This window comes from Hemicordylus capensis, chromosome 1 (genome assembly GCF_027244095.1).
Source record: "Hemicordylus capensis ecotype Gifberg chromosome 1, rHemCap1.1.pri, whole genome shotgun sequence".
In the NCBI taxonomy this organism is placed as follows: domain Eukaryota; kingdom Metazoa; phylum Chordata; class Lepidosauria; order Squamata; family Cordylidae; genus Hemicordylus; species Hemicordylus capensis.
In genome coordinates this window covers 110,845,900-110,990,078 of record NC_069657.1, presented here as the reverse complement: position 1 = coordinate 110,990,078, position 144,179 = coordinate 110,845,900, and the positions used below count along the sequence as shown (strand labels likewise).

Genomic DNA, 144,179 nt, shown 5'->3' with positions numbered 1-144,179 from the left:
CATCCAGAGGCTCTGGGCAGTGTACAACTAGTTCATACCCTGGTGGAGAACTGGAACAGCAAACTCACTAGGGCAATAGACTTGATTGCTCCTAAGCTTTCTCTCCGACCTGCTTCAAAATTGGCCCCTTGGTATACAGAAGAACTACAGGGGCTGAAGCAGAGAGGAAGACAACTGGAGCACAAGTGGAGAAAGACTCAACTCAAATCCTACAGATTACAACATAGAACACATTTAAAGATCTATGCTCTGGCAATATGGACAACAAAGAAGAGATTCTTTTCAGTCCGTATTGTGTCCAAGTTCACAACCAGGGAGTTGTTCAGAGTTGTGAGAGCACTAGTAAGTGCCCCTTCTCCCTTGAATCAGAACTTGGAACCATCTATGACCTGCTGTGATGTGTTTAATGAGTTTTTTTGTGGATAAAATCTTTTGTATTCGGGCTGACTTGGATCAAGACCCCACAATTACTGCAGCATCTGAATCAGAGGTGTCCAGCAACTCCCCTTATGTGGTCAGGCTGGATCAGTTCCAGTTTGTGACTTGTGAGGATGTGAACAAGCTGCTTGGAATGGTGCAGCCTACCACCTGTTCTCTTGACTCTTGCACGACATGGCTTATACTATCTGGCAGGGAAGTTGTTGTAGAAGGCCTAGTAGAGATCATGAATGCTTCTCTGAGGGAGGGCAGGATGTCTCCTTGTCTTAAGGAGGCAATTATTAGACCTCTTTTGAAGAAGCCTGCATTGGATCCCTCAGAGTTAAGCAACTATAGGCCTGTCTCCAACCTTCCATGGTTGGGTAAGGTAACTGAGAGGGTGGTGGCCTCCCAACTCCAAGCAATTGAATGAAATGGATTATCAAGACCTGTTTCAGATTGGTTTTCAGGTGGCTATGGGCTGGAGACTACCTTGGTCGGCCTGATAAATTATCTCCAATTGGGAATTGACGGAGGACGTGTGACTCTGTTGGTCCTTTTGGACCTCTCGGCAATTTTCAGTACTATCAAACATAGTATTCTTCTGGCACGTCTGAGGGGATTGGGGGTGTGTGGCACTGCTTTTCAGTGGTTTCACTCCTACTTCATGGGCAGATTCCAGATGATGTCCCTTGGGGACCATTGTTCTTCAAAATCTGAACTTCGGTATGGTGTCCCTCAGGGATCCATAGTGTCTCCAATGTTGTTTAACATCTGCATGAAACCACTGGGAGAAATTGTCAGGAGATTTGGTGCAGGGTGCTATCAATATGCTGATGACACCCAAATCTTTTTCTCTATGTCATCAGGAGAAGGCATTACGTCCCTAAATGACTGTCTAGAGGCAGTGATGGGCTGGATAAAAAACTGAGACTGAATCAAGACAAGATGGAGGTACTTATTGTGTGGGGTCAGAACTCAAGAGATGCTTTTGATCTGCCTGTTCTGGATGGGGTCGCGCTTTCCCAGAAGGAACAGGTATGCAGTATGGGAGTGCTTCTGGACACAAAACTCTCCCTGGTGTCCCAGGTTGAGGCAGTGGCCAGAGATGTGTTTTATCAGCTTCGGCTGATACGCCAGCTGCATCCATTTTGTGAGATAAATGACCTCATAACAGTAGTACATCTGCTGATCACCTCCAGACTTGACTACTGCAGTGCACTCTATGTGGGGCTGCCTTTGCATGTAGTCTGGAAACTGCAGTTGGTCCAGAATGTGTCAGCCAGGTTGGACTCTGGTCATCTTGGAGAGACCATATCACACCTATGTTAAAAGATCTACACTGGCTGCCAATCAATTTCCGGGCAAAATACAAGGTCTTGGTTATAGCCGATAAAGCTCTGAACATCTTAGGCCATGGGTATTTAAGAGAACATCTTCTTCGCTATGAGCCCCAACATCCATTGAGACCATCAGGGAAGGTTCATCTGCAGTTGCCACCCAGCTCGACTGGTGGCTAGTTGGGGATGGGCCTTCTCCATTGCTTCCCTGTGGCATTGGAACACACTTCCTGCTGAAATAAGAGCCTCCCCATCTCTTACAACTTTTTAAAAAGGCAATCAAGACATAAGGGTGGTATAGAAATCAAATTAATAACAACAACAACAACAACAACAAACCAGTCAATAACACCTGTCTGACTGTGTAAAATAATAATAATAATATAATCCCAGTGGTAATTGGCGCCCTGGGTGCAGTTCCAAAAGGCATTGAAGAGCACCTCAACACCATAGGAGCCACAGAAATCACCATCAGCCAATTACAAAAAGCAGCTTTACTGGGAACAGCCTATATTCTGCGACAATATCTATAACAACAGCAACAACACTGACCATTAAATTCAGCCATCCCAGGTCCTTGGGAAGGACTCGATGTCTGGATAAAACAAACCAGTCAATAACACCTGTCTGACTGTGTAAACAAGAGAGATAATGATAATAATAACACCATAGGGGCAACAGAAATCACCATCAGCCAGTTACAAAAAGCAGCTTTACTGGGAACAGCCTATATTTTGCGACGATATCTATAACAACAGCAACAACATTGATAATAAAATTCAGCCATCCCAGGTCCTTGGCAAGGACTCGATGTCTGGATAAAACAAACCAGTCAATAACACCTGTCTGACTGTGTAAATAAATAATAATAATTTGTACAGCCAGGCTTTTGATTAGATAGTGTTTTAATAGTTTGATGCTTTTTAATAGTTTTAACGTCGTTTTAAATCTTAAATTGTTGTAAAGTTCTAACCTTTTAACTTGTTTATATTGTATTGTTGTAAACTGCCCAGAGACTTTTCTTTTGGGCAGTATACAAATATGTTAAATGAATAATAAATTAATAACGGGGTTGTTTCTATAAGGATTCAGCTTTGGGATTTTCCTGTGGCATTTCCAGAAACTATTAAGAAAGAAGCCATCCTTATCAGTTAAGAAGAGTGAGGATTTCTTATGAAAGCACATGTAGTTGGAATGAATGAATGCTGATTTTGATTTGCTTTTGGTTCCTCAACAGGAGCTATGTTATATTTAAATCGAATGAATGAATGAATGAATGAATATTTCTGTTATAATATAAGCATGGTTATGCATTATACCTGCTGAAAAATGTTGAATATTTGTATTGGTAATAGGATTTCATGGATAATTATCTTTGCATGGGGCACAAACATGGTTTGGGTTGTATCAGAAAAACTAGGACTTGAGAACTTCTGAGAAGTCAGAAGTTCAGCGTACTTTGAAAACATTGTAATTATTTTAGCACTGTTTGGGATTTTTGGTTATTAGTGGACCAGTCCATACAAGCATGTTTGCCATGACTGCCCATGCAATCCTGTGCAAGTTTTTCAGAAGTAAGTCTCAATGTGTGTATGGAATTGCAGCCTGTAGCAACAAGAGATGACTTGTGAATGAGCCATATGGACTTTTCATACAATCTAAAAAAGTCTCAGACACCTCTTTCCAAGACAGCTATAAGTCATCAAGTATTTAGTAATCAAGAAATGAATAATTAAGTGACCCATGTGCAAACTGGACTGCTGTTATAAGCTATTATGATACAAAAAGATGGCGTAAAAATGTGATGTGCACGGCCAATGTGGTATCATCAAGCAAAGGACTACTATACAAATTGCTGTACTGATTTGATTTGATTTGATTTGATTTGATTCTTCTGTGGAGAATCTCAGAGTTGAGACATCACTTTTAATACTAATCCATAGAAGACCTAAATGTGTTTGAAGTACCTTTAGCCATGCAGGCATCAAATGAACCTTCACCTTCAGTGTCTAATTGTAGTGGGTTAACTTGGTTTCATGCCTCTGCTGCCAATCTGTGCCACCATTGCCTTTGCCTGTTTGCCCATTTGCATGGAAGTCAGGGAGCTATATAGGAGCAATGGAATTTCTTTGCTCTGTTGCCCAAGTCCTTGTGCTTTCTCTTTAAGGATTAGGCAGCCTGCAGCATGAAAAATGTGTAGAATACATTGCTCACCCATATAGAATAATAAGTATGTTTACAAACTGGTAATCAAACAACAAAGACAACTCCTGTTGCCATTTGAAGCTTCTTTATACAGAGTTAGAAGACCAGCTGTCCATCTAGGTTAAGATTGTCTCAGAACTGAGAGGCAACAGCTTTCCAGCCTTCTAGACAGGGAACTCCCCTAGCTGGAGATGTCAGGGATTGAACCTGAGATATTCTACATACAAAGCACTAAAACTCACACCCTCTAACTTCTATCATTCATTAAAATGTGTGAAGACTCTTCTCCTCTTTGTTCCAGGACTTGAGGAACTAGACTTCTCTGAGCCTGTCTTGTATGCAACAGATCTGCACTCAGATATACCGAGTGCCTTTCCTTCACTAATGCACATCCAGAATCAGCCTTTCTCTACATCAGGAGTGTAGCTATAATTGAGCAGATGGGTTCAAAGAACCCCACCCCACAAGCTCCTGAGTGGGGGTTGAGCTCCACCCCTCCCTATTTTCTTCATTATCTCTTTCACTCCGAGAGGCCACCAGGAAGAGGGTCAAACACTGGCCACCTCCCTCCTGGCTACACGGCAGAGGATACTGAGCATTTACCTGTTCCTGAACCAGGCTTTTTAGGGATGGAGGCTAGAGAGTTGAGTCTGATAGAAGTGACAAGGGATGATGTTCTAAACTGTCTGGAAAAACTGAAAGCTAACAAATCACCGGGGCCGGATGGAATCCATCCAAGAGTCCTCAAAGAACTCAAATGTGAAATTGCCGACCTCCTTGCTAAAATAATTAACTTATCCCTGAAATCGGGCTCTGTACCAGAGGACTGGAGAGTAGCAAATGTAACACCAATTTTCAAAAAGGGATCCAGGGGCGATCCGGGAAATTACAGGCCGGTTAGCATAACGTCCGTTCCAGGCAAATTGATGGAAAGCGTCCTCAAGGATAAAATTATAAAGCACCTAGAAGAACAGGCCCTGCTGGGAGTGAGCCAGCATGGCTTCCGCAAAGGTAAATCTTGCCTCACCAACCTTTTGGACTTCTTTGAGAGTGTCAACAAGTATGTGGATAAAGGTGATCCAGTTGACATAGTCTACCTGGACTTCCAAAAAGCTTTTGACAAAGTTCCTCATCAAAGACTCCTGAGGAAACTTAGCTGTCATGGGATAAAGGGACAAGTACATGTGTGGATTGCTAACAGGAAACAGAGGGTAGGTATAAATGGAGAGTTTTCACAATGGAGGGAAGTAAGAAGTGGGGTCCCCCAGGGATCTGTACTGGGACCGGTGCTTTTTAATTTATTCATGAATGATCTAGAAGCAGGGGTAAGCAGCGATGTGGCCAAATTTGCAGATGATACCAAACTCTTCCGGGTAGTGAATTCCAAAATGGATTGTGAGCAGCTCCAAAAGGATCTCTCCAAACTGGGGGAGTGGGCGACAAAATGGCAAATGCGGTTCAATGTTAGCAAGTGTAAAGTGATGCACATTGGGATGAAAAACCCCAACTTCAAGTATATGCTGATGGGATCCGAGCTGTTGGTGACGGACCAGGAGAGGGACCTTGGGGTTGTGGTGGACAGCTCGTTGAAAGTGTCGACTCAATGTGCGGCAGCTGTGAAAAAGGCAAATTCCATGCTAGGGATCATTAGAAAGGGGATTGAAAATAAAACGGCTAACATTATAATGCCCTTATACAAAACTATGGTGAGACCACACTTGGAGTACTGCGTACAATTCTGGTCACCACATCTTAAAAAGGACATTGTTGAACTGGAGAAGGTACAGAAGAGGGCAACCAAGATGATCAGGGGCGTAGAGCACCTTTCTTATGAGGCAAGACTACAACACCTGGGGCTTTTTAGTTTAGAAAAAAGACGACTGCGGGGAGACATGATAGAGGTCTATAAAATCATGCATGGTGTGGAGAAAGTGGAGAGAGAGAGATTCTTTTCCCTCTCACAGAACACTAGAACCAGGGGTCACTCCATGAAATTGATTGCCAGGAGGTCTAGGACCAACGAACGGAAGTACTTTTTCACACAATGTGTGATCCACTTGTGGAACTCTCTGCCACAGGATGTGGTGACAGCCAACAACCTGGATGGCTTTAAGAGGGGTTTGGATGACTTCATGGAGGAGAGGTCTATCAATGGCTACTAGTCAGAGGGCTGTGGGCCACCTCCAGCCTCAAGGGCAGGGTGCCTCTGAGTACCAGTTGCAGGGGAGTAATGGCAGGTGAGAGGGCATGCCCTCAGCTCCTGACTGTGGCTTCCAGCAGCATCTGGTGGGCCACTGTGTGAAACAGGATGCTGGACTAGATGGGCCTTGGGCCTGATCCAGCAGGGCTGTTATTATGTTATTATGTTCTTATGTACACCCCTGCTCTGCACACTGAATGCGCTTTGGTGAGGGAAAGATATCCTGCATATGTTCAAAAGCATTTCCAGTTGCATCACATTCTCAAGTGCAGAGCTGGGGCACAGAAGACAGATTCTGAAGCCAAGTTCCTATGAACTCTGGAACAGAGTGTCCAAAGAAGCACTCTAGAAGAAAGCAGAGGGGCATAGTTCTAAAGGGGGAAGCAGAGGGGCATAGTGCAAATAGTCTAAAACCACAGATATTAACATCTGCTGTACTTCCAAGAGTCAAATGCACTGGCAATGTGGACCCCAAAGCTCTGGAAACAAATTAAACAGAAATACAAATGACTTCACATGAGCTAAGTCATTAATAAATCAAAATGTCCACATTATGGAGATGCTCAGTCATTCAATTATCTTCTTATTGGAATTTAATTTTATTGAATCTCTTGGGGATGTGACTAACCTGACATTAGTATACACAGACTTTCTAAAAGGCATCTACATTTTTGTATAGGAAAAAGGGGGAGGGAAAATATTTTGTTCTGAAAGCGTGATCACAATGAGTGGTTCATTCTGAAGTATGTATGGAAACTCAAGGCTGACAATGCACATTAAATAAATGTGCCTTTGATTCACATTTCTGTTTACTTTAACTAGCATTTCTCCTCTAAATGATGTTTCAGGAACCTTATTACAGTGATCAGCTAATCTATAATCAGGAGCGGAGCAGAGCAAGGCTGGCGGCGGCCCGTGTGCCGGCAGGGTGCCGGTGAGGCTGGTGGCACCCCCTGGTCTCGCCCCCCCCCACGTCTGATGTCAGATGCAGGAGCCCAGCTAGCCATGCCCCCATGTCTGACGTCTGACGTGGGGTGTGTGGTCTCTCTTCCAAGCGGGGCCACGGGGCCACGGGGCCGTATTTAGAAAGGAGATCGGCCCATGCTGTGTTGGGCAGCGTGGGCCGGAGCGACTCTCCCTGCCTTAAGGCAAGAAGAGTCGCTCTGCAAGCTGCCCAACACAGCCTTAAAGGCAGGGAGAGCTATTCTGGCCACGCTGCCAATGCAGCATGGGCTGCTCTCTCTCCTAAATGGGGCTGCACGGCCTCTTTTGGGAGGGAGATCAATCGGCCCCGTTGCATTGGCAGCGAGACCAGGCGTGGCTCTCCCTGCCTTCAAGGCAGGGAGAGTCGCTCTGGCTGTGCTGCCAATGCAGCGTGGGCCAATTTCAGCTCCAAACGGGGCCACGCGGCCCTGTTTGGGACCAAAATAATGCCCCCACATCTGACGTCAGATACGGGGTGCATGATTGTTGGCAGCCTGGGTTCTTTGAACCCGTTCACCCAATAGTGGCTCCACCCCTGTTTATAGTGTCATTTACAAATGTGTTTATAGAACTATTAATACATTTTGTTGCAATGGATGGTAAGGAGTTTAGGAGAATAAGAAATCATGTCAGTAGTTCAATTCACTGGTTATTTATTTATTTATTTATTTATTTATTCAATTTCTATACCACCCATCCAAAAATGGTTCAGGGCAGTTTACACAGAGAAATAATAAATAAGTAAGATGGCTTCCTGTTCCTAAAGGGCTCGCAATCTAAAAAGAAACATAAGTTAGACACCAGCAACGGTCACTGGAGGTACTGTGCTGGGGGTGGATAGGGCCAGTTACTCTCCCCCTGCTACATAAAAGAGAATCACCACATTAAAAGGTGCCTCTTTGCCAAGTTAGCCGGGGCAAAGCTAATGGCAGCCTTCTTATCTTGTTTCATTTGTATGTCCTTCTCACAAAGCATTAGGATTGAGAAATTTGTTTGAGAACAATCAAGGAAATCTTCCTGGTGTGAAAAAAATCCCACATTTTTGTTGTCAAAAAGAGTTGTCTTCTCAGCTTGTTTGTAAATCATTTTTACAAAAATTTACAAACATTGTAAATCATTTTACAAACAAGCTGAGAAGCAGAAACAAGTTTTTAAAATGTGTGTGTTTGTGTGTGTGTTTGTTTGTTTGTTTATTAAAACTTTTATACCGCCCTTCCAAAAGGCTCAGGGTGGTTTACATTAAAACACCATTAAAATCAGTTAATCAGTTAAACAAAAATTATAAAGCATAAAACAATAATTAACAATTAAAAACATCATAAAACAACAATTAAATAATCAAAACAATTTAAAAACAAGTTTTAAAAAGCTGAGAAAGCCTGGTTGAAGAGATGTGTTTTCAGGTGTTTTCTGAAAATTGCCAGAGATGGGGAGGATCGTACCTTGGGGCAGCAGCCGAGAAGGCCCGTCTCTGTGTAGCCACCAAACGAGTTGGTGGCAACTGGAGACGGACCTCCTCAAGTGACCTCAACGGCTGGTGGGGCTCATAACGAAGAAGACGCTCTCTTAAATACCCAGGGCCTAAGCCGTTTAGGGCTTTATAAGTTATAACTAGCACTTCGTATTTTGCCCGGAAACCTATTGGGAGCCAGTGTAACTCCATCAACAAAGGAGTAATGTGGTCTCTCCAAGATGACCCAGAGACCAACCTGGCTGCCGCATTCTGAACCAACTGAAGTTTCCGGACTATGTACAAAGGCAGCCCCACATAGAGTGCATTACAGAAGTCCAGTCTGGAGGTTACCAACAAATGTACCACTGTTTTGAGGTCATTGATCTCGAGAAACGGGCGTAGCTGGCGTATCAGCCAGAGCTGATAGAAAGCACCCCTGGCCACCGCCTCAACCAGAGAAACCAAGGAGAGACGTTGATCCAGAAGTACTCCCAGACTGCGAACCTGTTCCTTTTGGGGAAGTGTGACCCCATCTAGAACAGGCAGATCAAAATTGTCTCTAGAGTTCCGACCCCGCACAATAAGTACCTCCGTCTTATCTGGATTCAGCTTCAGTTTATTCTCCCTCATCCAGCCCATTACTGCTTCCAGGCAGGCATTTAGGGAGGATATGCCAACTCCTGAAGAAGTTGACATGGAGAAGTACATCTGGGTGTCATCAGCATACTGGTAACACCCAACTCCGAATCCCCTGATGATCTCTCCCATGTTATGAAAGTAAAGTTCTCCAGCCTCCCTCCTGGCTGCTTATTGGTTGCTCTACTCTTTCTAATTGTTCTAACATCAAGCACCAGGGCCAACTCAAAGGGTGAGTGAAAGTCATGCGGTGGGTCCCAACTTTTGGCCTTAATAAAGAAGAGCAATGCCAGGGGTGCAGCCTCTGGTGCAGCCACTGGCATGTCTTGCTGGTGCAGCCTACAAGCAGCTGCTGAAGCCGGCCTCCAAAAGGGGCCGGCCTTTGGTGGAGGCCTTTGGTGGTGGGACTAAGGACTGGGGGCAGGGCAGGATCTCCTGATAGTGGTGTATTGTTACCTTATGATTGGTTGTGTCTGGTACAGGTATGTGTCCTGGGTTGTCCAGAGATGGGGGAATGGGGGGTGTCTCTGTGGTCATTCCAGTGGTGGTGAGGAATCAACAAAGACGATGGTAGGTCAGCAGGCTGTTACAAGGGAAGGGAAATCAGAAACTTATTTCCCCTTCCAGCAGGTCTATCAGCTCTTTGCCTTTGGGGAACAGTACCAATCTCCCACAGAGCCTCACCTTGCTACTTTGTAATGCCAGGTTGGTCCAAAACAAATAGGAGATCATCCATGATTTGATTTTGGATGAAGGAGCTTACCTCGTATGTATTATGGAGACCTGGCCGGAAACGGCTAGTGGTCCAGTGCTCCTAGCTTCTCCCAGTAGGATACTCTGTGGTGGAGCAGGTGAGAGGATGTGGGCAAAGAGGTGGTGGTGCTGTGGTCTACAAGAACACAATTTCCCTTACCAGGATCCCTGTCAGGGAATTGGCCCATATCAAGTGGCTGTACCTAAGCCTATGGGCCAAGGGTAGATTGGAACTCCTGTTGGTGTACAGATCACCCTGTTGTTCAATGGAATCCCTCACAGAGCTGATTGCAGGGTTGACATTGGAGTTGCCCAGACTGTTGGTGGTGGGGGACTTCAATAGTGATAATACCCTGCACCAAACCACCTGATGATATCTCCCAGTGGTTTCCTGTAGATCTTAAAGAGCATATGAGACAGTATGGAACCTTGTGGAACTCCATACTTTAGTTCTTGCTTTGCAGAGCAGCAATCTCCATCTGGAATCTACTAGAGAGGTAGGAACGGAACCACTGTAAAACAGTGCCACCCAATCCCACCTTCCTCAGGGGACCCAGAAGGATACCATGGTCAATGATATCAAAAGCCACCAAGAGATTCAAAAGGATCAGCAGAATCACACTCCCTCTGTCAGCCAATTAGATATCATCCATCAGGCTGACTAAGGAAATCTCAGCCCTATTTGAACCCACTTGAAAGCTGGTTTGAAATGATAGATAATCTATAGCATTCAAAATTGCCTGGAGCTGAAAGGCCACAACCCGCTCAACAGGGAAGATCCTTGCCCAACAGGGAAGATTGGAAACAGGTCTTTAATTAGCTAATTCTGAGGTATCCAATGCAGGTTTCTTCAAACAACAACAACAACAAATATTTATATACCACTTTTCAACAAAAGTGTTCAAAGCATTTTACATAGAGAATAACTAAATAAGGACTAATAAAAGCCTCCTTAAGTCAAGGAGGCATCTTGCCCTCCCTCAGAGAAGCATTTATAATATTTACCAGACCCTCTCTGATAATACAATGAAATAAGCCAAGTTGGGCAAGGGTCAAGAGAACAAGTTGAAGGATGTAGGTATTTTCTGCAGTTCTGCATTCACAAACATCAAAAAGTTTAGCAGGTCTAACATGTCTAACATGGGTGAAATCAAAAGAAATCAAAGCACAATGTGGTATGCTGCCTCCTCAGTTTCTAGATAATCTAAAATCTTCTCCCAAATATATATTCATTGAAGCTCTTCCTCTGTGATAATTTTTTTTTTAAAAATGCTTGTTGAAGACCAATAATGTGGAATGGATTTGGAATTTCCTCCATTGCTACATGAGGATAAACTATAAATATTATTCCCTGATTTTTACTTTTTTTTTAATTAAAAAGTATTGACATTTTATATATTGTCATTTGGTCACATGTAGAAATGAGAGCAGCATCTTGTTTGTTGGCAGAAGGGAAGGAAGAAGGTCTGTCAGTATGGGCAGGAAAATGTTTTCCCTGGCAGAAGGCAGCATAGGTGGCTAAAAGTTTGATGAGTGGGCAGATAGATGAGATATTGTGTGAGTAAAAGGAAGATTACTTTTACAATTTGGTGGGGGAAACCCTAAAAGTACTTTTGCATACATAAAAATTCAGTACAAACTGCCAAATAAGGTATGCTATGTCTTGGCTGTTATCCAAGATCTGCTTTTTCTTAATACCATAGAAGAGCTATAGTCACAGGAATTAAGTTGTAAAATATTAGAAGTGTAAAATTGTCTCCCTATAATAGTCCAGGAAACAAAGAACTTCACTGTTTTCCAGACAGTTGGATACATTAGGACTGGTCTTTAATCTGGTACTTCACTTGTAGCTTAATGAAAGGACTTTTCCTGTCATAAGATTGTGGAGGAGTGGGGTGCGGCATCAAGAACAGGCATACATGATTTGGGATGTCTTGTGCTAGAGTGCCAAGATATATTCCTTTTGGTAAGGAATTTGTTTCTGGATAGCTCTGCATCAACCTCTAGGATCCTTCCCAATAGTGATGTCTCTGAAAATGTTGTGTTTCCTGGCTTGAAAGTAGGAAATCCAGACTCTTGCAATGCATGCCTCAAATGCAGAGTGAGCATAACATTCCTAAACATTCTTCTGCTTGAATTAATGCCCAAGGTTTAGAAGCACAAAATCCTCTCTCCTTTTGGATGTGTATAATCATGCTTTGGCAATGATTGAAGGGCCACTTTTGACAACATGTAATTCTGACATTTGAAATATTCCCCTTAACACAAAAATTAGTTTTGGAACAAATGGATACAAACAGAGACCCAATTATAGACCTACTGAAGGAAATGTAGTTGTATATCATCACCTCATGCTTCGGTTCACAACGTAGCTGAATATACTGATAATCAAGAACTTCAATACATTTCTATAACAAATGTTTGTTCAAGGGAAATTAAAAGCGTAGAGACATGAGCCCCTGGATAAACAGGCACTGTTAAACACATTGACACGTAATCTTTTTGGGGGAAAGTATAGAACATTTCATCCTTTTGAAATGTCTGCACTGTATTTTTTGCTACAGTTAATGAGGCCTTGAGTTGTCTTCTATCTCAGAGTCCGCTACAAATTGCTTACATTGACTCATCACAGTTCTCTCTCCCGGTCTTCCAAGTTGCTTACATTTACTCATCAAAAATGTCCTGAATACTGTCAACCATGTTTCTTAGTTAATTGGAGCAGTATGCCTTCCCTATAAGAGGAAACGTTTCCATTGCTTTTGAGGCTTTAAGATACTTTTTTTGAGCATACAGGCAAGAATCCAGGTGAAACAATATCTTTAATATGAGATAAATGATGTCTTGCTGTTTTCCCCCCAGAATTGTTTGAACCAGCTTGTATGTGGCTTTCTTCCAAGCTATGAATCAAATTTATTTCTTCCTCAAAATGTTGCAAAATGTTAGGATATCTTTCTAAATTATTGTTTGCATGTTGAAAGCAAACTGAACAACCAATTAATCTCGACACATTGGGCTTAATCCAGCAAATGTGAATTAGACCCTAAGATTGCAATCCTTCCTATTACAAACAATTTGCGAATAAGCCTCGTTGAATACAGTGAGGCTTACTTCCAGCCAAGTAAAGCTGTATGGCTCCATCTCATTGAAAGCAATGGAATGGAACTCAGCCATGGCCTAGTCCAATAGGAAGAGCTGCCCCCAAAATGAAAGAATGTGTCAACAGCCATTGAGAGTTCATCAGCCACTCATGGCACAGCACATCTGGTCATCCTTAAGATGCCAAGGATTCTTAGCTGATTTTCATAGCTACTAGCTAGCTATTGTTGGACTTAGAAGCAAAGCCACTTGATTTCTATGGAATACACCTCCAGGGAAGGATGCCACCAAGCGAGCAAGGCCATTTTAAGTAAGGTTGCAATGTTTAATCAATTTAGATTGCTCATTTAAAAAAAAAAAACAAGACTAAAATGGTGTCCTGACTAATTGGGCAGGAGCTTTTAAAAAAATTAAATATGCATTGTTTTTAATACTTCTAACTGGCTGCAGAGGGCAAATACCATGTTCAAAGAGGCATTCCTGTTCTCCCTCAAACAGGAGAAAAGGATGAATTGGCAAAGGTTTCTTTCATAGGAACATAGGAAGCTGCCATCTACTGAATCGGACCATAGGTCCATCTAGATCAGTATTGCCTACACAGATTGGCAGCTTCTCTAAGGTTTCAGGTAGGAATCTCTCTCAGCCCTACCTTGGAGATGTCAGCCATCCTGTGACAGCTCACATTTTTAATCCAATGGGCTTTGTAGTCCAGTAAGGGTGCTTCCTAGGACAACAGCCCTCATTTGTTGGCACTTAGGGTCCTTCCTACTTGGAGGAAATCAACAGGATTGTCTGCAAATAATACATGCAGGGTAGAAAAGTCATCCGATACAAAATGAAGAGCCTCCTGAGGGCTTTCTGCCCTTCGCTGCTAATTTATAAACGGTGAGTGCAAATGTTGAAATGAAACTGGGAGGCTTTAGAGCAACTTTTATTTTCCTTGTACATTTGAGAAGTCCTAACCACTAATACACTTTCTGAGCAGTCCCGGCTAATCTCTGCCTAGATCCTCTTGTGTGCCTGAGACTTTTAAAACGTCACACAGATCTGAAAGATGTTACCGATACCTACTGGTATATGAACTCTTATTCACCAGAATCTTGGCTGGGACTAGCTGTGGAATGATATTTTATGGCCTTATGCAGCCGGGTGATTTACGTTCCGTTTTGCCCTAGCAATATGCTAATAAATTTAACAAGACCCCTGTAGTACCCTCGTAGTTCATTTAAAATGAAGCCCGGTGCAAGGTGAGACGTCGTCGCTCGCTGGGCGGGGGTGGGGGGACGGGCCGGCCGAGGGACGGAAAGAGGGACTAGTGGCCCCAGAGAAGGGAATGATGTAGCGCGATCCGCAAACACCATGAGCCGTGGGAATCGAGGATATGAGGGATCAGCAGGGTTATCAGTTTGGGTCTAGTTATTTGAATCGAACCTTTATCCAAGACACAAGCGCAAGCCGATCCTATGTTACTCGAAGCTAAAATCCCTGGGATTCATTTTCTAGTCAGTGGATGACAATCAGATTAATTACTCCTGAGAAGTCTTATTAAACTTAAATGGTCCTTTAGAGGAACCCTCGAGTAGCGCTACTGGGTCAATTCCTCTGGTTGCTGGCCAGCGTGCATAGGATGGCGGGGTACTCCAAGCAAGGGTTTGATTCCAAGCACACTTTGGTGTGGCTGTTACGTCCAAGCAAAGGCGTGAGGTCAGCACCAGTTCAAATCAAAATACAGGCTTAACCGGTTTGTGGATCACGACAATAGACGCCGTGGGGGGCTCTTAAACTACTGGCTTAAGTAGTGTGTGGATCGCAGGTGCCTAATGAACACTAGCACCATTCAGTACAGGCGCTCATCTACTCCTCCTCTGTACATGTCCCAGAGCAGAAGCAGATGGGAAACTGCTCGGGTCCTAATCTGGAACGCCCTGAGCCCGCTCTCTTGACTTCAGTTCTAGGGACCCGCTTAAGAGCTGCAGCCAGAATTATTTCTGTCTGTCTTATAAGAAAACGGGAGAGGAGGAGGAGGAGGAGTATCAATCCACCCTGCCCGGGAGACAAGTGCTTGTAGGATCATTTTGAAAACTGCGAAGAGGAATCATGTCCTAGGAAAAGAGAGATTAGAGCATTGCATTTCCTACAGGTGCAGAAAAAAGCAACTCCCCCCTCCCCTTTATCTCTCTTGAGATCCCCCCCCTTTCCTCTCCCCCCTCCTCCCCTCCTCCCCTTGTTCTTCCCCAAAGTTGAATCTGGGGTCAGAAATTCTAATTGTAACCTCAGACTGGAATTCCAGATGGTGTGTTCGGGACTCGAGCAAAGTCTCAGCTCATCAATTTCATGTGCTCCGGTGTCTGCTCTGGCTGTGGCCCCGACTCCATTCCCAACGTGGCATTAATGCAGAACAAATTGAGACATATCCTCTCGATAATTAGTTCCAGGATTGCCAAGATTTACGGTAAAATAATAGAGCAAACTCCACAAAGCTGTTTTATTTTGCCTTCTCCTAAGGCCGGGTGGCAGGCTGGAAAACAGGCCGCATCGTTGACACTGGAGCAAGCAAAGAGAGGCGCGAGGGGAAAGAAAGGAGAGCCGGCGCGGCGGGGCTCCTCGGGGTCAGGCCCCCTGTGTCCAAAGGGATCACAGTCTTAAAAGAAACACAAGGTAGGCACCAGCAACGGCCACTGGAGGGTTGCTGGGCTGGGGCTGGATAGGGCCGGTTGCTCTCCCTCTGCTAAATATAAGAGAATCGCCACTTTGAAAGGTGCCTCTTTGCCCTGTTAGCTGGGGTAATATATCTGTTGATTTATAATCATAAAGAAAGGCACTCCATGTTTTAAAAAAATATCCTTCCATTTGCCGCAGAGGACCAGGAATGAGCTGAGGTACTTGTCAGGGTTGAGCTACTTGCGCATGCTCCCCCACTCCCTAAGCCATAGAAAAGCACATAACGTTTGCAGACAAAACTTGGAAGTGGGGAGATTTGATTTGGGATTATTTATAAGAATTCTTCCATGTGCGTCTGTTGTATCCCAAAGATGTATGTGTTTTTAAGAAAAGAAGGCTGAAATCCTGTGCATACTTACCTGCGAGTAAGCCCCATTGAACTCAGTCGGATTTACACACTAGTAAATGGGCATAGGCTTGGACAATATAGGCTTTGTAGGGTCAGTCCAAAGAGTCTTCTAGTCCCGTTCTTTGTCTCCAACAGTGGACAGCCACAAGCTGAGCAACATGGAGACAGCCAACTCCGAGTTCCTTCGTGCTATACCATATCTGCCACTGCTATACCACATCTGTACAAGGAGGCTCATGTTTACCTATCATGGCCATATGCCCTCCATAAACGTGCCTCGATCCTTTTTTTAAAGCCATCCACCTAGCCGGGTGGCCATGAGGGACTCCATTCATTGATGATTATGTGCTGTATTACTTGGAGAGCGATGCTGTCATTGTAGAGGCCTCTTGTCTTTTCGCCCCTCCTATGCTGGAGTTTCCCACGAGAGAATTTCTTTAAGGCCGCTGTCCCTTCCTAAACGCCTCCACTGAAAGCAATGGGACTGGCTTCTGTGATCCAGTGGCGGCACCAGAAAAAAATGAGCGGGGCACAGCAGGGGCAAAGTACATTTATGGGTGGGTGTCCCACAAGTTAGAGTCCTGAAACAGACACGGAGGGGCGGATGGGAGGGGGGCAAGCCACTTGTCAGGGAGGGGGCGCTTGCCCACCCATGACCACGGACTTGCCCATTGTGACGAGACGAACCATCGCCTCATTATTCTTTTGGGGGGCAAACCACTTTGAGAATTTTTTGTTTAAAAGTAGTTTATAAATAGTCGTAGAAAAAGTAGTAGTAATAGCAGCAGCAGCAATCTGTACTGAGAGCAGTTCCCCATAGGCTCAGTTCCGTTTATCTTTAGAATGGAAGCATTCATGTAAAACATATCTTTCAGAAATCTAACTTGGGTTTCAGAGGTTATACTCCTGGAAATGCACTTTGCCCCTTCTCTGTCAACCCCTCCCCGCCCAAGTATGTTTTATTTCTGGTGGCACCACTGCTCTTTATGCTGGAGCGGGAGAGAAGATCCGGTAGATCTGATTACTGGCTTTCCTCCTGCGATCCTAGTTCACCATTACATTATTTTGTTTAAATGCACAGCTTTGAATAGCATGTTTACTAGACATGTTTACTCGAGAGTAAGTCCCACCGCACTCAATGGGACTTCTTTCCCTGGTATTCATAGGTTTGTACCTGTTCCAGAACTGAACTGGAACGGAAGAAACATGCATTGCGTCCATTGGCCAGTGAGTGGCTTTAGGATCGGAGTGCAAAGGGCGGTTCTCTTGATCTCTCGGTCTGGCAGTAGTTGAATGTGCTAATTGTGACTCCGCTGAATGAAAAGTCTGGAGGAGACGTAAGAGAAAGTTCTGCCTGTACTGATTTTGTGAGAACGGACTCAGACTTGTTCTAGTTATCGGATGCACTTGTCCTGATGTGCATACATGAGTGAACACTCCTTTCGTTCTCTGAAATCAACCAGAGTTCTTTTCAAGCGTTCAAGTGCCTTATTGTTAATATTCAGGTCGAAGGAAACGCTATAGTGCTACTGGGCACTGGGATTAAAGAGCGCCCCTCACAATTATTATTGGCTTTGAGCAATCACCTTAAGCTGTCACCTAAAGAACACCCAAAAACCAACGCAGGGTAATGCCTTCATTAAGACCAACGGAAACCATCAAAAAGTGGTGAGCAAACTCTTGGGAGTTCTCCAGAACTCTGGCTGGATGTTAGGCAACCTCCCCGCCCCCTTCTGGTGCTTAAGATCTAGCCTGAATAAGACTTCTGGCGAAGTCAAAAGCATGCCAGGTGCTTATGGTGTTTTAGCTGGTCCCAAGAAAGTATTACCCTCTTTTGGTTTGAGGTTCTATTAACATCAATAGGACTCCTTCCCTTCAAAATAAATATAATGGATTTGCAGGAAAACATTGCTGGAGATGAATTGCATCCGTGGCTGCTACAACCACCCCCAGGCCTTTCAGAAGGACTGCTCAGAATTAAAATGCACATTTTATGTAAGTGCTGGTTTTCATCTCAGTCATGAGATTTTAATTTCATTCGCTCCTGATCCACAACGTGGTTACATAGAAACCCGGAGATGTAAAGCCCTTTATCCCCATTTGTCTCAGGGACCGGCCTTCCCTGAAACATTTACTTGGAATTAAGTGTCATTATTTCAATTATTTCTTTCAAGGAAGTGTCCATCGTTGCATTTCCTCTGAAAAAAGAGATTGAGCGGAACAACCATCTCAATGGAGTCTTAAAAGTCTGAATTCTTTCTTTGAATAATTAGCATTCCGAATGAAGCCTATATTTGCCGAGTCAGCCCCGCTTATTTCAATGGGACTTGCTTCCAAGGGCGCTGTGTGCTGCTGAGGCTGCTGAGTTCTCTTAGGGCCCCTGCTTTTCACATTGCCTTTCTGTGGATGCAAATCTGCCCTCTCCCCCTCCTCCCCCTGCCCCCCGCCCCGCCGCCGTCCCTGAACTCCTGGAGCAAGGCGTGTATTAATTAAGCTCTCTCGGCTCCCTTTCATTTTTCATTGGCCAACGTCTGGGGATTGCCAAGGCGCTGCAGCCCAATTGCATTCCTGCCCTGGGATCTCATAATGCATACTTCGGCACTGGCTGGGGCCAACAGGAGGTCACCGGCACTATTTATTACTTGGTTAAGTTCCTTCACGAAGAAGGAGTCCGTGAATCTTGACAGATAGCTCGTCTCTTGTCTGTTTTTACAGTTGTACATTGCTGGTGAGGTTACAGAGGAAGCCTCAAAGTGCTTCGAATTCCCTGGCGAGGGTGAGCTCACTGAGCCCGGCTCGGTTTTCACCTTAGATGTGGATGACAACATGCCAAACTTGAAAGAAGGAGTTTGGGGGCAGACAGGGAATCCCTCTCCCTTCCCGCGCGGCCCGTTTGATCTCCCAATAACAGATACATATCAGCTCCAGCGGCGATTCGGGTTTATCAGACATTCCTTGACGCAGGAGTTTCCTGCCCTCCCGAATTCGCTTCTTGCGCTGAAGCTGAACAGCCACAGAGACCTTTCCTCTCAGTAGGATCTGCTGCGTCTAACATAGGGGGCCAAACCGCACTATACGGAGACATTTCATGAGTGAGTGTAGCTCCATTTTTCTGAGTCGTTTAAACACACGCACGCACGCATATACACACGATCGTGTGGGAAGGGGCATCTCTGCAGCAGAACCACAGCTCGAGAAGAGGGGATTCCCTTTGCCCCCTCGCTACGGAGATGCGGGGGGGGGCCGGCGGAGTGGGAGAGGCGGCTTCTTTCTTTCTTTCTTTCTTTCTTTCTTTCTTTCTTTCTTTCTTTCTTTCTTTCTTTCCCCGCTGTCTTTGCTACACAGGTACAATGGGAGACACGAACTTCCCATCAAATGTGGCGGAGGGCGGGGGCATCCCAGGAACAGGAGAACCTACACACGCAGACCTAAGGTTGACTTGCAAGCCGATCCTATATCGATCCTAACTTTAATGTGGAGTGTAATGATTTGAGTTTTGGGGGTGCCGTTTCTGCCCGCGTTCATATCAATGGGAGTTTGAGAATGGTTAAGGAGAAGGCGCTTGTTCCTTCCCGTGTGATGCGTCACAAGCGAGCACTTGGGAGAGTGCGGATGGCTTACTGTGGAAGAGTTCTATGCGCATGTTAACAATCTCCACTCCTTTTCAGCCAACAGAAGCTTGCTGCCCTGTTGGTAGTTCTGATTTATCCCAAACTGGTCGGTTCTTTCTCTCTTTAATCGCACGACTGTGTTCTTCTGGTAAAGAAATAAACAAGCTTTGGATCTGTGGAGAGCGACTGATATTTGCAACCAGCCAGTGCTCTTCTCACGTCGATGATAATCGGCTCCCTGCCCGTTCGGCCTGTGCCCGACGAAGAATGCTGTGTAACTGGAAAGCTTGCACACTTATTTTAACAAGGAAAGATGGTCCAGTAGAAGATCCCAGGCTGCCCATTTTGTTGCTCTGGTTTGGGGATGAAAAGAGCCATTCTTTTCTCTGTCTGACCGGAGGAATAGCCGCAGTCTTGGACCATCTGAGCTCCGGAAAGTAGAGCGGCAAAGTTTTTGCGAACCCGAATGCAAAGTTGCTGGGAGTCCCTTCCCCTAGACGTGCTCAGACTTGCTTGAAGCTCCTCTCCCAGAAGCCTCTGCTTGCTCCCCGCCCACCACACCTTGCTCGCTCCTGACTGAGCACCTTGCACAGAAAGAAACCCACGTGTAATCGCGGCGCGCTGCCTAGGCTGCCGGCCCGGGACGCTTTTCAAGCCAAAGTTCCAGCAGCAGCCGGGCGAGCTGGGTGACAGTTCGCGCCTGGGAATGGGGCGGGGCGGTGGGGGGCGAGAAGTGCTGGCGGCCAGTGATTGATTCTCTGTCTCTTTGCAGCACTCTCTGCTCCCTGCGTCCGCCGGGGCTCCTGCCTGGAGATGGTTCACAGCTTTGTTTCTCCCCGTGTTGGCACTTTAAATAATCAAAACCTGATGTGAGTGAAAGGAGACAGATCCCCCCCGTTTGTTTGCACAGGGAGAGTCTCGAGGAACAAGGACTAGGATGAGCAGAGAATGAATCTCCCTCCTCCCTCCCTAAGCACCCTTACTTGGAAGTAAAGCCCATTGAAATGGGTCCTGCAACTCGCTTACCTTTGAGTCATGCCGGCTCGGATTAGGTTAAAAGTCATCCCTTTCCTCCCATCCTAAACTGGGGTCAGCGGCTTAGCTAGGGGAGAGCGGGGCACTTGGAGTAAAGGAGATAATAAGAAAACAAGAAGGGGTGGAGCGGACCCTCAGAACCTGGGGGGGCTGGAACCCATCCGCTCAATTATAGCTACTGCGGGAGGCACACACAAGAAACATCACCAAACGTGCAGAAAGCGCAAGGGGCCTGTTTTAGTTTTCACGTTCATTGATGCAATGATGTACAGCGGAGTGCCTAAGCCATATTGAAGACAAATGTCTCAAGATCTGGAAATAGTAGATATTTTGGAGGAATAGACTCAGTTCTTAGGTTTTCGCTCACAACACACTTATTTGTTCATTTAATGGCGGAAGCTACTGGTTTCCTTGAAAGTTGGGCATGGGGGTGAGAGGTGTATTCATTGATCACTCGCATTGGAGCATGCTTGTTTTTCAGTCTTCCCCTAAAAGTGGTCCTGGATTTCTCTTTGCTTCCAGAAGAAGGGAACTAAGAAAGCCTGCGCATCCCTTTACTGACTTATCTGACATTCTCTTGACCTTGAAGTTGAACTGAAAAGACAAAAACAACCCCATGCATCTGTTCTGGGAATTTTTTTTTTTTTACTCTCGCTGATGCTGGGAATGAGAACCTGAAAGCAAAATATGAGGATGACCACCACTGCCTGGCTGGCATTCCCCGCTTCCTTCCTTTCTCCTTCCAGGAAGGGCTTACAGACCAGCAAAACAGGAGTTCCCCCAACCCTCTTATATTCCATTAATTTCAAAGTGATGTTAAAGATATGGGCATTTACCTGATCCACTCTGAATTAAAGCCAAAATACACAAATCAAATTTAATTTCATTCAGTTGAACGAATTCAACAGGATGAAATCAGTTTATGCGAGTAGGCCAGTACACTTTCAGTTGTTGCATATATCTCATTCTTTCCTAGAGTCTGAGAGCGAGTTATTTGCAAAGCAAATCTTAAAAACAACCCTACCCTAAAACAGTAACCAGTGATGCAAAGTGCGTTGGAAACAGTCGACTTACCTTCGATTATATGATTATTTTGGTCTTGGTTACCTATGCTGAGTTTTGCCGGTTACTACAGTGAAGCTCAAAGAAGGATGCAAGTTATTCTGCACTTGTGTAATTGTTTGTGAGTGGGGGAGGGGGATGAAAAGAGTTACAACTTTAAAGGGAGACTCATCAGAGCAAGTCAACAGTACTACTCCCCCAGGCAGTACCACAAATTTCAGTGGTTCGAATTGCCATTTTGATTGTGCCCACGAAGAAAACAGACTTGGTTCTTTCATTCAGTGCTGTGAACAGTGCTGTCTGTTGAGAGAATGTCTCTGAGACCGAGCAATTAGATAACAAATATTAGGAAATGTATAAAAAAAGGGATAGGAACTTTACATTTGACCTAATACAACAGATTCTTTTTTACAAAAATAAACTTTTAACGTGCACATCTACACATAAATAGAACAGATTTTGTATTTTCTTGTATTGCAGATCTAAAGGATGAAGTGGAACCGTCTGCTAAAAGCTAAATATGCACCTACTGTTGTCTCAGAAACATGTTTTGAGTGGGAACAAAAGGAGACTTGTTTTGCCCCACAAGATTTACCACATACCCTGGGGAATTGATTTATTATCTCGTCATCGATTTCATCTGGGTGGAAATCGGACCCCACCTTGGAGTCTACGACTGACACAGAAATGTATACATCTACCAATATAATGCAAAGTTCAGTTTATACTATTTTGGAATAGCATGTTATTTATATTTTATATAAATGAGTAAATAAATAAATGAATAAAGTGCAAAATAAAGGGCTACTAAAACATATTTCCAATCGAAACAGTGAAATGAATAATCCGCAGACGAAACCATTTTGCTAAATTTCACGGTTTTGATTAGCCAGCTCCTTTTAAGTGAGAAATATAAATATGAATTTTTTAAATCAAAATATTTGAGAATACTTTCAGGAGATTATGTAGTTCATTATTGAAAATCTGAATGCATAACCTAACAAACGAATCAACTTGGGTTGAAATAACTGTAGTAATTTCACTTTTAAAAAGGAACTCCAGTAACTCCAGGAGCTCTGGGTATTGAAACAAGCTTTCTACAGGGTTTCGGGAAAGGGCATACAGTGCTGTACAGATTTTTAATGTTCTTAAAGTGATAGGCTAAGGCTGAAATGGTAGATGTTGCCCTTTTCATGTACCAAGTAACCCGGTCCCCTGGAGAGTCTTTTGTTAACTAGATTCTTTAATACCTGCTGAAAAATTGCAAGTGACAGCAGAAGAGTGATTTGCAACGTTTTGTTTCCTCTCCTGTAACATACACCGGCAAGTTTATTGCATTAAATGTCATCTGTTAGGAGCTGTCATCAGAGCCAGATGTCAAAAACAGCTCAGGCTGCCATCCTAAGACTGCAACACGATGGACTTGGGTGAGTCACGCGGAGTTCACTGGAACCTCTGGATGTTTACTCGGAAGTAAGTCTCACTGAGCTCAAGGGAACGTGCTCCCGAGTGAGCGCGCATGGGATAAATCTACCCCTAGGTTTACTCGGAACTTGGAGTGGTCTACCACAGTCTAAAGGGCGACTACTTTTTAAAAGGGGGACAGCTTCGGTGTTTGAACAGATAGATCGGTTTCTTCTTGTCGAGAAACACACGAGCTTAGAACGCAAAACAAAAACCACACACCTCAATAAAACACTAAAGTGAGATGAGAAAATGAGTTTATCGTATTTCATGGAACTTCTTTTTTTGCAGTCCCAATCCAGTCTTTTTTAGGTGCTAGTGTTGATCTGTGCCTCTTTGAAGAAATGAAATACATGTCTCAGACAACTACAATCTTTTTAACGCCTCTTCCTGTGTTATTGATCATTATATTTCTATCCTGCCCTGGCCTTCCTTCAAAGAATTTGAAGTAGTAATTTAGTCTCACAATAACTCTATGAAGTACCTGGTGCTGAGAGACCGCGACTGGTCCAAGATCACCGCCCCCCCCCCCGTCCCCCGCACACCTAAGCCCAACTCTTCAGCATCGACTCCACAGCTCTCCCCGCCTCCAGTTTCTCTTCAGAGGATCCCTTTAAGAGTCTCTTTGAATCAGGCCCTTAAAGAGGAGTGAGGTCCCAGCGTCTGAACCATAGGGTCCAGACTGTATAGTCAAGGGGCAGGTGAATTCAAGTCAAGGAGGCTCGCTTTAATCGGAAGACGTCAATGGTTGGAGGACACTTATCTGTTGAAGGAGTTGGACGTGAGACCTAAGAAACAAATGTTCAGATCTTCTCAGAATTCCCTGGTCGCCTCGGGAAAGTCACTGTTTCTCAGCTTAATCCTCCACAGGATTTCTGTGTAGGTAAAATTAGATCGTGTCTTTTTATTTGGTTATATAAGCCGCCTTGTGGGAGTTTGGCGACTTGAATTAAACATTCAAAACATAATGAATAAAAATATAGTGAATACTTTATATGCTGAAAAGCGTCAGAGAAACAATAATAATGTGTCAATATTAGCCACAAAGCCAATAGAATTCGATCAGGCGAATTAAGTCTTCTTTTAAGATTGTGTGACCTTTGTGACAGAGACATGGCTTTTCATGCCATAGTCCTGTGCACAGGTACAGTTATTCACACGTTTTGTTGAACGCAGCTACAGAGGTACGCTTTCTATACGTATCATGCATTTCAGGGGGCCTGTACCCAGGTTCACCTTTAAAATGAACGCAGCTAAAGTCATTCACATAAAAACATGTAAGAGGGAGTGTACAGACATCTGAAGGCAGACACAACACAATGTCTGAATAGGGCTTATGTAAAGCGCCACTCTGCCCTTTGGTTTCAAATGAAGAGCTCCACCAGAAAACTCACTTCACCAAGTGGCCAGTTATCACGATCTGCCTGTTAAACTGGCCCTCTCGTCTGTATTGTCTTGTCAAGTAGTGAAGATAATCTTATTGAAGTTCTGACGGTATCTGAAAATCCAGGGAAGCAGGAGTCTGGTAAGATCCTCCGCAGTCTGCCTTCTGAGTCCTCACTACTTGGCAGAGGAATACAGACAACCAAGTGGTGATGGTGGGCAAATCAGGGGAACATATTTGGTAAAAGGTGGTCTCTTTCAGCTCTGTTTCAGCCTAACCTATCTCACAGAGTGGTTGTGAAGAAATAGCGAAAAGCGGAGCGGGGGGTGGGGAGTGCCTTTTAAAGTGGCGACCCTCTTAGATTTAGCAGGGCAAGAACAGTTGTTCCTATCCAAACCCAGAACAGTGCGGTGTGTTTGTGTTTTCCCCTTCCATTGGCTTGTGCTGGTGTTTCTCTTGTATTTCTTTCCAGATTGTGAGTCCTTTTGGAGCAGGGAACAATTTTGTTTATTTTTCTATGTAAACTGCTTTCTGGACTTCTTTTGTTGAAAAACTTTATATAAATATTGAGGGCGGAGGTGTTTACCTGAGCTCCATGGAGAAACGGGGGAGACAAATAAGCAAGCAAGCATTTTCACCAAATGGTGGGCAGGTACCTAGTTTAGTAGGTAGTCCACATTGTCTTCTAAGGCTCCTGGTTGTTGTGCTGAAGAAAGCTGAGTTTTTAAAGGCTTCTGCTTTGGTACAAGGGATTAAAAACTCACAGTTCACCATGTTTACTAAAAAAACAAAACAAAACCAAAAACACCTTCCCTGAGTTAAACGGGACTCCCTTCCAGGTAGTTGTCCCTGGGAATGAAGCTCCGCATCCTTTTTCTAACCTTACAAGGTGCACCAGGAGTCCAAATGGCGGGAAGAGTTTCCTATGCAGGGCAAGGAGGACGCGTGTGTCTGACTTGCCAGGCTTTCCATTTTACTTGTTCAAGGCAGTTGGGACGGTGTAGCTACCCCTTGAGGGGGCAGGGAAGAATAACTAAGTGTTAGAGCATGGGCTCTGCATGCAGAAGGTCCCAGGTTCAAGCCTGGCATCTCCAGGTAGGGCTGGGAAATATTTCAGAGTCTGGAACTCTGTAGCTCACAGTAGTGAGCTCTGTACACAGTAGTGACTCAGATGGACCAATGGTGTAAGGCAGCGTCCTCTCACTGACTGAGGCCATCTCCTTAGCATCACACACGCGTCCTAGCTCTGTAAAGTTAGAATGCATCAAGTGCCGCTTGATGCTGCAATCCTCCGGTTGCCTATTGTAATAGGCGAGCAGTATTCGCCTCATATGCGGGGGCGGGGCGTGGGGGGGGGGGGAGAGGCTTGCCTAAAAGGCCACGTGCCGAATTCATGCCTGAGGCGAGACTGGGACCCGGCAAGTCCTCTTTGCGCAGCACAGGGCCTCCGCAGCCCCCATGCTACGCTTCATGGCAGACCCCCCCTGAACAATACTGGCTTCAGTGAAACATGAAGCGCAGCCAGAAGTGGGATTTTACCCCGAAGTAGCATAATAAAACTGTAGAGGCATCCTTGAATTGCAGGTGGCTGTCTTAAGGAAACCGAGGGGAATGGGAAGAGGAATGAGTCTTTTTGTACATCTCACAAGTACACCGCAAGTGACACTGGCTACAGGAGGTGACTAAAGGCTGGAGCCCTTACTTTTAAAAACCACACACAGCCCCAGCGTTATTAAGAAGACCAGAGAAGAGTTTCTCAGAGACCACCCCGGCCGCAGTACTAGTTGCTTCCTAGAAAGCGCCTTCTGTCAAGAGAATTCCGCGCGCGCCCCTGCCCAGCCGCTGTTTGCCTTCACCTCGCCTGCACACAAACAAGTGGACTCAATTCCCGAACCCCGGAAGTCCACCAGCCTGCTAATAATCTGCCTCAGGCGCCTCGATCCCCTAAAGAAGTTTGGAAAAGAACCTTGTTCAGGTTTGGTGGGCTGTGTGCGAGAGAGAGGGGTGTGTGTGTCAGTTTTCCCGCCCCCTCACGCTCCACCTCTGGCCTTGGTTGCGGGGGCGGGGGAGAGGGTCCCCCAACACCACCAGTCCAGTCCACACTGCCTTCTGTGCGCGCGAGAAAGCTCTGTGTGTGTGACTGAGCGAAGTGTGAATGGGGCTCCCGCGCCCGACTGGCTCCTCCTCCTCCTCCTCCGTCTCGCGCGGATAGCCTCGCTCAATTAGCTGGGCTTTGGGGACTTGAGGGCAAAGCCGCAGCTGAGGTAAGAAGTTCAAGGCGGGCCCTTCCTTCAGTAAGTCCATCGCTCCCTTCCTCCTCCTCCTCCTCCTCCCTCGCAGCAGCCAGCTCAGCAGGCCGACGTCTTCCTCGAGTTTCTTCCCGCCTGGCCCTCTCCCCGCGTTGACTCTCCCTCTTTCCGCGCGCTGCTGTCAGTCGGACCAAAGGGCGACCCTGGAGACCAACCTCGCGCTCTCGCTCTTGCCCGCTCCCGCAGGGCTGGAGACGGGGACTTGCCTGCCCAATCCGGACCGAGCGTCCCCTAAAGGGCTCGGCTCGGCAGCCTGGTGCCTTCAGTCAGAGCCGGGCAGGGGCCAAAGCGCTTGGAACAAGTGCGCTGGCGCCGGGCTCAGCGTCGGCGGCACCGGCGGAGGCGCGGAGTGGTTTCCTGCCCCCAGGCGAAAAGTTTGTAGCGAGCAAATGGGCTCCGACGTGCGCGACCTCAACGCGCTTCTGCCGCCCTCGGTGCAGTCCCTGCCGGGCAACGGCAACTGCCCCATGCCGGTGAGCAGCGCCGCGCAGTGGGCTCCAGTGCTGGACTTCCCGCCGGGCGCCTCCTACGGCTCACTAGCCCCGCATTCGGCGTTCATCAAGCAGGAGCCCAGCTGGAGCGCCTCGGAGCCGCTGGAGGAGCAGTGCCTGAGCGCCTTCACCGTCCATTTCTCCGGTCAGTTCACCGGCACCGCAGGAGCCTGCCGCTATGGCCCCTTCCCGCCGCCCCCGCCGCCCAGCCAGGCGCCCTCCAGCCAGGCTCGGATGTTCCCCAACAGCCCCTACCTGTCCAACTGCCTGGAGAGCCAACAAGCCATCCGCAATCAAGGTAAGGTCGTTTCCATTGGCCAGCAAGCGGGGAGGGGTGCCTCCATGGGGCTCGTTGTGCACCGTTTGTCTTAATGGTATCGGCCCGGCTCTGCCTTGCGTGGATCCCCCTCTCTTCCGCTGACACCGCCAAAGTAGTCTCTCCCCATTGACAGCAATGATTGGGAAGGTGGCTCCGTTTGACAGTGCTTTCCGTGGACCAAAACGTCCAGTGCCCAAAAGCTTAGTGGCACACATGCGGAACCGCACAAACCCAAATCAAAGCAAACCCTGCAGCGTGATCCTAACCATCAATCACCATATTTATGGCTGCTTTAAGCCATAGATCATTGCAACTCAACTGATCTACAAACAATTGGCGCACATACTGGCCCAACCTAGCCATGTTTACATGGAAAGCAAGAACTGCTAATTTCAATGGGATACACTTCCAGATGGCAAGTATGCTTTGAACTGAAGCCAAGAGCAATCCTACATACGTACACGTGCCGTGTAAGCCTATGCATGTTTACTCAGAGTAGTAAGTTCTACTAACTTAGATGAGTAAGCGTAAGTAGGATTGCAACCTTAGGACCAAGTTACGTGTTCGTAGGATTGCAGTCATACCTGACTGTGAGTATGTCTGCAGTTCTAAAGGCAAGTAAATTAACGGGATCTACTTCTAAATGAACATACGTAGTGTGTAAATTCACCACCGAAGTGTAAATTCAGAATGTCAAAATTCTTGCACAGTCCTATGTACTCCCCCCGCCCCCAGAAGGAAGTCCTACTGGTGCAGAGGATTTCAGACTTAAAGAATCTTAGCACTGTAAGGATATTATATATTATATGAACAAGATCGGGCTATTCCGGATTAAGTGTGTTGTGAAGTGAGACTAGTCCGGATTAAACGTGTTATGAAGTTTATGTTATGTCTAACGTTCAGAGAAAATTCGATGGATGAAATGGGTTGTGGGATTGTATCTTAGTTTAATCAGTTGTGGTTCCAAAGGAGTAGTCCCATGGGGAGCCCAGCTGAGACTACTCTGGAGTAGGCACTGTGGCCCTTCTTCGGGTGCAATCCAGATTCATTGCAATCACTAAAATATATATTATCGATTTCAAAGAGCGGTGGATGACAATGAGTGCTTTACAAAAAAACTCCAATTTTGCTATTGTGTTTTCTGGCTTTTCAAATCGTTGGGGAAAGTATTGTACCAACCAGCTTTGTCTTTATGTGATTAAAAGTTCTCTTGTCTGTAATATGCGGTGATGTCATGTTTTAGAGCGAGAGAGAAATGCAGTGACATTTCAAGAAAAGAGAAAGTTTCTCAGCAGAGCGATTTTAATTCTGAACTTAACAGGATGCAGTGCATATTCTGGAGCGCATATTTTCTCAAAATTAAGACTTTATTTTGACTTACTCTCTGGTGATAACTGTTTAGGATTGCAGCCTTAATGCTGAAATAACGTTTTCAGTGGTCTTTCGGGTATCAGTCCTCGTGCCAGTTTGTGTTTGTTTACTTATCTATAATCCTGTGGAGCCTGTTGACGCGCAAAGATTTGGAATCCGTGACCTGATCTGATCACGTGCTCACTGCTTTCCCTTTCCCTTTTTAGCGGACAGGTTGTATTAGTGGTACCACTTTTTGAAGACAACCTGGCACATACATACTTGTGCTTTTGACCATCATGTAGAAATGTTTAGTTGATGTTGTAGAAACGAAACTGCGGGAATAACATTTGTCATCATATCCGCGGAGGAGTATACGCCTGATTTCCAAGGACCCAAATTCCAGAAACTGCTATGTACAGCTGGCATATAATAAATTGCTGGAATTTATTATATTCCAGAAGGCTAGAAGTAGAAGCTTTCCTTGCCAATTTATCGACATCGGAAAAAATGTCATTATAACCGAATGGGTTTCCCTCCACTTTCATCTTGAGAAAGCTTACCTACACGGAGAAGGAGTGGTGGTGTACTATACAATTTACCTGCTGAAACTAACGATTTGTGATTTTTATTCGGCTAGCGGTTGGTTGAACAGATGTGCCCACTGTGTACCACCGAATCGCTCCAGAGGTATATCAAAGGTGTGGTTTTAAAAATGCAGTTCTTTGGGGAACAAAGTACTAACTGATGCCACCACCCACACTGGACAGATGATGGAGTGACAGCATCCTGAGCCTATGCATTTTACCCAGATGTAAATCTCACTCAGTTGCAATGGAATTTTACTCCCAAATACATAGCATTGCATTATTAGTCCTTCTGAAAAGAACACACACACACACACACACACCATTTAGAACTGGTGGTTCCTTCTACAGTAATGAGATTTTTAAATCCAGTTAAACTCAAATGCTTGAGTCTGGCGCTTGGAAGGAACTTCTCTTTAGGGAATTTACTTAGAACTGTAAAGTCTGTTGATTTTGGTGGAAATCACAAGCAAAGTGGTATGCTTAAGATTCCCGAGTACTTCGGCTTTACTATGTTAGTGGAGGAAATGATAACTGATGAGTTATTTTTCTAGTCCGCATTAGAAAGAGAGATGGTGACAAACGCCAATCAACCTGAAACAAGTTCCGGATTAAAATTCTAACCATCCCTCGTTATCATCTCGATTTTTTTGTCTATGGGGAAGTAATATCCTCTAGGCATGGGGAATCAGTAGACACAATTCAGCAGTTCCCAGACATTTGATTTGGCTTGTACAGGACAAAGTTCAAGCAGATTGTGCCCTAATCGTTTATTGTGGCATTAATTTTCCTAGGCAATAGCCTCCTTCACTACATACATGAAGTGGAAGCGTAATGGAACTCCTCAAAACAAACCAATTGTGAATTCCATCATTAATTGTTTTTCCTTTAGTAAATGCACATTGATATAAATAATGCTTGGATGGGTGGTGGGAATGGAGCTATATTTGTAACATATTGAGTTGAGACAGTAAAGAAAGCCCTTGGGTTCATTTGGATCAGTTTCTTGGAAATGTGTCCTTGACCTGTGACACATAGCAGCAGTGATTTTAATTAATTTCTAATCAAAATTCATTTAACTGATTCTTCAACAACCAATTCGTGGGGTGGGGGTGGGTGGGAGGTTAAAGGCTTTTTTAACCAAATGCGTGATAGAACGCTTCTACAGATAACAGAGGAAGGAGAAAACCTTGTAAAAAAGTATTTAAAAACTTATACTTTCCAAGATTGCAGGTTATGTGCGTAGGCGATGCCTTATATTATTTGGAGAAACCATTCACTTTTCTATATAGTTGTTTCCCCACCTCTAGTGATCTCTTCCACCTGGCTTGATAGGATTTTGGGGGGAACACTACCTACTGGAATTCTGATATTTGTCTACTGAATGGGACATTTTCTATACAGCTTAAGCCTATGCACGTTAACTCTGAAGTAAGTCCCACTTAGTTCAATGAACCTACTCTCAGGATAGTATAGGACTGCAAACCTAGAATATTCCACATCACTAATTAAAAATAAACCTGTAATATTTCTATGTAATGTGGGAGGGAGTAGCTAAGTCTGAAATCGGAACCAGAGGCCAATTTCAGTTCTTTTGATGTCAATAGTCAAATCCCAGTTTTAATATACTGTATCCGGATATCATTTCACTACTATGTGTGCAAATCTCTCTCTCTCTCTCCATATGTGCCCGTGTACAGTTTCACGCGTGTTTCTAGATCAACAAATGGGATGAAATATACGGAAAGGAAGCCGTAGTCCTAGTGACAGAATGATAAATTTAAAAGTTAATATGAAAAGAATGCCGGAAAAATGAATGCAATCTGTGCTAAATCGAAGTTTTCCCTAGAGAAGCATTAATCAACGCGAACATTTTTTTTTCTAAACAATAACAACAAAACCACCAAAAGTAAATCAGATTAGTACGGGTTAAAAGCACTAAGTAAATATTCTACTTTCACAAAAAGACGACTCACCATTTCATTGATTCTCCCGTGGCTATTTATGGATGAGAAATAACTATTGGGGGCATGCATTTAAGCACCGAAAGAAAGATTGGAGGAAAAATCCGAGACACAGGCAACAATCCTGTCGAAGCCTAGAGATCGCATCCTTATTTATCACAATAATCCAGAATGTTTGAATAATGTCCTTAGTACTTCAAGGACAAGGATACTTGTAACTCGAGAATTTGGGTCCATCTGATTTTTTATTTAAATGCTCATTTGTTTCCTGCACTTATTTTGTAAGGAAAGTAAGAGCCCATACACTTGATTTTAGAAAAAGGATGAAATGAGGAATTTGGACTGCATGGCGTTATGAGCCATTCCCAATAGCTTTCTAATTTTCTTAGGTGACAGGTCCATCCGAATACTAACCCTCCTTAGACTCAGACTTTCCAATCTTCATATACTGGGGAGAAAGAAGAATAGGTTTGTTCATTTTCATTACTACATCAGAAGCGTAGTGGCGAGGGAAAAGTAATGTGTTTTTTGTTTTTTTAAAAAAACACCTCTCTGTAGATGAAAGCTTTAACAAAAACAACCCAACAGCTTCTTTTTAGCTGAGAGGAGTGAGAGAGCAAGGGGCTGGGGGCGGGTAAAAGACAGCTAATGCATGACACCAAAGTGTTTTTGGTGGCTGGGAAAAATTTGGGAAAGCTGGCAAATAATGTTTGGGGGATGAATATAACGTTCTTGCTTTGAATCAGTCAAGGTTGAACTTAAGGTTTTAGACGGGTTTTCCCACCGTGGGAAAGACGTTACCTTGGCGTTTTGTCCAAGGCTTTGGCGGAGGAAAAAACAAAACAAAAAACTTCATGCTTTGCATCCTCTGCCTATTCGAGTCTCCCCCCTCCCGTCACCTCGATTCTTTCACCCAGCTGGGTTCCTCCTACAATTGGACCCCTTTAGAAGATTTTCCTTCTTCACCAGATGTCCAAATTTCAATTATTTTCAGCACGTTTTAATCAGCCCAGCCTCCGATAAAGTCCTAATTAAAGAGACCTCGCTATCAGGAAGCTGGTTCAGAACTCAGCCCCCTTATCGCATTCCTGAAGCTTTGGGTCAGGCAACACCGGAAAATGTGGCCAAAACATCATTCCGCTCAGAGGAGAATTTTGAAGGTCACCAAATAGCTGCCTTTGGGCCAAGAGTAACGACAGATTTGAAGTGTCAGTGTTTCGAGACAAGTTGAAAAGGAAAGAGGAGGACTAAAGGGAGGAGGGAAGCCTTTGCTTTGTGGGTTATGGGTTGCGATAAGGGAGCCCGGAACAGCTGCAGCGTGGAAGTGCGAGGGGTTGGGCAGCGGCCTGTCATCGCCGCTAGTGGGACGAGGAGGAGAGGAGCGACTCTACTGCGCCCAGAACGCGCCAGGCGCACGTTGCAGGCTTGGCGAGGCGCTCCCAGTTCCCTGTGCTGCCGCGGGCCAACTTGGCCGTGGGCAAGGGAAAGAGGAGAAGAAGAACAATACTGAGTACCTTCCTCCCCTTTCGATCAAGGGCGGGGGACTCTGCGTGGCTTTCAGCTACAGTCTTTGTTTTCTGCGTCTAGGGAGGGGCAGGAAAGATTTCCAAAGCGGTTTAGGAAACCAAGTCCTGTTTTCCAAAGACGCAAACTCCTGGATTAGGAAACTGGATTAGGAATCATACCTCTCTAAACTGGCAGTGTTGTGTTGTGCAGCGGGATCCTGTCCATGTGTACTTAGTACTAAGTCTCACAGTGTGTGGGACTTACTCCCTAGACTTCAGCCTTAAACTCCGTTACATCCAGATGCCGAACTGTCACACTAAAGCTACAGTTCTATGCACACTGAGCACCGCGGGTCATACTGTCGAGTAAACTTGCAAAGGATTGGCCTTCACTGGCAGGGGGTGACGGATGGATCGGACTTTAGGAGTGGGAACCGCGACGGCATCCTAAATTGAGTGCATACACCTAACCCAGAGTATTTGGAGATCGCAAAGCAGGGCTGCACCATTTCGGCCCTCCAGCTGTTTTTTTGCACTACCGCTCCCATGATCTCCAGCCACAGTGGTCAATGGTCAGGTATGATGGGAGATGTCTTCCAACCACAGCTGGAGGGCCGAAGCCCTGCCCTAAAGCCAATTAAATTGCAGTTCGCAGACCACTTTATTCTGGAGTATCGCAGTTAGTGTGAATATGGCCCTTCAGAGTAAGCTAAGTTAGGGCTTCGGAGACCAACTAAGCTGCCTTTCCCAAACTAGCTTACCTGGTTACACCAAAACCAGCGAGACTTACTTCCAAGTAACAAACGGGGTGTTAGTTTCACTGCAGCCAAAGCGCCTGACACCCCAGTCCCCCGAATTCTTGGATTCAGACATGCCAATATCAATTTTAGTTGTATTTATTTCGAAGTGATTTGCTCAGAATAAGGGTGTAAAACTTTTAATATGCAAAATGAACTTAGTTCGCAGCCTAAGGCTGTATCTACGGTATGGAATAGCCCCTCTAATTATTTTGAAACGACTGGCATTGGTGCCTGAAGCATGTGAATGGTTCTTTGGTGGCCATTCACTTCCAAGTCAATGTGGATAAAAGGTAAAGCGTGCTGTCCAGTGGATTTCGACCCCTAGCGCATTTCTTCCTATATCGCTGCCTGATATAGTACCAGCGGGATTCGAACCGGCAGCCTTCTCCTTCTCCTTGTTAGTCAAGTATTTCGCCCACTGCGCCACTTAAGGTGGCTAGATTTAAATTCGCATTTGGAATTTATTCCCACAGGACTCCGATCCTAAACATCAACCATTTTATTTGACAATGTCCAGTTGTCGCAGTGGGTTTTACTTTCAGGTAGGCTGCAGTCCTAAATACATTTACGAGGGAGTAGATATATTGAAAACAATGGTATTTCTGATTAAACATGCTGAGGTTGCTTACTCCTAAACACTGTTACTGTGTTCATCTGAAGGAGTGTTAATCTCCTTCAGTCATCGGATTCTTCTGTTTCAAGTGGTGTTTCAAGTGGCTTGTGAATTGGGTTGCAGGTCGATTGCCCTTGAGTACTGTGGAAATCTTTCCCTCCCTCTCAAGTATTAATTTTATCTTTATCAATAATTTTATGATGATTATCATCGCCGATCTATTTACTGTTCATTGAACAAACAGCCCTTTGAACAGTTCACTTCACGGAATGAGTCTGATGAAGTAGGTTATTGCCTAGGAAAGTTCAGGTCACAACAGAAAAGGGTGCAAACACCACCCCGCTCCCCCCCCCCTTGCCAGAAGGTGGCATAAAATTTCGTGTCCCTGTGTTGCCAGCTTGGTGCTGGAAACAAGTGAACTTGTTCTCTAAAAAACTGACTTCAGCGGGGAAAAGGTTAAGAAGAAACTAACTTTTGAGTATAACAGAGATGGAAGAACAAAGCAGAAATAATAACAATCAGCATCTTGTCTGTGTTTATGAAAGCAAGGGCAGATCTTACAAGGGCTACACCAAACATTCTTTGCTCTTGGGGTAAATGCTGATGAGCCGAGAAGCCTCAAAGATAATATTACTTTGTAATTACTTTTTAGCTGAAGTTGTTTAACTGGCTCCAAGTAATTAATGAAAGTTGGTGTCTAAACGCCTGATTTACGATTCGGTGTCACCCTGGGGTCACCAGAGGCGATCCTTTTCCATCTGAATTCGCTCCGTTTTTTTCTTTAAATAGGCTGTTTATTATTATTTGAGCGAACAATTTTCGCTTAAAGTAGGAGGTTATTTTTCATTTAACGGCTTGCCATTTTTATTGCAGACTCTTCAGAAAGTTAATCTTATAAAACGTGAGAAGCTAGAAAGAAGGAGATTAAAGTGTAACTTTTACATGTGAAACGACAGACGAGTTGGCTCAAGAGATGGAGACTTTCCCCTTAAATATGAGGAACGGTTAATGAAAGCATCCCTCTTAGAGCGGGAGGCGACCGGCCAGCGCTTTTCAGGCGCTGCCAAAACTCCTGATTCCCAGTTTCCCAATCTCAGGGTTGACAACCTGGGGGCCTCGGCATCCCAACAGCCCGACTAGGACCTCGATTCTAAACACACGTCACGGGTTTACTTCCAAGTAATTCTACTCTTGATCAGGTTGTTACTTGGCAGTAAATGATACTGAAATCAACTGAACTCCTCCCGTGTGAACTATGTTTAGGATCGCAATCTTATGCAGTTTCCTCACTTCCCCCAATTTGCAGTGCCTTCAGTGCGCTGTCCCACATTTGGCTTCTTACACCCAGAGAGAAAGAGAGAAGCAGTGTTACAAAAGAGAAACTGAGGCACAGCATGGAGGATTCAGTGATGTGACCTGCACCAAGTAAATCTCCATAGTTCTGGTTCTTTTGATGGACAAGTACGTGGGGGCGCCTTTAGGAGTATCTTTCCCTAGAGCAGGCCTGCATGTTTTTGCTGGGCCACAGGTAGCCAGCAACAGCAGGAGCCACAAAGAACCTGGCATTTTGTGGGGCTGACACAGTCAGGTGCCCCCCTGACTGAGCAGGGACAGGGCTTATGTTCTGAGTCACTGGCGTAGTGGGGAAATGCTTGACTAACAAGCAGGAGGTTGCCGGTTCGAATCCCCGCTAGTATGTTTCCCAGACTATGACTATGGGAAACATCTATATCGGGCAGTAGCAATATAGGAAGATGCTGGAAGGCATCATCTAGTACTGTGCGGGAGGAGGCAACGGTAAAACCCTCCTGTATTCTACCAAATGAAAACCACAAGGCTCTGTGGTCGCCAGGAGTCGAAATCGACTGAGGGCAGGCTTTATCTTTATCTTTATCTTTACTCCACATTGACTTTGAAGTGAATGTCCACCAAAGAACCATTCACATGCTTAAGGCACACTTTGCCTTTATCCTTGGTTAAAATTGTGTTTCCTTGGGGGAAGGGAAAGACTCACAAGTAACTAGTAATGGCTTTAATCAATATCTTTAGAATTAATTTTACTGCAATAATAAATGCACCGAAAATTGACCTCAGCCCCCCTCCCCCAGTCATGGTTGTTTCTGGCCCGCTGTGGCATTTGAGTTGTGCACCCCTGCCCTAGAGCGTTTTCGGATGTTATATATAGAAGGCAATGGAGGAGAGGGTGGCGCAAGCAGCCCCCAGGTCGGGGCCAGGCGGAAAATGGACTAAAGGAGTCACTTCCATAAATAGCGAGCGAGCTGTTTTGGTCTCTATCTGGGTTCCTTGCGATGGCTATCTCTTCTTGAAGAAAGGAGCCACCGCCCGCTTGCAAGAGCGTAGGCTGCCTTCAGGCTTTTGACGCCTGCTTGCCTGCCTGGGGGGACATTTCTGGAGGAAGTCACTCCTTGGGAAAGTTCAAGGCCAGGCAATTCAACTCCCTGTTCCTGACAATGTTGTTCTCTTGGCAGGTTACGGCACAGTGGCGTTTGATGGAACTCCAAGTTACGGACACACGCCCTCTCACCACGCAGCGCAGTTTGCAAACCATGCCTTCAAACACGAGGACCCCATCGGACAGCAGACGTCTCTAGGTAACTGCAACAGAAACCTAATGTGCCAATGGTCTGGGGGAGCGAAATTACCCGCCCGCCCCCCACACGAATAAAGAGGTAGTGATACCACAAAAAGTCCCCAAGAAGAATGAGAGCCAGTTGAGCCAGTTATGATCACAGCAGTGGCAAAGAGCTGCCAGAGAATTCTGAGATCTAAACAAGAAGCAAACCCTGTTAGAGGTACTGAAAATCACAACCAGGTTGACAATGCTTGGCGCTGTACAGTAACAACACTGTCCATGAAAACATCTGCATCAATTATAACTAAGCTAAGCACTAAATTCCGTCTCCTGAATATGGCATTCATAGTTTAGTTAAAGCGGAGTATTTGAAGTCGAGAACCTTTAAGTATTAAGTTCCAGAGGTGTGTTATCGGCTAAATACTAAGGGCACAAACCAGTCCAAATAAAGCAATTTTAAATGCCCCCCTCTTCACCAGTGGGAGAGATTTAAGCACATGCTTTCCACTGAAACCAACGAGTCTGAAGGCTTTGGTTGGATTGTGCTCATAGCATCTATAAAGCTCATTTCAAGTATTCAAAGCCGTCTGAACATTGCTTCAGTCTACCACACCTTTTGCAAGGTTGACCGGTGCATTGCTATTTTCATTTTGCCAATGAGAAGCTGAAAAACAAGAGCTGAAGAGAGATCTGAGCCAAGGATTTCCGGGTTGAAGGGCACAGTGCATAGTCATCATTACTTGCCATCGGATTTACTTAGATTTTGGTCAGACCATGTAACAGTTTTAAAGTAATCTAGTTCTCCCCTCCCCACTGATGAGAAAGAGGATCGCTCTCTAAAGGACTCAGCCCCCTTCACCCCCAGTGCCCCTTCTGATGGCACTTCAAGTGTAGTTCCATCCCACCCCCCACCCCCCGCCCTTCCCTGTGTGACTCGGATCTCTCTTTGGAAAAGGAGAGCAGCAGACTCCTGCGGGGAGGTAGTGAAATCTCTCTGGTTTGTCTGCAGGTGACCAGCAATACTCGGTGCCTCCCCCAGTCTACGGTTGCCACACTCCCACGGACAGTTGCACGGGCAGCCAGGCTCTGCTCCTGAGGACCCCTTACAACAGGTGCGAAGCCTTTACTCTGGTCTCCTCCTCCCCGCCCCGTGATTGTGTATATTCCCCCTCCTCCCAGATATTTGGCAAAACAGTTTTTATTGTTAGTACCAACTACTCTGACGCTGCATTGCTGCCCTCCTCCTCTGCTCCTTCCCTCTCGACCCCCTCCCCCACTTTATTTATACAAAAATCGCATAGCCCGCTTCCAAGAATGGAAGAGGATATCTCTTAACTTCGTCACGTCTCCCCTTTCTCGTTCGGGGAATTAATTATAACGAGCGATAGCAGCAAATGCTAAAAAAAAACAAGGTCAGAAAATCGAGCTCCCATCCTCTGCCTTCCTTCGGGCAATGAAAACACGATGTCCTTTATTTCATCCATTGCGAAGGTATTGCCAGCATTATCACACCCAGGCTCGCTCCTCTAAAGGGCAGGAGTCTTATTCCAAAGTGTGTATACTGCACCCCGGCCTTTCGCAGCAATTCAAAGTTGGGGGTGGCGCTGGGGTCTCCTCTCCTCCCCCCTGTGTATTGGGGGCCGCTCTCTGCTAACAAGAACGATCGTGTCACAACCAGGCATCTTCGGAATAAAGATTTGTCTCTGACAAGATGGGCCTGGGGGCATATGGGACACTCCGTTTCCAGGAAGAGCGTTGGGTCCTTGCTACTTATTGTTATCCGGCAATCATTTGGATTTACCTTACTTTACCGAATGGGAGTTTTTGGTGAAGACTCCGATCTTGTCCTCTGGGAAAATGGTGTGAAGAGAGCTCGGTTCTTCTCCTCGAGGCCTCTTAGAATTAATTACATTACCTTCGGCCCTACCCATTACCTCAGCACCTTCTTGGTCTTATGTGTTTGGTTTCACCCCTCCACCGGGGTGGGGGAGGCGATCCAAAGGAGGACCAGGAAGGGAAAGAGGGGATTGGATTGTGCTTTGGGACTGGTCTGTCGGTGAGACGGAAAATCAAGATCCTAATTCCTTTTTCAATTAGTAAAGTAAGATACCAGGGAATGAAATATTTCCCTAATTTGGATATATAGTGGCAGTGGCAAAAGTCCATCCCACTGACAGAGGGAGTGACCGGGTGTGCTCCTTTCCACGAACCCAGAAGGACAGGACAAAAGAGGGGTACTTGAAAACGTCAGGGCGTCTCTGGGATAGACAACATCCCGGAATTCTGGGCTTTTGAAATGAATCAGTGTAAATGGTCTCTTACTGGAGATTAATACCAACTGTGAGAAACTGGCAAGTGCCAAGAAAGGCGAAACGACTGTATTTTTGTGAGCGGTATCATTGTGAGCGGAAGGATTCTTTCTTCTGTTCGCTTAGAATATGTGAGGCGCTTTTAAAATCTTACGTACAGTAAACCCCCAGTCAAAATCAATAGGCATCTTTGTTTATTGCAGTAGGATGGGGAACGCATCCCCTTAAACTACACTCATTATACCCCCGAGATGTGGATCACTTTCACAGCAGTATGGCTGCCTTTAAAAACAAGCCTTCTCTTTGAGGCCGGTAGCTGTTGCTGTTTACCGGGGGGTGCGGGGCGCCGGGGAGGGGCACCCTTTACTGTATGTGAATTTGCTTAGGAGCCAGAACAGAATCCTCCTCCTCCCCTCTCCCCCACCTATGCTTCAACTTTTGGTGAACTTGGAACCAATCCCACGTCTCGGGAGCTGCTAAGAAACGTGTGCACACAAAAACAATGTACCTCTGCAAAGGGGAACTGTACAGGCTTGGTTATATCACTGCTGATTAATCAGCGTTGGGCAGCAAAAATATTGTGTCACTCAGTTCCAGAAGCCCTTTTACTTGCAAACCGAAATTGACGTCAAGGGAAGGAGGCGATGCGGTAATAAACGAAGGAAAGAAAAAGCTCATCCAGGCTGAGATTAGTTTACACAGTATTAATAATCGTGGCGGAGAATTTCTTTTTTCTAGGTCTAAAAACAGGATTTTGACAGCGCGATGCTCTGCACGATCATTCGGAGTCGAAAATAAATTTACCTAAGTTCAGTGGAGTTACTCCCAAGGTAGCGCGCACAGAACTGCCACCTGAATCAGGCATTAAAGTCCGGGTTGAGTGGAGAGCTCCTGATTAGCTCATTTCAGATTAGCGAGACTTGCACCTCAACATAGATAGTTAACCGACAAGGTAAATCCTGCAACGGCTATAGAATGTAGGCAAAGCAAGGGAGAGGCCAAAGACCTGAGGACAAAGAGTTCTCCTCTGCTGGAGTTCGCGTTGCATATCAAAGTGCTGGACTTGCTTCATTAAGCATAATTAGCGCGAGTCAAAATGTGGGGTGTCAGCCGTGGAACCGAAAAGTATCCTTTAGGTTCCGCTTGTTGCTTACACAACTCGGTGCCAAAAGCAGTTGCAGCAAACGGAGCTTAAAGAGACGTTTTGTAACCTCGGCTCTGGGGTGTAACCAATTCCGCAGTCTATTCATTTATGGCCCCCTCTCCTCCCTGAACGGAATCCCACAGCAATGCGCTTCGTTCGCTTCGCAGATTGCGCGCTTTTTAATACTTTGTCTACCTCAGGTTGATCTGGCGGGTCCTGTTGAATGAACTTCAGTGATGATTTGTTCATTCCAAATGCAGCAAGAGATGTACCTTCCTATAAACTACTTTTCTTCGTAATTTGCTTTTGAATGAGTTCCTTTGCCTCTCACATCTCGATCTTCTGAGAGGGGAAGTTTCAACCGATTAGCTCAATAAGATTTTTCCAGTTCATGTGTTTATGATCGGAGGTGCGTGACATTGCCTCCCTACTAGTTGGTTAAGGCATAAGTGAATTTGATTAGATCTTACAAAGGCATGCACAGGGATAAAGTTGAGTTTCTTTCTAAACACGGTTGGATAGAATAAAATCAATGAGGAAAATATTTTGATGTTTTCATTAACAAAACATAGGTGTGCTGGCTTTGTATACTGTGAGAGACAAATAGTTTCCCTCATGACATGTATGCCAAAACTGAGTCATTCAGTGGAGTCTGAGCCTTTTCTCATAGCTAAGAGCTTTGCATTTGCTGAATCAATATTTCAGATATAAATCCTGCTTTAGTAGTTAGCTGGGCCTTATGCATTTCTTGCTTCAGTCCGATATATAATGGAACTAACTGTAAAGTCTCCATCTGGTCATTGTAAGTTTTAATGGAAATCTATGAGTAGTCATCTGCTACATTTTCACAATAGCCTTCATATGCCTCTCCATTTTTAGTTTCTCATCCAATGTTAATTGTTTATGAATTCATAATCTATTGATTGATTAATGCAGCTGGGAGATACTTCTGGGAGAGCCACTGCCAGTCAGTGTAGACAATACTGAGCTACATGGACCAGCGTTCTGACTCAGTGGCAGCTTCCTATGTTCCCATGTAACTCGTCAGAACTTACTTTCTAGTAAATGTGAATAGGGCTGGGCTTCAGGTCTTTCTCTTATCCTGATAAATTTGCATGCCAACCCAAGAACCTTGCATGTGAAAGGAGGGAAGGGATTTAAGGCTAGCTCACATCCTACAAGTTGGATTTGTAGCACTTGGCCCTGACACAAGAAACTGGACTGAATAAATTTACAAAGGTGGAGGTGACCAAGGGTCAAAAGGAATCAGGTAGGCAAATCTAGAGGAAGGATTATGAATATCAGAGCTGAAAGCAAGGGTAAAGGAGGACTTCTAGTTCCTCATGTTGGATAACAGGTGTCCAGTGAATGTTTTGTCTTGAAAGATGCAGGTTGGCTTTGTCAGCTCAGAAATGTCAGCTTAGGAACAGATTTGGACCCAAAGTTCATATGCTATGATTCCAAGCATAGAAACCCAATATATGATAAAAGATTAAAATTATGTGGAATGCATATGGTATATATGTATGCATATATGTATATGTTGAAAAATGCAATCCCCCTGCTCCTTTATTATCAATTAGGAAGTGATCCAAGGGGGGCTGAAGGAGCAGGGGACTTGCAAAGAAGTACACAAAGCTTTATTTCACCTATCAAGTTAAGATGCCACATTTGCTCAAACTGTTTAAGAAGGTGTACTTCTCCTTATTAGGGAGTGTGATGTCACTTGCTAATTAATATTAGCAAGGTTCTTTCCAAATATTTGCTAATATTTCCAATATTAGCAAGTCATCAAAGGGGGGAGTGAAGGAGTAGGGGGGCTTGCATTTTTCAACACCTTCATAATAGTCAATTTCCTTTCACATAAAACTAATAAACTCGTCTAAATAATAATATTGCCCACTTTAAGATAATAGACTTTAAAATGTTAGCTTTAGAAATTGGAGCAGGAAACCGGTTGCCATACTGACACACACACACACACACACACACACACACACACACACACACACACACACACCTTTTAAGCCAATACTCCCTGTAGGGAACTACTTCCTGTGGCAGAAAACCTGAGAAACGGGAATAAATATGTTCATGTTAGCTCCTCATCTTTGGAAGAATAGTTAATAATCTGTAATGACTGACAGTTCAGGCACTGAGCATAACTCCTCTCAATAACTGCAAAGACTGCAATAATGTTTTTCTTAAAATCTGAATAATAGCCAGAACTTGAATTGATAGTAAGATGATGTGAAGGAATCTTGTGCATTATGGGAGTTAGCCTCCATTATCCTAAAAGCGAGAGCACCACATTTACAGCATCCACCAGACCTGCCCTTAACCAGTTCCCTAATCTAGCACAGGAGAAATGAACATGTTGCACGCCAACTCCAGCTCCAACTGTGGAGATGGTAACTGGAAAACTCTTTGAACTATGGACAGGTGTCAGTCTCAAAGTCGCCTCTGCCCACCAGGGCCTCTCATTCTCTCATTGGCTGAGTAGCTGTCACCCTGATCCCTCATAGCCTACCTCTGATTGGTGGACAGTGTGCAGTGCCTTTCCAGGTGTTTGCCTAAGAAACTTTTTAAAAGTTGCGTGTTGCTTGTGTAAAGTTGTCAGCTACTTTCTATTCGCTGGGCCACCCATCACCAAGACATGTAAGTGCTTTGTTTAGACTGTAGGATGTGTTAGGAGTTAGAAAAGACGTTTGTTTTATTTTACTACTACCTACGTACTCCTACCCACCTTGGTTCCTGTAGTTTAATATTTTAGAGAGAACAATCTCTCCTCTTGTGTGTGTGTGTGCTCAGAGACTCTAGAGTTGCTGCTCCCCACAAGCTGACCGCTTGGTTGAGCTACTTAAAAGGTAAACCTACTTGAAAGGGGGGAATCAAGCCTGGCTCCTGCTCTGTGAGTATGGAGGGGACCCGCCAAAGGTTGATTCAGCCCAGACTTGAATTCTCTCTGGAAGCAGAGAGTGGTGGCAGTGACTACCAGACCCATACTGGAGCAGGGGTGATTGAGTGAAACTACCTAAACTCCAGTGGGGTCCCTTTACTAGATGGTTTTTGTAGGGTTGGAAACAACAACAACAACAATAATGCTATAATATTATAATATAATATAATACTAATACTACTACTAATAACAGCAACAACATTGCTAATAAAATCAGCCATCCCATGTCCTTGGGAAGGACTCGATGTCTGGATAAAACAAACCAGTCAATAACACCTGTCTGACTGTGTAAACAAGAAATAATAATACTATTAATACTATTAATTATAATATTAATTAATTATATTATATTAAGACATTATTTCTTCAGCACCTAAAAACACTGCACTATACAAATATATGTGTGTGCGTGGCAGGGGTGGAACCACCACTATGCAGGCGGGTCCAAAAAACCCAGCCGCCGCAACTCCCTGTGGAACCGCCCCATCCAGCCTAGCCAAGCCCCCTGCATCTGACATCCGACGCAGGGAGCATGGCCATATGTGGAAATTGGGCCCTGCAGCCCTGCTTGCAAGGTGCTTCGGCCAGCTCTGGGTTGGATGGAAGCTCAGCCAGACTGGATGGGAGAGCCTTTCCCTGCCTCAATAGGCAGAGAGACGTGTTTCCAGCCAGGCTGGGATCACAGCGCTATATGAATCACCTTGGGAACAGGGCCCCGTGGCCCAGTTTTCTCATATGGCCTTTAATGTCAGATGCAGGGGGCATGGCTAGGATGCCTAGGGACCATCAGCGGTGTGTGGGACCCACGCTTTGACAGTTTCAAAGATTTTGTACCCTGCATAGCTTCCTACTCACCTGGTCTGTGGGAAGTCCCAGGGTAGACGACAAGGAGCTGTGCAGGAGTGCAGGGTACAAAATCTTTGAAAGCAGTCAAATTGATGGCCCATGTTTTATTATACTAAACTTTTAAATAGAGATTCTCATATTTCCCTTATAGTTCCCTTATCAAGAAATCCCCCTGGCTATTCAGATGGGTTTTATGTTTGTTTTCTTCTCTCTGACCAGGATTCTGATATTTCATATCAGGTGGTCAAATTTTTTGTGGTTTAAATCTTTGCCAAGTTACCCCTGCTAACTTGGCAAAGAGGCACCTTTTAACGTGGTGATTCTCTTTATTTAGCAGGGGGAGAGTAATTGGCCCTATCCACCCCCAGCACAGTACTTCCAGTGACTGTTGCTGGTGTCTATCGTATGTTTCTTTTTAGATTGTGAGCCCTTTGGGGACAGGGATCCATCTTATTTATTTATTATTACTCTGTGTAAACCGCCCTGAGCCATTTTTGGAAGGGTTGTATAGAAATCGAATTAATAATTAATAAATAATTAATAAAAATAATAAATAAATAAAATTTCAACATTAAATTCAATGTTTAATTCAAATGGTACAGTATAAAATGGATTGCTAATGTCTTTATCTTTTGCTTATTGGTCAATTTTCGTTTTGCTGGTAAGAGACCAAAAAAGTTTGATTTGATTTGATCTGATCTGATATTTGAAGCATCATTTATACCATTCATATTTCCAAGGTTTAAAATGAAACTCCCAATGAATTTTCATGACTTCCTTTGCAGTTGTGGATGAAGCTTTTTTTTTTACACTGATGTTATAATTCTGACAAAGCTGCCAGATTATATACTAAGCAGATATATTTTGAAGTTTATAGTATAACTGGAGCTATCCAAATATCTATCTCTCAATGTTCCTCCATTTTAATGACTTGATTCCTCCATGACCAAAGGAATATTGAGGTCCCATCATGCAGGATCCTGGGCTCCTGCATATATTAAAAATCTGTTCTGTCAAAGTACATAAAGGTGAGTGATGGACACTAGTGATTTATGCATATACGCACACACACATACCCCTTCGATGGTGTACGTTTCAATAACTGTTGTAAATTCACAGTCTCTGCTGACTTGAAGTTACTTCAATAAATTGTACTTCAACAAATTGTATGATTTAGGCTTCTTAAATATAATCATTCAAGATTTTGGAAGGAATAAAATCAAATCTGTCTGTGGCTGTTTTCAAATGCACATTGATGACACCGATTTGAATTGATCGAAACAAAAAAACAAGACTGAGACAACAATCCAATGCACAATAACTTGTGAATTGAGTCCAGTGGGACTTAATGTTAAGTAAATTTGCATAGGACTGGACTGTAGTACCAGAAAATTCTGATTTGATATTGAAACATCACTACCACAGCATACTCCATTAAGAAATATCTGTGCTGAAGATGTCAGTTCCTTCAATCTGTCCCAGGTCTCTCATAAGCCATAGTCTACTTTCATACTTCAGTCAGGCCATATAAGAGCAGCTGTCAAGGTCAGTAGGCATATCTTTCACAGAGTTCTGGAATCCTGCTGGTTCATGAGTGTTCAGTGGTAGGAGATCCTCAGTGCAAAGAAAGGATATGTGGTCTCAGAAGATGATTACTCTACTATGAATCCAGTGTTTTCCCCATTGCCTCTAATAATCGGAGCAGCCACTATTTCTAGCCCCTAGAACAATCCTTTTGCAATCTTTATTTTTTCATTGTTGGTAGTGAAATGGGTAAACATCATTTCCTTCCCTGTTCTCTCTTTCTGAACTATGGGTGCTGGTGTCCACACTTTTGTTTTTGCCATGGAAGGTAAAGAAGAGCAACCATTTGAAAGAAATAAAAAGAAGGAAAAGCTAGTGTTAATTTTTTTATTATGGAAGCAGTGGGATTTTAAAACTTTCTACTTCTAGAAAATGCTTATTGTCTGTAGTAAGTATGGTTTCCAGGGCAATTCTGTATTTCTAAACTTAGTTCCATCACAATTTATGTTTGCTAAAAATATTGTGTTGGTATTTGATAACTAGGAACAGAAGGCAAAGCAAAGATTGTAAATGTGCATTAGATGTCCAGCAGTTGTGACTCTGTTAAAATGGTGATGTGATATGAACTTTTCTGCATCATGCAGTTTGATGTAGTAAACATGCTCAGTGCTGAAAATTTACTATGAATCACACTTACAAAGACTTTAAGAGTGGAGGAGTTGTAGCTCAGATTATAGCTCTTTCTGCACCAAGGTCAAGAACTCGTAGTCTGCAATACAGGCCAAAACAAACTCTATATGATCTACTACTGGTTTCCTTTTAAGTTCCTTTTTTGCTCAGAGCGAACTTCCTTTTATTTCACTCCAACTGACATTAATCCCTGCTGAACATGTCTTCCCTTCCCCCACTTCATTTAAAAACATCTTTGCAAAGGAAGCATGACTTTTGTAGTGGCTTGTTTGTAGTAATTTGGGGGATAATTGGAATCATCTTGCTTGACTTCTAATTAGTTCTAGCATTTCAAACTGCTTTAAAACATACCCTTGAATAGAACTATTGGTTCCAAGAATGTATCCTATGTCCAAATGTATCCTATGTCCCACTGTCCAAATATAAACCATTTGTATCTTTACTTTATATAAAATAAATCATATAATCCAGGGGATTTAAAAACTCTTCTGGGAAACTATCGTAAAGGGGCTCATGTAGTTTTCTGCTCACTCATAAATTAGAAGGAAGCTCTCAGAATCTTTCTGTTTTGGTTCATGATTAATGACTGACAGGGATGGCTCTTCCATGATGAGGCAGGGTGAAGAGTCCACCTCAGGCACAAGGAGGGGCTCAGGAGGCTGCAATTGCCAGTCCCCTGCCACCACAGGTACTACCCCATGGGCCTCTCTGCCATCCAATGCCACCACCCTTCCTCACCCTACTAGGGCATGCTTTTCATGTTCATTTCCCCCTCCCCCCAGGATTTCCCTCCCTCCCTTCCTTCCCCTCCCAATGCAAACTAGGAATGCCTCTATCGTTGTTGCCTTGACAACACAGCCCGAGAATGCTGAGTACCCACTTTCCGATGGCAGAGGGGTGTGTGTGTCATATTTTCTAGCGCCTCAAGGAATACAATGTTGGACTACTCGTGTGTTTGTTTGTTTGTTTATTGATTGATTGTTCAGTTTTTATACCACCTTTCATAATGTATCTCAAGGCAGTTTATAAAAGTTGAAATACAATAAAATTCCATAAAATTTACATTTAAAACTTTAAAATCAACATTAAAAACCATAAGCATACCAAAAAACAATTAAACTGTTGACTGGAATAGAAATAGAAACAAAGTGGAATAGAAATCAGTAGTATATATTCAGGGCCTTGTTCTGCCTTCTGCAGAGAATATCTGGTTAGATCAGGCTTCTTCTGATGTGAAGTCCTTCCATGGGATTTGAAACTAAAGCTGTGTCCACACCAAGTCTTCTATCATATTTAATTCTGCTTGACTTTTGTCCATTGGTGTGCTCTCTTATAATCAGCTCTTGTGCATTTACCATTCAAACATCTGTTCAGATTTAGAAGCAGTACATCACTGAATACAAGCTGCTAGGTAGCAGCATTGGGCTATTGGTTTAAAGCCCTGCTTGAGGATTTCCTGGAGGTATCTGGCTGGCTACTGTGGGAAGCAGGACATTGGACTAGATGGTCCAATATATCAGGGCTCTTCTTATGTTCTTAAATAGTGCAACTTGTTGAACACTGTGCTGACCCCTGAACTATTTTCTATGGCTAGGGTTCCTCTGTCCTCTCAGTCAATAAATATAAAGCAGTGGGTTTTTGCATAAACGATAAAATTTCACCAGGTGCAACTTTGCCTGTCCTTCGCTACAGCACTGCAGAACTGTAAAACTCTCCCTTATAAGCGACTCTTAAAGGTACAGGAGACCTTTCAGAGTCTGGCCCTGGCAAACTGAGTGACTTCTTGCTAGTGACAAGATGAGTAAGTGTATCACTTGATGAAAAAGCAAATAAAGAGAAAAAGCGGACCTTGTGGAGGAGGCTCTTATAAATGAACTGTCAAATAAAATAAAAGTTAAAGGAAAATCTCCTGCTGTAATGCACAGGGATAGCACTTCTAATAAAAATCTAGGCCTTGGAGGAATTAATTACATCAGCATTGCAGGAAGAATTCGTGGAATTGCAAAATGTAGTGGCACAGACCAGCACGAGATGCTGCTGCTGCATATGGGGAAACTGCAGGAGAGGCTTAACAATTTCTAAGCTGATATGCGGGACATAGTAGTTGCATAGTAGCAGTTCAGACACTCTAATGAATAATAGTGTTCAGTGGTAATGACAAATGACTTTACACATACTTCACAACTGAAGTCATTTTACTTTATTTCTTTTTCTCTGCGTTATAAAGTTTTCCAGTGAAATCTGATTTCTGTAGAACCTTGTCTGCTAGTAAATGGTACAGAAAATGATATAAAATAGATTTTAGTGAGTTTTGTTTTGATTAAGTTTTTTTTAAAAAATTACATTATTTATATTCAGTTGCTGATTCATGTATACTGAAAGATGCAGAAAATTATCTGCAGGTTGTATTAGCATAACAAGGTGTTTTCCCTCTAGAAACACCTCTCAGAATAAGGAACATGGGCATATGAATGCATGATAGCAGAGCAGGGCTATTTGCAGACTGGAAGAATGTCCTGTGGGCCTGATTTGGCCAAATGGCTCTAGCCTTGTCTACCTCTTGCATACACAAATTAAAATCTGCTTAAGAAAACTACCTGTGTCCTTTACCAGGAAGGAAGTTTCCCTTTAAATGACTATAAGAAAGTTTATTTTATATGTATGCATAGTAAGACTTTTCAATTGCTCCAAGGAAACGGATTTTCAGGTGACAATTTGTTCGCCCAAATTATGATGATAATCCTATGCAATAAGAATCCTCAGATAATCTGGGCACCACATATATTAGTTTGAAGATGTATTTGTGATGAGAGACAATTGTCCAGCTGAGAATGGTGACAAGGTTATATTTCTAACCAGTAGTTATGAAGCAGAAGTGTCCAAATCAATAATGTAAATTGGTACTGAGTTTTTACAACTTTTTCTTTTCTTGAAGCTTGTTCACCATGTCTTTAAATGTAGGTGTTATATTAATAAAACTGAGGTCATTAATTTTGGTGAAAGTAAGCAAGAAAGAACCACTTTTAGAAACTATTTGTGTTTGCAGAGTTTATCGCTTGTTCTCACATGGTTGAATGTACCATACTATATAGAAGAATTCAAGTTAGGAGCCCAGCCTAATGTTCAGTCCCTCCTTTTTTCCTTCATGTCAGATAACTATATGTAGCCATTTAAATTACCTATCCCTTTAGCTATTTCAGTTCATTAACTGTCTTATTATTTAAAGTCTTCGTCAAAGAATAAAATATTCTTACCAAGAGCAGTAAACTTTGTTATAGGTTTTGCCTGGCAAAACTGCATAGAACAATAATTTTTGTTCTTTGCAGAAATCATTTAATGGTAATATTTTGAAAAAGACATTTGAAAACTTTGGGGTAGTAGGTTCTATTTTTCTCTAATATACTTTCAAAACTCTTTTTCATCTTTCTTAAATGCCGCCTTACAAATATGTAAATGAGTTAATATTAAATAAATTAAGTGGAACTGTTCATATTTGTTTTTGAAATGTTTTTAAAAAGAATATTGCTGCTCTGTAGTTACACATTCTTTGAATTGGGTCATATAATTTTAGTTCTAACTTTAAATATTTTCATAACAGTGACAATTTATACCAAATGACCTCACAGCTTGAATGCATGACATGGAATCAAATGAACTTGGGATCCACACTTAAGGGGTAAGGCGTTTTTTTTTTAAACGTTCAATCTCATACTGTAGATTTATGAAATAATTTCTTTTTGATCAATGGAAAAAGGTAGCTGTTATCAAAATATTAAACATTAGCATGTGGATACATCACTGAATACACTGGGCATTCAGCCTTTAGAGCACAGTGGCCAAGATCCTGATTACCAACATCCTGGTTAACAAAGTGCTGCTGTATGTGATATGTGCCAGTGTTGCTGCTGATTTCCCAACTATCACAGCACTGGTGTTCACAGGGGGGATATTTCAGTGACCTCCACTTCTCTCCAAAGCCCTCTGTGCCACCCAGAAATATGTCCCTGAGGGCTATGTGAAACTCCCCTCTTCCTGTGTGCGAGTTCCAGTACTGCATTAGCTGAACCCATCAGCAGCACTTGCACATCCCGTGTAGTACCAGCGCTTTGTTTGGTATTGGCCACTATCTGTGGTCAGAATCTGTAAATGAATCTGTAAAATTCTGTCCAACTTTTTGAGCGCATTAAGTAGCTAAAGAGCTAAAGAGAGCAATATTTTCTGATTTGTTTCTTATTTCATTTATTTAAACAAGTGTCTTTTTAAAGCAGCACTCTTAAATATAGACTGCATTTGTTTTACAATTTCCAAACAAACATGCTGGTGTCATAAGCACTTTTAAGCATAGTCCTTTCACTTGCACTGGAATAAACCTAAGCCATTGACTTGTACCCCCACAAATGCCTTGGTGCCAGAATATGGTTATGAGCCTGAAATTTGATTTTAAGAGTTGGCAACCGTAGGAATCAGAGCTCTTGCTGAGATGTCAGTTGGAAGAAAGCCACAACTGAACATGCAGGGGAGAGGGAATTAAGTCTGCTTGAGCCTTTAACAGCTTATAGTGTCCTGGAGGTAGGCATTAGGGTTGGGGAGGTGAAACATTTTCTTGCAGGTCCGACTAGTTCTAATAGTGAGCTCAGATAGTCAATTTAGTAAAACATAAAGTCAAAATAAAAGTAAAACAGGGCCACCAAAAATAAGGCAGTGGCTTCTACATATTCAAGGGACTCCCTGGGTATGCAGAAGTATATACACTTTTAAATTAAAATAATAGTAAAATAACTTAAAACAACAACAACTCCAAATGGCCATGTGAGCTTCCAGGATCTTGAGCTTCTAGGACCTATGGAATATTAAAGTCATTTGAGCTACCATGTCACTTAGTTAAATAAAACAAAAACAAAAAGGGTGGGAGGGATATTGGACTACTCAAACCACTAAGAGCTTATGATATGTATCCTGGAGTGGGAGGGGTTAGGATTGGGAGGCTGCAAGTGTGTAGTTAAAAAAAACTCTTCTCCCTGTATTATACAGGGATGTTTCAAGAGGAAAGGGTGGGGGAGAACATCTTTTCCTTATCTCAGTCTTCAGAACTACCACCTGCTATATAGCAATACAATGGTCATGTTTGGGATTGGTAGCCAGCTGGTAGCCAGCCTCCAAAGAAATCTGCTACAGCTATATAGTACTACTGGGGAAAGCTTCAAGATAGGGGGGGGGGAGGTGTATTTTCCCCCTCCCACTAACCTCCCACTCCTGTAATGTCTGACTATCGCAACAAGCTTCCTGTTCCAGTCAGGCTGGAATCCTGAATAATATTATTATTTATTCACACAGTCAGACAGGTATTATTGACTGGTTTGTTTTATCCAGACATTGAGTCCTTCCCAAGGACCTGGGATGGCTGAATTTTATTGTCAGTGTTGTTGCTGTTGTTATAGATATCGTCGCAGAATATAGGCTGTTCCCAGTAAAGCTGCTTTTTGTAATTGGCTGATGGTGATTTCTGTGGCTCCTATGGTGTTGAGGTGCTCTTCAAGGTCTTTTGGAACTGCACCTAGGGCACCAATTACCACTGGGATTATTTTGGTCTTTTTCTGCCACAGCCTTTCAATTTCAATTTGTAGATCTTTGTATTTGGTGATTTTTTCTATTTCTTTTTCTTCTATTCTGCTATCCCCTGGTATTTCTATGTCGATTATTTTGACTTGTTTTTCTTTCTTCTCGACTACAGTTATGTCTGGTGTATTGTGTGGCAGGTGTTTGTCTGTTTGTAGTCGGATGTCCCATAATATTTTTACATCTTCATTTTCTTCAACTTTTTCAATTTTATGGTCCCACCAATGTTTGGCTACAGGTAGCTTGTATTTTTTGCAGATGTTCCAGTGTATCATCCCTGCTACCTTGTCATGCCTTTGTTTGTAGTCAGTCTGTGCGATCTTTTTACAACAGCTGATTAGGTGGTCCACAGTTTCTGTTTCTTCTTCTTCTTCTTCTTCTTCTTCTTCTTATTATTATTATTATTAACATTTTATATCCCGCTCTTCCTCCAAGGAGCCCAGAGCGGTGTACTACATACTTAAGTTTCTCCTCACAACATCCTTGTGAAGTAGGTTAGACTGAGAGATACATGACTGGCCCAGAGTCACCGAGCAAGTATCATGGCTGAATGGGGATTTGAACTCGTGTCTCCCTGGTCCTAATCCAGCATTCTAACCACTACACCACATTGGCAGGGGCGTAACTATCATAGGGCAAGGGGAGACAGTTGTCTGGGGGCCCACTGCCTTGGGGGACCCCCCAGAGATAAGTCACATGACTGATGCGCACCCACCCCGGCTTCCTACAGTTGTGTTGTGTTAATCCTCCAAAACTGATGTGAGTGTTAAGACCTGGAGCTACCAGAACAGCATGTCTTTCTCTTTTACTATGCTTTGTTACTACTATTCAGCCTCATTTAAGATTTATTTACTTCATGAGCTGAGCTTCAGTGAGTGGGGGGCCCATTTTAAAATCTTGTCTCTGGGCCCACTCCAACCTTGCTACGTCCCTGCACATTGGGGTATAAGTGCCTTTAGGGACTCCAAATACTTAGCAACATTTCTTTTCGCACTTGTTTATTGTATTCTTTAGCTGTTTGAAAGCAGTGCACTCCCTTTCTCTAATGCACATTTATGGTGATAAACACACATGTGCACACAAACACACCCCTTATTTCTATTCTAATTTATTCTCTGCAGCAAAAGTATTCATCTTCTTCCCCCCTAAACCATGCACTGTCAATCCACATGCACTGTTTTCTTGGCACTGGGATTTGGAAGATGATTATTCAAATGATGAAATATAATTGAGTCACACATTCATTGACTGTTGCACCCGCCCCAAGAATAATTGCCTTAAAACATTCTTCCTAGCTTTTCTAAGGTTGAATAGGTATCCACTCCAGTGAAGGAAATGGGTTTTTAAAATGAGAACATTGACATAAATATTTCCAGTAACTCCCAGTAACAGGCACAGCTCAAGTGTTGAGCTGCCAGTAGTTGAGAGTTGGCAGTATGGGAAGCAGAGGCATGTCCTAGGACTGAGTCTGAGGGCAATTCAGCAGGCAGGAGAATAAGAACTAGGGATATTAGATACAAAAGACCTAAGTTGACTGTTATCCAGCTAAAGCCCAAGCCTTTCCAGGGTTACTAAATTTTAGTATTTGGGCAGTGCATGGATCACTTTGAAACCGGGAATGGGCAATTTCACCCTGGAGCCTGGGACTTCTCCAGTCTGCAGCCCCAAGTAGTTCATCACAAGGTGCAGCAGACCATAGAGCAAAGGTTTCTGGTTCTGTTCTCAGTATCTACTGCTAAAGCTTCCACCTTTCCTTTCCACATTATTTTAATCTTCCTTCCATTTCTTTATAGTCTCTCAGATCCTTACCTTGCATTCCGATAGGTCGCACATCCGTTGCCTTTCCTTTTCCGTCATTCCTCCCATGTTCCTTAGCTTTCTCCCTACAGACTGCTATTACTTCCCACCTGTAGGGAGTAGACTCCAGACTGATCACTACTTGTTCAGTCTTGGTTTCCTGTTATCCTGGAAGCAGGAGGTTCTCATTCAAGGAGCCATATACTACGAAAGATATTTTATAAAGCTGCAGACAGGATATAGGGGGTTGGCATGGGCGGTATTCTCCTTTCTTTCCTGAAGCTTGAACAGAAGGAGAAGATGAAGGTCATTCTAAATATGGTTGTCAGAGGACAGCTAATAGAATTTAATGCTGGCTAGCATGTTTACATGAATCAGGACTGTGAAAGTTAAAAACAAAATTTGTTTATAGATTACATTAATTAACAACTACTTATTGATTTGAATCTGAGAGAATATATATTTTGAAATTCTTCTTTTTCTTGAGTAAAAGTAAATAGTAAAATTATCCACCTTGTTTTAGATTGCCAGACTTAATTACACAAGGCGTTTACATCTGCTTTAAAGCTTGTCTGCAGTATATATATATTTTTAAATAACCAAACTGTGTGGATCAGTACCAGTTGGAGGCATCTGGTTTTATCACATTGAAAATATTATTGGTTTGAAGAACAGTTAATTTCCTCAGTCCAACTTTCCATAATACACAGATGTATGTGGACAGAAAATTCACAGTAAACAACCTGACCATAACCCAAAACAGAATGAGACATGCTTACTCCCATTGAAACAAATGGGCCTAAGTTCACGTAACTCTTGGTTGGAATTTATGTTTCCTATTTGTTGCCTCTTCCTTTCTCTCCAGTTCATGTTATGAGGTTTTAAATTTGTTTTTCCTGATTATACTTTGTATCATTGTTCAAATCTATCCCTGAGGGAAGGGTGAAGAAGCCAACTTAATTGGCCTACGTCCAGATTAGTGTTGTATCAGCATGATGTGCTAGCGTAAGGACACAGAGCAATGGTGTTGCATAAAGAAAGAAACCTCTGTTCCACACTAGTGGAAGATGTCTACAAGCTGTGCAACGTGTTGCACAACAGGTTACACACTGCATTGCACACTGCATTGCACAACCTTGTATGTGTCCCAGAGAAGGTCTCCTACTAGCAGTGCACAATATTGTGAAGCACCACAATTTCATGCAGCTCTGCAAATGTCTTAAGTCCAAGCAACTTCTCTCACTGCACTAGTGGAACATTAGTCTAGATGTCAGCCATTGTTCCCCATCCACGCCAATTTTAGTCTTGTCAGAGATTATTTAAAAGAGAGGGAGAGGAGAGATGTTATAAAGTTGAACAAAAACTACATTATGGGATTTACACATTATTCACAAGCCCTAAAATGAAGTCAAAATAGACTGTAAGCAATATGAGATTATCCTGTGGTGCAAGAGATGGCCTAAATGGAAATCTTCACCAAAATATAGAAAATCTAATAATATGTAGCATTATTAGATAGCATTTTTAGAATATTAAAATCATTTCACATATATTGTCTCAGTAATTCTTACAAAACCCTGGAAGGTATGTTAGTATTATTATTTTCATATTACAGGTGGTGCTGGGGAGGCTTTCTAAGGCTACCTACTGAGTTCATGGGAGAGGTGAGATTTGAACCAGAGATTTCCTGGATCATAGCCCAGTCTTTGCTGCTCTACACTAGGAATATGTGCAGATCTCTTAGACAGACTCCCAGCCCCTCAAACATAACCCAGAGCCTCTAATCAAAGAGAGTTATGGACTCATTTATGTGTTACTTTTAAAAGATGATACTTCCCCCAAACAACTCAGTGTTGTATATGTTAAAAGTAATTAAAAACCCCACTTGAACAGATAACACATTTTCACACGAACGCTGAAAGAATGTTGCTCCATGTAGTTCTCCTAAATTGAGAGCTTCATTCCAGACTAGTGATGCATTAGTGCAACAGGGTACTTGCACAACCTATGGTGTACCTTCTGCTGTAAGCACTCTTCCTCTGTCTATATACATTGCAGGAAATGTGCAAAGCTATCTGCTGTCCAATGCTTGAGCAAGCAGATTGAGATTGCAAGATATTACACAACTTTGAGCATCTGCTCAGCTATATGACCTTCTTGTATGTGTGTATCTTTGTTAATTGAATAATGCAGTGTTATTCTGTATGTCAGCCAGGTAAATTAAGGTTACATAGCCATGTAACACTGTGGAGGTTATTTGTCTACATTTCATGTATTTTGGTACATCATTCTTTTTACCAGGACCTGATTCTCTGCTGGATAACTAGAGTTTTAAAAATGTTAATAGATAGGCTAAGGAAGTTCACAGTGTGACTGGCATGACAGACTTAAAATAATACTTGATGGCATTGTTCATGTTGCTACAGCAGAACTGAGAAACAGAACCACTCAGTGCTTGGGAAACATTACATATTATACGAAGATAACTTTATTTATTTATTTATTTATTAAAAATGTATGTCTCAGGAGTGTGCAGAACTGGTTTGTGATCGAACTGGTCCGCTGTGAGCCAGGCTAGTTTGAGTGGTTCAACCGTGAACTGCTTCTAAGCGGTTCAAGCTGGTCCGTCAGTTTGACTGGCCAAGCTGGCCTATCCAACCAAACTGATTCACGGAGCAGTGGTTCAGTCTGAATTTGGACCAAACTTCTGCAAACAGTCTGTGCACACCCCTAATTTTTACAAAATACAATATGCTTAATTACCAACATTGTTGCCACTTGGTGATATTCAGTGAAAGTAGAAGCTAACCATGTTATGTGCTCAGACAAGCTGACTGAAGATGTTAAGCTGTATATAATTTGCAAATTAGACACAGAACACAGTAAATAGCACATATCTGAAACAGATTATAGGATTCTCAAGCTATTGCCAAGGACATGCTGTGATCCATATAATATATTTGCAAAATAGCATGCTTTATTTATTTGATTGATTGATTTCTATACCACCTTTCAAAAAATGGCTCAGGGTAGTTTACATTAAAACAAACAATTAAAATCAATTAACAACAGAGACTATAAAACCATTACCTTTAAAACGTAGGGAGAGCTGCTCCAGCCGCGCTGCGAACGAGCTGTTGGCCAGATTTTGCTCGTAAACAGGGCCGCGTGGCCCCGTTTACAAGTGAAATAATGCTCCTGCATCTGATGTCAGACACAGGGGTGTGGCTGGGGCACAAGGTGTGGCCCCTAAAGTGCGATGGCCTGGGTTCTTTGAACACATTCACACAATGGTGGCTCCGCCCGTGGGTACTTAAGTGTTACCTGAAAAACCATTGTGCTTGGATAAGCCACAGGTTAAAATGCTAGCAGTGAAATGGCGATGAACTGAGGCTGACCTTTTCAGTGGTACTTCTGAAATCTGACATGGAACTCACAAGAGAGGGGGAAAGGAAACAATCCCAAGTTTCATAACAATCCATCATGCAACATAGCTTTGATTTTGTTCATTCAAATATCCTACTTCTGACTTTTTAGAGGCCATTTCCGACTTTGTCCTTCATTGTCTGTAATTTCCTCTTTAAACTTAGTGCTTTTAATATGTTGCTCACTGCAATATTACACACTGTTTTGTCTCTTCTGTAAAAAAAAATCCTGTATATGAAGAAACTCATCAATCTTGACTGAGATCCAAATAATTACAGCGAGGAAGAGGCTACTTGTTGGCAATCTGGGTGAAGTGGAAAAAAGTGTGTGTGGGGTGTGTGTGTGTGGAATCCCTCTGGAATATATTACTGTATATATTAAATGTGGAATGACAAAAATGAATGTTTTTCTATGTATCCACAAATGTAGACCATTAGTAAAGATATGATCAGGGTGCTTGGATGGGGCGGTGGAAGCAAAGAGAAGATGAAATCAAGATGAATGATCTATGGTAAAGTAAATTTAAATGTTTTGGAATAAGCCAAGATTGTAGAATCTGTGGAAAATCAGAGCTAGACATAGTGTCATCATTGGTAATATGAGCCAAAATAGTTATCTGTCTTCTCTGGCTGAGAGAGTTACAATACACAGTGCATTCAGTTTTAGTTGCCATGAACGTAAGCTACTCTACCTAAGATTTACATCTTTAAAATACATGGACTGTTCGTAAGGGATTCCCAGGAGTTTAGTGTTTCAGATATTTTCCTTCTTCTTGAAGTATTTAATGAACAGTGGCATCTTACTTTACATTGAAATGTGTATCTTCTTTATTTTTCTCTAGAGATGACAGCCTTTATATATTTGCTGTCTTCTTCATCTATGATTAAATTAAGATTTCCTTGCCATATTATAAATAGTGTTTTAAAAGCCTTTCCAAACCTTAAAAATGTAAAATTATAAAGTATGTACATTAAGTCAGCTGCAGGCATATGTGCATGGAAATAGACTTCAAGAGGCACATGCCTGGTGCACACAGATGAGTGATGTGCACAAGATTTCCCCCTCAATCCAGTTGTATGATTTCTAGTTTGGTTTACATCTTGTGTAATCACAGATAGAAATCACTTAAGGTCAGTTTAAGCACAAGCCTTTTCAATGGAATCAGTTCACCCTATAGCAGGCCTGCTCAACTTAGGCTCCCCCAGCTGTTTTTGGACTACAACTCCCATAATTCTCAGCCACAGCTGCCAATAGCCAGGGATTATGGGAATTGTAGGCCAACATCTGCAGGAGGGCCGAAGTTGAGCAGGCCTGCCCTATAGTGAGTGATCAGCTATAGATTGGAGGAGAGGTCAAAAGATGTACACAATGTTCTTAAAATGCCATATACACGTGATGTTATATAAACAATGAATATAGTGCATGCATTCACAAACTGACACTAATTTTAATTCACAGTTAAACCAAATCATTGACAAAAATGACACTTACAAACTATTATACCTCCTGATATGTACATCTCTAGGCAGTGTACAAAATTTAACAATATAAAAGTAAAAACAGATTAAAATTCCACAAAACACAATGAAAACAATCTCATAAAACAAGTTATTAAAACAAATTTTAAAAATTATTTCCAGTTAAAAGCCTGGGAGAACAGGTGTGTTTTGAGAGTCTTCCTGAAAACAAAAAGAGGAGGAGATGCTCTTATTTCAACAGGAAGCATATTCCAAAGCCCTGGGGCAGCCACAGAGAAAGCCTGGTCCCGAGTTGCCACCAAATCAGCCAGCATCAACTGTAACCAAACCTCTTCAGAAGATTGTAATAGGCGGCCACAGCAGGGTTAATTAGTTGAAGGGTTCAATAGTTGCAATTATTATTAGTATTTATTATCAATACACAATGCACAACATTGTTCAAGCTGCTGAACAAATTAAATACAATGGCTTAGAATCTAATTGTACTTGGGCAACTTCCTCAATAGTTGCTGAGCAACAGCAGGAGAGTTATACCTTTAGCTAAAAGCATCAAGGGGCCATAAAAGGGAAGAAGACTTCCTTCCGAAATGAAGGCCTGTCCAAATGAAGAGAGCAGAAAGGAACACAAACTCTGGCAAAAGAAATGCAAAGTGACAATAAAGGAGGTGAAAATAGAGTTTGAGAGAATAACAAAAACTTCTTTAAATATACCAGATGCCGGAAACCTGCCAGGGAGGCAGTTGGACCATTAGACCATGAGGGAGTTAAAGAGATTATTAAGGAGGATATGGAGGTTGCAGAAAAACTAAATGAGTTCTTTGCATTCGTCTTCACAGCAAGGATACTGAGCATATACTTGTTCCTGAACCCTGGAACAACCTTTTCAGAGATGGAACCTTTTCAGAGATGGAGCCTAAAAAACTGAGTCAGATAGAAGTGACAAGAGATGATGTTCTAAACTGTTCGGAAAAATTGAAAACTAGCAAATCACCAGGGCTGGATGGCATACATCCAAGAGTCCTCAGAGAACTCACATGTGAAATTGCCGACCTCCTTGCTAAAGTATATAATTTATCCCTGCAATTAGGCTCTGTACCAGAGGACTGGAAAGTAGTAAATGTAACACCAATTTTCAAAAAGAGATCCAGGGGTGATCCAGGAAATTACAGGCAGGTTAGCTTAACGTCCGTTCCAGGCAAATTGATGGAACAATTTGAATGGAGCATCCTCAAAGACAAAATTGTAAAGCACATAGAACAACAGGCCCTGTTGGGAGAGAACCAGCATGGCTTCTGCAAAGGTAAATCTTGCCTCACAAACCTTTTGGAGTTCTTTGAGAGTGTCAACAAGTGTGTGGATCAAGGTGATCCAGTTGACATAGTCTACCTGGACTTCCAAAAAGCTTTTGACAAAGTTCCTCATCAAAGACTCCTGAAGAAACCTAGTGGTCATGGGATAAAGGGACAAGTACATGTTTGGATTGTTTCTGGTTGAAAGACAGGAAATAGAGGATAGGTATAAATGGCGAGTTTTCACAATGGAGGGAAGTAAGAAGTGGGGTCCCCCAGGGATCTGTACTGGGACCGGTGCTTTTTAATTTATTCATAAATGATCTAGAAGTAGGGGTACGCAGCGAGGTGGCCAAATTTGCAGATGATACCAAACTCTTCCGCGTAGTGAAATCCAAAACGGATTGTGAGGAGCTCCAAAAGGATCTCTCCAAACTGGGGGAGTAGGCGACAAAATGGCAAATACAGTTCAATGTTGGCAAGTGTAAAGTGATGCACATTGGGACAAAAAACCCCAACTTCAAGTATATGCTGTTGGGATCTGAGCTGTCGGTGATGGACCAGGAGAGGGATCTTGGGGTTGTGGTGGACAGCTCATTGAAAGTGTCAGCTCAATGTGCGGCAGCTGTGAAAAAGGCCAATTCCATGCTAGGGATCATTGGGAAGGGGGTTGGAAATAAAACGGCTAATATTATAATGCCCTTATACAAAACTATGGTGTGGCCACATCTGGAGTACTGCGTACAATTCTGGTCACCACATCTAAAAAGGACATTGTAGAACTGGAAATGGTGCAGAAGAGGGCAACCAAGATGATCAGGGGCCTAGACTAGAGCACCTTTCTTATGAGGCAAGGCTACAACACCTGGGGCTATTTAGTTTTTTAAAAGATGACTGCAGGGAGACATGATAGAGGTCTATAAAATCATGCATGGTGTGGAGAAAGTGGATAGAGAGAAATTCTTATCCCTCTCACATAACACTAGAACCTGGGATCATCCCATGAAATTGATTGCCAGGAAATTTAGGACCATCAAATGGAAGTACTTTTTCATACAACACATAATCAACTTGTGGAATTCTCTGCCATGAGATGTGGTGACAGCCAACTACCTAGATGGCTTAAAGAGGGGTTTGGATAACTTCATGGAGTAGAGGTCTATCAACGGCTACTAGTCAGAGAGCTATAGGCCACCTCCAGCTTCAAAAGCAGGATACCTTTGAGTACCAGTTGCAGGGGAGTAACAGCAGGAGGGAGGGCATGTCCTCAACTTCTGCCTCTAGGCTTCAAGTGACATCTGGTGGGCCACTGTGTGAAACAGGATGCTGGACTAGATGGGCCTTGGGCCTGATTTAACAGGGCTGTTCTTATGTTCTTGTGTTCTTATACCTTACCTTAAGTATAACCTACTGCCAAATGAATTTGCTCAAGTTCTTCTATTGGCGTCAGAGGCTCTACTTTCTGGTCCACCTTTTAACTGGCTGGTACCACAGACAGGGCTTTTTGTGGGGCAGCACCACTTCCAGTAGTGACCCGTACCAACAAGGTGGTGGGAGGGGGAAAAGTCCCAGCTGCTTGGGTATGGATAGCCACTCTCTTACTGCGTTCTGATTTCTGCCCCGTAGGGGAGGGACATCCTCAACCCTGGTCAATCAATTAATCAGTCAATCAGTCATTTGCCTGGTTTGGGGTTTCCCTCCCCTACTGGATGAATGACCCAGTCCGCATGGTTTAATTATAGCTGGAGAAGGGCCAGAAGGCAGTGAGAGAATGGCTGCTGGTACCCAAGCACTGTAGAGGAGTGTAATAGAGTGGAAACTGAGGCTTGTTAAGTTTACAGAGCAAAATTACTAAGGTTTCTTACTTCTCTATTACCAAATTATAAACAACATTCCTACTCTGAGTCAAACAGAAAAATAACAGTCTACAGCGTACAGTAAGAAATACATACTGACTAATCAGTCTACAGAACTGATGACTGACATGAACATTCTAAACTCTACCCCAAGACTATACACAGTTATTCATATAATACATCAGTGGCAAGAACAAAGACAATGTATATGCACATAAATCCCAGCATTTCCCTTCTCATTGACTTGTTCCTTAATTTATAAGCCCAGTTGCCACCCACAGATTACTGTACTCTAGTTAATGGTTTTGGTCTGTATGTCTGCAACCATTTCTTCTGAACCACAATATTGTATATCAATAATATTTTCCTCTTGTAATTCTCTTATAGAATATTTCATATCAACATGTTTACTTCTCTGTATCCTTCTCACTTTGTGACAACATAATACAACTTTGATTGTCTTCATACATTATAGTAGGCTTCAATGCAACTACTCAAAATCTTCTAGAAGTTTATGCAACCAAATAAGCTCTTGACATGCTTGTGCCATGGATATATACTCAGCTTCAGTTACAATAGATTGTTTCTTGATTGACCATGAGAATGCCCCTCCTCCATAGAAAAATACATTACCACTAGTTCCCTTTCTGTCATCTCCATCTTCAGCCCATGTGGCATCCATGTATCCTACTAACTTAGGTTGTTCACATGCTGGCAGTATTAATTCCATATCTGCTGTGCCCTTAAAATACTGTGCAATTCTTTAAATTGCAATTCAGTCCCTTTTTGTCGGTGAATTAATTTCCCTATATAAGCATATTTTTATACAGCCCAAAACTTACGTCTCTGGGCAATTTACAAAAAAATAGATAGATAGATAAACTTTATTACGATTGTAGATCAGACAGTACAACAAAAAAATTACATAAGACTAGAGTGTATAATACAAACAATGTAGCAAAACCTAGCCACATTGAGAGTGATCTCTTTGCAAAAGTTACATAACAAAAACTCTAAGTAAAATTCATTAGAGTGACCTGGAAACTTCCCCAAGAGAGGATAAATTAGTTTTAAACGAGCATTACTATAAAATTTACAATATAAAATAACATGAGGGGTAGTTTCTACAGCATCCATTCCACAGGGGTACAACAAAATAAAAACAAAGTAGAACATTAGCACAAAAATCCTTGTGTTCACTGTGCAGCAATATCAGTTATTTATTTTTATTTTTTAAAATTTATCCAATTTCTATACTACCCTTCCAAAAATGGCTAGGGCTGTTTACACAGAGAAATAATAAACAAACAAACAAACAAACAAACAAACAAACAAACAAGATTGATCCCTGTCCTCAAAGGGCTCACAATCTAAAGAGAAACACAAGACAGACATCAGCAACAGTCACTGGAGGTACTGTGCTGGGTGTGGATAGGGCCAGTTACTCTCCCCCTGCTAAATAAAGAGAATCACCACGTTAAAAGGTGCCTCTTTGCCAAGTTAGCAGGGTTATGAGTTGTTTAGGGTTATGAGTTGCTTCATTATTCAGTTGTAATGAACAGTAAAATTCCCATTCTGTAGTAATGGGAATGGGAATTCTGGTAATTCCCATTCCCATTGCTTTCCAGAGACTGATTAGATTCCTTCTCCTTTAAGAAACCCACTTCCATTGGTGTACTCATCTCATTGGCCTTTGTTAAACCAACATACTCAATTGTCTTATTATCTTTTGCCTCTGATTGAGTGTAAAATTCTCATCATCTTGTCTTTTAATTTGTATCCTGGGATAAGATATTTCACCCAATTATTTAATTTCTACTTCTTTATTTAAATTCTTCACTATCTCATCATAATCTTTCGTATCCTGATGACAAACAATCAGATCATCTACATATATACAAATGTACATCCATCTTCCATATCTATTTCAAGTGAACAGACAAGGATCAGTTTTTCCCTGTCTAAATCTTTCTCCCAGAAGTAATTGACTTAATTTACCATTCCAAGCTCTGGCTGCTTGTTTAAGTCCACACATACTTTCCTGTAGATTACACACAATAGTTTTTTAACTTAACCCCTCAAAACCTGGAGGTTGCTGCCTCCTCTTTGATATCGTCTTTGATATGACCATATAAAAATGCAGTCTTTAAATCTAGATGATGCACATCTATTCCCTTAGATGAAGCAATGGCAAGAAACAGTCAAATCGATGTGGACTTAGCTACTGGTGCAAAGATCTCTTCATAGTCCTTTTCTATCACACAAGCATTTCTATCCTATAGTCTTTTTCTTTTCTGTTAACTTTACAAGTGTCCATGTCTTATTCTTATGAAGTGAACCAATCTCCTCCTTAGCAGCCTGTATCCACTTACTGAGTACCTGTATCCAAATCAGATATTCCTTTTATTTTATGCCAATCTATGGATTCAGGTATTTTCTCCTCTTTTGACTCAAAATAAAATATTTTAGATGGAATCCCTTTATTAATCCTATTTGAATGTCTCACCTCTAATTGTGGTTCAATCACCTTTTCTTAATCAAATCTCTCTGCAAAATCAAGAATTGATGATTACTTCTTTATTTTGACATTGTAGTTTATGTTCAGGTTCTTCACCTGTTGAAAAAATTAAGTCACAATTAGACATTGAGGTCATTCTCATGACCAGGTGGGTGGGACAGTGGGAAGAGGGAAAGGCTGCAGAAGCCTGCCTTTCCTGCACACAATCACTGAGGTGTGTGTCTGAGTGTGTGCAGGGAGTGTGGAGGCACAGGGGGCCAGAGCGTGTTTTCTGGCCCCCAGAAATACCACAATGAACAGTGTGAGTGAGCAGTACATTGTGGGTATCCCCCCAGTGATGGGTGAGTGCCTGTCAGGGCTTCCGCACCAGCTGCAAGAGCTGGCAATGGCAATGGCAGACAAACGAACAAATACACACAGTTAAGAAAACACTCACTCCCTTAACCCTGTTCAAGAGGTAGGCTCCCTAGGTGGGTTTGCCACCAAGGTGCCACCAGGAGCCGGTCGGTTCTCATGATTTCTTACGGGCAGCCAAGCCTCAGATTAGTTTCCCTAGCCTGGTCTTGGCTGCTCATGAGAACAGCTTCATTCTGTTTCTCATAAAAGTAAGCAACACTGCACAACTTGTTAGTGTCTGTAGAAGGCTGAGTATTCTATAATTCTTACTACCTGATTTATATCCCACAAAAATCCCTTCCTCACTTCTATAATCCAATTTCCCCATCTGCTCCTTGAGGATGTACATGTATGCTTTACTTCTGAGCACTTTGATAAGCTTTAAACTGGATTTTCTTCCATTCCAGAGTTCAAAAGGAGTTAAATCTTTGGTTTTAGTAGGTAATCTCTTTTGTAGATAAGTTGCTGTCTTAATAGCTCACCACCAGTAGTTTTTCTCCAGTCCCATGCCAAGTAGCATGCTTCTGCACATTTCAAGTAAAGTCCTATTTTTCCTCTCAGCTACTCCATTTAGTTTTGGAGTATAGGGAATAGTTATTTCATGCATAGTTTCCTGTTCCTTTAAATACTGCTCAATGCCATTTCTGCAATATTCACTGCCATTGTCAGTACGCAAAGTCTTAGGTTTCCCCCTCAAATCTGTTAGTGACTCTGCTCACGTACTCTCCCATTAATACTTAACTTTTCTCCTTCAGCAAACACACACGTAGCAAGTTAAATTCATCAATAAAAGTCAGAAAATACAAAATTCTCCCTGGTGTTTCCACTGGGAAGGGACCACAAACATCACTAAGGGACCATGGCATCACATCATTGTCTTCATTGTCATCACTATGGATTAAGTAGAAGATGTCACTAGACTGAATTTCCATGTTTGAAGAATATGTATTTCTGATAGCATTCGCTTTAATACACTCAGTGCACCTGTTTTCAAACTTTTTATATCTCTCACCAATTGCTCTTGAAGATGCTCTCTTTACTTGGATGACCCATCCTACGATACCATAAGTTATGCTGTCCTTGCATACACAATCACTTGCTGTTTGCCAACTCTCTTCTACAATCAATCTTTTAAAATAGCTCTAAGTAATAACTCTCCTTAAAACACAAAACAATTACTTCTAAAAGTAATTCTCCAGCCCGTTTTTGATGCACAGTAAACTAATCTGCAAACATGGCACACAGTAGGCATCTAGACTACTTCATTTATTTCATCTGTTCCAACATTACATTTTAGAAGAACTGTGCCTTTTGATTCTGCATAAATTGTCTGACCATTTGCCAAGAGTATTTCAACTTTATAGTTCATATTGATGTCTGAGAAATCCTGTAGATTGTTAAAGAAATGTGAAGTTGCTCCACTGTATCAGAGGCATATCTAGGGAAAATGGCGCCTAGGGCAAGCACTGAAATTGCACCCCGATCCAAACATCTGACACCCATCTTTCAGATAACTTTACCATAATATCAGCTGAAAAACACAAGTGAAGCTCATTCAATCAATCAATCAAAGTTTATTACGGTCTATGACCAGCATAACAAGGGAAAAAATATAATTAAAATATAAATAAATTTAAAAAAACAAAACAAAAAAACAAGTCAACAGTCTAACCCATCAACAATGTTATAACTGAAAGGTTATAGAGCAGCACTAGAACTGTTAATTAAAAACTGGTGCAAGCTTCGAGCTGCTGCACAAAAACCCGCCACTTTCCGAATAATGGCAGGTATAGTGTCCTCAAGCAGGAAAGCCACTTGTTGGCTAGGCAAATTTCCTGGGAAATGAGCCAGCAGTGGAGATATTAGTTTTAAACGTAAGTCCCTATAAAAGGAGCAATAAAGCAAAACATGTTTGATTGTTTCAACTTCCCCATCACCACAGGGGCATAGATGCTCCGCATAAGGAGTCCCACTGTAGCGACCTTCAAGAACAGCAGAGGGAAGGCATCAAGTGAAGCTCATTAATCTTTTAATATTTCAAAAACCATTTAGCAGTGGATGTAGCCAGACCAAAAAATGCTGGAAAACTACAAATTTCAGTATGCTTGGGCTCATGAAATACCCAAATACTATGTGGAGGTGTACTTGGAAAACTAAACAGAAATGCCTGCCTAATTCCCTACTATGCACTGTAGCATCACTATTACATCAGTTTTTAAAATAAATGGAGAATATGACTTTTCCCAGATACTCTGAAAATAATTAAAGGATATGCAGAGTAAACTGTATCACTGCTTGGAATATATTCTAGTCTTTCAGAAAGACAGTTAAAATGAGAGAAAGAGAGCAAGAAACTCCCAGTGGGCCTCAATACTAAGGATTTCACACTGATTCAAAGATAAACTCACCATTAATAGTCATATTATTAAGACATCACATTTAACTCACTTATCACAAGAAACAAAGTAAGAGCAAATGAATACAATCCTAACTCATAAGCTTCAGCTCAGTATTCACAAGCCCTGATTCTCTGTACATAGTGCCAAACTGAATATGTGTACAGTAACTTATATTACACTAGATTTTTTTTAACTTGTAGTCCCTTCGGGGGGCTTCCTAAAGGCCAAGGGGGGGGGTCTTTAAAGGTTCCCCCTCCCCCCAGCGGCCTCTTAAATTCACCACTGGCTGAGGGCCTTGCAGGGACCATTTGAGCATGTGTGGTTGCCATTTTTAAAAATAATTTTTTTAAAAATAAAATGGCCACCGAAAACAAAATGGCCACAGCTCATGTTCAATTGGCCTCTGCGAAGCCTGGCATGGCCTAGGGCCTCACAGAGGCCATTTGAGCATGCACTGTGGCCATTTTGTTTTCAGAAGCCATTTTTTTTCATTAAAATAATGGCACCCCCCTTCAAGTGGTGCCTGGGGCATGTGCCCTGCCTGCCCTACCCTATATATGCCCCCGCACTGTATACAAATATGTTGTTGTTATTCTGGTTTGTATTAATTCCACAAATAGTTTATCTTGCAGTACAAACCTTTCTGTTGTTCACAACTTTTTGGACTGTCATTTTTACATGCAGAAGTCTGTTTATTAAAATACTCTGCCTTTCCTGAGATTTACCTTTCTTCCTCTTTTGGAAATTGTTTTTCTGTTCTCTGTTAGGACATGTATGCTTTAAATGTGAAGTATTTCTCTACAGAAAACATTGCCTGCAATTAGTAAGTTTATGAGCTTAACTTTGGACTGTTTCTTCCCTTTCTGTTTGTTCTCTCAGATCAAACTCCAACAAATGTTCTTGTACAAAACTTAAAGACACATTTGCCTTTATTTGCAGAAATTTAATAATACATTCATAATGCTTAGGCAAAGTATTTAGCAAGAGTCTAATTTTGGCTAGTTCAGGTAATCTTATCTTTTGCTCTTCTAATGCTTTCAACACTTCCAAGAAAGATCCTATGTGCTCTGGTAATTTTTCTCCTCCTTTGAATCTTTCGTTGCACAACTTTAGCATGAGAGAGACTTTTCTGGTCATAGTTTTCTGCTGAAAAACTTCTATCAATCTCTCTCATATTTCTCCTGCAGTTTTCTTATCTTCTATATGATATATCAATTTATCACTTACAGTTAAGGATATATGCCCCATGACTTGCATGCTTGCAGCTTCCCTCACCTGCTGCTCTCTTCCACTCTCTAATGGCCTCTATTCTTCCAGTACAAAAGACAGTCCAAGAGTGTTTAGCCACATCTTTATTTTAAACGACCAACTTCTATAGTTTGTATCACTCAGAATTTCTGCAGCCGGATACATCTTTGTAGACCTAAAAGTAGCCATTTCTTGTTCATAAACTTCTTGTTGCCTGTTTTATTATTTCCAGCACTCTTGGCCCATAACCCTGTGTATCAGAGAGGGTCTGCAAACAATCTGTGTGTAGCCTAACTGGGCTCTGCACCACATGACTACTGGCTCCGTTATGGAGCTGGTAAGGGCAGCAGGGATCAAGGGCCATGCGGCCCGTGAAAGTCCCAGAACACCCCATGTGAGTGCATGGGGCATTCTGGGGAGGATTGTTGGAGTCTCTTGGTTGGGGGCCTCCTCGTGAGTCGCTACAGCTCAGAGCTGCGCTGTGGTGACCCATGATTGCCAAAATGGGGTTAGTGGAGTGCTCTTGTAACCTGCCTAGAGATGTGAGTTTTGGGTGGTATAGAAATGTGTTAAACAAACAAACAAACTTCATTTAAGGGGGGAAATTAAATGGGCTAACTGCCAGGAGCCACACTCTGGGCTCCCTTAGCCAACTTTCGAGTGGTTGTGTGAATAGCCTCAGTGTAACAAAGCGGAAAATGAAGCTTATTAAGTTTATTGAACAAAGTTACTAAGGTTTACTACTTAATTATTACCAAATCATAAACAGCTGTCCTATCTTGAGTAACAGATCATCTTAACAGAAAAAAAAAATAACGATCTCGAGCATTCACTAAGAAATACAAACTGACCAATCAGTCTACAGCACCACCTAGTCTGGCTTTTAATCTGGGTTAAGGGGACAAGTGCCCCCTTAACCCAGGATTTGTAGTTGTTATGGGTTTTTTTTTTTACATTTTATATCCCACTCTTCTTCCAAGGAGTCCAGAGCAGTGTACTACATACTTAGGTTTCTCCTCACAACAACCCTGTGAAGTAGGTTAGGCAGAGAGAGAAGTGACTGGCCCAGAGTCACCCAGCAAGTATCATGGCTGAATGGGGATTTGAACTCGGTTCTCCCTAGTCCTAGTCCAGCACTCTAACCACTACACCACGCTGACTACACCACACTGGCTTGTGTGACCGCATGGGGTGCTTGCAGCGCATGCTGTGACAGAGATAGGTGCCAAGAGCACCCATCTCCTGGGGGAATCCCCCAATGCATCATGCTCAGCATGCAGTGCATTGTGCGATGGTGTCATGGCTCAGACTTCAGAATCAGAAGACTCAGAGCAGGAAGACTCACCTGCTAGTGAGCCACAGCAGCAAGATTTGGCAGAGAAACCAGACTCAGAACCTGAGGATTCTCAACAGCTGCCAGACCTGAATTCTGATGTGGAAGAGCCTGGATTCCACCTATAGTGAGATGAAGTATCAAGAGGAAGGCTCAGAGGGACTCATCCAGGTGCAGGAGATAACAGGGAAGAAAGCCAAACTGCTGACTCAGGGAAGCCTGATTGGTTCCTGGTTCTGTTGAGCCATATATATTCAACTGTCTCTCATGGCTGAGTTGCTATTTGCAACTTTGCTTTCAGCAGATACTGTGCTCTTGGAATTCTATATTTTCTGTGTTCCAGTTTGTCTTGTCTGTACTTCCCTTAATTCCTTGTTCTGTGTCCTTTGCTTGTTTCATTCCTTGTTTTGTCTTTTCTTGCGCTTATTACTCAGTTATTGTTAGTGGGGGGTACCTAGTTTCAGTTCAGGGGACTTCATTCATCTACTGTTTTTTTTGCAAGCCTCTTATTTTCCTTCATCCAGTTTCGTTACTGCTTTCTGTTTACTCTCTCTCCGGGGGTTGTAAATCCTTGTAAATCCTTGTAAAGCCAGGACAGCAGTTCACGATAGATACATGAAGGCCAGGACATGCCATCTGGACACTCCAGAACTCTGTGCTGGGCACTCCAGAACTCTGTGCTGCCTGGCACAGCAGTGGATCATCTGGGAGCATAGTCTGCACGTCCAGCAATGTTTATTGGATTGTCTGGGGAAGCTAAGGTTTCATAGCCTTCTCCTCTGCCCTCCTACCCTCCTGAATGATCGTGTGAATACCTTATACACATAAATCCCGACAAGCATCTGTTTCTATCACTCTTGTCCACATCTGTTATGTTCTCTCCCCAAAGATACATGTCAGGCTCCCTCTTTTGTTCTTTTTAAATGTTAGTTGAAGATCTTTTATTATGTATAGTTTTTGCTTTATGATCTTATTAGATCAGTGAAATATTAATCTGTGCATGGACTGCTGCTTTTATATTGGTTTATTAATACCGTATATTATGTTTTATTGTTTTAATTATTTTGCATTGTGCTGCCTTGGGTGGGAATGAAGGACAGGATATAAACTCTCTCTCTCTGTCTCTCTGATATTCTCAGGGAAGTTCTCCATCTCCCAGTTCTTTTTCATCAGCTTAATCAAACTCCCTTTTCTGCTATGCATGTGGGCCGGGGGTGGATAAGTGACAATGACCCCCACTGTGAATAAGTTATTATCATTATTATTTATCGATGAGAGTTCTGTAATTTACAAATGCCCTTTTATTCCCTTTAAAATGTCATACAATGTGAGATATAAAGAATGGCAGAGCTTCAAAAACAGGTATTCATAAAATATGAATTATGATAGTTTAGGTGGCCAGCTGTATGTCTCACACTTTCCAAATACATTGTGATGAAATGGCACATGCTTGTCTACATCTTTTATTTATTCTGATGTAACTTCTTTGGATTCCAAGAGTTGTGTGTGGTGTTCTGTGTATACAACAGGGCTTTTCCACTTCTACCACAGCCTCCTGTGGCCCCTGAAAAGATGCTTTTGAGGATCTTGGGATCCAAGCCAAAATGGAGAAGAACATGAATTTTATATAGCATTGCCAACCTAACTACTTTAGGTTGGCTACTTTACATCATTACTACTTACCTTAGTATGCTGTCTAAATAATATTGATCTAATTATATATTTTTTTCATTGTTACCCCTGCTCATGGTTCCATGTTAAAAAATGTTCTTTGTGGCAAATCATTGTCATCACCATATTAGAAGGATGTCTGAATTAAAAGAAATATGTCGCCATTGTTTTGCCTGTATAAATGATGTCTGAAAAAGGCTCAGAGCACGGGATGATATTCACTACTTTGTGAGTGGAAAATCATTACTTTTTTTTTTTTTTTAACTTTCCCTGCTGACAGTGTGGAGAACTAGATTAACTGTTAGGAAGACTGTGCTATAGCACAGAAGAAGGAAGGACTGAAGAACATGCACCCTTTCCCATCCTTGAGGTCTTTCTCCATGGCTAGATCATTGCTTCTCCCACTCTCATTTTCCACACCCTTTTAGGAATATTGTACTACAAATACAATACTGTCCCCCAGCAAATGTCAGGTACCTAATAACATTTATGCAGCTGCCCACTGATTTTTCCAAGGTTGAACATAATTAGAGTTGAGTTTTAAATCCAGACTCCTGAATTCAGTGCCACAGAGTAAAAGACTATTACAGGAAACAACGGATACAAAGCATGCTTAAACCCACAGTAATCAACCTAAGCCTGTGCTGGATTATTGACAGAGACTGTAGCACTAGTCTTGACCAATGAGAATGTTTCAACAACTATTTGCTCTTTCAAAAAATTAACTGTAAATGAGATCATGATGCATCTGCTTTATAGTAGCATTATTGTCATAGAAATTGGTAATGCATATTTTTTCAGTTTCCTGATGAAAACTGTCTTAAAGAAGTGGTCCTATTAAACTTCATTTAAAAAAACGAAAATGGCACATTTCCTGTGTTTCACATTGTTGACTTTCTGCATGCCAAAATTCCATTTTTCCTCAAAAAGCTATTAAATTAGAGCCTAATGTGGTGCCTGTTCTGTGTAATCTCCCCCACCCCCACCTAACTATTTTAAATAACCTTCAGGACTGATGAAGATGAATCACTCAGTGTTCATATTTCATACTTAAGTTTGCTAACTTGTCTCTGTGTTCCCTAGAAAAAGCTTAGTACATCTTTATTAACTTGAAACTATAGTTTGTGAATCAGATGGACAATGACAATGTAAAACAATAAAGATGGTGTAAGAAAGGAATTAAAGGTTTTATCCTTTTCAAATTAGAAAGTAGCATTTCTGAGATTTTCTTTAAACTATATTGACATGGTTCTTCAGAGCTGTTCTGTTTTTCATCAGACATTTTAATTTGTTAAAATTGTAAAACCTATGTTTTACCCAGTCTTGTACAATTGTACAGTATTACAATTCATCATTTTAAAGGATCTTCACTCAGAGAATTAAGGACTTCCTGGGGTAATGCAAAAGCTTCTAGATAGATAAATGGATAGTACATTTCTCAAATATCAGTTTGTGTCTCTGTCGCCTATGCTTCCTTTCTTAGGATCTGAAATAAAGTGTCCAAATAGTTTGGATTTTCAGTTCAAGTCCTCCCTCCCCTGCATATCTCCATTAGCTTGCTGTAAAATAAAGCATGATATACTTGTATTTAGGAAAGACAGGGTAAGACTCTTCGATAGATCCATCAACCTTTGCTTATTCTAAAAGTCTAATTAATGATGATAGAGTCTACTAGTTGTTACTGGGTGACTAATCAGCAATAGTTTCTCTTTCATACCTATTTGCCCTTTCCACCTACACATTAGCTCTTTTCAGATATTTTTTAAAAAGCAAAACCCACTGTAGTCACATGCAGAGTCCCAAGGATGTGCCCACAAGCCGCATCCTGGTGCTGATGCACTCAGAAACCTTGCACCAGTGTTGTCCACAGTTACCACATTTGTTTGAAGAGACAGACACTGTGAGCATGAAGGAGACTGTTTCTGTGACTGGAAGACTGTGGCACCTTCCCATGGAAACAATCTCTTTCACACTTAAAGCGTTTGTCCTTTCAAACATTATGTGGACAGCATGGGGGTAAGATTTTTGAGTGCATCAGTGCCAAGGCAGGGCTTGGGCATGTTCTCTCGGAACGCTGTATGCAAGGACAGTTACCCGCACCCTTTAAACTCTGAAAAGGGCTATTGTCAGTTGCCTTTCAGCACCTTTGACACAATCCAAAGGCACTATTCAGTACAGGATGTGATCTTTGGGAGGGTTCTTTGGATTATACAGCATTTTAAGATAAAATTATCACAGTAAGAACTAAATGTCAGGATTGGAGGCTCATTAGGTTAGACATCTTACAAAGATAAAACAGTAATTACTCTAGATTGGTACAGATGTCAGATTTTTTGCTACTTTTAAAACCACAAGTAATGATGAACTTCTACAATTCAAAGGTTGTGACTTTACCCATATTATTAGGATATCTTAAAATAATTGATAATTACTTTCCAAATGTGTGGTTAAGATGGAGGTGTTAGACTGATTTACTGCAAATTTATTTCTGTATTAAGCATTGTTTCCCCAAAAAGGCATAGCGGCCTTTGACCTTTTGCTTTGTCAGTGATAAAAATCAGTTGATACTAGATCTGTGCACAGTTCAATTCCATGTAAAAAGTAACTGTTACAAATCCAAGGAAGACTTTCTTTTACAAACGGGAACCATTGGTTTTGCCAACTGGAGGTGTGAGAGAGGCCACAGTCTTGTAGAAAAAAATTAACTCCAGAAATCATCTTCATAACCCTTAATGCTAGAAATGTGTCAAAAACCTTTGCAGGATATAACATTAGTTCAAGCTAAAAAAAAGTAACATAGCACTTCTAACAACAACAACAAAAAGAGTTCTCTGCAACCAAAAAGCTTGTTACTCTACACTTTGAACACAGTTGGTTCAATAAGAATGTAATTGTCTCCTATAGACTCCATCTATCTATTGCAATAATTTCCAGACTTTATGCCATGAAAGAACTGCTAGTGTACTAGGAGAACTATGTTGGTTCACATAATGCTCAAAATTCCATCTGCATTTTAACAAAGCATGTATGCGATTGTGCAAGAGCACTTCCGTGCAAACAAGCAGAATTGCATGAATACAGTTGCATGATGGATGACTATTTCCAATTGCCATCCATCATGCAACTCAATTTGCAAAATTTCATGCGTTTGTGCAAGAACACTCTTGTACAATTGCATGCACCCTTTGTTGAAACACAGACATGCACAGTTAACTCAGTAATTAAAGGCTCCTGTGAATCCAAAGCACTATCTACAGAGGAGGTTGCCTGGTGTTTCTTTCCTGATTTACTGCGTTGGCCTGGGTTCCTTACAATCAGGAAGGAAGCATATCCAGATCAATGACTAATGTGTAATGCAGAAACAGAGGGGAGGGTGGGCTCTTCTGACAGCAGGTAATTCTTAACTGTTATTCAATAGGATTAAAGTACAGTTCACATGACTATAAACTAGGTAGGAGATAAGTCCTACCTAGTTTTGGGATCTGGGTGTGCTCCTGTTTTGTGTTCATGTTATAGATGAACTGGAACATTGAAAAAAGCAAGGTTGGGGTGGGAAGCTTGATTGTCTGTCAAGCCTCAGCTGGGTAGGATGAGTGTGCCCTACCCAGCTTCTGGCCCCAGCTTCTGAATGGGGTAGACAGGAAAATCATCCTACCCAGCTGGGGCTTGACAGCCAAACTCCCCACCTCTGACCTTGCTTTTTACAAGTAAGGAGGAGTGGTCTATCAACGGCTACTAGTTGGAGGGCTATAGGCCACCTCCAGCCTCAAAGGCAAGATGCCTCTGAGTACCAGTTGCAGGGGAGTAACAGCAGGAGAGAGGGCATGCCCTCAACTCTGCCTGTAGGCTTCCAGCAGCATCTGGTGGGCCACTGTATGAATGAAACAGGATACTGGACTAGATGGGCCTTGGGCCTGATCCAGCAGGGCTGTTCTTATTTTCTTATGTTGTTAAGTACATGAATACAAAATGGGAACACACCCAACGCCCAAAACTGGATAGGACTCATCTCCTACCCAGTTCATGGTCATGTGAACTGCCCTTAAGGTTTACAAAAGCAAACCTTTTTCAAATCTAAGGGTGAAGCAGACCTCCAATTTTAACTGAGAAAAAAAATGTGTATCTCATCTGTCAGAAGTATGGAAAATACAATATATGTGTAGGGGAAATTACAGCTTGTGTTTTATATCTTAATAAAATACACAAATTTATATTCTCAAATCCAAGCCTTAAATATTTCAAGAACTGTGGGGCTGAATTTGTGCTGCCCTGAAAGTGGAAGGGACAATTGATTTTCACAGGGTAACAATTCCTGTTTGTTGTTTTACTAAAGGTTAAGCTACAGTACATCTTCCATGCTGATATGTGGGTTAAATAGTTAGGACACTGATTTGTAATCCTATCCTATGGCTACACCACTGCTGTTCTTGTAAATGTCATCACTTTCTCAACCCTATCTGGTTATATCTGAGTCATGAGGTGCTGACAAAATCTCAGTGCACTTAATATGAAACCTGAGGCATTTTGCTCATTCCAAAGATATTAGCAATGGCCAGCTTGGCATGTAGCTGATAAATAACTTGCACGTATGCACAGAATTAAGTTTTACTCCTCTGTGTTTCCTCCGTCTTTACTAATATTCTTCACTAATCAAATTTGAAAACATAGCTAGACAAATCTTTTCTTCTTCTTCTGTTAGAATTCATGTTTTAAATAGAACCAGAGTATCTTCCTTCATTAAGTTTCACTGGATTGGTCTAGAAGAGGAAAATGTAACTGTTTTAGCATCAAATGAAGTAGCATTACAAATACTTGTCTGTAGAGATTTGTGAACCAAGTATACTTCCAACATTTTGCCTCTCTTTATTTTCAGCCATTCTACAGGATATGAAAATGATAATCATGCGGGCCCTATGTTATATAGTTGTGGGGCTCAATATAGAATACATACCCATGGAGTCTTTAGAGGAATACAGGTGGGTATAATTGAAAAAAAGATGGTTCTAGACTGACTGCATGGCTGATATTCATGACCACCATATTGTATTAGTAAATAAATCCTAATGAGAAATCACCTTATTCTATGGAAGAAAGTTATAAATTAATGTATAATTAATTAATTATAGGATAAAGCAAAATCACACATTTCTCTTTAACTAGAAGATATTTGGACTATACTGCTAACGATTTACAAGACTTTTTCTAATTGGGAAAGCTTGCCCTTTGCCAGATAACATTTATCCTGGTTTTTCAGATGGCATGAAGATCAGCTGAAGTCCGAACCTCTACTTTTGTGGCATTACAATACATTTTTGTTCTGTGAGGGGAGGATCATGACTGAGGGATTAAAAGGATCACTATCTTTTACAATATGTATGAGTCTGGGTTTCAGACTCATACCCATATTCTTTTTGCCATTATAGGATGTGCGTCGAATGCCTGGAGTAGCTTCTACGATCGTTAGATCAGCAAGTGAGACAAATGAGAAACGGCCTTTCATGTGTGTATACCCGGGTTGTAACAAGCGATACTTTAAATTATCTCACCTGCAGATGCATGGTAGAAAACACACTGGTAAGTATTTTCTGTTGATTGAAAAATTCTCCCTGTTAGCCTGATCCTCGTGACCTTGCCCTTGTGCTGATAATAGTTAGCCCACCCACTGGGAGGAGTCCATGGGCCTTTTGGGTGAAAGTTCAGTATATCCCTTCACTGGCAACATTACTAAAGTATTGTGTGAGAGATATCAAGAATGAGTTGCTTTTTAAGGAGGGTACTGCTGGATACTCTGCAGTATGCCAGACAAAATCTCAAAGTTAGAGTGGCTTTATAGGACTGGAAAATATATGTGCATCATTCTAGATGAACAAATATTATTTGAAGTTTCCACATGAATGGTTCTTGATAACATAGGTTCATGTTTTGGAAAAAGGAGAGAGATATCAGTGTTATATAGACTGCCTTGTCTCAGTCTATATTTCAGTTATCAGTTTCTCATATTTATAGGAAACTGACTCATTACATTTTCTGAAGACTATTTTCTCAGATAATGTTACTAATAACTAGATCACAAAACATGTAGAGCTCTGTTATACAAAACTGGATTTTCCAATGTTGCAACATAGTTTTTGCTGATATCTCATCCACCCAGTGACTGCTTCTAAAGTGCCTTCCTTGTATTAAAAATGCTATTATTGAAACATATTACTATGAATAGAAGAGGGTTAGAGTTAGGGATGATCAGGGGCCTGGGGCACCTTCGTTATGAGGCTAGGCTACAGCATCTGGGGTTCTTTACTTTGGAAAAAAGTAGTGAAACTGAAGGTTGGGAAATTTAGGACTGAAAAGAGGAAGTACTTTTTCACACAGCGCATAATTAATCTATGGAATTCTTTGCCATGGGATGTGGTGATAGCCACTAGCTTGGGTGGCTTTAAAAGGGGCTTAGACTAATTCATGGATGACAGGTCTATTAATGGCTACTAGTCTGGTGGCTGTGGGCCACCTCCAGCCTCAGAAGCATGATGCCTCTCAATACCAGTTACAGGAGAGCCACAGCAGGAGAGAGGGCATGCACATACCTCTTGCCTGTGGGCGCCCCAGAGGCATCTGGCTGGCCACTGTGTGAAACAGGAGGCTGGACTAGATAGCCTTGAGCCTGATCTTATGTTCTGATGTATATTGCTTTTTAATTAGTATTTTGAAGCCTAAAACATGACAAAAAGGACAAATAAGAACAATCCTGCAGATACTGTGATTTTAAGATTTTATGAGTTTTCGTCAACAATAATATGATCTAGCAACAATCATTCATATGTTTGAAGATTTTCCGTGAACTTGGTTTATGGTCTCCCCGCCCCACCCCAGCATCAAGTAACACTTTCCTCACCACACCCCCACAGCTTTATTTCTCAACAAAACTGTAAATATACTGTGAAGATAATATATATATCATAGGGAAGGAACAGTTCTTATAACTAGTTTTTAGTTTGATAATTAGAATTTAATTAAATACAAATGTTTATATTTAACAATTTCATTTGGAAAGTTATGGTGCCTCTTGTAGGGAAGCAAATAAAAGAGGCACCATAACTTTCCAAATGAAATTCTTCAATGTAAAATTTTCTATTTAATGAAATTTGAATTTTCAAACTAGAAAACCTGTTTTCTCTAGAATGTTTTCAAACAAGATTGTCACAACTTTGCTTATGCTGGGGAGTTGGCTGATTTCCTTTTATGCAGGTTCTTTCTGGTTCTGCTTCACTGCCACTAATCCCTATAGTCTATCTAAACCAGGCTAGGAAAGCCAAGCCCAGTCTCTTCTGATCCCTCCAGGTCAGAGACTGACATCCCTTTTACCTTCCAAGCACATGCAGTGTTGCCAGTCCCTGTGTCTTGCAGCTGCACATTTTCCTAAGCACAAAGAACAGATGAGCATGGTGGGAGAAAGAGTTTTTGGTGGCAGCCAGACACAGGGGCTGGCAAAACTGCATGCACCTGGAAGGTGAGGGGATGCCAATCTCTGACCCAGAGGGCGGGGCCAGGAGGAGAGGATGGGCCAGGATTTGGAATATGAGGTGAATTAGGACAGAACACAGGGGCAGCAGACTGGGGTGGCAACAGCAGGTAGGGTGAGTGATGTCTGCAGTGGGGGCAGGGAGGGGCATGCACCCACTGTCCCATGATGTACTCACCACCAGAGGGTGTGACATCACATTGTCTCATGAGGGAGCTGCTCCTGAACATATGTATCAAACTACTGGGGTAGGTCATCCAGAGATCTAAATCTGATTGTCATAAATACACAGGTGATACACAGCCCAATTTCTCCTTGTTATTGCAAGTTAGGAAGCCTGATAACATTCCAAACTGCTTTTTGCAGTTAATGACAGGCTGGATGTGGAGGAAAAATAAGAGGGGTCGCTCAGATGCCTCACTATTTATCTTTAATGAGACCATATTTTGGTTTCAAATCATTATCAAGGGCACTTTCACAATTCACAACTTAATAAGGAGATGAAAACCAATCAGACTCACAATAACTCAATTACTAATAGAGTTATGGTGTGCCTGGTTGGTTTTCGTCTCTTTATTAAGTTGTGAAAGTGCCCTTGATAAAGGATTTGTATCCAAAATGCACTGGGCCCATTAAAGATAATAGTGAGGCATCTAAGGGTCCCCTCTTATTCTTTGTCTCTTTGGTGGTGCATCCTCCTTCTCTTTTCTACACCTTTGGATGTGGATGAAGTAATGGAAATAGATCAAGAGAGGGATGCTTCAGGAGAGCTGCTGATTTGGTGGCAACCTGTTCTAAATGGGGTTACACTACCCTTGAAGGATCAGGTTTGCAGTCTGAAAGTGCTCCTGGATCCAGCTCTTAGAGATTTCCAGATGTTGGCAGTGGCCAGGAGTGCATTTGTCCAACCTTGGTTGGTGCATCAACTGCACTTATTCCTGGATCAGTCAAACATACCACTGTCACCCATGCACTGGTTGTATCAAATTTGGTTTACTGTAATGTTCTCTATGTGAGGTTGCCCTTGAAAAGTACTCAGAAACTTCAGCTGGTACAGAAACCTGTGTTCAGAGTATAGCTTTTTAGTTTGGGCCTTTTAGTTTGGAAAAGAGGTGACTACAGGCAGACATGATAGAGGTGTATAAAATTATGCATGGAGTAGAGAGAGTGGACAGATATAAATTTTTCTCCCTCTCTCTTAACACTAGAACCATCGGTCATCCCATGAAACTGAAGGCCTGAAAATTTAGGACCAACAAAAGGAAGCACTTTTTCACACAGTGCATAATTAATCTATGGCATTCTCTGCCATGGTATGTGGTGATGGAACCAGCTTGAGGAGCTTAGATAAATTCATGGAGGACAGGTCTATCAGTGACTACTAGTCTGGTGGCTATAGGCTACCTCCAGCCTTAGAGGCAAGATGCCTCTAAATACCAGTTGCAGGGGAGCAATAGCAAGAGAGAGGGCATGCCCTCACTTCTTTCCTCTGGGCTTCTCAGAGGCATCTAGTGGGCCACTCTCAAAGGCATCTAGTAGGCCACTATGTGAAATAGGACGCTGGACTAGATAGGCCTTGGGCCTGATCCAGCAGGGCTGTTCTTATGTTCTTACTAAATGTTGACACCATGCCACACTGTTACTTTACCAGCTGCACTGGCTGGTGATTCATTTCCAGGTAGAATTCAACGTGCTGGTTCTCACCTTTATTAAAGCCCTAATGGCTTAGGACCAAGATACCAAAATGACTGCCTATTCCATATGAAACTGCATGCTCTTATCTAAGGAGGGTGTTTTGCACAATCTGCCATTCACTAAGGTGAGGTTGTTGGTGATATATGAGAGGATGTTCCCTGTGGTGGGACATAGAGCCCCCTATTATGGGAGGTTCAATTGGCTCTCCCATTTGACAGTGCTAAAAATGTTGGGATTTTTGTTTTGTTTTTTGTTTTGCTGGCTAAAAATGTTTTTATTCCAGCAAGGTTTTTAAGTCCTGTGGTTTTTACAGTTGTTATCTTCACTTTGTCACTTTTATGCTGTTGTTTTAGTAATGGCATTTTTATACTGTTTTTATCCTTGTGTTATGTTAGCTGCCTTCATCACTTCCAGATTGGTGGGGAAAGGCAGGGTATGAGTTATTTAAATAACATAAATAATAAATAAATATCAATCAGAGAAGCTAGAACATTTGTAACACATCTGAAGGATATTTTACACATTACACAGGGCAAACCTGGGTTTGCAGCCAAGTGTACAGTCCCTGGCAATTGTGCATTCCCTAACACGCGTATGACACTCATGTTTACATTTTCAGATGTACATTTAAAACATATTATGTATACAAACTAAAATTATATGTAAAGAGCTCAGAATTACTGAAACATTGATTCTAAAAATATGTTCATATAAGAATTAAATTCACAACTGAATCAGAATCAGAATTTCTCTCATAGCAAAAGTTTCTGATCAGAAACACATAGACCTTGGCTACATGAACATTCTGGAACAGGTAAATTACAATATCTGTCCGAATACATTCCCATAGAGTTGAGTGACAGCAGCTTCAGCTCCCAGCAGATGGTTGCTGTAACTTGGCTTTAGAAAGATATAAAAGTTCCAGTGAGTTCATCAGTCTAACAATAACAAAGGACCTTTGTTTGCAATGTGGAAGCAGCATGAACCTTATCACATTCAAATGCATATGCTTTAGCACTGTATTTGCGTTGCAGTTTGGAGACTATCGTCTGGGCAGTGCATTCTGTTCCACCAACACTCTCCCTCTTAAATCTGCCAGGGCTTAAGTCTCTTTCAGAATCAGTTTCCAAGGCACAATAATTCCTGTGGGAGACCTTGTGGTCAGATTTGAAAGGAACCATTTTAAACACACGTGGTACATATAACCTTCTGCATAAATAAATTAAATTGAATAGTCATGGAAATAACCCATTTTGGGGTTTAAGAGCCAGTAAACTCCTTTGGGTGGCTGCCACAGGAAGTCATAAAGATCTTCTTATAGATATCCAATAGTTACATTTAGATTTTGACCTTGCTGTCCCCAGTGTAAATTCGGACAAGCTGTTAAAATTGGTGATACCATTTGCCATTCAGAAAAGACTTAACAGTGCTCTCAAAACTGTTGCTTTATTTCATGTTAACAAGATAATTTTTTTAATAAGAATAAATCGAGTTTATAAAAGAATCCTACAGAATCATAGTAAAGTTAGAATCAGGATATGTAACTTACTGGGTTAGGATATTACCCAGTCCTAATTTTAATCAGGACTGGGGAAATTTAGAACAGTATGTCACAATGGAGGACCTTCCCAGCACAGCAGTAGAACTAAGCCATTTCAAAATGGAGTCAGCCATGTGCTATCTTAAGACAAGTTTGCTTTCATGCTGCAGCTGGAATATCTGCATACATAGAATCCTCCTCCACCCTCTAGGATCTGCTAAGGGACCTATATTAATAATTCCCTGATCTTTTATCTGGAATTGAAAGCAGAATTGGCAGAAAGAGCTTTTTAGCCAATTATGTATTGAACTTCTTGTTGTCATAGAAGAATAGGCAAATATGTTCTTCAAATCTAATACAAAATGTAGGAAGAAGTGGACTTCATCATCAATATGTGACAGAGAATATGCATCTATCTATGTCAGACAAGCCTCCTCCAGAGAAAATGGAACACTTTTACAATCAGGTTGCATGGAGTTTTAGAAAAGATGGAGGAAAACAAGTTGGCCAAAGTTTAGAAATTCATCCAATTTCTGTCACAGTTACCCAAACAGAACGAGGGTAGTGTATTTCATTTCCTCCCTCCTGGGGACATTTCATGCAAATGCCTCTCCTGCATCTGGTGCAAAAATGTAGGTGATAAGTTCATTGTTAGTTATGCTAATCATCTCAAAAAAGGGTGTGAACACTTGTCTGTATAAGGCACAACACTTTCTTCAGAGGGTGCAGTACCTGCCTTCTCTAACATCAGAGGAGGAAGAAATATTCAAATATTTTGAACTGTATTAAATCTTCTTTCGAACATTACAAGTCATGTATAAAACATACATTATTAATTAAACCAATATCTGTCTTTTACAAATCATTCAATAGTCATATTTAAAGCACAAAATTTATTTTGCCATAAATACATTATTAGGGCAGCTTCTACTCACACCAGTTACTGTATCTATGTGTTGATGGCAAAAGTGCAACACTTCATAAGTGATGGTGCACACTGTTTTCCCGCAGAAATTTTATTTGGTTTGTCTTGTAAGTACAGAACTCTTACTAAATCAGTTACGTTAACTTTCCCCAGATGTATTCCCTAGCATTAGCTGTATATTTAATGTATAAGTGAAAATTGTTCTAGCATTTTAATATTTTATATTTAATAGGGTGTTTATTTAATGCCTTTGAACATTAGTCATCCTTTTCAAATGAAACTTGTTCTTCCCAAGGTGAAAAACCATACCAATGTGATTTTAAGGACTGTGAGCGAAGATTCTCTCGTTCAGATCAACTCAAGCGCCACCAAAGACGACATACAGGTTTGTTGCATGACTTGGCTTTTGAAATTGTAACACTTCATAATTTTCAGAAACTAGAGCATGTGGGATGGAATCCTAATTTTTCACTAGTACTTCAGAACTATGGGACTATGCAATCAGATGTTTGGTAGATTCAAAACTAAACAGCAACAAAGCAATACAGAACTTATGTTGTGGTCATTTTTAGGCATCATAATAATTATAGCATTGCTATAAGCGGTCGCTCCAATTTGCAGAGGGGGAAGCAAAGAAGTTTGTGTCTTTAACATGTACAATTAGATGCAGGACAATGTAATTATTTATAATAATAGCTAGTAATTGGTTATATTAATACTCAGTGTATGGAATGAGTGTGTGGTTCATTGATGTATATGATTATGAGGAATAATCATGTGGTTTGAAACACAAGGGGAAGGGACCCTCCTCTTTGTCCTCCATAAATAATGCCCATGGGGGAAAATAGCTCACTATTGATGATATTTCTAGAGTTCAGAAAAGCACTAACAAATAATGCTGCTGAGGTGGCAATATGCTTCTGTAAAATAGAAAGGAAAACTATTCAACTGTCAGAAGCTCAATGAGCAGAAACGCACAATTTTATCCCAAGCTTATTCCAAGGAACTCAGGGCAGCACACATGCCTCCCCGCATTTTATCCTCACAACAACCCTGTAAGGTAGGTTTGGCACAGAGAGAGTAATTGGCCCAAGGACACCCACTGACTTTCATGGCTGAGTGGGGATTTAAATCTGGGTTTCCAAGTCCTAGTCTGACATTGAGTTTGAATATATCATTGATATGGGTAATACAAACATGAAACAACATAATTTATGATAAATTTTATTTTGGAACAACTGTATTTTGGAAGAAGGCTTCCCAACTACTGCAACATCAGCACTTGTATTGGAAGGGGAAATTTAAACAACCTCCCCTTCGCTGGTAGTGCCCTGCAACACCCAAAGATAATCCTTGAGGGCTGTACAACCCTCAAGTACATATTTTCAGGTGGCACACAAAGCACTTCTGGAGGAATGGGAGACCAGCAAAATTTCCCCCCTCTTGCATGATTGTAATAGCCAAGTCAGTAGAAGCCTTCCGCTGTGCAGGCACATCTCATGTAGTACATATCCATACTTAGTCAGGATGTTTGCCATGGTATGTAGAAGTAACTAACAATCCATGGCAGCACAGTGGAATTTACAGGATTGAACTGAAAAGTTTCTGTGAACAAAGAGGCACCTTTTAAAAGTGGTGATTTTCTTTATTGAGTGGGAGAGAGCAACTGGTCCTATCCATCCCCAGCACAGCATCCTACAGAGTCATTTATTTATTTATTTCTATGTAAACTATTTGGGAACTCTTGTTGAAAAGTAGTATATAAATATTAATCGTATTCATGTATAGAAATAGTCCTAATTTTACATGTATATTGTTCATGATGTATTGCTGGTTCTTAAACGTCTGAAATTTTTGCTAAAAAGTATGCTGTGGACATTTCCACAATAAAATCTCACATCTTGGAAATCTCTGAAGTTAAAACATTGGAACTAGCAGCTTAACATGAGGTGTTCTTATATACATTAAACCTTTTATTGACAATCTTTAGAATTTTAGGCTTGGCAATGCAGAATTTGGAATAAATACTGTGCTTCGTGTTATTGATGAAACTGCTTTTAAAAGTTGCCTTCTGTTGTGTACATTGACTAAGATTGCAATCCTATACATTTTCCTGGGAGTTACTCTCCCTGACCTCAGTGAGATTTACTTCCAAGTAGACATGCTGAGGTTTGTGCTACATATCTCTTAAGTTAAATAGATATTTAAGAATTGTGTACTTTATAAGCATAACAATATGGTGTTTGGAAAGTGTCTAGGATACTGAAGTAAATTTCAAATTTCAAATGGAACAAAGCCCAGGACACTTCACTGTAAAAACAGCAACAAACAACATAAGGGTGTTCCTCACTTACAGCTTTTTCAAGTTTAGAATCCAATTGTAAATTAATACTTGCTTATATTGCCAAGAATTAAGGAAATGTGAGACTAAGAGTGCTAACTGGAGTTAAAGAGGAAGAGAGGGTTGTAAAAGGTTAGGTAGTTGAGAAGCCTGATTAATGACCTTAGGGATATGTAGGCGTATAGTTAGAAAAACAGTAACTGCAGTAACTATTAAATAACAGAGGGTGGGTGGGGGGACCAAACAGAGTTTTGAAACTCAGAAATATAACCAATGTCCATTCCTCCCAAAATGTATTGGAATATAATATTGTAAAACAAGACTTGTTTTCTTGAATTAGGTGTGAAACCCTTCCAGTGTAAAACCTGCCAGAGAAAGTTCTCCAGATCTGACCACTTGAAGACTCACACCAGGACTCATACAGGTAAAACAAGTGCGTATACTTTTTCCCATTTATATTTTTTCATTTACTTTACCTACACTGATGTTGCTGTGATTTAAATGCTTATGGCATTCTAAGGATGTATAGTTTCCTTGATCTTCAGAAATGGCATTAATTTTAGTTAGGGCACAAGGAGGGTATTGCTTAAAGCAAAAGAAATAGTTTTCTCACCATCACCACCTGGTGGAGAAGTAAAGCTCAAGAAGTAAAGCTCAGTATAGTACGAAAAAAAGAAGACAAACGCCAGTAAATGGGATCAGATAGGCCACTGCTTCACTGAAAGAACATGGTTTACATGAATCAGCTAAGAACTGTGTGGAAGCAATAATTTTAATCTCTTCCAAAGAGATGCTTCGGGAGACTGGCATGGAGCCATCTGTGTCCCCTTGGCACCACTGAGTAACACCTGATGAATTGTAACCTATTTCCATTGCAGGGAGAGGCAGGTGAGAGAGAGGTTCCCCATAAGAGCTGCTTAAAAAAATCTTTAGGTTTCTGTCTTCACTGCTTCACTACCCTATGCAGCAGCACCAATACTGAGCTATTCCAGGCCTGTGAATGTCCTGCTATCCCCCATTCATGACCAAAATGGATCTCAACACTGGTCCTTCTGCTGGAGGAAGGAGTCAGCATAGTCTGGCTTCTTTTCTTTCCACCAAAATACTTTCCCCAGTGGTCAAATATTTAGAGCCTGTCTAGGTAATAAAAATTGCAACACTTTTTCTTTAGTGTTGCTTTCAAGCTAGCCCTAGTTCAGCCACTGTCATGTAGTATAATATCCAATGTGTGGTGGGATACTATATTTATTTTCTCTGCTTTAAAAGGGAAAAAATGATGGAAATATAGTTTACCACATGTGAGACTTTAAGGTCATTCTCAGGACCAAAAATGTTGGGGATGGGAAGGGCTGGTGGGGAGGAGGCTCCTACATGCCTCTCTGCACATGATCAGAGTTTTACAGGCAGCAATGCCACTTGTGTGGCACATGAGATGCGTCGAGCATCAGAGCCAGGACCCTGGAGGAGGAAGTCCTCCCACAACATCCCACAATGCACTGTGCCAAGTGCACTGAGGGATTCCCCCTCAGTGTGCTGCCAGGAGCACGGTGCATTGAGCGATTCCCCCTCAGCTGGGTGCTCTTGCTGTCTGGCTTTGTGAAGGCTTGGGCTTCAGGCAGCCCAAGCATTCACATGATGGGGAGTGGAGTAGAAGGGCATGCTTGTACCCTTCTACTCCACTATTAGCCCAGGTTAAAACAACAACAACAACGGGCTACCATGTTGCGGAGGGCCAGGATCAGGAGTGATCCTGGCGCTTCTCACAACCAGGCTATACCCAGGTAGGGCTGCCCTACCTGGGTATAAGTAGTCATGAGAACAACCTTTTTGTGTGCTTTCATCTGAACTTTAAGTGAAATTGACCCTAATTAACCCTCTACAAAAATCCTTAGTCACTATACTTAATCCAGTTAATTTTTTTCTGAGCATCTGTCCATAAGAAATGAGGTCCATAGAATACTTGTTTTGATGGTCTTGCCATTTTTATGTCAATCTATCCCCTGGATGCTATCAGTTGGTGTGATGTCATCATGATATTTGGTTCACTGGTGAAAGTGGTTGAAGAGCTATGCAAAATATGCTACTAAAAGTTAGCCCTGTAGTGTGGAGGGAAACCTAAAACTGGTTTAGTCAATGGCAGAAGTTGTTGCCCCTCTCTTAAATTAACCTTTTTAATGGTGTGTACCTTTAAAAGTTTAAAGTATAACATAATCACCTAAGACTCATTGTCATAAGGGATTTGAGCACTAGGTTTTAATTATTTTTAGTCATCACCCAGATAAAGGTTTTCAGGCACTTGCTGTGATTTTCCTGCTAGGGGAGTCTGAATCTGAGCACTGCTTGGTTGGGAGACTTGCTGAAATAATAAATATGTCACTTTGAGCCCTTTGGAGAAAGGGTATTGCACAAACATAATAAATACTATTTTTGAATAAAAAGCAATAGAAGTGAAGAGTGCAATCTGTTTTCTGTTGAAATCATTGACAAGACTCCCATTACCTAAATGAAGCACTAGGTATTCAAAGATTAGCTAATTGCTTCAGCTAACTCTGTGTATTTGGTAAGAGCCCTAAGAAATGGAATTAGATGATAATGTTATTTTTAGTCTACTCCTATGCTAGTTTAATAATTTTGTGTTTGTTGACAGGTGAAAAGCCTTTCAGTTGTCGGTGGCCCAGTTGTCAAAAAAAATTTGCTCGGTCTGATGAATTGGTCCGTCATCATAATATGCACAACAGGAACATGACTAAACTTCAGCTTACTCTTTAGATGTTTCACACTATCTGTACAAATCAGATGGGACCCTATGAACTACTGCAACCATTGTCTCTCAGTTATCGTCTTTAGGAAATCTTTGGATGTCTTTATAATGCAGTTGAGACAAGTTAACGAAACTGTAGGATTCTGTTTGATTCAGGTGTCTGCTTGAAAAATTTGCTTCTTATTCAATACATCATGGTTTCAAATTATAATGTTATTACGTAATTACAAGTTGACTATGTTATACCTTCAATATTACTATAGACTCTAGTTATGTATATTTGTTCTTTTCTTCAAAAGGTTTTGTATTTCTTACTTTTACTTGAAATTTGCAAGTGCAAGCTAGTGACAGTACTTAGTCATACTCATACATAATGATGGGTATGTATGAATGTCTCTTTATGTATACTATGTGCTCACTGTGCACATTGAGGTTTCCATGTACGGCTGCAGTCCTATACCAATATTGAATCAATTGTGGTAACTTTTGTACTGCTCAAGTATAGTTTTATATTCTTCTGTGAATCTTCCATGCCAACATTTTCAGCTAGCTGACTTGCAATCTTCAGAACTGCTTTCTCATTGGTTTGTGCAGTTCATTTGAGGATTTGATACTCATCCTGATGTGCATCTGAGCCCTGTAGTCCACACTGGGGTAATCCTCACCTTATGCTGTTCTTGCAATTTTCTGTAGAATTGCAGAGAGGGAGATAAAGGAGCTGGTGCTACTGATTTAAGTGCCTCCAAATGTTCAATGAACACATATAGCAGGGGAGCAGGATCATGCATAATGTCTCAGCCCTGACCTATGTGTGTTCAGTTAAAGGTCTGTCTAGAGCCTATGAAGGTACAATTGTAGAGGTGTGTGGCTTTCTCCATGCAACTGGAACCATGGTTTTCTGAATGCTTTGGGGTTGGGATGTGCAGTGCACCATGAACTTACTGCCACACAAGCATTTAGAATACAGTCTGAAGATCTGAAAGTGTGTGTAGTCTGCTGACAATTATAACAGTATAGGAAGGGCTACAATCTTTTAATGAAAAATTTAGGTGCTAGTGAGATATTCCTGGAACCAGTTTGGATGAAGGAGACCTGACTACACCATTGAGACAAGAGTTTAGTTTCTCATTGGTGCATTCTAGTCTGTCCTCCCTTTTGCTCTGACACCTTCTTTTTAGGCAATGCCAGCTGAAAAGTGCTTCTTCTTGTCAAGATTCCAGTCACCAAAGAAAAAGCTGAGAGACAGAGGTGAAGCAGTAGGTGAGTGATGCCATGGTGGGGGCCGGGTGCCTGCATTCACTGCCCACTGGTGCAACCACCACCTGAGGGAGGCACTTCATGTGGCTTCATGAGGGATCCACTCCTGATTAGCAGGACAATATCTGGCCCTCTAGTTTTTTTGCTTTGCTGCCATAAAAAGTACCATGCACATAGATGGTGCTATATAAATTGATATTATTATTGTTAATAATAATAACAATGATAAAGTGGCAACAGCTAAAAGTGTAGATGTGTTGCAGTCTTCTAAGGTGGTTGAAATAATGCATAGAACTCCTCCCCCCACCCCCATGGGTGAATATGAGAGCAAAACTCAAAGTGCACACAATCTGTAAGATTACCAGCATTTGATTACTAATCCTGAGAGCTGGTAAAATCAGATAAACCAATATTTTTCCATGCAGTACTGAAAATAAGAATCTTACATTGAAGTTAACTTGTTTCTACCACAGCATTAATGTAAAGAAACTATAATGTGTTGTTTTTGTTTTGTATTTTGAAAGTGGTTTAAATTTATTCCACTGAGACACAGGTCCTCACACAAAGTTAAGTCAGTATCATTGCAGATGTTTAGGATTTGTTTAACGTGCAGCCATGCTGGTTATGTGGCTAGCAAGTTGTATAAAATAAAATTAAAGCTGAACTTAAGAAGAGGCTGGTCCAGAATTACCATTAACATATGGCTCTTAAGCTAAACAAATGGCTCTTAAGTGACTTGAACATCTCCTCATTTACAGTTATGTGTACAAAAAGATGCCCAACATGAGGAAATATTTTATTTCAGGGTTTAGGGTTTTATTATTTGTCATTAATTGCTTGAAGTGGTGTATATATCTCTCTTTATATATATCTAATAATGTATTGCTCTCAAACAATTAATATTAGAAAGTAAATAAACATTAGATGCATCACAGTTCAGTTGTTGCTACAAGCTATTGAATACCACAAAGAATGTAACCTGCATTTTTCACTGAACTTTCAATTAAAGCCCATTTAAAGAGAAACAAACAAGAGTCCAACAGATGTCTTGTTTCATGGTTGGTATTAGGTTTCAAGTTCCTTGTCCAATAGTGCCGACTTAGTTTTGTATGTAAGGGTACCACCAGAATGGATGGCCACTAGTTAACCTGCCCAGGTCTTGACCACAATTTATCCTTCTCATTGGGGAATTGTCCTGACAGTATCAGATTTCATATTATGCTGTAGAGAGTTGTTTCATTCCTCTCCCCAGCCACTTACATCAACTTTCCTTTAAGAGAATGACCCACAGGCCACACTTACACTGGAATAGTCTCATCACCTCTGCCACGTTGGAACATAACCACTGTGTTCAATACAACTTAAAGTAGCTACTCCAGGGTAACGATGCTTGTCTCACTATTTTTAGTATCATAACCTTACTGCATAATATGAACACAATTGTGTAAATTCAAAAGTAAGTCAGTTTGGTTGTTTATTATTAAGCACACATGAATACCATTCTTCTTCCAATGAGCTCAGAGTAGTGTCTGTGGATACAGGTGAGGTTACTCCATTTTATCCTTACAACAGCCCTGTGAAATAGGGCAGGCTGAGAAGGAGTGTCTGAATAGACAAAGTGAGTTTCATGGATGGATGATGATCTGAACTCCATGACCAAAGTCCAGCAGGACTTTGCATTACATCAGGAGTTACCAATAAATTGTAGTTGGGGATGATGGGAGTTGTAGTTCACCAACATCTGGAGTATCACAGGTTGGGAACCTCTGCTCTACAACACACTGGTTCTCTGCATTACAGTGTGCTAAACTTACATAATATAATTTCCCAATGAGTAAGTATGATAATTTGCATAGCAATTATCTATCTATCTATCTATCTACACACACACTCAAGGATGCCTCTGAATAGGAGAGCACAAGCAGGAGAAGAAGGAGCATACCTTCGTTTCCGGGTTGTGGGCATTTGGTGGGTCACTGTGGGAAACCGGGTGCTGGACTAGATAGGCCTTGGGCCTGATTCAGCAAGGCTCTTCTTATATGATCTCCTGTTCAAACTTCAAATGATGTTCAACATTCATGTCTCTTTTTAGGTTAGTTTTACAATGGGTAAGATATAACTCTGAGCTGCAGAGCACACTTCATAAAGCTATTTCACACATTATGAAGACACAAACTAAGGTTTGCCACTAAATATACACTCAACCCAGGCGGATTAACGTAGTAGCAAATGTAGCATTTGCTACGGGCCCTGCATTTTCGAGGGCCCCGCATGCCCGACTTCCAACTGGGAATTAAAGTTAAAACTTTACTTGTTTTATTTGGTCCATGTTAGATCAAATATCCCTTTTCTGCTAAATGTGCGTTTTAAGAGAAGGCCCAGCGCAGCATCTGTCCAGTGGCTGTTGCTGGTGCCTACCACATTTTTCTTTTTTGAGTGTGCGCCCTTTGGAGACAGAGAATCATCTATCCACTCTTTATTTTTCTATGTAAACCACTTTGAGAATTTTGATGGGGGAAACGGTATATAAATGTTCACTGTTGTTGTAGTAAGTGTGAGTTTGTGGCTTGGTCTCCCATACTCCAAAATATAGCAAATGAAAAAATTGAATTACTTTACTATGCAAGTAAATAATTTATGTTTTAATATTTATGTGCTTTTTTTTTTTTTTAAACATTTAGGGCCCCTTTATAACATATGCTACAGGCCCCACACTAGCTTAATCCGGCCCTGCACTCAACAGGGAGCTGCAGCCAGTCAACGTTCCCTCATGAGTGCACCTATATAACACATGTGTTTGCAAACATGTGTTTGTCAGTGACACACTTTAGATCTTTAGGTGTGCACTTAAAACCTTTTTGTGCAATGTAACGTAATGTGTGAAGTAGACTTCAGTTCAACTAATTGAATACTCTTGTGCATAGTGAAGCATGAAAGTGAACATAACATATATTTGCAACCCATGGGATTTTGCTGCAATGACAAACATGTCATTTAGGGCATACATGCTCTTAGTATTCTAATCTTGCAACATTTAGGTATAGTTTCCCCCCTCCTAGAAGTGTGACTATATTATTTCATCTCTCCTCTCTTAACATGTAGAATAGGGAATACTAAAGTGAAAAGGCTTATACTTTCCTTCACTGAGAGCAACTGCATCTTCCAGGATAACTCAACAGTTAATTCTTCAAGTCTTCTTTCTCACATGGGAGTTGAATCACTCTTTATTTCAAGGGAACTGTGACTCATTTGTATCAGTCAGCTTTATCTTTTGCTGTCAGAAGACAGCATGCCTCTGGAGAAACTCATAAGAAGAGTGGCAAACAAAATGAATTTTGGAAAATTTGTGTGCGTGTGCAAGTGTGCATTTTGAAACTATATATCTCAATAATCCAGATTTTAAAAGTTCTCTTTAAAAGTTCAGAGTTAAGAATACACGTGTTCTTTTAGTACACTGCACTGTTTTTAATCTGCACTCAAAACAGAACCTGCAAGTTGAATTTATGCTACAAGCCAAGAAGAGGGGATGGGTTGGGGGGGGGGGATAGATAAATAAAACTTATTCAGCAACACCAAGGATGAATAATGCTATCTGTTTGAAAATATAAATCACAAGTACAGTTATAACAAGCTCAAGATCTTCCAGTTACAGCTGTCACTTCTTTAAAGACATTTTAGTCAGTTAATAACATAAGTTTTAGCCAATTAAATTTGCTTAAATTAACATATAAATCACACAATAGTTCTGAAGAAAATGCTGCTGCCTAAGCCACAGTATCCTTTACAAGGGGACTGTTTTATGCATCACAGGTGTGTGTGTGTTGGAAGGGGTTAATAGAGTGAAGGGGTGGATTTTGCTTTTCAGAAAGGAGAATCCGAATCTTTATTGCCTTTAACACTTTGCTTTCAGTTACTCTTGCTTTTTTCTTGCTTTTTATTTTTACATGTCTTACTCTCCCATCAGGCAATGCCAGAGTGACTTCAGGCTTAGGGTGGGGGGAGTTAAACATGACAATTAGTTAGTATTTTTGATGCAAAAGAGAAGTCTTGTTTGTTGTTATCCAAACGGGAAAGTGTACATAGCTACTGTTAATGGAACTGCCCAAGGGTGATTGGTGAGCACCCCTAGATTTATGTTTGGGCTTGTGTGGGGAAATTAGCTCAGAAAGGAACAGTTCCACATCAGATTAAATTTACACTAAGTTGTGAATCCAGGAAATAACTGGACTGAGGCAAGGCTGAAGTTTCAAAAATCAAAAGAAAGTTTTTATTGGACGGAGGGGTACAGTGGAAAGAAATTTGGTTGCAACAATCCTATTAAAGATATGTTCAACTGTAAAGAGGTGTTTTAGCTTAAAGTTTTAATTGTATGGATTCTCAGGTGGGCTAGAGAAAGAGGCTTTAGAGAAGGAGGTGGCTGGATTTAAGAAAAGGGAATGGGGTAGTGTTGGGCCCAGCAAGGGTCAAATGTTTATATCACCTGATCTGGGCAAAGAAACCTTGGGGCTCCTAGAACTACTAAAGGAACTTGTCCCTAAGGGACAGCTCAGTCAGAAGCAGGGGTGAGAAGATGAGAGGGGTTAGATGATAGAGGTGAATCCACGAAGGTGCCTCCTCCGTGGAACCAGATTCCTATGTTGGCGAGGAAGACTAGGCAGATCAGGCTAGGCAAGAAAGCCAATCTGGAAAGTGGCGCTAAGAACTGGACACAGCCTGGAGTGGTGACCTGTGAACAGGAAATCACCCAAGCACCTGGTGATTCCAAGGTAGATGGTACGCAAAAAGCACACTGGATCATGGAATTGGGGCTTGATATACCTCAGAATGTGGCTTGGGGCTACATTCCTGTTACCCTTCTTTGCTGAATAGGTGTGCTGAGTGGAACCTGCAAGGATTCCATTGTTGGTGATCGCTCTTCCTGAGAGTAACAATGTGTGAATGGGTGAGGTAAGCCAAGGCTGATTGTTATGAAAATAGACGTGAGAAGGGGAAATCTGCATGGACGGAGGGTCCAATAATCCAATCAGTACTTTTAATGGCTGCACCTCAAGGTCCTTATTGCTGACTCTTTTGTGAAGGGGGGAGAGTTACTTCTGCGAGCTTTATCTGCATTCTTCCTGCTGAGTTAATTGGTGCAGTATCTGGCTGCTAGCCTTTATGAAAGGAGAGGAGACTGAGGCAGTTCACTCTGAGTGCAGAGTGGCCTTGACTGGAAGTTAACCTGTTTTAGTTAACTTCTGGGGTCTGCTTAGGATATCCCAACACAAGGAGGGTGTGCATCTGCTCTTCTTCCCAATTTGCTTATTAGTAGCCAAAATCTAGGGGCAACTGGCCCACTGTCAACTAACTGACGGGCCCCCATGTGCCACAAATGGAGAGTTCATGATGCTGTCAAGAGTGAGATCTCCAAGCCCAGAGCCTTGAACCCAAGAGCGGGGGGCTTCTGAGAGCTTGCAGAAAAGCATTGTTTGTTATTTCTCTGTGTAAACCTGAGCCCTGAGCCATTTTTGGAAGGGCAGTATAGAAATCGAATAAATAAATAATTGCTAGTATCACTACAGGGAAACAGGAGCTAACTGGAAGCCATAATGCCCCCAGTGCTGATGTATTCTATAGCAATGCCTTCAGCACTGCCTGGGTATAGCATTTGTCTATATCCTGTTCATGATTTTAAATGCTGCATGGCCAGTGTTTCAAACTGCAGGGCGAAAGGTACAGTGTTTATCTCTGTAGACATATGCTCCCTCTAGGTGGAGCAGGGGTGAGTGTGGATGATGTGGCTGCAGATAATTGTAGCTGCAGATGATGAGTGTTCTAGTTCAACAACAGTTGGAGGGCCAAGATTGCCCACCTTTGAGATAGAGTCTGGAGAGGCACAGCTATGGAGCAACTTAGCACTGGGAGCCATAGCTCACACACACACACACACACACACACACACACACACACACACACACATCCCCCTGTACCTGAGTACACTGGCTGACATACTGGGTACTGTACCTGGGTACAGTGGCTGATACAAGAGTGCATCAGCCTAGTAATGTTGCACCTTACACAAGAGTAAGCCCATTGTTAATAAGAAGCTTACTTTTGTGTAACACAGTTTGAGCAACTTGTGCAAATTATGCAAATACAACATTACTAGCCTGACATACTCTTGTGCACTATGTCAGCCACTGTACCCAGTTTGAATAACAACTGAACAGGGCCTAGGATGCAAGTAGGAATTATCTCAGCAAATGTGAGTTCCAAAGCCCATATTTACTAAGATAATAGGAACGCAGTGGCAGAGGGCACTCACCAGGGAAGATTGCAGGTGGGAGGGAGGGATGCTTAACCCCTTGTAGATTCTCTACAAATGCCACTCCCAAGGCATACTTACTTTTCCTCGGTGGCAGAGGCATTCAACTGATGCAGCAGAGAGGATGTGTAGGCAGAAGATGTCTTCTTCGCATGGATCACCTTGAGGAATGGGGGCAAAGAGGCACTGCATACATGATCCCTTTCACTAATTCAGCAGCTGGGTGCTTCTTTCGTTGTTTTTGCTGATCTGTTTCTATTCCACCTTTCTGCTTTATTTATACTTCTGGGTGATTTTATTTTGTTGCTGTTTTGATTGTATTCAAGCTGGCTCATGTAGACTCTAGGGAATGTACTAGAATGAATGATTGAGAACGCCCACTGAAATGCATGGGTTCCTTCCAAATGGCCATTCAGAAACTCCTTACATTCCTATGGCCATTTGGAAGGAACCCATGCATTTCAATGGGCGTTCCCTGCCATTTGTTTTAGGATGTCCTGACACTAGTCCATCATAGGACTTCCATGCTGATGGTCCCAGGTCCACTCCCTGGTGGCATCTCCAGGTAGGGCTGGGAGAGACTACTGCCTGGAACCATGGAGAGCCACTGCCAGTCAGTGTAGACAATATTGAGCTAGATGGACTTGGTATAAGACAGCTTACTATGTTCCTAAGACAGGAAGAATAGTAATAAAGGCCTGGAATAGCAAGAGCAGAACATTACTTCAATGTAGAAATCAAAGGCTTTAGGAACATAGGAAGCTGCCCTATACTGAGGCAGACCATTGGTCCATCTAGCTCAGGATTGTCTACACAGACTGGCAGCGGCTTCTCGAAGGTTGCAGGCAGGACTCTCTCTCAGCCCTATCTTGGAGATGTCAGGGAGGGAACTTGGAACCTAGATGATCTTCCCAGAGCGGCTTCATCCCTTAAGGGGAATATCTTACAGTGTTCACACATGCAGCCTCCCATTCATATGCAACCGGGGTGGACCTTGCTTAGCTAAGAGGACAAGTCATGCTTGCTACCACAAGACCAGCTCTCCTCAGGGTCTCAGCAAGCTTTGAGTCCTTGCTGAGATCTGGAAAGGAAAAAAATACTGGGACTACATCCCTGCCACACAGTACCACTGTATAGTTATCTATAAACTGTGTGAGAGAATGATAATGTGGCAGGGATGTAGTCCCAGTATTTTTTTCCCTTCAGGATCACTCCTGCTGCTTTTCACCCTGCTAGGAAAAAGATACAACCATTTATATCTTTCCTCTTGCATTTGTTTGTTTGTTTGTTTGTTTATAATATTATACCCTGCCCCTCCAGTGCACTACTGCTTGGGGCAGCTCACAACAATAAAATAGATACAAGATAAAATAAAAGTAATAAAATTAACAAACAAGTTAAAAGTCAGGTTAAAACCACACTCATTATTCGCTTCAAATTAAAAGTTATTTTAAGAGCTAAAATCTGAAAATTATAAAAAGCTAAAGAACCTACCAGATATAACAAAAAATGGAGCATTAAAAAGCCTCCTTAAAAAGGTGTGCTTTAAGTTGTTTTTTAAAAACACTGATTGAGGGAGCATGGTGAAGCTCTTCAGCCCCTCGCCAATAAGCAGTCCTTCACTAAAAATTCAATCTCCATAGATGCTTTTGCTTTTTTATTTTTTGTAAATGGGAGACAATACACATGACTGAGGGTCATGTATAGTGCTGTACTTTGGACCTAAGGGTAAAAGGCAATGGGATTTTTATTTACAAGAATAAAGCAGAATAAAGCAGATAGACAAAGAGTATGGAGAAATAACACTGAAATTAGAAGAGAAGCTTGCTGAGCCAGCTGGTTTTGCGATTCAAAGAGTGCCTGTCATTTGCAGAGTTTTTATAAAGTAGCTGAGAAGGCTATTTGGCTTTCAACCTACATGTCAACAAAGACATGTGAGGAGCAAAGTAAAACATCCACACGGTCTGCAGCAAAGATGCATCTGACAGGTAGCAATCTGTGCTTTATCATATCATCTGCACTATTCATTGCTTCTGCTTGCAGTATTGCTGATGAAATACACATATGAGTTTCACTGGCATTAATTAGGAAGAATTACTGAAGGACTTCCAGTGTGCTGACTGCTAGAGTACCTTGCTAAAAACCCCTAATCTTGTAACCATTAAATTCTATAACTTTGAATTATTGTGCAAATGAGGAAAATCTGTACACAATTGCATTCTTTTATATCAATTGCAGCAGTACTGCCTCCCACAAATTTAAATTTTTGTTCTAGTAAGACCCAGCTCCCTTGAGAAGTCCATAATGCTGGGAAAAGTTGAAGGAAAGAGAAGTGGACAACCAGCAGCAAGGTGGATGGACTCAATTACAACAGCAATGAATGCATCACTGAGAGACCTTAAAGGCCAAGTTGAAGACAGATAATCATGGAGAGACTCTGTCTATGTGGTCGCTAAGCGTCGACACCGACTTGATGGCATTAATCAATTAATCAAGCTAGCTTACTTTCCATAGGAAAGGAGGGAGATCACCATGTCCATGTGTGTCTGTGGGTGGGTGTGTCTGTGTCCACCCCTAATAACTTTTGTTTTTACAGTCTAATGCTAAACAAATTTACAGTACTTTGGAGCAGGTCCTAGGAGATCCTGATGGGGGTGTTTTAGTTCAGTTTTCCATCTTGAAACAAGATGGTGTTGACTCAAACTATTCACACCACCCCTTTACAATTCATTCATATGTGGTCTAAATCGACAAAAATCTACTAAATCTACAAAATTAAGTAATTAAGTATCCTTATGTGTAATTAAATTTATTACGGGGGCTCAATCCCCTGCAGGTACCTCCAGCTCCTCCATAAAGAGACCAACTTGGGCCATGGGTGTGTGGGGTCTTGGTGTGAGCCCTCTCAGCCGAGCCGACTGGGGAACCGGTGGACTGCAGCAATTAATGGGATGCACAATGAGTACCTGGTGGATTACAGAGCAAGAGCATTGATGACAACAGCTCTCCCCATACCTGCCTAGGGTTTTTAGCAGCAACATAGAGTTTACCAGATTAGAGTATTGCCTCTGTTTTAATAGGAGGGAGTTTTTATCTTTGTCATTATTAAGGTGTTGCTCTTCTCAATATGTGTTGGGGGGTGTTATTTTGGAGGAGGCCCTTCCAATTGAAGTTGTCCTTGGCAGAGGGCAATATGGTGGTGGGGGTTGGACATGCCAGGTGAGAGGAAGGCGTGTTGGCTATATTAGTCATCACTCCCTCTGGTCTTTCTCCCACTCAAAGAGACCCATTCAAAGAGAAAGAGTAACTCTCACAGCAGCACATCTTGCCTGAAGCTGATACTATTAAATGCCCAGGTCCATAAATACAAAGACCACAGCTATCCCGGAGGTAATCCTGGATGAGCATGGGGACCTGGCATGCATTACAGAGACCTGGTTGAATGAAGGCGGAGATGTAAATCTCTCCCAGCTGTTCCCACCAGGTTTCCGGATGCAGCATCAGCCAAAGCGAGGTGGGAGGGAAGGTGGGATTGCCCTGGTTTATCGGGAGACCATCCCCCTCAGCAGATGCACTGTCTGCTATTCTGGCCAGTTTGAGTGCCTGCATGCAGTGATGGGATCACAAGACAAAGTTGAGATTCTGTTGGTATGCCGCCCATCCTGCTGTCTAACAATCTCCCTGCCTGAGCTGCTTGAAGTGGTCTCGGATGTGTCATTGAGGACCCCATGGCTGTTAGTCCTGGGGGACTTTAATGTCCATGCTGGGGCCACATTGTCTGGTGCAATTCAGGACTTCGTGTGCTCCATGATGACCATAGGCTTCTCTCAACTAATTTCTAGTCCCACACATGTGGCAGGTCATAAACTTGACTTGGTCTTTGGGTAAATGATGGACAGTGGTGCTCTGTGGATAGTCCAGGAGGCTTCAATACTGTTATCATGGACAGATCACTATCTGGTGAAGATTGGACTGAGGGTGGACCCCAAACCTCTGCAGGGGTGAGGGACCAGTTAGGATGGTCTGCCCTCGGAGGCTTATGGGTCCTAATGGATTCCTGATGGCTCTGGGGGAGTTTACTGCTGAGAGAATGGATGATCCTGTTGATGGCCTGATCCACCTCTGGTATGAGGAGATGGGTTGGGCGATTGACACGGTTGCACCTAGGCATCCTCTCCCAAACCGCCAAGCCCAAGAGACTCCCTGGTATATAGGTGAGTTGTGGACAATGAAGCAGGCTGGTAAATGGCTTGAGTGTTGTTGGAGGAAAACTCAGAATGAATATGACCGAAAACACAGGCTAGAGCTCATATTAGGGCCTACTCTATGGCCATGATGGTGGTGAAGAAATCCTACTTTTCTGCCACCTTTGCATCTGCTCAATGTTCTTCAGCAGAGCTTTTTCGAGTGGTTCGGGGCCTCCTAGGTGAGGGCGCCAAAGAACATCAAACAGACCCCTCGGCAGCCCGCTGTGACCAATTTGCATTATATTTTGCAGATAAAATTATTTGCATCTGTTCTGACTTGGATACTACGATTTTTGCGGTGCCAGAACTGAATGTTGCCAATGCACCATCTGGTTCTGTTATATTGGATGGTTTTCAGACTGTGTTGCCTGAGGAGGTGGACAGGCTGCTTGGAAGGCTGAGGCCTACCACGTGCGTGCTCGACTCTTGCCCTTCATAGTTGGTGAAGGCTTCTAGGAAGGGACTGAGTCCATGTTTGGTGAATGCCTCCCTAAGGCAGGGGGTGGTACCCCCCTCAGCTGAAGGAGGCAGTCATGAGGCCCCTCCTAAAAAGCCCTCATTGACCTGGATGACCTGGATAACTTTTGACCAGTTTCTAATCTCCACTTCTTGGGCAAGGTGTTGGAGAGCGTGGTGGCATCTCAGCTCCAGGCTGCCCTGGATGAATCTGATTACTTAGATCCTTTCCAGTCTGCTTTCCAACCTGAATATGGGATGGAGGCTGCCTTGGTCACCCTGGTGGATGACTTATGCCGGGAGAGGGAGTGTGATTCTGTTGATTCTCCTGGACTTCTCAGCCACTTTTGTTACAGATAGCCATGGTATCCTTCTGGGACATCTCTCCGGGTTAGGACTTTGGGGCATGGTTATATGGTGGCTCCACTCCTACCTTGAGGGTTGTACTCAGAAGGTGATGCTGGGTTATGCCTGCTCCACCCCCTGGCCTTTGGACTATGGGGTGCCACAGAGGTATATTCTGTCCCCCATGCTATTTAACATCTACATGAAACCTCTGGGAGAGGTCATCCGTAGGTGTGGGCTGTGGTGCCATCAGAATGCTGATGGCACCTGGCTCTACCTATCTTTTAAGTCAGCAGACTCCAGGGAAGCAGTGGATGCTCTGAACCATGGCTTGGAGGCTGTTCTAGACTGGATGGGGGCAAACAAACTGAAACTTAATCCAGATAAAACAGAAGGGTTGGTAAAACTGATTATCTGAGTAGCAAGGTAAATCTGATCTTGGATGGGGACACACTCCCTCTGAAAGACAAAGTCTGCAGCTTGGGGGTGCTTCTGGACCTAACGCTGTCCTTGGAGGCACAGGTGGCGGCAGTGTGCAGAAGTGCCTTTTACCAGCTATGGCTGGTGTGCCAGCTGTGACCCACCTTGGAGAAGTTGGAGCTGACCTCAGTCACTCATGCTTTGGTAACATCCAGATTGGACTACAGCAATTAGCTGTACATGGGGCTGCCCTTGAAGACGGTTCGGAAGCTTCAGCTGGTTCAGAATGCTGCTGCAAGGATGCTCGTGGGTGCAAGTCATTTTGTTAGTATTATACCCATCCTGCGACAACTTCATTGGCTGCCAGTCTGCTTCCAGGCTAGATTCAAGATGCTGATGCTGACCTTTAAAGCCCTACATAGCTTGGGGCTGGGGTACCTGTCGGACCACATTTGCCCATTTGAATCTACCAGGGGCCTCTGCTCATAATCTCAGGCCCTGCTCATGGCCCTGCCACTAACAGAGATCCAATTGGCGGGGACTAGAGATAGGGCCTTTTCGGTTGTGGCCCCTCGGCTTTAGAATGCCCTCCCTGAAGAGTTTTGCCATGCTTCCTCTATCCGTGTTTTTAAGAACAACTAAAAACTAAAAAACATCTTTTTAAAGGTGCTTTTTAATGTTTCACCTGTTGTGTATATCTGGTAGGTTCTTTAATCTTTTTATAATTCTTAGTTTTTAGCTTTTTAAAGAATTTAATTTGAAATTTCAAAGGGTAATTCTGATTGTGGTTTTAACTTGGATTTTTAACTTGTTTAATTTGGTTAATTTTATTAGTCTGATTTTATATTGTAACTGTTTTATAAATGTTGTGAGCTGCCCCGAGCAGTAATGTACTGGAGGGGTGGAGTATAAATATTTAAAACAAACAAACAAACATCCAAAGATTGCTATAGACAGAGCCAGTTGTAGTGGTTAGAGCGTTGCACTAAGACCAGGGAGAGTCGAGTTCAAATTCATGTTCAGCCATGAAACTCACTGGGTGACTCTGGGACAGTCACTTATCTCTCAGTCTAACCTATCTTACACGGTTGTTGAGAGGACAAACTTAAACCATGTATGCTATGTGCTCTTCGTAGGAAGAGAGGGAGAAAATGAATGAATGAATGAATGAATGACTGGACACCTCTACAGAGTGTTGCAAGATTCACCATGCTGAAAGAAGCAGAAAGTAAGGTGCATTGCTTCTGAATATTTCTACTTGCTTTTAGCTGGGTTCCTAAATATGCATAACTTTGTCCCTGCATAGGGAAAGTGCCAGCAGTCTACTGAAAGCATGGAAGTTGGTGGTAGGACTTGGTAGGACTTGGCTGTTTTGTCTCATATCAATTCATTCAGCTCTCTTTGGACATCTGAAAAAAGTTAGAGTTTACTGCAGATTCTGTAAATACATTCTAAAAAAACTGAAGATCTGTAATTGTTCACACCAAGATTATGCAAACCTGTTTACGAGAGTCCAGAATAACAACTTTATGTACTTCCTTTCCTACCAGTTCAATAATACACTGTTCACCAACTTGCTATTCATACTGATAGTTGTTGCATAGATGTATCTTAAGACTTTAGAAGAAATATAATTACCATCATCATCAGGGTTTTGTTTTGTTTTTTGTAAATAAAAAAACCTGTTGATGGCTTTAGTATGACTTTAGTTTCTGTGAGAGCTATCACCAAGTTTCATGTTAGGAACTGATTTATACATACCTTTATCCAATTTCTACTGAAGCATTATCAAAGTCTACTATATAAATGGGGTAGTGGTCCATGGGCAATACTTGAGGACCCGGGGTGGTCTGTAGGTGCAGGCGCGTAACAACGATAGGGCAAGGGGAGACAGTTGTCTGGGGGCCCCACTGCCTGGAGGGGCCCCCCAGAGGCACCTCACGTGACTCCCCATTGCCCCCTGCCCAGCCCCAAGGCCCCTCAGCCACTTGCCCTGTTCGCCGTCTCTCCTGCTTGTTCTGCTGGCCGGCAATGGAGGCAGCAGACAAGCTGCAAAGAGCTCCTTTTCTGCCGCCTCTCAGCTGATCGGCGGGTGGGCGGGGCTTCCACGGAGGCCTCCTGTAGGCCTCTGTGAAGCCTGAACTCCAGTAGGGCCCAAGCCAGCCAGGAAGGAGGAGGCAGCCAGAGAGGCCTCCACTGTTCTCTGCAGCAGAAGACCCCCTGCTGCCAGGTAGAGTGTGAACTCCTTTTTGTGGTTACCTTCCCCACCCCCCCACCCGGATATATAGGGATCTGCTTGCCATAGGGCTTTGATATGGGGGGGAGGGACTGAGAAGTCTCTGACTATTTATTTTTAAACAGCTTGGAAAATTTGCTGGCTTAAAAAAAAACTATCTAAAAAGTCCTATAAGTGGCTTATTTCATGGCAGAAAATTACAAAAACTTCTGGAAGAAACAGTATTATATTTATTTTATTCATTCATTCATATATTTATAAATGCACTTATGTTCAAGTTGTTTTGCAACCCAGAAGGTCTGAGTGAGAACTGTGAAGCATGTCTTGTGCTTTTATTTTATTTTATTTTTCTTGTGTGTGAACTGCTCCCCAATTACTTGCAGGGACTTCAGGGTAAATCTGGCCAACATGTGAATGCAGCACCTCTATTCCAGAGGAGAGGTGTGTTAAAGGGCTTTAAAAGCCTCCTGTGAAAAACCTCCTGGAATCAAACTTGACTGAATTTGTTCAGAATTCTGAGAAAACAAACATAGGCTCACCCTGCATGGTTGAAAGTCTCCTTGGCTAATCTGCAGTGAGGGGGCCATTTTAATCATTCATCTTTCTAGTGTGTTCTAGGCATTAAAAGTAAAACAAATGTATAGTACTCAATGTATATAACTATATATTGTGACGTGTGCGTGTGTGTATTCAGTGAAATGTATTTCCAGGCAGCATACTTATTTTGGAAAATCAGACTTAAATCCTTGGGGGCCTGGGGTGTGCGGAGGCCCTGGACTTTGAGTGGGGGGGCCCCATTTTAAAATCTTGTCTCTGGGCCCACTCCAACCTTGCTACGCCCCTGTGTAGGTGCCAAAAGGTTAAGAACCCCTAGACTAGTCAATATCCGATAATCTAACCTGCTTTACAGAGTTGTAGGAATAGTCCTTTGAGATATTCCCATGTAAGCTGCCCCTCAATGCCTTGAAAGAGGGTAGGAAACAAATGCAGTTAATAAATACTGTTGTAGGCGAAGTGAGTGCAAAGTGAGCGAAGTGAGTGCAAAGTGAGCAAATTGCCAGTGACTGTTGCTGGTGTCTATCTTATGTTTCTTTTTAGATTGTGAGCCCTTTGGGGACAGGGATCCATCTTATATATTAATTTCTCTGTGTAAACCACCCTGAGCCATTTTTGGAAGGGCAGTATAGAAATCGAATGAATGAATGAATACCAAATAACTTGTCTAATCCTCTTAGGAATCAAAATAAATTTGGCCACATTATATGTAACCTCAGAGTCTTGATCCAAAAGTAAAGTAAATACAGAATTGATCTGAATAGCCATAACAATTTCTTAGATAGGAATCAATAAGAGCAACACATAGTGGCAAAAAAAACCCCAACTTCACATATACACTGATGGGATCTGAGCTGTCGGTGACTAACCAGAAGAGAGATCTTGGGGTCATAGTGGACAGCTAATTGAAAGTGTTGACTCAGTGCATTGCAGCTGTGGAAAAGGCTAATTCCATGCTAGGAATCATTAGGAAGGGGGTTGAAAATAAAAATGCTATTATAATGCCCTTATACAAATGTATGGTGCAGCCACATCTGGAGTACTGCGTACAGCTTTGGTCACTGCATCTTAAGAAGGATATTGTAGAACTGGAAAAGGTGAAGAAGAGGGCAACCAAGATGACAGGTCTATCAATGGCTACTAGTCTGATGGCTGTGGGCCATCTCCAGCCTCAGAGGCATGATGCCTCTCAATACCAGTTGCAGAGAAGCAATAGCAGGAGAGAGGGCATGCACATACCTCTTGCCTGTGGGCTCCCCAGAGGAATCAGGTGGACTACTGAGTGAAACAGGATGCTGGACTAGATGGGCCTTGTGCCTGATCCAGCAGGGCTGTTCTTATGTTCTTATCCTGAAAGTCATTATAAAATTTACAGTATAATAAAATATGATTAATTGACTCAACTACTTTATCACCACACAAACAAAGATGTGCTGAATAATGGACTTTTTTTTGGTACCTGCCCTCTAATACCTCAGATAGAAATGCACTGAAGTGAGCTAAATAAAATATTCTCCTATATTTAAGAACCACAAGTTTGATCCACCCCCAGCCAGTTACTCCCCCCTGCTAAATTAAGAGAATCACCACGTTAAAAGGTGCCTCTTTACCAAGTTAGCAGGGTTTATGATCTCTTCTACAGCCCTTTAACCTCTCTATATTATAGCTGTTGGATACTGTTGTTATGCTCATTTTGATGCACCCCCTTTTTCTGGTCAGTAACCAAATAAAGATTATCTATCTATCTATCTATCTATCTATCTATCTATCTCTTTTTAATTCCCATTTATTTCAATGGGAGGGTTAAACATGTCCTTCCACTGAAGTCAGTTGGACTTAAAAGTGATTAAAGTTGGCTGGACTGTGCCAAATGTTCAGCTGCCATAACATTTATTAGCATGCTGCTCATATTTGATTAATAGAAGTCCAGCGCAGCAGTACCAGCTACCAAGAGATGCTGAAGCAGCAGCAGGCAGACAGCGTTTACTGCTGTTGCCTGCTACATAGAATGTGTGCTGAGAGTAGGCGTTCCAAAGAAATCTAATATAAAACCACTTGCCATTCCTACTTGTCAAAGGCCCTTTATGCGGTCGTACCAAAGAATGTTTTCATTTAATTTTCTGCTCAGCTTTCATTGTTACTTTTATCCTTGTGTTGAATTAAATGACGAAATACCAATTAAGAATAAACAAACACAGCCTAAATTCTCCTACAAAAACCTGAAGCTGTAATGTTTCAAGAAAACCAGTATTCTGATCTCAAAGCCTTTACTACAAAATATGTTCAATTCCTTTCAACAGGACACTGCAATCCTATGCATGTTTACTCAGAAGTAAATCCCGCTATGTTCAGTGGGGCTTATTCCATAGTAAGTGTGTTTAGGACTGCTGACCTACTAGGAAAGTCTGCTTAGGAACTCAGGCTAAGGCTGGAAGCCTATGCGCTCCTATCTGGAATGAGCACCATTGATTACAGTGGTAAGTACTTCTGAGTAAACCTGTATAGTATCAGACTGCAGGTCTGCTCTTACATCTTCTGTCTAGACCACCAGGGAATTTCAAACTTGGGTTCCCAGATATTGCTGGACTACGACTCCTGTTATTCAAAATGACAGGAGTCATAGTTAGTGGTGCTCTTATCCCTGGACATCAGGGCCAAAGTCCAGGGCCTACACCCCCCCCTCCCCTGGAGTGCCTCCAAATCCTCTTTAATCTGTCCTGGGTGGTGTGGTCACCACTGGCCCACACTGTGCCGGGTGGCCGAGAGTGATTGTGACCTGTGCCAGGTGCTTTATAGACAGAAGGGGGAGTGGGGAAAGAAATATGCGGGATGGGAATATGGGTCATCCCATGAAATTGATTACCAGGAAATCTAGGACCAACAAACGGATGTACTTTTTCACACAGTGCATAATCAACTTGTGGAATTCTCTGCCAAAAGATGTGGTGACAGCCAACAGCCTGGATGGCTTTAAGAGGGGTTTGGATAACTTCATGGAGGAGAGGTCTATCAACGGCTACTAGTTGGAGGGCTATAGGCCACCTCCAGCCTCAAAGGCAGAATGCCTCTGAATAGCAGTTTCAGGGCAGCAACAGCAGGAGAGAGGGCATGCACATACCTCTTGCCTGTGGGCTCCCCAGAGGCATCTGGTGGGCCACTGTGTGAAACAGGATGCTGGACTAGATGGGCCATGGGCCTGATTCAGCAAGGCTGTTCTTATGTTCTTATGTTCTTATGTTTCTGCTAATGCATATTTGCATAATCTATATATATAATTCTCCTGGGTGTGCCAGGGAAAAATGCGTCCCGGCAGCCCAGCTGATTGTCTGGGCTGTGGAGGCGCCTGATTAGCTGGCGTACCCAGGAGAGAGGACAATTGGCTGGCGGCGCGGGCCAGGGCTGCTGGCGGGCCCGGCGGCGACGGGTGGTGTGAGGGGCGAGGAGGCGAGGCGGCGAGGCAGAGGACCGGCCGAGGGGCGAGGTGAGGAGGAAGATCAGCCGAGGGGCGAGGAGGCGGCAGCGGTGGCGGGCCCTGATACTGGGGCAGGGGTGGGGTGGGGGGAGAGGAGGCCAGCCCCAAAGAGGCTGGCCCCAAATACTGGCAAGCAGCTCTCAGCGGGCCCGACAGGCAGCGGAGGCGGTTCTCGGCGGGCCTGACAGGCGGTGGCTGCATAGGCGGCACTTGGCCCACTGGCGGCTGCCGCCGCATAGGCACCACTTGGCCCACTGGTGGCCGCCGCATCGGCGGCAGTTGGCCCGCAGGAGGCGGTGGCACTCGGTCTGCTGGCGGCGGTGGCCGCACTCGGCACTCAGCCCCACCGGAGACTGGAGGGGGAGAGGTAGCCGGCCCCAAGGAGCACACAGATGCTCTGTGCGGGGTAGGCTTGTAATACCTGTTTTATATCCTCACATTCTTGTGAGCTCAGTTGCTGTTTGTTCCCTCAAGAACCCACGTGTTAAAAATACTGTGAGGCTATTCCCAAGAGCAGCCAAAATCGGGCTATGAGAGCCTAGCCCAATTTTTGCTGCTAGTGTAAACCACCGGGCTTGCAGGTGAGCCCGATAGCTTACAAGTGGCTAGCCCGCTTAGGTAGCCCGCCCCTTAAACCGGGTTTGCGGAGTGAGCGCTCTGCAAACCTAGTTTTTAAAATTGTGAGTAGCCACAGCACAGCTCCGTGCCCTGGCTACTCATGAGTAGACCCTCGACTGGGAGGCTGAAAAGCAGCCTCCCATCTCAGGGGTCTCTCCAGCATGCCCTGTGTGCTCACACAGGGCATGCTGGTACTTCTGGGGGTCTCGCAGCCCCTGATCCTCCCAGCCCCTGCTGGCTCCGTAATGGAGCCAGCAGTCGTGTGGGCGGCCGATCCGGCTGCCCAGGGCTTCCACTCTGCTCGTGAGCAGGTAGAGCAGGCTAAGCCCGCTCTCCCCACTAACCCCCTCTAGAGGCTCTTTGTTTGTCACTCTGTGTGTGTGTGTGTGTGTGTAGGGGGATGTTGCTTAACTTGCGGGGGAGGGTGGGCTCCAAAGGCCTTTAGGTCCAGGCTCCAAAATTACTTAGGTGCACCTCTGATCATTCCCACCCACAATGACCTTCAGTGGACCATTCTCAGCACAAATTTACCCATCCCATTTGGATCCATCAAACATATTTAAGTTCTTTCTGTTAAAAGGAGAAAACCTGTATTTTAGTTTACCAGATGGGCAGCAATCCCACCTCAAGAAGAGATTCTGTTTGGCCATTTATAGGGCCCAGTACAGGTCATGATGTGGAAGTAGAAGCTTCCCTAGGAAAACATAATGTTCAGACTACTTACATTTTTTCACTAAGCATGACCTGAATTAACTTGATATGTTTGCTTAAATAGGTAAGTGTTGAGATGTGAAATTGGTATACTAAGGTCAATATAAACAAATGTGTGCATCCAACCTTTCTTTTGCTGCATTCCACAAACCACAGTAGTCCTCTTAAGATCAATGAAAAGACTCCAAAGTAAAGTCAGTTATAGACAGTCTTTCCTTCTTCCTTTCCCTTTCCCCTATAGCCAGAGATGTAAGCTGACACAGTTTTTCATGGCCCGCTTCATATCAGCCAGATGGTCTGTGGTCTGAGGGTCAAGTGTTGCTCAGAAAATGTGACTGTTTAGCCAATGAATGTGAAAGCCTTAGCATGCTGAAGCCATCTAATTTGTGAGAATGACATTTTCCCATTGAAAAGCAAAATGGATATACTTTTTTGATTGTCTCTAAAGCTTGAATAAAAATAACAGGCTTGGTTATTTCCTCCCTTTTGTCCCTATTTACACTGAGGCAAGATGACACAGACATTTTCTATGTGATCAATCATGAATTAATCCATAGTAATTGGACTGGACACATTATTATTATTATTTCTTGTTTACACATTCAGACAGGTGTTATTGACTGGTTAGTTTTATCCAGACACCAAGTCCGTCCCAAGAACCTGGGATGGCTGAATTTTATTATCAATATTGTTGTTATTATTATAGATATCGTTGCAAAATCTTCTTTTCCTTCTCTGTTGCTGCCCTGAGGCTTTGGAATGCGCTCCCTAGTGAAATAAGAGCCTCCCCATCTCTGACAACTTTTTAAAAGTCCCTAAAGACACATCTGTTCACCCAGGCTTTTAACTGATATTGTTTTGTTTTAGTGGTGTTTTTAGAATATTGTTTTAAAATTTTAAACTGTTTTAAATTTTTTGCTTTTAAATTTTCTGTTTTTGTTTTTAATTAATGTTTTGCTGTTTTTATTTGTTGTGAATAGCCCTGAGACCTTGGGTTAGGGCAGTATAAAAATGCATTAAATAAATAATAAAAAATAAATAAATAAAATATAGGCTGCTCCCAGTAAAGTTGCTTTTTGTAATTGGCTGATGGTGATTTCTGTGGCCCCTATGGTGTTGAGGTGCTTTTCAAGTTGTTGTTGTTATTGTTATTATTATTTATTGAATGCAATCATTACTACTTTTATTAATAATAAAACCTCTGCTAATTGGGCAAAGAGGCACCTTTTTAAAGTGGTGATTCTTTATTTAGCAGGGGGAGAGTAACTGGCCCTATCCACCCCTTCTTGGACAGGAATCCATCTTACTTACTTACTTACTTATTTATTATTTCTCTATGTAAACTGCTTTGGAAACTTTTTTGTTGAAAAGCAGTATATAAATATTTGCAGTAGTAGTAGTTGTTGATGATGATGATGAAATAAGCACTATGAGATGTAATGAGGAATCACTCAAAATTACTATGGAATAATTCATGATTGATCACATAGAAAATGTCTGTGTCATCTTGCCTCAGTCTTTCTTTGCCTCCAGTCACCCAATAGTGTTACCACACTATTGCCTCTATAACTCAGAGATGTGAGTGATAGATACCAGCAGTGCCTTCTATTTTATTTCTTCAAGACTTGTCACTAACCCTCACTCCCTGCTTGCTGTGGTCTGCAGGACACTAATTTTGTCACACAGTAGGCAGGGGAGGAGGGTGAACTTGACGACTAGAAGAATGTGGTGAGAGGCACAGCAGACAACATTTTTCTTTCGTGTACACCTCTTTGCATCTAGGAATTTTAAAATTAAAAGAATACAAAGTAAGACAAATACCTTGGAGCATCTTAAGGTCTAGATACCATTTCTGGGCAAAGATATGGAAACACTCCTAATGATAAAACCTGCTTGCTGCAACCAGCTCTCTTAATTCAGAAGACTAAGCAGACAGACCCGTAGCTATCTTTATGAAGAAAAAGCAATCCTTTCAGATTTGTTTTGTGATCCTTTTGAAGGAAGATTTAATTCTGTATGGTTAGTTTAGAAGTGTGCTGTATTTCTGGCTATGAAGTGATACATGATTTCTGAAAGTTCTCTGTAAGCTACAAAAGCCCTTTCACACAATAATATTTAACCACTAGATGGCTCACTCCAAAAGGCATATTTACGTGACCACTCCATTTATAGCAGTTTAGCCAAAGCTTAGAGCAGAGATGGGTTTATTGAGTAATAGAGAAAGAAAAAAATGTGAATGTTCTCACTAACTGCAGAGTCAGCCACAGTTCCTTTCGAACAAAGGAGCCTCGGGATGAATTAATAGATGATCTTTAAGTGTGTCAGCCACAGTTATGGCCTGTATTTGTCATGTATGAGGAGTCTAGAAGGAGCTTAAATTACAGACATTTAAATTAATTAATTAATCAATCAATCAATCAATCTTGACCTATGCCCCTAGTTAGAGGCCAGGTTTGCTCCCCTGGCAAATTTTTCCTGTTCCTCCTTTTTCTCCCCCATCTCTCAGACTGTAACTTTACAGAAAGGTGTCTGATGCTACAGTCATGATATATATTTTGGTCCTGTGGCTGGAATTAATTATTTTTAAAGGCCTCTGTGGTTTCACTCCTCTATCCCAGAACAAGCAGCAGAAACCAGTGCAGTCAAGTAGCCAGCCAGGAGATGCTTCCAGTCTCCCTGGAGCCAGGCCAACCCTTTAGCATCCTTCCTGCCCAACTAGGCTGGTTCAGACCATATGTACAGGTGGGGTCAGGGTCAGCTCCCCTGCAGATTTCTGCTGGCCTGGTACTGACCTCTCTCCCCACCCCAGTCTTTCTTGCCACATAGTCTTGGACAGGAAGAGAAAACTAGCCTGGAAAGAAGACTGGAAAGTTTAGCCTTATCCCAAAAGACTGTATTTCTAAGAGGAATCTGACCTATTTTCTGAAATGCCAAGGAAGCTTCATTAATAAGGTAAATAAACTAACAACACTAATCTCCATATGTATTTAATTTATAGCAAAACCCTTGCTCCCCTAATAGCTTTCTTTGCCGCCCCTTTATGCCCTCAAACTAATTGTTTTAGAGTTGCCCCTGCCAAGCTGACAGTGCATAAGCAAGGAAATGGTGAGTCTTATAAGTGAGGACGGCCCTATTAAAACCAATCATTCAGCACGTTCTCTTTTTCCAGGATTTTGTTTCAGATGCGGAGCGGAAGTCCTGCACTGAGACTGCTACAATTTGTCTCTTTGGCAGCCAGTCCAGAAACCAAGGGTAGAAGATTCCAAAGATGAAGGCTTTTTCTGAGGCTATGTGTGTTTGTTGTGGTGATGCAGTTGCAGTTGCTCCTCATGTGATGATTGCTATGCGATAAGGGGTTGGTTCACACCTGCATGTACATTACTCAGCAGATGATTCAGAGATTAATGTGTGAGTTGTTTCCAGTGAAAAGCATGTTATGAAAAATAGTGACTGACATTCAGACTGATGAAGCACTGGTGTTTCTGAAGAGTTCAACTATCTCAGTTCCACAGCTCATGCAGTAGGAAGTGGCAGGCGGAGGGGGGAGATTTTGACAACCTCCCGTTCCCTTGGAAGTGCTCTTTGGCTCCCAGAAATATGCTACACAGCCCCCAGGGACTGTACTTTAGTAGAATCCCTTTATATATGTATATGTGTGATAGGAAGAACTACACAGACAAAAAAAAGTATAGGAATCAAGTCACCTTGATTCAGAAAAACTATTAATTAGGAATGTAGAATTATTTCTCTTGGCATTTTAAAGGGTGGGTTTTACAGTTAATTCACCTTGTTCAATCAGTTACATATTTGAAAATGCCTGTAAAAGAAAGTCAGAGTCCCATGAAATACATGCTAAGTGATCATCTATATAATTAATTCCTGTAGAGGGGATGTGTGGGGATGTGGCAAGCTCCGCCCCAGTGGCGGGCCCAGAGGGGGTGACACGTTCAAGGGCGGGAGGGAGGAGTGCATCCCAGGGATGACACGCGCCAGGAGGCAGTTGGGGTGAGAGGACAAAGGGTGAGAGGACAACGGGCGACAAGAGGAGGACATGTGGCAGGCAAAGCCCTGCCGCCCAGAGGAGGAAGACGGAGAGGTGGAGGGAGGCTGTGGCGCCACCCTGAGGAGGAAGGTGAGCGGATAATGGGCAGTGGGAGAAGGATGGGTGGCGGGCGAAGCCCCGCCTCCCCGAGGAGGAGGACAGAGAGGCAGAGAGAAGCGGCAGTGGGACGGCTTGGCCCTGGCCCTGGCCCTCCGGGGTTAGGCGTTGGTGGCATGGGGGAGGGGGACGGCTGGGCCCAACTAGAGGTGCAGATGCTCTGCGCCCGGGTCCACTAGTATGATGGTATTAGCTGCCTACAATCTCAGTGGCTGACATGAGGAAAAGTAAAAAGCTCAAGTTGTGCCCTCAAGTTGGTGTTGACTCCTGGTATCCACAGAGCCATGTGGTTTTCTTCGCCCCACTGAAATTAAAAAGACAAGTTGGGCAACGTAGTCTCACTGAAATTAAAAGGACAAGTTAGGCAATGCCTAACTTGTCCTCTTAATTTCAGTGGACTACTTTGAGTAAATTTCCTCATGTCAGCCAATACGTTGAAAATGTTACTATCATATCTCATCTTGGACTAGGACTGGGAACTCACACTAGTAAGGCTAGCCAGAGTTTAGTGGCATATCCATCATGATCTTTATGGGTATTATGCAAACCCATTTTTCCGCTTGCACTCTTTAGTGCTAATGAAAGAAGGGGGAGATGCATGTCACTGAAATGTCTAGCCATCTGTTGCCCTTGAACAGGAGCAGATTTGGGGAGACTGGAGAAGGGAACTGGTGAACATCACTCCTCTGTACTTGCACAAGCACTAGATAAGCCCTATTCACATGTTATGTTAACACTTATACAATCCGTGTGCACTGTCCACAGGTACAGTTGTTCATATGTTATGTTGAATGCAGATATAGTAGTACATTTCCAATCTGTACCATTCATTTGAGGGACCTATACCCAGGTCACTTTTTAAATGAATGCAGGTACAGTCATTCACACGAAAACTTGTGCACGTGTACAGATATCTGAACAACATGATGTCTGAATAGGAGCATAGTGTAAGTGAGAGGCGGCATTTTGATTCAATCTACTGTGCTCCATAACCCTGCCCATTTCTCCGCAGGGTTCCCATAGCCTAGCAGTAATGCAATAAGAGTTCTGTCCAAGACAAATCTGGCAGACACACTCATACATTCCAGCAAGCGGCTTACCTGTGTTGCTTTTGTTTGTGAGCAAATAGTTTGGACAGCAATTCAAACCTCCAAAGAGCTAGTTTAATTGTCAGCCTTGGACAGACTAAAATGGAAGGTAAAAGGTAAAGTGTGCCGTCGGGTGAACCCTGAGCTTCATTTTTAGAATGAATCTCATATAATTAGTCTTCGCATGCTGCTTTCAGAAAGAACAGATCTCCCCAGTACGCGAAGCTGATTTCTTGTACTGTTTTGACTGGGATGCAGGAGTTCATCTCAAGTCTGTTGCCGACTTCCCTTCTTGGAAGACAGTCTGAAGTGCATGAACTGTGGTCTGTGACAGGGCAGGTCAAAATGGCAGGACAAACAATGAAACAACAGCCTGATATTTCTAAACTCTATAAATTCCTGGCAGAATTCAAAAAGCTTGTGTAAATGCTGTACCATGCGCCAAACTGCCAGAAATGGTTCATATACGCATATTTATCTGAGCTGCAGTGCCTTGCAAGAATTTGTCAGGACAATATGTGATCTGGTGCTGAAAAAGAAGGCGGGGGGATTTTCTGGCCAGAGATGAGGAAGTCTAGTCCCTGCTGAACTTTTACAACTGATAAAGACGACGTCTGCTGGCAGTGTTCATTTTTTACTGGGCCATCTGCATCTAGTCAAGGATAACTTGACTTTTGGCAAAAGCCATTCATCAGAATCAGCCCTGCACAACTTTCTCTTGAGGAGTAAAACAACACAAAAGACACTGAGATGGTTAATATACTTCTCCTGGTGCAGAAGGTCAATGCTGGCATAAACAAACCAGTGTCATAGTAACACACAGAAGCATTGAAGTTCCCCCAAGTGTTTATATGGCTGATGCCCCGTTTCTTTTTATCAGTGGTTGTTATCATTTATTTAGCTCTGCTTTAGCTGCTCCATAAATCTTTATAACAGTGTTTTTTATTTTCGTAATTTTTGTCATCTCTCTTATCGGCTTTTATCACCTGTTTATGTACACTACATTTGCTGCTACTCGGCTGCCACTGATTAACTCTTGATTCTTATTTCACTCAACTATTTAAAATCCTTCGTTCAAATTGAAGTCATCTTTTACATTTTACACCAGATAACTTTTTGAACAAATAATGTAAATGAATTTAATGCTGGTGAAAGATGCAATCCCTGTGAAGAGTTCTCCTTGTAGAATTCAGGAAACTGATTAAATGTTGCATGGAATGGATTGCATAGTGAGGCAAATAACTGTTTTTGATTCTCCTCATTGTGGACTGAGGCTAATCTGGGTAAGGAATGGAGTACTCAACAGATCATCGTGTGATAAGCTAAATCCTAGTGTGTACTGGATTTGCAGTTCTCTTAGGGCCAGTTTTTGGCACATGAATTAGTCCTCAGCATCAGTCTTAAGCACCATCTTTAACTATAATTTGCTGTATGAGGAGTTCAGTGCCTGAGGGGGAAACATCCTCATAGCAAAAAAAAATGTAGTAATTGACAATGGACTGCTTCACACTTGCAGACATTTGTTTGTTTCTTTGTTTATAATGGAGTCACTTTTCTACTAAAAAGATTTCAAAGCAACATACAAACTTTAAACAATATATACATTTCAAATCATATCTTTATTTTAAAATCCTGAAATGTCCCTGTCCCAAAAGGAGTTTTCTGGGTTTTTAATTTAAAAAACGGACACAATGCTGATTTTCAGGACAGCTGACCATGCTATCCTGGGTTCGTAAGGCAAAGTATATTGATGCACATCGAACAGGATAACACCATTCTCTTGTGAGATCAATATGAATGAAACTGTAGCTGGCCAGATGCAGGCTACAGCCAAGGAGCCCCTAGCTATCATTTCCACACTGCATTCTTGGTAGATGAGAATGCAAGTAGCCTCTTCACCAGACAGCAGCAGACAGCCTCAGTCCAGCAGCTAATCCTAGTCATAGCATTTTCCAGCTTCCCTTCCCTGGGAAGGCACCATACTTAAGGGTTGGAAGGGGGGGTGCTTGATTTAGCTTTCTCCTAAACTATGGTGCCTTCCCAGGGAGGGGAAGCTGGAAGTCCAAGCCTTCTGCTGCTGCTGGACCTTCACTTGTCCTGTAGGGAGACAGGGAGAGAAGGAAAAACTGGCCAAACCTTCCTTGCCGTAAGCCAGGTTTTCCTTCTCTCCCTGTCCAGCAGAGTGTGTTTAATGAAGCAGCAGAGAACATACTTTTCTGGAAGCTGGACAAAGACACTTTGGCAGAACCCTGCAGCATCCTGCTCCACAATACCATTCAGGTTAATTTTGATCTTGGCCTCCCCTGTTTTATGGAATGCACCCTAGGGCCCTGGCAGAGCTTACAGAAATGTAGCTCTGGGTGACAAAATGATGGCACAAAGAAATAAATAATTGCCATATATTAGGGTTACCAACCCTCCAGATTGGCCTGGAGTCTTGAGGAATCTGCATCATTCTCCAGATGACTATTGAAAGCAATCTTGGAAATTGTAATGGCTTGATGTTGTGGGGGGAAATTATTGGAAAAGCAATATGCAGGGATAATTTTAGTCAGAGTTGGCAGTCCTACCATGGATCAAGAAATCAAGAGCTGGTCTTGTGGTAGCAAGCATGAATTGTCCCCTTAGCTAAGCAGGGTCCACTCTGGTTCATTCATTCATTCATTCATTCATTCGATTTCTATACCGCCCTTCCAGAAATGGCTCAGGGCGGTTTACACAGAGAAATAATAAATAAATAAATAATATGGAACCCTGTCCCCAAAGGGCTCACAATCTAAAAAAAACCCCACAAGATAGATACCAGCAACAGTCACTGGAAGTACTGTGCTGGGGCTGGATAGGGCCAGTTACTCTCCCCCTGCTCAATAAAGAGAATCACCACATTAAAAGGTGCCTTTTTGCCAAGTTAGCAGGGGTCTAACTGGGGTTGCATATGAATGGGAGACCAGAAGTGTGAGCAGTGCAAGATACTCCCGTAAGGGGATGGAGCCGCTCTGCGAAGAGCAGAAGGTTCAAAATTCCCTCCCTGGCTCCTCCAAGATAGAGCTGAGAGAGATTCCTGCCTGCAACCTTGGAGAAGCTACTGCCAGTCTGTGAAGACAATACTGATCTACATAGACCAATGGTCTGACTCAGTATATGGCAGTTTCCTATGTTCCTATGTTCCTAAGTGGTTTGGCTTTAATGATTTAGATATGAATTACATAGTAGAGCTATGTAGTGCACAAACTAAAGGTTCTAAGAAATACAATTTTAATCAGTAATTCTAGATTTGCTGCCAAGGCTTATCAAGAATGGAATGGGAAGTATGGACAATAAAGCTGGCTGAAGTGAAGGTTTCCTATGGCTGATGGACATGGAGGCAGAAAAATAAATGTTACCAAAGAAGAAAAATAAATGTTACCAAACATTTACCAAAGAAAAATAAATGTTACAAAAATAAATGTTACCAAAAAAAATGGATGTATAATTGGTGGTGGTGATGGGAGGATATAGATTTGGCAAGGAGAGCACATCTTGTAGGTGACATCATTGATAATGCTGATCTGTTGTCTTAAATTAAAAAAAAGATCAGTGAAGAACGATTCTATCTGCATTAAAATCTGCTCTTAAAAAAAACAACCATTGGCCTTCTAAAGATCACTAATAGGAAAAGAACTAAAAAATGCAGTGCATTTGTGGTGTCAAGTCACAATCTTCCAGCTAAAACATTATTTATTTTCCACTTAGGAATTAATAATGCCTTAAACAACTCTGTATCAGCTATTTTTATCAATACACATTTCATTGACAGTAAGACCAAATGATTTTTCAGGTTTTAGTTGTTCAGTCCAATTGCTCATTTTCACTTGATCAAGATTCTACTGACTTAGCAGCTGTCTGGAGAAGGACAAATTTATGATTCAACTCTCCCCCCTCCTCCTTGAAATTGCATGCTAATTTGTGGGAATTAGCCTCTTGATAAGATAACAAGAGTGGACAATGTGCATGTAAATCCTCCAAGTACAATTTGCCATATAGTTGAATTCTTTGAGATGTGTTGCAAAGACACAAATGACCATTAAGGGATTAGATCTTTACTGACTGAGTGGCTGCATAGAACTGAGGCTTACTAAATCACTGGAGTAGTAGGTCATTATCACTATGTACTGGAGACAGTCAACATCTGTGTCTGAATGCATAGCCAGTAATTTGGCCTGTACCGAGTTTGTGCCAGAGAAGAACAAAATTAAACATTGAACCATTGCTCTTCAAGTTCTCAGACTTCCAGGTCATATTCCAATCTCTCCCCACTCCCATCTCCTTTTGGCATGAAAAAATATTTTCATTGCTCTTAGTATCAGCATAATTTGGTTTTTGTCTCTTTCCTGTTTGCAAGCTATATTAACTTTGTACTTACATGGAAACCAAGATAACATTTGCTAACTAGTTTTTTCAAAAACTCAGTGTGTTAGAAGTTGTTCTTTCCAATTTGGAGAGTGTATGTACAACAACTACTAGTTCCATGTGCCTAATTTGCTCACTGTCTGATTTTATGTTGGTCTGAGCAAATTACACTTAAGCAAATCTATTTTATATGTCATTTTTTGAAAATGTTACTGAGGTCATTCACACAGTCAAAAACTGTGTTCTACCTAGGTTTGGGAACTGTATGTGCTCTCAATTTTCAGTTGTGTGGAAGCAAGGTAGGAGGAAAACCTGGGTAGCTTTTCCTCTTACCTTGCTTCTACACAATCACTTCTACCCAGGTTTTCCTCTTACCTTCCTTCCACACAACTGAAAATTGGGAGCATACACAGCTCCCAAACCCGGTTAGAACACAGAATTTAATTGTGTGAATGACCTCACTGACTGTCTGGCATCTTGACTAACACAGCATGGTCACACCAGGAAGATATGTGTCCACACTGCAGAGAGCTTTCCTCATATTTTCAGGTGATGGAGGGTACTTTTGGAGGCAGAGGAGATTGGCAAAATTAGCACACAGCAGGGTGTGTGTGTGTGTGATTTTTGCCGATCTCTGCTTCTGGAAGTGCCATGCATCACCTAAAAATATGTCTCCGAGGACTGCACAACCCTCAGGGACATATCTTTGGGTGGCACAGGGAACTTCCAGAGCTAGAAGAGGTCAGCAAACCCCGCCCCCCCGTGTTCCCAGTGTTGCACAGCTTAGAAAGCTCTCCTCATTGCACATGTATCTTCCATGCAGTGTAAGTCAAGATGTCAGTCACTGTTTAGAAATCACTCCTTATGCTGGAAAACATGCAACAAAAAAGGCTCATACCTGCACTCCTGGTGGTCTTGCCCCACAATATACAAGTTGTGATTAAGGGTTCAACAAAATATAATTGCTATCTTGAAAAAACAGTTCATTGTGGACCCGGGTTATTACCTTCTGAACAATCCGTTTTCTGGCTTATTGACTAATTCATAGAGTGAATTGTTTAGCCTTCTAGTTATAGCTGTTAAATTGGTAATGAGTGCTAACTGGAAAAATTCTGGTAACTTGTCCATCAAACAATGGTTTAATAAACAATGGACTGTGGTGATAATGGACAAAATATCTCACTATCTTCGAATGAGCGGACAACCCAACTATGCCAACCTTTTGATTCTGAGATGGCTGCCTTTCTTGGTTTACCTGGAGCCTTCCCAGCCACCTAATGGTTCAGCGGGGAAATGACTTGCATAGCGAGCAAAAGGTTGCTGTTTTGAATCCCCACTGGTTTGTTCCCCAGACAATGGGAAACACCTATATCGGGCAGCAGAGATACAGGAAGATGCTGAAAGGCATTACCTTTTCATGCATGGGAGATGGCAATGGTAAACCCCTCCTGTATTCTACCAAATAAAACCACATGGCTCTGTGGTTGCCAAGAGTCGACACTGAATTGAAGGCACAACTTTACCTTTACTTTTTCCCAGATAGCAGGCTTTACTGTAGGATTAAGAGGGGGAAGTACTGCAAGTTATGGATATTTTGAATTTGCCTAAAACACCAATGCAAAAAGTGATTTTTTTTAAACCCTGGACATAGATTGGGCTAAGCTCCAATGAGCAATGAAAAATATGAATTGTGTATCAAGTGCTCCCCAATAGCTTGCAGGGACTTTGACACAAAGCTGAATGATATGTGAATGCACACTTGCCCTTCTGTGGTTAATCAAAGTAAAATTGCCGTCTGGGAATGCACCTGGAAAATAACAAGAATATTTTAAACTTTCTTAGCAAACTCAAGAGCACTACTCAGATGTTATTTCAAAAAAGCTGTATGCAACTACAGCCTCTCCAAAGCGCACAGGAAGTCCCACTCCAGTGTGTCACTCACCCCACCCCTAGCATTGTTCATGGTTAGGGTCATGTGCCCTAACCATGAAGACAGCAGGTGGGGTGTGTGTGATGTGCTGGCGTGGAACTTCTGGCATACTTTGGGACAGCTGTACTTGCGTACAGCTTTAAAAACAAACAAACATCTTAATAGGGCTACGGAGGAGATATATACCTGTAAACGGACTCCGTCTTATCTCTACCAGGTTCATACAAATCTTGGGCAAGAAGGGGTTGTCTTATACAAGTCTGAATTTGTTGTAATGCTTACTTTAGGTGAATTGATATAATTGGAAAAGGGTATCTCATCGAGGGAGAGGTAGTTGGGATTTTTCTTCTATATAAGCTTTTAATGAGTGCTCTGTTATATTCTCTGTTATAATTTGTGTGGTCTGATATAGAAGCATGTCTTCAATTCTGGCTTACTTGGTGAATGAGATTCACTACAGACTGGTTGACATACGGTGTAATTGTATGTCAACTTAGTAACTTTGCATGCATATAAGTTGTGCAAAAGTAGAAACTGTGCAAATGAAGTTACATGAGAATAAGCCCATATTATTATTATAATAAGAAATAATAGGCTTACTCTTATGTAATATCGTTTTTGCAATTTGTGTGTATGCAAAGTTACTAGGCTGCTGTATTATTGCTCAGTATATCAGCAGCCACAGGGGCAGAGCCACCACTGAGTGAACAGGTTCAAAGAACCCAGGCTGCCACCCCTAGGGGCCACATGTCTGATGTCTGATGCGAGGGGGCGTTATTTCACTTTCAAACGGGGCTGTGCAGCCCCATTTGGAACCAAAGCCAGCCCGCTTTGGGGCCAAAGCCGGAGTGACTCTCCCTGCATCATCATCATCATCATCATTATTATTATTTTACACAATCAGACAGGTGTTATTGACTGGTTTGTTTTATCCAGACATTGAGTCCTTCCCAAGGACCTGGGATGGCTGAATTTTATTGTCAATGTTGTTGCTGTTATAGATATCGTCGCAGAATATAGGCTGTTCCCAGTAAAGCTGCTTTTTGTAACTGGCTGATGGTGATCTCTGTGGCCCCTATGGTGTTGAGGTGCTCTCCAAGGTCTTTTGGGACTGCACCCAGGGTGCCAATTACCACTGGGATTATTTTGGTCTTTTTCTGCCACAGCCTTTCAATTTCAATTTGTAGATCTTTGTATTTGGTGATTTTTTCTATTTCTTTTTCTTCTATTCTGCTATCCCCTGGTATTGCTATGTCGATTATTTTGACTTGTTTTTCTTTCTTCTCAACTACAGTTATATCTGGTGTATTGTGTGGCAGATGTTTGTCTGTTTGTAGTCGGAAGTCCCATAATATTTTTACATCTTCATTTTCTTCAACTTTTTCAATTTTATTGCCCCACCAATTCTTGGCTACAGGTAGCTTGTATTTTTTGCAGATGTTCCAGTGTATCATCCCTGCTACCTTGTCATGCCTTTGTTTGTAGTCAGTCTGTGCGATCTTTTTACAACAGCTGATTAGGTGGTCCACTGTTTCATTTGCTTCTTTACAAAGGCGGCACTTGCTGTTTGTTGTGGATTTTTCGACTTTTGCTCTTCTTGCATTTGTTCTTAGTGCCTGTTCTTGTGCAGCTAGTATTAAACCCTCTGTTTCTTTCTTCAAGTTGCCATTCTTAAGCCATTGCCAGGTCTTGGTGATGTCTGATTTTCCAGTGACACTGTGCAAGTATTGACCATGCAGGGGCTTATTTCTCCATTTTTCTGCTCGGTTCTTGACTTGTTCTTTCTTGTAGGCCTGCTTTGTTTCATTGGCGTTGAATAGTTTCGCGTTCTTGACCATTTTAAGTGCATCTTCTTCACTGTCCTTGATATATTCTTCAAGGCCTCTTTTCTCCTCCTCTACTGTTTGATGGACTTGTAGCATTCCTCTTCCACCTGAGCTGCGAGGTATTATTTCTTGTTTACACAGTCAGACAGGTGTTGTTGTTGTTGTTGTTATTATTATTATTATTATTATTACATTTCTATCCCGCTCTTCCTCCAAGGAACCCAGAGTGGTGTACTAAATACTTGAGTTTCTTTTTAAAGGCAGGGAGAGCTGTGCAGCCACATTTGGGAGGGAGATTGGCCCACGCTGCATTGGGCAGCGCGGGCCGGAGTGACTCTCCCTGCCTTTAAAGGTTCAAGGCAGGGAGAACTGCTCCTGGCCTTGCTGCCAATGCAGTAGGGCCTATCTCCCAACCAAACAGGGCTGTGTGGCCCCTGTTTGGGAGGGAGATTGGCCCATGCTGCGTTGGCAGCATGGCCAGAACAACTCTCCATGCCTGCGCTGCCGAAGGCAGTTTGGGAAGGAAGCCACCCCCCTGCATCTGATGTCAGACGTGGGGGGCAGGAGCAGGGGATTGCCATGGCAGCCAAATACAGGCCGCCAGTATTTGCGATACGATTGCCTTCCTTATTATGTGTGCTCTGGCCGCTGCTAGCCTTTCTCATCCACTGATCAGCCACTGATCATTCCTGAACTGTTTGGGAATTGACAGCAAACCATTACACTCAAATTAGGGGTGTTTTTTGTAATTTTTTTTTAAAATCAAGATTATTTCTTTCCTTCAGAGAGAGAGATTTCTACGCAGTGACTGTTTTACAGTGATATAAATTTACTTCCAGGGAGGTTGCCATTTAAGTTGGTTGCAGCAAAAAAAAGTTGTCTTGTGGTACCGTAAAGACTAACCAATTTATTATAGCAGAAATATTTGTGGCCCACAGGCAGATGCTGATGAAATGGATTGAAGTCCATGGAAATTTATGCTACAATAAATGTGTTGCTCTTTAAGATGCCTCAAGACTCTTTGTTGTTTTCATGAACCTAGTTGTGATATACAGATTTTATGCAAGAAGCAATGTGTGTGGGGAGACAAATAAAACTGAGAAAGAAGCCTCCATTCTAAATCATTTTTAATCTATATGTTGTTGTTGTTGTTTTTAAATCACACCAGTCAGAATCAGCAGTGACTGCTATGAATGTAGCCAATGCTAGATTAGAAAAACATATTTCAAGAAACAAAGAAAGGGCAAAACAGGGTCAAATGCAACTCTGCCCTGCATGTAGGCAGGTCATTGTCTTGTTCTCTGTATGATAGCAATGTCTTGCATTAGGGGAGGGCAGGGGAGGTAATTTTTCAGTCAAGGGAGCACTAACCCTAACCCGAACCCACCTTTGCATTCTGCAGCACCACTGATGTAGAGCCGAACCTTTTGCTTCTTTCTTTCCTTTTTACAGAGCTTATGTGCATATGGCATTTGTGTCACAATGACTACATACTATGGAGAATCCAAGGGCTTTGGATTCCTCTCTGGTTTGATTATGAGGGACAGCCAGTAGATGCAGTGGAAAGGTTAATATGAAAGGAAACCCCCCCCCTCAATTCGGTATTATAACATCTGAGAGAGCTTCCCCCCCACCCCACTTGTTTACATCATTTCCACTTCTGGAATGAAAAAATGCACCAGCAAGTACCATGCAATGATTTCACCTCTTGTCAGAAACCAAAGGGATTGAACTGAGACATGATACATCTGCTTTACAACTTTTAATTGCCTTTGTGACCCAGTTCATACCAAGCCCTCTCGAAGCAGAGGCCCTTGGTATGCCCCACTAAAATAAATCTCGATCAGAGATGCACTGCTTAAGAAAACACCGCCACCTAAAATAGCAACACTATTTCTTCTTCACATAAATCTTGAGGTGCTTATGGGTGACCTGAGAAAGTGAGATGCTGAGAATTCAGTTGTCTGGTCAGTGGCTTGTTAAAGTTTTGGAGCGGGCGGGGTGGGGGTGACTGGGACTGTTACTAAGACATGAGATTCCTTAAGTAATAAATTACTGTCACTTCCATCCTCAAACGGCTCTGATGGCACAACTCCCATTTACTTCATTGGACTCCTGTAGCACAAGCACATTGCAGATACAGTTGCATATGCCATTTATTGCAATTTGCTCACAGAATGTAAAAGTACTGATAAACCTGGAATTTTAATGTAGCCTCTAGTGGTTTGTTAAACACAAGAAAACTGGATTTGTACCAATAAAACATGTGTGTGCGTCTATATATTTTCCAGACTTACACTAGTAATGTGTGCCTTTATGCATAAGATTGGTAGCTAGAGGAGCAAATTTAGCACAGCGAAGTGCATTTTGGGGACTCTAAAGAGCTTAATAGTTGGGGTCTAGGTCCCTCGAGGGGATGCTGGGAGACCACCTCTTGTTACACTTAGGTTAGTTACTACATTTTTATTTCAGAGAACAATGTACATGGTCCTCCCGCTCACTCATTTTAACTTCACAACTGTAAGAGCAACTGGCCTAATGTCACTCAGTGGAGCCTTTCACTTGATCACACGGGTGGGGGGGAAGGCCGGGTTAAGTCTACCTTCCCCACAGATGATCCAGGCCGGCCCCATCTGCTGCACACACGATTGGCACGGCAGTGACTGGCATGGTTTTTGGGAAGCTGGGGATATCCCACAATGCACCATGCAATGAGCAAGGCGCATTGGGGGATTCCCCCGGGAGGCTGGCAATCTAGGAGCTCATCACTGTGTCAGGTGTTATCCTGAATGGGCAATCTATCTGTAGGAAATGGGGTCTGAAATCAGTACCCTGCAAGGGTGGGGAACAGAGGGGCACCTAGGTAATTTTGGAGCCTGGACTTAAAGGCCTTTGGAGCCCCCCCCCCCACTGGAGCCCCCCCGCCCCAAGTCAAGCATCATCCCTCTACACACACATGGTGACACACAGTATTTGTAACACATGGATTCTTGAGGGTACAAACAGCAACTGAACTCACAAGAATGTAAGAATATAAAAAGGGTATATTTATGCAAATATGCATTAGTGGAGACATTTCCTAATGCAGTGTGGGCCAGTGGCATGGCATGACCACACCACCTGGGACAGACTAAAGAGAAACTGGGGAGCCCCCAGGGGGTGTGGAGGCCCTGGAGCTCTGCCTGGAAGTCCAGGAGTAAGAGCACCTCTGGTGGGGAATGCGAGGAGGGAAAGAAAAGTAGTGTACAGTTTGAGTTTACAGGACTGGAGAGAGAGTTGAGCATTCTAACTGGGGGTGCGGCATTGGGAGGGGACTGCAGTCTTGCTCTCTGGGAAGCTACTGCTTGTTTAAGGAGACTGCTTCATTCAACTAAGCTCCGCTTGTGTATTTGTAAATGAAACAAATACTACATCATACACAGAGACACACAATATTACACAGAGACAGACTGTGTGCTCTCTCATCCAAAGGAGGGATGGGGATCTATCTCTGCCCCTTGAACTTCTCACTGCTCAGGAGGGAAATGGGGTGCACATAACTATATATACTCTGCAGTTATCAAGGAATTCAGAAACTGCAGTGGCACTGCTCAATCTGACAATGTTTTGTAATGTGCTAAATTGCAAAGCTGGGAAACTTTTAGCCAGATCTTGAGCAGATATGTCAGAACAGGTTGGGGCTTCCTCCCTGCTTTTTATACTGGTTCTGCTTCATTTCCTTGCAGCTCCTTGGTTCTGATCCATTTATATCTTAGAAACTAATGAGCTGAAGTGAGATCACAGCCATCATTCATGTTGGCCCGACATGCCATTATTAAAACATTTGAAAGGTCCTGTCATGATGATGCATAGGAATCAGATTGCTTTGTGGTTTATGTGAGCTTTTCAAAGGCAATTCTAAATTGCAGTGCAAAAGAAGAATCCACAGAAAGTGCATGTTGTCAACTTGTGTTAGTTAAAGGCAGGGGCGTATCAAGGTTGGAGTGGGCCCAGAGACAAGATTTTAAAATGTGCCCCCCGCTCACTGAAGCTCAGCTCATGAAGTAAAGAAATCTTAAATGAGGCTGAAGAGTGGTAGCAAAAAGCATAGTAAATATATATATAAAACTAACCTATGTGCCACAATAGAACATCATCCTAAATTATTTTTTAAAAGGTTTTGTACATTGTGGACAATGCAAGTCATTTAATGGTGCTAGAGAAAGACATGCTGTTCTGGTAGCTCCAGGTCTTAACACTCACATCAATTTTGGAGGATGAATACAACTGAAGGAAGCCCGGGCGGGTGCATGGCTGGGGGAGTCAGTCATGTGACTTGCCTCTGGGGGGCCCCTCCAAGGCAGTGGGCCCCCAGACAACTGTCTCCCCTTGCCCTATTATAGTTACGCCCCTGGTTAAAGGCTCTTTGTTCTTTATTCTTTATTGTGCAATGTGAACATTGCCCAAGAGTGCTTAGGATTCAGGCACAGCAAAACAGGGTCTCTTGTAGTCATGCAATATGAACATGCTGATGGTTCCGAAGAGGAAGTAGGAGGCTGATCATTGCTGAAGAACTTATTAAGAAGGTGGATGTGAAATATAAAGTGTGGCACACATTTCCTTACAAAAATATATAGAAGTTTCAGCTAGAACAATTTTATTTCATTTTAATAACCAAAATTGTTTTTTAAAAACCTTTTTATTATTGTTTATTGTTAAATTTGTATAAATTTGGAGAGGAGAGCTGTTCTTGTGGTAGCAAGCATGACTTGTCCTCTTAGCTAAGCAGGGTGCACCCTGGTTGCATATGAATGGGAGACTTGAAGTGTGAGCACTATAAGATATTCCCCTCAGGAGATGGAGCCACTCTGGGAAGAGCAGAAGGTTCCAAGTTCCCTCCCTGGCATCTCCAAGAGAGGGCTGAGAGAGATTCCTGCCTGCAACTTTGGAGAAGCCTTTGCCAGTCTGTGAAGACAATACTGAACTAGATAGACCAATGGTCTGACTCAGTATATGGCAGTTTCCTATGTTCCTATGTTTCCTGTATACCGCCTTTCATTAAAACAATCCCAAGGCAGTTAATACAAAAATGAAAGAAGACTATAAAAATACACAATTAAAATATTAAGCTAAAATATAAAAACATTGATCTGACTAAAAAGATTTAAAATACAAGCATAATATAATCATACAAAATACAAAGAAGCAGCAGTAGACACAACTATATAGAAACCTGGGTAAAAAGCTAGAATTTCACACGCTTTCTAAAAACTGTGATGAAGACCAAGGAGCAAATAGCCACCGGGAGATCATTCCAGAGTCTCCTGGTGGCTAACAAAACAAAACAAAAACAAAATAAATTTTAAAAACCTTCTTTCTACTTGAATGGGCAATGAAAGATATTGCAGTGGTAGCAAAAGGAATGACTTTGATAAAAGGAATTGGGTTTCACAAACTTTAGTGCCATCTACTGGCATTTACCTATTTACTGGAGCTCTACTTTGACAATAAGAGTGTCCTCATGAGCAGCCTAGCCTGGGCTAGGTTGCTTGTGTTGAGCGCTGGGATTGCTCCCGATCCCGGAGCTCCCACATAGCCTAACCCTACTCAGAAGCCCGGCTTCTAGCCAAGGTTAAGGGCATGAGTGTGCCCTTAACCCGGCTGCCAGGATCTTGTGTCTCCTTGTAATGCAGACGGCCTGAGGACAAACAGAGATGGGTGTCTAGAGTGCCCGTCTCATGGGAGAATCTCCCAGTGCATAGTGCTTGTCATGTGGTTCATTCTGGGATTCCCAGAGGCCAGTATGCATTGTCCCAGCCTCCGGAGATCTGTGCTGCCAGCAGCAGTGCAGACTGTATGGGCGTGCAATAGCATACCAAAGAGGACAGCAATTGTCTGTGGACAAGATAAGTTTGGAACAGGCTTCACTTCACCCGCCCGCCCTCCCACAGAGTTGTGTGAATAGGCTTATTACGTTGTACTTGCATACACATGTATATGTGTTCATTTTAAAAATGCACTTTGGTATAGGTCTCTCCAACTGCAGGCTCCAGACAGGGAGTGTACTACATACATTGAACATAATGGGCTAGTTGGGACAATACTTCATCCACTGGCCCAACCACACACAATAAGGACGCATGTGCACAGTCAATGCGCGTGCCATTGGAGCCTGGATCATTCCCCCCTCCTGGTGTACCAGGGCACCATTTGTTACTTGTATGTGTGGTGTGTGTGTGTGTGTGTCATCTGAATCGCATCTCTACACCTTCTACAAATGCTAGTTTAGCATTTAGTTTTTGCAACATGTGTAGAGGAGCAGTTTGGATCAACCATCTCCCCATGTGATTAACAACCAGTGTTCCAGTGCACCAGGAAAGGGGATGGATGTGCACACTCATGCAGCACACACTTCTTTATTATGTGTGCTCTGGCCAGCAGACGACACATTGAGCAAACTGGCCCCTTGTGTTCATAACCGTACATGCATACAGAACTGCATGTATGTAAACTGTATAGAGATTGTATGTACATTGCACATAATGTGTCAGTGGTGTCTCTGTTTGAAGGTGGCTCTGTTTGAAGGTGGCCTGTTTGCAAAATCTGAAGCACTCTGTTGCCTCTTCACTAGCACTGCCCCCACTGCCCCTCCGCTCACTGGTTCTTTCCCTACCTGCTTACTTGGTGTTTGTATGTTTGTTTTCTGCCATGGCATGGAGTTGGGGGTGAGCACGGCAGAGGGTGTGAGCAATGTGGGGGTGGGGCAGGCAGCAGGGGTGGCCCTCCAGGGCCCTGGGGCTTGTGTTCTTTGCACATACACACCCAATTGCGTGCAATGCCCTGGTGAATAATGGCATTTTAGAACTTTTTTGACTTTTTTTTTTTCTAAAACAGGAAAGGGAATAATCTTCCTTCCTGACAAATGAAGATGCCTGGACGTTGTATTGGATTGACTGAAATTTCTCATTTTGGTTGTCAAATCCCCTGTTCTGAGGATCTTCTATATATTTAATTCTCTAAGGCATACAAGCAGAAGCACCTGACTGGGCAGTGGGGATTCAATATACAGATAGGGAGAAGAAGCCTGTGAGAGCAGAAGCACCATGGTGATTGGGCAGTGGGGATTCCATATGCAGATAGGGAGGAGGAGCCTGTGACACCATGGTGATTGGGCAGTGGGGATTCCATATGCAGATAAGGAGAGGGAACCTGTGATGGTTAAGGTCAGTTGGAATGCAACTGTTACTGGTTGGAAGATGTTCTTGATTGTTCGCGAGCAGCTGCCGGACTAGCAATGGGTATGAAAATAGGGATGAGGAGGTGGCGGCGGACCAGCCCAGCCACTGAGAGCAGGAGGCAGCAGCTGGCCAGCCCGGCTGGTGAGAGCAGGCAGCGGTGGGCCGGCCTGGCCACCAGAAATTGGTGGGTGGGGGCGGGGGCAAGAAGAAGTTGGCTGCTCCGGGGTGGCTGGTCAATGGAAGCAGGTGGCAGCGGCCTGGCCTGGCCGGCGGGAGCAGCAGGCAGTGGTGGCAGGCTGGCTCGGCCGCTGGGAATTGGCAGGTGGGAGGAGGTGGTGGGCCGGCTCTCCGGCCGGCCTGCCAGCCAGAAAGCGCTGGGTGGGGTGGGGGGGCTAGAAGCGTGTGGGGGGTTGAGAAGTGGGCCAGCGGAGGCACAGATGGTCTGCGCCCAGCCTAGCTAGTGTGTGTGTGCGTGCGTGCGTGCGTGCATAGATAGATAGATAGATAGGGGGCAGAGATCTGTGAAGAGAGGGGTCATGATGGGGTCATGATGGAGGAAAGAGCCCCTTCAGGAGAAGGAGGATGCCACTGTATGAATTAGATGAGGAAACAAGATGAACAAGATCTGTTAACTCAGGGAGGGAGGGAGGCAGAGGGGGTGAACATGAAGGGAGTGGGAAGAAAGAGTGGGGAAGAGCAAGTGGAGGAGAGAGAAAGAGAGAAAAAGAAGGGAGAGGAAGACAGACAGAAGGAAAGGCAAGGGACGGGCCCGGGTCTGTCCGCAGCCTGAGGGGAAAGAGCGGCCATGGCGGCAGCAAGGAAGGGCCTGGTCAACCACTGCTGCTGCTGCTGCTGTTCCTGTGGGGAAGAGCAGGAGCGGGGCTTGGGTGGGGAGGTCTCTGGTGATAGGAGGCTGCAGCTTGGCCAATAGGCGCCAGCAATGCTGTAGCCACAACCAACAGCGGTGAAGGGGATGGAGGAGTGACCAAGAGGGGTGAGGGAGGTGGAAGCAACGGGATGTAGGAGGAGCAGTAGGAGTGCGGCTCAGGTGAGAGTGGAGAGATTTCTGAGGTGAGGGGGGCTATGGCCGAGGGTGAGGGGAGCAATCAAGTACTAGCGCGCAGATGCTCTGCACGGGTTAAGCTAGTTTTTTCCTATTCTGTGTAGAAAAATGCATAGGAGTGTTTTGTAGTGGTGCGTACAATTTGTGCAAATTACACTTGCATACCTTTGTGCAGTCCTGGATTTGCCTTTTTTAAAAAGCCCTGCTGTAAAATGTGTGCACATATTTTGTCTTATGGGGCTACGCAATGACTAAAATTCATGTTTTTGGAGTGCAATGGTTTGCCCATCCAATAAGCGATCCTAGCTGAGGCATCACTGGTAGGATACTGACTACTCTTGCCACCATCGCTTTGCTACAGTGCCACACCACAGGCCAATTCAACATTATCCTGTACGTGTGAACAGATGTCTGTGCATCCATACATGGGTTTGTGTGAATGAGTATGCATGCATTCATTTTAAAAGTGAACCTGGATACAGGCCCTTCAAATGCATGGTACAGATAAGAAGTGTACTTCTATTCCTGCATTCAGCATAACCATGTGAATGACTATATCTTTGTACAGATCTGTGCCTGTGTACATGGAACACTCATTGTACGAGTGTTGAACATGACTTGTGAATGGACTTCATGTCTCTTCTCACTCGAGCCGTGGTTCAGGGTCTTGTTACTACTAGCCCAACTGCCACGGCACACACATGTCACCTAAGCCCCTTGTGTGGCTGCAGATGCTGAGACTGCACTGCTGACTCAAGGGCACCTGGGGCCCTTCCTCCAGTCAGACATGCATTTCTGGACAGAGGGTGGAATTGGGCTTTAAACCTTTTTCTTTTGCACTCTTCTGAAAATGAACTTTAATTCATGTCTCATCTGCAGCTTGAAAATGAACATCCTTCTGTTCTTATCATCATGTTTCTGTTGTGTAAAACATTTTTGATCTGTAGCCATATCCCTCTTGGCAATTAGAGTTAAGTTGTTCCTGTTCAGTTTTGTGCTGTGCTGGATTACCTTAGGAATTCTCACTCTTTCCACAGAGGCTCTCTTAACAACTTGCCTGTACGTGTAATCCCTTTGTGGGGAGCCCTGTGTATACTGCTACAACTTAACTGATAACAGAGCAAAATTCTGGTAAGTCTGCTTTAACAGTTAAAACAAAAGCAGATTCTAAAAGCCTGCATTAACACAGTCAGATAGAGGCTGACCAGAACCTAGGGACTGTTGTGTTGTCTAGGTAAAATGTGCCATCAAGTTGGTGTCAACTCCTGGTGACCACAGAGCATTGTAGTTGTCTTTGGTCGCCAGAAGTTGACACCAATTTGATAGTTGTAGTTGTCTTTGGTTGAATACAGGAGGAGTTTACCATTACCTCCTCCCGCACAGTATGAGATGATGCCTTTGAGCATCTTCCTATATCGCTGCTGCCCGATATAGGTGTTTCCCATTGTCTGAGGAACATACCAGCGGGGACTCGAACCGGCAACCTCTGGCTTGCTAATCAAGTCTACCAGGCATAAAATAAATAAAGGCTGGCTTAAGAACTTATGCCCAAAGACCATTCAGCTCTGTCCCTTAGCAAGCCACTTGGTAATACAGGCTCCTTGAAGAATAGATGTGCTTTTCACAGCCTGTTCCTACAAGCTGCTGCATTGAGGCTGTGGCTCACGGGGTCTGGATCAGCACTTAGTAGTATGCCATTGTGGTGAGGATAGGGAGCCAACCCAGAGGAGATGGCTGCTTCTGTGCATGATACCCTCTGTCCTGTAATAATTAAACAACAACAACAACTCATCTCATAATGAAAGACCCAGCAAAAGGTGCAGTTCCAAGTTATTATAGACCGATAACCTGCCTGCCAATCATGTTCAAATTATTAACTGGAATAATAGCAGATGAAGTGATGCAACACTTATTAACTAATAAACAGCTTCCAGTTGAACAGAAAGGAAACTGCCTGAACACCAGAGGCACAAAAGACCAGCTGCTGATCGACAAAATGATTTCAGAAAATTGCAAGAGAAGAAAAACAAATCTAAGTCTTGCATGGATTGACTACAAGAAGGCCATCGATTCATTGCCTCACACATGGATACTAAAATGTTTAGAAACAACTGGAGTCAGCAAAAACATTCAGATATTTATTTTTTAAAAGCAATGAGCATGTGGAGTACACAGTTAACAATCAATGGTGAGACACTTGGACAGGTTAGCATTTGAAGAGGTATTTTCCAAGGGGACTCACTATCCCCTCTGTTGTTTGTAATCGCCATGACTCCACTTTCACAAATACTAAACAAAACAGGCCTCGGATACCAAACATCTAAAACATCAAGTAAAATCAACCATCTGCTGTACATGGACGATTTGAAGTTGTATGGAAAGTCCCAATTAGAAATTGAATCACTGCTAAACACTGTCTGTATATACAGTAGCGATATAGCAATGGAGTTTGGACTAGACAAGTGTGCTGCATTAATAATAAACAGAGGAAAAATAAGAAAAACAGAAGGAATAGAACTGCCCAATGGAAGCAACATCAAGAACCTGGAAGAGAAAGAACATTACAAATACTTGGGCATTCTCCAGGCTGATAACATTGCACATGCTGATATTAAAAGAAAAATTGGAAGTGAATACATCAGGAGAGTTAGAAAAACCCTCAAGTCCAAACTCAATGGCGGGAACACCATACAAGCCATAAACACCTGGGCTATACCTATTATCAGATACACTGCAGGAATAACAGACTGGACCCAGGCAGAGCTAGAGACACTAGATCGTAAGACCAGGAAAATAATGACCATTAATCATGCTCTGCACCCCCGCAGTGATGTCGATAGGCTATACCTCCCTTGCAGCTCAGGTGGAATGCTGCAAGTCCATCAAACAGTAGAGGAGGAGAAAAGAGGCCTTGAAGAATATATCAAGGACAGTGAAGAAGATGCACTTCAAATGGTCAATAACGAGAAACTATTCAACACCAATGAAACAAAGCAGGCCTACAAGAAAGAACAAGTCAAGAACCGAGCAGAAAAATGGAGAAATAAGCCACTGCATGGTCAATATTTGCACAGTATCACTGGAAAATCAAACATCACCAAGACCTGGCAATGACTTAAGAATGCAACCTGAAGAAAGAAACAGAAGGTCTAATACTGGCTGCACAAGAACAGGCACTAAGAACAAATGCAAGAAGAGCAAAAGTAGAAAAATCCACAACAAACAGCAAGTGCCGCCTTTGTAAAGAAGCAGATGAAACAGTGGACCACCTAATCAGCTGTTGTTAAAAGATCGCACAGATTGACTACAAACAAAGGCATGACAAGGTAGCAGGGATGATATACTGGAACATCTGCAAAAAATACAAGCTACCTGTAGCCAAAAATTGGTGGGACCATAAAATTGAAAAAGTTGTAGAAAACGAAGATGCAAAAATATTATGGGACTTCCGACTACAAACAGACAAACATCTGCCACACAATACACCAGATATAACTATAGTCGAGAAGAAAGAAAAACAAGTTAAAATAATCGACATACCAAGGGATAGCACAGGATAGGCCACAGAAATCACCATCAGCCAGTTACAAAAAGCAGCTTTACTGGGAACAGCCTATATTTTGCGACGATATCTATAATAATAACAGCAACAATATTGATAATAAAATTCAGCCATCCCAGGTCCTTGGGAAGGACTCGATGTCTGGATACAACAAACCAGTCAATAACACCTGTCTGACTATGTAAACAACAACAACAACAACAAAATATAATAATATTTACATCTAGACAATCCAAATTCTGTGTCCACAAAAACTGGATTCTGACCCCTTATCCTGGCTTTGGGAGTTAGGTAAGGCACTGAAATCTTAATCCACAACTATCTTATCTTATTCAGGCACCCTTGGGAGCCATAAGGGCTGCTATATTTTTTTAAAGGAAGTTGGTGTTTTCAATTAGGTTGAATTATGCATCCAATACCACTTGCTGCATTTTTATGCATCTCTGCAGAATCTACAGCATACATACTCTTCCTTTTACTCTATTCAAATCTTCTGTGGGATCAGAATGAAATCAGGGCTCTCTTTGTGAACTTATTTTATGTATCTCTCATAAAAGCCAGTAAGTTCATTCTCTCTACCATTATACCCAGGGATGGAGAGGGTCGGGGGGAAGGCAGGATCATTCCTACCTTCCTCCACATGACCTCCACATTCAACATTTCTGAATCTGTTGAAGCATCTGATCCATTTTGGCCAAATAGTAGGAGAGTGCAAATCAAACTGTTCTATGGGTGTGTAAAGATTCCATCATGGATAGGGTTGGAGGGCCTTGTGCATTTGTAGTAGGGCCTGCTGCTGCTGCTGAGTTATTCATGCTGGTGCTGGGCCATTGCAGTTCCACAGGCAAGAGGCCTTAGTAAGGCTGTTCTCACAAGCAGCCTAGCCCAGGCTAGGGCAGCCTAGGCTGCTTGTGTGGAGCGCTGGGATCCATGCAGATCCCGGCGCTCCTGTCCAGACAAACCCAACTTCTAAGCCCGGCCATTGACCGAGGTTAAGGGCACGAACATACCCTTATCCTGGCTGCTGGGATCATGTGGTGAGCACGGGCTGCTTGCAGAGATGGACGTCCAGAGTGCCCACCTCATGGGGATATCCCTCAATGCATCATGCTTGTCACATAGCGCATTGTTTGATACCTGGAGGCTGGGACGCAGAGTTCTCGGGTTTGATTTTGATGCAAGTTCACATGGCAGGCATCTGTGTTTTCCTTCTAGCCAATGCGGGGGGGAGAGATTACTAAAGAGCTATATCTGCATTTGTAAAGAGAGCATCCTTCTTATTATTAGCATTATTATTATCATTCATTCTATGTCAGTGCCTCTTCCTATTTGCTCCGGCGTTTTCAGAAAAAGTAGCTTAAAACCAGCATTTTAAAAACCCAGAAATAACTCAAGATGAGCTAGAATTCTCAAGACAAAGCCCGATTTGTGTGTGGAGTGGGTCCAAGGATTTCGAAGGGACTTTGGGGTAAGTTTGGCTGGTGTGTGAATGCTCTCCCAAAGGAGATTCTCTCCTGAGGGAGATTCGGGGTAGAAGCCCTGTGTGTGAAGCCTCCAGCAAAAAAAGAAGAAACTGTTTGTTTCTGTCACAGAAGTGCCCTGAGGAAGCAGCTGGCTGAGAAGCTGCTAGGGAAATGGGAAGCGGCAGCCTGGAGCCAGCAGGAAGATCCCCGCCTATGAGCAATAGGGACCAGTTCGGTTAGATGCATACATGAGGGAAGTTATTTTCCTTTATTGTATTGCTTGAATCTGAGTTGCCTGCTTAATGAAAACGCTCTCTCTTACAAGCTGCTTTATGAAGAGACAATTGTTCTTATTGCATACTCTTGTTTTCCTTTTAATCTAATATTAAACCCTTGTTAGTGAAGTGTGCTGCTCTTCACTTTGGGTCTGCCTTAGTCACACACCTTTGGAGGCCTAGGACTGCTCAGCTCTTTAAGGGAGGGTTTTGCCACTTCACCCCCGTCCTCCAGAAATCTTCTATAGAGAGTGGGTTTTCCCACATCCAAATAAAGTGGATGGGGGCAGACTAGTGTGAATCCCTCACAGTCAAGGATTCACTCCAATGGACTCCCCCCTCCTTGGGAGTTGGCAGAGAATTGTTCAGCACAGATAAATACTTCCATAGTTCACTACCTCCAGTTCAGAGGGTGTATGCCATGATTTAATTCAGAACCATAGCTGTTATAGCAGGCTTGGTATATTCATTTAATTTAAGTATCTTGGTAATGAATGTGGCTTCTAGTGTGTTTAGAACATGCCTGTGGTTATGTACAGTATGCTTTGCAACTATTCATTTTCTTGAAGCATAGATGTGTCATTATACTTCCATCTTTGGGGAAAAAATTATAACAAATGTATGAAGAAGAAAATTCAGTTTCCAGGAATGGGTGCTGGTAAAGGCCTGGTGCTTGTACTTTATTATGAGGAAGATGCTGTTTCTTATGTTCCAGATCTCAGCTCTAGAATCTGGTTACTTACTAATATTCAAAATCTGAGCATTTCTTATTCAGACAGAGACTTTGTAATGGACATTCCTAGTCATAACTCGATCTGTGTCCATCTGGCAGTACAAATACCCTGACCTTAGCACTTCAGAGCGATCCTCTACATTTGTTATGGTTTCCAAGGGTTGGGGTGGGAGTTCTTCATGAAACATGTTTTGTTTATGTTGGACACCAAACACAGAATAACTCAAAATAGGAAAAAGTGTAGCCAACTCAAGCAGAAATGTAACGTTTATCTGAGCAGGATGAAATGAGCCTGCCTGCTTATTAGTGAAAAGTGCAGTTCTGAGCAAGCTGGAGCTTCTCAAGGCTCTGCTCAGGACTTTGAACATAGCCTGATACCAAAGGCCTTAAATCTTTGGTCCTCTTCATGAGAGCCATGCTGAATGCTTTGAAAAAGAGGAGGAAGGAAAGCAAAATCATTCCATATGGAAGAGGGCAAAGACAAAGCTCATAGTAGTCTAGTACTACAAAAGGATTCTAAGTTTGTGGAGTTGCAGGGCTGAAACAGGAATATTATTCTATGCTTGGCCCAAGTTATTTGCCTCATCAGTGGGATGCCAATCTATTCTGCTATTTCAATTAAGCAGTCATAACCACGTGATTATAGCCCTATTTACATGGTGGCAAACAAACTGCACAGTGGGCCACCTGTCTAAGCAACAGGTGTGCTTACTGCTTCCATAGCACTTTGAACCCTTTGGACATGGCTTGCGGAGGAAAGCAAGTTCCATGCTTATGAAGGAGGGCATCCTTGCACTCCCGCTGCTACCTCCATAATTCCCAATGGAAGCAGCAGTGGGAATGTGAGGATGCAGTCCTTATTATGCACACAAAATATAACTATTTGAACAATTAAATCAGTAGCATTCAGGGCATCTGTGCTTTATAATGACAGCAAATAACATTTAAACCAGATTTGACAAGGGGATTCCAGTAAGCAAAAAGAAAAGGAAAAAGTCCTAATCTTTCTGAAAATGTTTGTATTCATAGAGCCCTTTCTCACGATCCATGAGAAAGAGCTTGAACGGACAAGGGAGGAGGCCTCAAATAGCTTACCTCCCCTGCAGATGATCCGCTTTGTTGGCAGGGCACGGAGATCGTGAACCCAGATGTGCAGCTGCCTTTTTTTGGCAGCGCGGAGGATCGGGGTGTCAGGGGGCATTGCCCTGCCCCTGGAACCCCAACAAAGAACTTCCAGTGCATTATGGGGACAGCCCCACAGTTTCCAAGCCCCGCAGTCTCCCAGCTGCAAGCAGCCAGGGCTGGCAGACCATCAGAAAAACGGGGTTAAACTCAACCCTGTTTAAGAGGGTGGGTGGCTTGGCGGGTTTGCCACCAAGGCATTTCTGGGATTGGGTGTGATCTTGCTGGTTCTCACATGTGGGCAACCAGCCTTGGCTTCACTAGCCTGGTTTTGCCTGCGCATGAGAACAGCCTTACAGAGTGCCTTTCAAAGAACAAATGGAAAATGAAGATAAGATGTGGAGGTAGAAGATGAAAATAATGAAGATACTACGAGGCGATTCTTACAATCAGTGAGAAGAGCCATAAGGGGGTTTGCAGGGAGAGCGGGCTTAGCCTACTCTCCTCGCAGATGATCGGAAGGCAGCCCTGGGTGGCCGGATCAGGCGCCCACACGACTGCTGGCTCCATCACAGAGCCGGCGGGGGCTGCGGGGATTGGGGGCCGCGTGGCCCCCAGAAGTTCCAGGATGCCCCATGCAAGCACGCAGGGCATCCTGGCGCTCGCTCCGTTAACCTCATCTAAGGGGAGGGGTATTTAGGGTGGTTAGCTGCTGGGAGCTGCGCCCATTGCAGCACACGATCACTCAAAAGTGGGCTAGGCTCCCTTAGCCCGCTTTTGGGCGATCATGAGAATCGCCTCCACATTTTCAAAAAGGGAATATCATTTTAGAAATGTACACTGGTAAGTAATAATCATATCAATTATTCTATGATTAACCTGTAAAGAAGTACCAGTTATAATTCAGCAAATGTTTATCTAGATTTCACATGGAAACCTTAGGCTATAATCCTAGGTGTACATACAAAGAAATAAGCCTGTTTGAAATCAATTATTATTAATCCACTGATGTACCCAGTGGGCGTCATAGAATGACACAGGCAAAATGTAGGTCATGTGTCATCAGGGAGTTCTAAAGGCAAAGGAGTAAGCATTGAATGAACACTCCTCCCTGTGTCCCAGCTTGAACAGATTTCTCCACTAACAAGCCCTCTTCTGGAAGTGCTCTTGTTCAGGGATTCAGTCTTCATGATTCAGGCTCAGGGCTGGAGCACAGCGTATGCCTCCACCCAGAAAGGGTGGAGTGACCGCATGCAGTGTATTGCATGGGTACGACGACATCCCCATGGGACTGGGGCCATATACCACCCATCCCCTTCCCTCCCTCCCTTCCTTGTTGGCACCAGCAAAGAGCCAGCATGCATGGGGCCTTGGCTGGGGAAGCCACCTATATGCCCTCCTCTCTCTCAACGCCCTTCTTGGTGCTGACAAAGATGACTAAGGCTAATGATGTCACTGCCAGGAGGCATGTATCACTAGGTGGTGATGTCATCAGCCTGCACAACGGCAGAGGAAGAGAGGCAGGCAACTGTGGAAACTGGCAGTGCTCGACTGCCTTGGTCCTGGCCCCATCCATGCCAGTGCTTTGCTGGTGCCAATGAGGGAGGGAGGTGGGCGGCTGTGGAGGCCAGCAGCAGTGGGAGCGGGAGCTGCCAAAAAACCTAGTTGTAATCCACCATCCACATCACTACACTAGTGCACCAAGGCAGAGGTTGCCCAAGGTATTGTGGTGCCTGAGGTGAGGTGCCAATTACTACCTTGCCCTGTGCCCCTGATGAGGTCCAGCCTCCTTTCAAAACCAATTCTTACAAGTTTTGAAAATGACATGGGGTGCAGAGATGGGGATGGAGAGAAGGTTGCCATCAGACTCTTTTTCTCACCTCATGTTTCTTGAAGGCATTGCAAGAGTCAGATTAGTCCCAAAGAGCTGCTCTGAAGAGCTGATGTTTAGCAATGGTGGCAGGGGTAGGCATTTTTCCACCCAACTGATGTCCCAATAATTTGCTGCCTGAAGGCCACCACCTCACCTTGCCTCATAAAAAGGCTGCCCCTGTACCCAGGGTACCAAGAAGAGGCAGGAGTTCAGGGCAGAAGCAGGCACTTGCCTGTGCAGAGCATCACCACACAGTCCTATATCTAGAGGTGAGCTTGAGGGCTGGAAATTATAGTTTCCCACTTCTGAGGTGTAACGTCCAGGAGTTCTGAAGATATAATGAATTGTGGAGATCAGAAGAAGCACAGAGGTGAGTCATCACTGTTTTTGAAGGAGCACAAAATGAAAGGGCTCTAATATGCCATATTCAATTAGTGGGCAGGAATTGCTCTGTTTGCTCCAGAGTCTGGTTGATCGGTCCACTGGAACCTTGCATTGGACTCTTGCTTAGTAAGAGGGCAATTTTAGCCTCATCTAATATACAAGAGCACTGGATGCAATTTCCTTCTTCTCAGGCACATTCTAAGAAGGGAAGAGGGCCTTCTCAGTCATGTTGGTCCATTTTCTCCCTAGGGAGGTTTGCATGCCATCTACTTTGCTGGCATTTAGAAGCCAGGCAAAGACCTTTTTATTTCCCCAGGTGTTTAATTACTGAGAAATTGTGACTGTTCATCCTGTTTTGTCCTGTGATTCTAAAAATCATTTTTTTGTATTATTGTTTTTATTCTTTGTTATCTGCCATCAGAATATATATGCAGGGGTTTTCAAACCTCTGGGGGTACTTTGAAGCCTTGTAGGGGCCTTGTACCCCTACAAGGCTTCAATGCTTTCAAGAAACATGAGGGGTACACAGAATCCACTCTCCTCCCTGACTTACTTGCATGCTACACCATTGGTTCCCTCTCCAGGAGGGGAGTGGGAGGAGTGTTAAGCAGCATCCCTTCCTTCTCCTCTCCATGTGACTGGTCAGCTATGTGCTTAGGCTCGGCTCAGCCCTCCCCTCCCCTCCCTCAGCCTGACTGACAGGCTTGGCGGCGAGGGAAATGCTGGCTGATGCTCCGCTGTGACATTGCCCTTGCTGCCGAGCTTTTCAGTCACACTGAGGGAAGGATGGGCTAAGCCTGAGCACTTAGCCAGCCAGTCACATGGAGAGGAGAAGCAGGAGGAAAGGTCAGATTAGAGGTATGCTGTGGAGCCCTGGTCATGAGACTCCAGAGTTCAGGAAGAGAAAGAGGCCACAATGTAGAGTTAAGGATGTTTCTTTCTTTCTTTGTTTTGATCTGATTCCAGGACAGATTTACTTAGCTTGTATTTTATTTCTCAGCAACGTTGGCAAGATTTACTTCGCGGGGGGAGGGTGTCACAATTCTTGGCTGCTTATATGGCATAAATGGGCTGAAGCTTTGAAACAGAAGGGGTACACTACACTTGTTTTTAAAAAGGTTGAAAACCTCTGATATACATGTGTATAATAAAATAAATAGAAATACAATAAACTTCAAACCCTGCAGTTCCTTTATCTGAATGCTGGCAGAGCATTCTCATTGTAGTGCTCTCATTGTATCTCTGGTGCAGACATCGTGGTTGTCAGGATTCATTTTGTGCTCTGAATCTCTAATGCTTTGGGAAGGTGCTCACATTTTCATCAGTGGCACTTGCTTGCCTTGAGCTCAGATCCAAGGAATTACTACATTGGGTACTTCAATAACAACAACAACAACAACAACAACAAAAATAATAATAAGAAATTTCTAGAAACATAACTATTTAGTCCTGGTTTCATCCAAGCATTGTAGTTTCATTTATAGAGCCATCTTGTCCTGCATATGTAGGACTTCAAAAATAATAATAAGAAATTTCTAGAAACATAACTATTTAGTCCTGGTTTCATCCAAGCATTGTAGTTTCATTTATAGAGCCATCTTGTCCTGCATATGTAGTGCTGGGACCCATATTGAAATCAGAAGGCTCTCTCAAAGATGTGTGTGTATATCTTCTTGTCTTGCAGGTGTATTTGAACCACAGTAAAACATTTGACAAAGGATATGCCTGTTGCTTCTTCTTTGGCTCTTTGCCCATGGTGATTCTTTTTATGCTTTCAGCATTGCTCTACTTGGGCAAGGGCCATGGATGAAAGGCAAATACAATTTATATAGACTTAATATAATGGATTCCTTTTAAAAGACAGGACAAGTTATTCTATCTGTTTGGTGCTTTTACTGCTGAAAAGAAAAGTCAAAAGCTGAAGCTCTTTTGTATTACTTTGGTAAAGGATCCCAGTCTGTAAGTCAAACACTATTAACTTTAATGAAGCAGCTTTGATGGTTGGGAAGAGGCAGTCGATGTGACACTTCCTTAATAATAAACCATGCTGACAGATAAAAACAAACATGCACAAGATAACATATACCATTTCAGAGAACTGGGCCAATAACTAATGTAAGCTGCTGTGATCTTTGCATCTCTTTAGATCCCATTGCTTCTTATGTTGTGGTAACTTCTAAGAGGCAGAAAAATGCAACCCCACTCTTACAAGCAAGGTTGAAGCAGGTTATTACCAAAGAAAAAAAGAGAAAAAAAGCAGAGAAAAACTGACAGGCCCAGAGCCAAACTTTTGGAAAACAACAGATAGAGCAATTCTATTGTTGAGTTATATATGGTGGCTGGGGTAAGACCATTACTAAATCCCTGGCATCAGAAGTGCAAAATGGTACGCCAGTGTAGTAGATGTAGGCCAGTGTAATGGTTGCTCCTGCCCACTGCACTAGCATAATGTTACGCAAGTAAAAGGGGTAGGGTATAGAAAAACATCCCCTTTGCAAGTATATGGAAACCCCCAAATACCAGCAACCCCCCCCCCAACTTTTCCATCACACCAGTCACATCAGAGGATGGTATGACTAACTTTGTAGCCAATTACAGCACAGCAGCAATGAAACACAACTCATAGCAGGGGGAGAGTAACTGGCCCTATCCACCCCCAGCATCCCTTGCTAACTGTGCAAAGAGGCACCTTTTTAATGTGGTGATTCTCTTTATTTAGCAGGGGGAGAGTAACTGGCCCTATCCACCCCCAGCACAGTACCTCCAGTGACTGTTGCTGGTGTCTATCTTATGTTTCTTTTTAGATTGTGAGCCCTTTGGGGACAGGGATCCATCTTATTTATTTATTATTTCTCTGTGTAAACTGCTCTGAGCCAATACTGGAAGGGCGGTATAGACATCGCATAAATAATAAAATAATAATAATAATAATATAACAAACAGTGTGCGTGATGTCAGGCTGCATCACTCTGCCCCATGTCTATAGAATTGTAATCACACAAGTGGGAACTTTGGTGATTGAGCATTTGATGAAGGGGCACTTGGCAAAAAGGGAGCACTTTCCTCCAACAACAAATAGGCAAAGCTGATAACAAACGTTGGAGGAGCAGAAGGATAACTCCTGCAGTCTCATGCCTCTTCCTCTGCTTCCAGACGCCAAACAGAAACAGAAATATCCATCTCAAATCCACAGCTGCAACCAGGTCCTCAAGGACAAGGCGAAGGCACCCCATACAGGGGAGCCCCTGCCTCAAAATATGACTTTGAAGTTCCCACCTAAGCACTCCAAGCTGTGTGGACAGCACTCAAATACCCAAAGAGTGTCTTCCCCTGCAATCTGGGGAACTGTATTGGTTTAACAACATTTTTTTATTCAACAGGTAGTAGCAATGTCTCTTGCTTGGTAAGATAATTAAAAGGGTAACTATGCAGAGTGCATGAGGCGGGGGACAGATCTCCATGTGGGGGCATCATCAGTCAGTCAATGTTATGGTGATTGTTCGGTGGCGGCGGAGTTGACAGGAACTTTGGGACTGGCTGTTAGTCGTGCTCTATTAATGTTTGTTTCTAATACTGTTGTGCTCTCTGCTTTGCTGTTGGGACAACATAAGAGCATGCTGCATTATACTAATGAGCCTAGGATTAGCCTGTGAATCTTTTAATAAAATGGTTTATGTGATCTATAACAGCTTACTGGTTTATGTGATGTATAACAGCTTAAAGGTAAAGTGTGCCATCAAGTCAGTGTCGACTCCTGGCGACTACAGAGCCCTGTGGTTGTCTTTGGTAGGATACAGGAGGGGTTTAACATTGCCATCTCCTGTGTAGTATGAGATGATGCCTTTCAGCCTCTTCCTATATTACTGCTGCCTGATATAGGTGTTTCCCTTAGTCTGGGAAACATACCAGTGGGGATTCAAACTGGTAGCCTCTGGTTTGGTAGCCAAGCCATTTCC

General features: G+C 42.8%; 1 protein-coding gene across 1 annotated transcript; it reads left to right on the top strand.

Annotated features, from left to right (window-relative positions):
- The first annotated feature begins 27,269 nt into the window (after positions 1 to 27,269).
- WT1 (WT1 transcription factor) lies at positions 27,270 to 90,807 on the top strand. The gene is made up of 8 exons (XM_053287184.1): positions 27,270 to 27,808; positions 37,138 to 37,260; positions 38,251 to 38,353; positions 76,614 to 76,716; positions 77,164 to 77,314; positions 83,712 to 83,801; positions 86,098 to 86,190; positions 88,405 to 90,807. The coding sequence occupies exons 1-8, from the start codon at positions 27,409 to 27,411 to the stop codon at positions 88,524 to 88,526; spliced, it is 1,185 nt and encodes a 394-aa protein (XP_053143159.1). The 5' UTR covers positions 27,270 to 27,408; the 3' UTR covers positions 88,527 to 90,807.
- The last annotated feature ends 53,372 nt before the right edge of the window (positions 90,808 to 144,179 follow it).

What these genes read in the sequence shown, in the direction of transcription:
- WT1 (XM_053287184.1), top strand. Translation starts at nt 27,409, where the DNA reads ATGGGCTCCGACGTGCGCGACCTCAACGCGCTTCTGCCGCCCTCGGTG. An exon ending in GCATGGTAGAAAACACACTG is followed by an intron (nt 77,315 to 83,711) that starts GTAAGTATTTTC and finishes GTTCTTCCCAAG; the next exon opens with GTGAAAAACCATACCAATGT. An exon ending in GACTCATACAGGTAAAACAA is followed by an intron (nt 86,191 to 88,404) that starts GTGCGTATACTT and finishes GTTTGTTGACAG; the next exon opens with GTGAAAAGCCTTTCAGTTGT.